The sequence below is a fragment of the Opisthocomus hoazin genome, chromosome W (assembly GCF_030867145.1).
Source record: "Opisthocomus hoazin isolate bOpiHoa1 chromosome W, bOpiHoa1.hap1, whole genome shotgun sequence".
Lineage (NCBI taxonomy): Eukaryota > Metazoa > Chordata > Aves > Opisthocomiformes > Opisthocomidae > Opisthocomus > Opisthocomus hoazin.
Window position 1 is genome coordinate 39416759 of NC_134453.1, and position 144179 is coordinate 39560937.

Here is a 144179-nt window from a genome sequence, read left to right on the forward strand (position 1 = left end):
TACTGTTCCCTTTGTTTGCTGTTCTGTTAAATTGCCCTTATCCCGGCCCACCAGTTTTTGCCTTTTTCTTTCCATTCTTCTCCCCACCCCAGTATGGGGAGGGGCGGCAGAGCGGCCACGTGGCCCTTTTGTTGTCAGCCACAGCCAAATTATAACACATTGTTATCCCACATCAGAGTATCTCATGTCCTCGTGGTAAATGGAGAAGAGATCAAGTAACAGTGGACACTGGTGCCTACCACAAGGAATCAACAGAAACCAACAAAAGCAGAGCATGGCAGCAACGTATACACCATAGCCACCTTGTATAGGAAGAGAGGCTGTGGCAATTCAGCTAGAGCAGATTTTGAGCCATGGTCTATTTGTGGTACTGTTATTCTGTTCTTAAGTCACCACTACGTCCATCTGTTAGCATGAATGATGTACCTAATATAATATTTTTAATCTAAATTTCAGTTAAAAAGTCAGCATTTTTAATCACAGTTCTCTTCCCTGTGGTGTCTTCTGTGTGTGTGCGCTTGCTTTCCCAACTTAGTGCTTACAACTAGCCCGTGCAAATCAGGGGAATTATCTCGCCACAACAATACTTAAATTGTACAATAATTTTAATCATAAAACATGACTGTATCATGCTGCACAACTGTGCTTATCATTTCCAAGAAAGTTCAAAAACTGTTTAGTCTGCTGCCACTGTCATCCTAGATCTGTAAATTACAAAGAAACAGATCAAGTTGATGAAGAATTTCACTACTAAATCATGCATGCATGCGCAGGTGTACTGGTTTTGGACCTGGTGAAGGGTCTAGAGAACAAGTCTTAGGAGGAGAGGCTGAGGGAACTGGCATTGTTTAGTCCAGAGAGGAGGAAGCTGAGGTGGGACCTTAATGCTCACTACAACTACCTCAAAGGAGGTTGTAGTGAGACAGGTGTTGGTCTCTTCTCCCAGGTAACTAGAGATAGGACGAGAGGCAATGGCCTCAAGTTGCATCAGGGGAGGTTTAGATTAGATATCAGGAAAAATTTCTTTACTGAAAGAGTGTTCAGGCATTGGAATAGGCTGCCCGGGGAAGTGGTGGAGTCCCCATCCCTGGAGGTGTTTAAAAAACATGTAGATGTGGCACTTAAGGACATGGTTTAGCAGGCATGGTGGTGTTAGGTTGACAGTTGGACTTGATGATCTTGAAGGTCTTTTCCAACCTATGATTCTATAATTCTACAAAAAAAGAACCAATTCTTTTAGTGAATCTTCCTTACAGCTAAGTTCTTCTAAGTAACTGTATTTTTCTGAAGTTGGCTGCATATTTTACAGACACTGTCCGCTCCAAAGCTGATAACACCTAATGTTTATAGTTTTACTGAGCTAATGGTAGGAATGGAAGGCAGAAAAGGCCCATGCTTATAATTATTTCTATAGCAGCCAAGGTCACTGATAGACCTCTTAGGTCCCGCAAGTGAGGAGTCACAAAGGGTCGCACTTGCAGGGAGGGGCGGACAGAACAGGTGACCCAATACTGACCAACGAGGTATTCCATGCCATGCACGTCGTACTCAGTTTAAAGCTGGGGGATCACAAGGGTCTTGCTCTCTTTGTCCATGGCCAGCTTCTGAAGAGGACCCTGCTCCTTGTCCTGCCTGCGATCTTGATCCAGATTCCGATCCGTGCATTCCTGAGTCCAGTTCCCATCTACTGCAGAGGCCAGTCCGGGACTTCCTGGTGCCTGCCTGGCAGCCCCCGGCAGGATGCCAGCCCGCGAAGCACCCAAATCCAGGAAACTCAGTATTGGTTTTGTATATTTTGCCTTATTTCTCTTATTCTTAGTATTATCAGTATTATTAGTAAAGCTGTTTTAATATCCAATTTGTAAATCTCTCCCTTTTCCTCCTTTCCCTGGTGGGGATGGCGGGGGTGGGGTTAATAGAGAGCATCTGCCACTCAGTTTATTGCCACCCTGCTCTAAATGGTGGCAGCAGGTGCCTTCAAAAACTCACATCTGCTATCTCCCAAAATAATCCTGACTGTACCTCAGAGCACTGTTCTCTGTATTATGTATTTGCAAATGTAACTACGTCACAATGGTCTAGATGAATTCATTTTGCCCTTTAAAGAAAACCTGGTAATAAATTCAGTAACAGAGAGCAGGTGTTATAGTTGAAAAAAAATAAAAATCAACAGACACCGATAGTGAAATTAGGAAAATAAACAGTACCAAAGCAATGCTTTTTCCAGCAACTTCATTTTACTTTCAATAATGTTTTAGGATTCATTTAATACCTGTAGAATTTAATTCAGTAGTGACAGAACATGTTTAGATTTTAACCCTCTTAAGTTTACAGCACAATAAAGTGGGCTGCAAGTATTTAAGAATTTTCATCATAACAGTAGACTAATTATTGTTACCCTAATGTATTATTTTGGTAGTAGACGTTTTGCTTCCCCATTTCAGCAGAATTACAGCATTCATACACAGAATTATAAAAACTTTTACATAGATCAGCTGCCCTGCATGTTATCCTGACCTTTAAAAGAAAAATCCCTATATTGTTCAAAACTATACAGAGCAAACATCCAGGAAAAAAGTATCTTTATTCGATGACACTGTGTTAATACAATAAATATACAAAACTTCTGAACTACTCAGACATGCAACAGAGGGACAGAAGAAGTGCATTTGTAGAGAACCATGACATTCACCAGGATGACAGAGCACTGTTAGTAATTTACAAAATATACAAACATCCCCCAGATAAATAAAACCAACTCCTAAATTACAGATCAATAACTACAGACATTCCAGTGTTTAAAATTCATACTTTGTACTCAGTTTGCCACAATGCTACAAAATGACAACTTAAATGGGTGCCTCTAATTAAATAAGAGACTAGTTTTAGTTAGGTACAAAGTATTTTAACAAATATCAGCCTTCTGTTGTCAAAGCTAAACTCTAAATTCTCCCTCCCTTTTGGGCTGCAAAGTGTCAGAGATTTCTGGTTTAAACAATTCACGTGTAACTGAACCTTGAATTTCACTTAGGAGGTTTAAATCTATACATTCAACCCATGACATTACAAATCAATGATCCCTATACACAGAACATTAAATATGTTGTCTCAAAGAGCAGTTAACCATTTGGGAAAAAAAAATCTACCTGCCAAATTCAGGTTTTATTCCTAACGTTTTTTCCATAATATATTCTGGTAATGTATGTTATTATGCAATCTTAAAACTTAAATTAAATTGTAAGGATGAAGTCCCCTAGAATTTATATCCAAGAGATATCCAAGAGAATTGCTTAAATTCAGATTTAAAAGTAATCCATAGTAGAGTTCCTAGATACAACCCTCAAGTTATATTACAAAGATTATGAAAAGAACAATCTTGATATATAGCTGCTAGAAGTGTGATGCCTGATCTCAACAGAAAATTGTGGCTTTTGTCTGGAAAGCTTTTAATAACATTCCACATAAATTTAAGTTCAATGCTAGCATGTCCACTAGTATAGAATTTTAGAGCCCCCTATTACACAGAATATTTAAATTACTTTGAACTTCATGATGCAGAGAATATTTAGAAGCAAGTATATTCATTAATATGAACTTCAGCATAGGTGAAACTACTACATTTATCCAAATTCAAGTTGGATTTAAAGAAATTGGTAAAAGAAAGGAGACTAATAGGGACTTCATGCTAACAGTACAATACTGATCCAGGGATTAAGCTAAGGGCTTTATATTTTGTAATGCTCTTATGTTATTATGAATACACTGTAGTAAAAAAGAATTAATCTATGAAAGTCTGTCCTCATTCAGAACATAGAGGGGCCTCAGAATTTTATGCTCAGTCTTACTAAAGGTAATTCACCTGAAGAGCTGAATTCATTTCAGCTATAGTGTGTACTTATACAGGTTGTGGGATGTGGTCCTGTCCTGTTTTAATTTTCTAAAATAGAGTTTATAAAAAAATGCCCAAGTATTGTGCATAAGACTCATGAGGCAATCCAAGAATATCAAACAGCCTTCAAAGGAGAGAAACATCCCTTTATAGCAAGACCTGATTAAATTCTAGAATATTTTGATGGTATGTACCATTATGGATTGTTCAGTTCCACAGCACCGATTTAACCTCTTAGGCCTCTAGTTCAATGAGTTAAAATTTAACTTTGTGAAAGATGAAGATTTCTCACTTTTCCAACTCAAAATAGTTTAAAAGCTTTTTTCCCAGCTTAAATCAAATCACAGAGTTGGCTGACTCACGTTAAAATGAAATCATGTATCTGTTAAATGCCATTGCTTAAAAAGATTGATTTTAGGCAATATTCCTGGTAGAAAATTAAATACTGTATATTTAGATTTTTGGACAACCAGTAAACAGAGTGACTGACAAGGCTAGAGATTTAATACCCAAACACAATAAAAACACCACTGCATGTAAGAGGGAAGGGGGGCATGAAACTAGTGTTCTAAAGGTCAATATTTGTTTTTTTTCCAGCAAAATGATTACCCCAAGACACGAATACTGAAATTAAAAATAGCAAATATATAATCATTTAGCTCTGTGATTTAAACCATCAGTTAACTTCCTTAAACTGTACACTGCATTACACATTCTATTACAGAGAATGTTTTCTGCACCATAGTAATTTCTCACAGGTAGAGAATACTCCATGAAAATAGATACAAACACTATAATTATAAAGTGGTGCAGGTAAATTCTGGACCAAAACACTATTTAAACAAGATCAGATAACTCAACAGTATTCATGCAAACTTACAGGTTTATATCAAAAGACTTATCCTAAAAAAACCCCAAGAAAAGAATTTATAATATCTATACTACTTGTATTTTTCCTCCAGCAGCTGCTGAAATTGCAAAAGCAGTAGCCAAACCTAGCTTTCTACATCTCTCAGTCTACCCCACTTCTTACAGCAGAAATAGGGAAAACAGTTCTTACAAATAAAAAAATGGATCCAAAGTACTTTCCTGAAGTTTAAAAAAAATACCAGAGTGAACCAGTAAAAAAATCTCCAAATTCTTAATATATTTATTTGATCATTATATACCACAATTCATTATCAGGCCAATTGTTGAAATTATTTATCCTCTATAAAATATGGAAGACTTTATATTCTGGAATGCAACATTTTAAAGAAGGGCAGAGAATGGTTATCTTTTTAAAATAAATGAATTTATAATAAAATAAAACAAACATTTCCCATTTTACCTGTGCACAGCTGCAGAAGAGACAAACATGCTGTGTGTATTTTGATCTATGTTTTTAGGGAATATAATAATTGACTGGAAAATAAAGTACAATCGAAGAGAACCATCATGACTTTTTATATTTCTCTACATTCGGTTACCCTTGAACACATTCTGAGCTGCACTGGTAGCTGCTGTTGATGTGGCGTTGGCTGCAGCAGTTTGTACAGTTTTGTTGGACATCACTCCCGTTGCAAACTCCTGCTGCGCTTTCTCAAAACTAGCACCAGTTGTGCGGTAGAGACCATGCACCTAGGGAGGTGGAAAAACAGTGAAAAAAGTGTGCCAAGCCTTTCATTTCTTGGTAGAGTAATAGCAAAGTCTCAAACACAAAGCAGAGCTGTGTGGTGGAGAAATCTGGTTAGCTCATATGTTTGGGAGGATCTGGAAATGAGCAAACAGACTTTTTTTTTCACAAATTCTACAACTTTTGATTGCCCTGCTGTGCATGCACAGTTTGACTGTAGGGATACCTGTAACTTTTTGCAAGTTCAGAGGGGTCTTCACTAAAATGTGTGTGTTATCTACTGTCTGAAATAACATATTTAAATACACAAACAGGCTACATCCTTAGCATAACACAGGATCCATAGCCTGCAAAAACATCTTCTGTCTCAATTTGTTTACAACTTGGCATACTCATTAAAAGATTTCATAAGTGTGCATGTTAAAAGAAACAGCAAGAAACAAAACCAAAAAAGTATTTTTGAATCTGTTGTGTCAATAACATTCTGGTCAACTTTATTTCTACATCAATTCTTTAGAAACATCTTAACTTCTCTGATTGACATGGTTACAAGAACCTATTAGGCTAAGCTATGACTGAACGTTAAAAAGTATAAAATATCCCAGTAATCCAGATAAATATCCGCTAAACTAGTGTGATGACCAATTGCTCTGCATAATAAGCAAAGATATTAAACAATATGGCTTATAATCTCTAGTACAACAAAAAACCAAATCCTAAGTAACTTCCAAGTACCCAAGTACTAAATTTAAAATGCTATTTCTGATTAATTGATTTCAGTCAAGTCACAATAAAGCTGTCAAATAATATTACAAAGACATTTTCATTCAAGTGTAGCAGGAAAGTTAATGTTGTAACTTTTTTCTTTGTTATAAATGTTACTATTTCTCATCCATAAAGATACACCAGGTCATATCTGAGTATGTATCTTTTTTGAAAAGAATCCAGATGCATGTGGTAGAAAGAGTGGAAAAAAATGCTCACCATACATTTTTCTTGCTTGTTTCTTTCTCCTGTACCTGAGTATTTATGCAGAAAATAAATAAAGAGAAGGGACATTTCCAGGCTATGCTTAAAATTTCTAGCTTACTGTAAATAGGTCAGAAGAGTTTGGGTATGTGAAAACCTTTAAGCATAACTGTAACTGAGGTTGAATTATTAGAATTGCCAGCACATCATCTGCAGAATTCTCGGTTACATTTAATCAAAACAACATAAAAAACTTGCTAGCACATTAGTATCTAAACTTAGGCCTTCTGGATGGAAATTCACAAAAAAGAACCAAGGGAGAAAAGCATTTTTGAGCTTTTATGCTACTCAATCATTAATTAATAGCAAAATGTTAAAATAATATAATCAAAGAAATAAGAATCCTTTTCTGAGGTGCCAACCATCTCCCTCTTCTATTGATTTTAATGGGAATGATTTTGATAAGAGTTGAAACTTAGCAATTATTTGAATCATGCTTCACTGAGCCTGATGAATCACCACAGATTTGAAAATTGCAACCTGCCATCTACAGGTCCTACCTTAGTGTCCAGTGCATTCACCTACCCTTTCATTGTGGGCTTACCTCCCAACTTCTCTTATTCAAAGCTATCCTTCCCCATTTTAGCTTGCAGAAATAAGTGCACTGTAAAAACAGCATTTCATAACTCCATGACAGTATAAGCAAAAAAGTACTATAGAAGCACAGTTGTTCAAAGGTAAGGCACACCCCCAAGAACATAATTTAATCCCCATTACTTTGTGAGAGAGCACCTCTCAAGCAGGAAAGAAAAATCCAGATCAAACATAGGAAACAGAAGAGGGGAATAATAAGTAACTTACCTTTTTAAACATAACTAATGAAATAACAGCAGATGCTGTGAAAAGTGCAGCTATGATTATCATCATAATGCCAACAGGGATACTCTTATTAAGACCAGTAAGAGATGAAATCCACCCACTGAAGGAAAAAGAAAAGACAAACTTTACTAGCACAGCACATGAACTATTCAACCACAGGTATCCACATCAAGGAAAACTTTATAATCTCCTGGTTCTCATAAACTGAATATTTTTGAAGAAAAAGCAATGGAAATTATACATGAGCATATTTCTGTTCTATAATAAGCTTTTACAGCTTAGTTGCCATTTTCCCAATGCATGCAGTGAAACTATAAGGAAAAATTTAGCAAAGATAATTATCCTTAAGAAGAGTTGTGAAGAAATTGAGAGACATTAGAGAGTTGTTCATCAACTTTTTGGGTTTTTCTGGTCATACTGTCATTTCAGAATAGTTTAAGACTACATGACTTCATGGAAGAGAAAATGTCCCTAAAAAGATAGCTTCTAACTTCTTCAAAAATAAAACAAAAACATGCCACACACACAGAGCTTCTATGAGAGAAAACTCATTTAGTTGTATTCACACAGTGATGCTTTCTCAATTGGGGTTAATATATATATTTTAAGTAGATAGTGTCAGATTAATTAAAAGATTAATATATCAGTATCTACTTCAAATATTTCCCCATTCTTCAAAATTGAAACACCAACATAAAAGTATAATATCAAACTTGAAGACACAAAAAGCAGGTTGCCTTAAGTAAAATAAAACATTAAGAAGGAAAAGATTCTTCCACCGAAAAGAGAACAAATTTCTGTAAACCAAAACAACCTTAAAACTTTCCTCTACTTGTTTCAAATTGCTTTGATATCCCCTATGTCCAACTGGACTCTACCACAGAACCCCAAACTCAAAACTGTAATTAACATCTTCTGATGATATGGCTACTTTTCATATCCCTTCCCCAAGTATCCTTAAAAGCACACTCCGCATACTTGGAGAGTTGGCCCTCTAAAATTACTGGTTTTACCTTGTTCATATCAATCAAGGTATTTATGAAAAAGCAAAATATTGGATTTGAGAGCAAAAATAGTAAACCAGGATTTTTCCTCACATTCCAGTTCTAAAGCAATGATGTTTTGTCTGTCTTAGGTACATTTGGAGATTATCAGAAAACCACTGATACACAGAAATGTCATTACCCAAGTACATTATTGCCATTCATATCTCTCCACGCTGTCAGCTGGCTACTACAACCATGTTTTTTGTTAATTTAAGTTTGTTGGGTTTTTTTTCCAAGAGTGACTGATTCCCAATAGCTTTTCCTTTTAAAATCTAAATATTAGACCTTGAAGCTTCAAATAAAACCTATATGTACATAAAAGCTTCAAGTAAAAGCTTATATACTTAGAAGCATCAAAATGAAAAATCAACTATTACAGAATAAGGCGCTGACTCAGACAAATGAGTTTTTCAAATATCAAAGATATACCACTCTGTTCACCCAAATACAATGTTGACTCATTCTTTAAATTTTAGCCATAAATTTCATTAGTAAGTATATTAATACAACTAGAAATAACTAATGATACAAAATAATATTCAAACAGTATATTATTACAGCCTAAATTATTCTCATTTTCTCTAAGTTTTGCTTATTTCTTTATCCTAAATATAGAGCAAATAACATCTCCACACACCACTAAAATAGGGGAGGCAACATATAAAAGAGTAGTTGAAAGTGGCTTACACTGAAAGATAAAATTTTGACCAGACTAATAACAGAAGTACCTCACACTCTTGGGATATGTTTCACACACTTTTCCTAGTTAAGACTACTCAAAAAATGCTTTTTTGAGTGCTAAATGTAACAATTCCAGTGAACACAAGATTTATTTTTTTAAAAAAACACACAGACTGTATTGCAGTTGCTATATCAAATATAAGTGTTCGTCTTACAGATGGTACAATGCTACAGAAAACAGAATACTCACCAGTTTCCCCATCTTTGAAATCCTGCAGCTTGAAGTACATGTACAGCAAACTGACAGATATATACAAAGAAGAACACAAAGAACCTGAATGAACTGTCACTCCTGAAAGAGGGGGGGGGGGGAACAATTAAAGCAGCCAGGAAATTTATGACTTCTTACAAATACTGTAGTACCAATCTAAATTTTTTCCTGCATTAACTAGAGGAAAAGTGCTTTGATTTATTGATGGTGACTTGAAATACCAGTAATTCTGTGGTTTTATAGAGAGTTTATTTACAAGAGCTGCTGCTGCTTCTTTAATATAGTATTTTTTCCACTTGCACCTCTAACAGAGGTGAGAATAGCATCAAGTTACTATTCCTTAGTGTTCTGTTCAGCACACAACAGGGCTTCTTAGACTAAACACACAACTTTTGCTACAATGCATGAAGAACAGAAGTCTGCTCCACCTTCAGACTGAAGTTCACAGCACTGGCAGGATGGGAAGAAAATATGTTACTTGTAAGAGGAAATAAAAGCTATTATGGAATTTCTGAAACATAATGCAGATCAGAATACTGAAGCGGGTGTAACGTAATCCATGTCACAAACATAAGTTAGACTAGTAAATGAAAAATACTCTTCTCATTTTTTAGCCTTAACAATGTAAAAATTTAGTGTACGAGCAAATGTAACTATATGGTTCCTCAAAGACGTGTGGGTACAGCAATATCTCCTTGATTAGCAAAAAGAAACATCTCATTTAGTCTAAAGGTTATGCTCAACTGCAATTTATGGCTATCAATCTTTCTCTGCAAAAATTACTGCATTTAAACTGAGAACCTCCTGATTCATTTAAATGTAAAAAATAATTCCCAAGAAATACTGTAAGTACAGGAATTCAGAATCTCTACACGCTGATTTTCACAAAAAAAAGTTCAATTTTACATGCAAATCAACCATTCTGTTTTTAAAGACTAAGGTACCATACCTCAAGCTTGTGAAGTCTGCAAAACCCAGATTGCTAACTGCTAGGAAAAATACTGGAGTTTGATTACTATATACCTGGTCTACTAATTCTTAAGAATCTCTACTTCAATTACAGACACTGCAGGTCACTTAACAACATAAGATTTTTAAAGTGTAGTTTTACGAAGTTCATTCAGGAAGCCAAAAAATGAAGACACCCTTAACAAATAACCTGCTTGTGAAGGGATAGAGATTTAATGAGAATTTTCCTTAAAATTGTTATCAGCCCAATACAAAGTTAAATATTTCCTAGAAATATTATGTCAATGGTAGAAGATATAAATAAACCAGAATAGAATATTTTCAGTTGGAAGGGACCTACAATGATCATCTAGTCCAACTGCTTGACCAATTCAGGGCTGACCAAAAGTTAAAGTATGTTATTAAGGGCATTAGCCAAATGCCTCTTAAACACTGACAGGCTTGGGGCATCAACCACCTCTCTAGGAAGCCTATTCCAGTGTTTGACCACCCTCTCGGTAAAGAAATGCTTCCTAGTGTCAACTCTGAACCTCCCTTGATGCAGCTTTGAACCATTCCCACGCATCCTGTCACCCAGGAGAAGAGATCAGCACCTCCCTCTCCGCTTCCCCTCCTCAGGAAGCTGGAAAGAGCAATGAGTTCACCCCTCAGCCTCCTTTTCTGCAAACAAGACAAACCCAGAGTCCTTAGCTGCTCCTCACAGGACTTGCTTTCCAGCCCTTTCACCAGCTTTGTTGCCCTCCTCTGAACACATTCAAGGACCTTCACATCCTTCTTAAATTGTGGGGCCCAGAACTGTGCACAGTACTCAAGGTGAGGCCGCACCAGTGCTAAATACAGTGGGATAATCACCTCTCTTGACCGGCTGGTTATACTGTGTTTGATGCACCTCAGGACACAGTTTGCCTTTTCGGCTGCTGGGGCACACTGATGACTCATATTGAGCCTGCTGACAACCAGCACCCCCAGATCCCTTTCTGCATGGCTGCTCTCCAGCCACTCCTCTCCCAATTTATACTTGTGCCCGGCATTACTCTATTCCAGGTGCAGGATCCAGCATTTGGACTTGTTAAATTTCATGCCATTGACGATTGCCCAATGTTCCAATCTATCTAGATTCCTCTGCAAGGCCTCTTGTCCCTTAAGAGTGTCAACAGCACCTCGCAGCTTGGTATCATAAGCAAACTTGCTAATGGCGCGTTCAACTCCCACATCCAGATAAATATATTGAACAGAACTGGCCCTAGAACTGAGCCATGAGGAATACCGTGCTGGTGAACGGTTGCCAGCCAGATGTTGTCCCATTCACTACAACCCTTTGAGCTCTGCCCTTCAGCCAGTTCTTCACCCAGCACACTGTGAACCTGCTCATCTCACAGTTGGACAACTTGTCCAAAGGATGCTGTGAGGGACGGTATCAAAAGCCTTACTAAAATCCAGAAAAACTACATCCACAGCCTTCCCTTCATCCACTAGGTGGGCGACCTTATCATAGAAGGACATCAAATTAGTTAAACAGGACTTTCCCTTTGTGAATCCATGTTGACTGTGCCTGATGATTGCATTGTTCTTTAAATGCCTTTCAATAGCACCCAGTATGATCTTCTCCATAATTTTTCCAGGAACTGAGGTTAGACTAACAGGTCTGTAGTTCCCTGGGTCTTTCCTCACATCCTTCTTGTAAATTGGAATAACATTGGCTAGCTTCAGTCAGCAGGGACATCCCCAGACTCCCAAGACCTTTGGTAGATGATCAAAAGGGGTCCTGCTGTAACATGCGCTAGCTCCTTCAGTGCTCTGGGATGACTCCTATCAGGCCCTGTGGACTTGTGATCATTCAGCTGATACAGCTGGTCCTTTACAGTTTCAGTGTCCACAAATGGCAAGTCACTGTTCCTGCAGTTATGGTCCTCCGACTCAGAGGACCAGGCAGCCCAAGGTCTATCAGTATTATTAAAGACCGAGACAAAAAAAAAGCATTGAATGCCTCTGCTTTTTCTTCATCCCTATTAGTCAGTTGACCATCTTCAAGAAGTATCAGTCCAATATTTTCTTTAGACCTCCTTTTGCTACTAATGTACTTAAAACAAGCCCTTCTTGTTGTCTGACACAACACCGTCCAGTTTCAACTCTAGTTCAGCTTTGGCCTTTCATGTCTTCTCCCTGCATATGTGAACCACGGCTCTCTAATCTTCCTGCAAAGACTGACCTTGCTTCCAGAGATCGTACAATTTCTTTTTCCTCTTGAGCTCCCCAAGGAGTTCCCTGTTCAGCCAAGCTGGTCTTCTGCCCCGCTAGCTTGACTTTTGACACAGTGGAATTGCCTGCTCCTGCACTTTTGAAAGGTGGTTCTTAAAAACTGACTAGGACTCATAGTCTCCTAAGCCCTCAAAAGCAGATTCCCAGCCTACTCTGCTAAGTAGCTCCCTGAATAGCTTAAAGTTTGCTCTCCTGAAGTCCAGGGTAGCAACTCTGCTGACCTTTTTTCTCATTACAAAGAAAATTTTAAACTCAACCATTTTATGATCACTGCAGCCAAGGCAGCCACCTACCATCACATCTCCCACGAGTCCTCCTAAATTCACAAATAGTAAGTCTAGGAGGGCATCTTTCCCAGTTGGCTCCCTGAGTACTTGTAACAAGAAGTTATCTTCCAGAAACTTCAGGAATTTCCCAGGCTTGCTTGTCACAGCAGTATGGTATTCCCACTTGATGTCTGGGAAGTTGAAATCTCCCATATGGACAAGGGCTACTGATCCAGAAATTTCACCTAATTGCCTACAGAATAACTCATCAGTGCTATCATCCTGGCTGGGCAAATGGTAGTAGATCCCTACAACAACATCCCCTTTTTTTTCCATCCCTCTAAATCCTTACCCAGAGGCTCTCAACTAAATCATCGCTAACTGTAAGGGCTGTACAATCAAACCTTTCCCTTACACACAGTGCAACTCCTCCACCTTGCCTGCCCTGCTTTTCCCTCCTGAACAGCCTGTAGCCCTCCACCCCAGCACTCCAGTCATGGGAGTCATTCTGACAAGTCTTGCTAATACCAACGACATCATAGCTCTGGGAAATGACCAACGCTTCCAGTTAGTCTTGTTTGTTTCTCATACTGCATGTGTTGGTGCACAAGCATTTCAGATGTGCTCCTGAACCTTCTGTGCTTCCAGGAGCAAATATTTTCTAAATATTTTAAAGGATATTCTATGATATTCCTAACTGTTGTCATCGACATTTCGGATACAGAAACTGAATTAATGGCAAACGTTCTACTTGTTTCTAATGAAATCATAGTAAAGGATTATCATAATGTTAAACAAGCAAATTCTGGAATGTTAACGCATTTCAACAAGTGTAGTATTTTTTTAAAATATCTTAAGTCAAGCTGAAGTTCTTACCTGAAAGCTCGATAAAGTGGTCTGTACCAGCAGACAAAAGAACAAGGGGTAAAAAGCAAGAACCAGAGGATACTCAATCCAAAATCAACCCCTCGCGTAGCATCAATGTAAAACCAGGCCAAACATCCAAAGATATTAAGAAACAGTGTCACTGTATGGACTGTAGAAGAAAAAGCAAAAAAGTCTTAACTAAATTATGTTCCTATATTAAATTATTACAACCGCTAAATTAATACACAAACTGTGCATTTTTAAACAAAACATAAGTATGTTGACAATAAATCAGTATCTTATCTCAGCATTAAGCTGATTTTTATAGTTTTCTAATGTTCAGGTTAAAGCCAGTATTCACAAGTGAAAGTACTGAACAAGAAAATTCAAGTAGTATCACATGTATAGTGAAGAAAAAAAAAATCCACATAAAAATAAAATATTTTCAAACCTAAAATGATGAAAAAAAGAGGTTTCTACAGATGCAATAATTTATACTTCTACAGTAATTACTGCATGCAGATATTCGCCTTTTTCTTAACACACTGGTTATTTACTTTCTCTTACAATCAGGCAAGTAAATCAGTGCAGGACTGTCAGCCTTAATATTACAATACAAAACTACTGGATCTTTTTTTTAGAGAAAAGCTTATAAATTACATAAAATACATCATAAACTTAGCACTATACACATTCTAATTTGGAAGGAAAATTTTCAAAAACCTTTTAATGAAAAGCTCTTTGTCTTACATGTAATAAAGCAAAAAAAACACTTAGTAAAAATGTTTCTCAGTAAAACAAGATATGCAAGAAGCTGTTCTAGATCCTTTAATACATACAGCACATTTAAGTATTTCTTATAACATTGGTCTTAAACATCTGCCTTTTTGGTGCTCAGTTCTTAGCTCAATACTGACATTTTCTCATTGGCACACCTTCTTACAGGTTAACTACTGAATTTCTACTAAAGAAAATGCATTGGCATTACAACTTCACAGTTTATTTAAAATATATTTAGTTCTTGGAACAGAAAAAGATACAACAGTAGCATGAAACATTACATCTACTACTTTAATGCTATCTGGCACAGAAGTTAGTTCTGACAGACTTAAAAAATGAAGATGAATTTCTGATCAGCAATAACCAGTGATTCAGGAATGAATTTGCTATCTCGGAGCACAGTTTCTATCCTTGTGGACCAGGATAGAGTATTTAAAACTGAGAGTGCATGAGCAGCTCCTTACAGCAGTAATTCAACCAGATCAGCTTACTCAGAGCCCCATCCAACCTGGCCTTAAATGTTTCCAGGGATGGGGCATCTACCACCTCTCTGGAAAACTTGTTCCAGTGTTTTACCACCCTCATTGTAAAAAACTTCTTCCTCATATCCAGTCTAAATCTACCTTCTCTCAGTTAAAAACCGTTACCCCTTATCCTGTCGCAACAAGCCCTGCTAAAAAGTTTGTCCCCATCTTTCTTATAAGCCCCCTTTCAGTGTTGAAAGGCTGCAATAAGGTCTCCCCGCAGCCTTCTCTTCTCCAGGCTGAACAAGCCCATCTCTCTCAGCCTGTCCTCATAGGAGAGGTGCTCCATCCCTCGGATCACTTTTTTCGCCCTCCTCTGGACCTGTTCCAAAAGGTCCATGCCCTCCTTGTGCTGGGGGCTCCAGAGCTGGACGCAGCACTCCAGGTGGGGTCTCACCAGAATGGAGCAGAGTGGCAGAATCACCTCCCTTGACCTGCTGGCCATGCTTCTCTTGATGCAGCCCAGGAAACAGTTTGCCTTCCGGGCTGCAAGGACACACATTCCTTGCTCATGTCAAGCTTTTCATCCACCAGTACCCCCAGGTCCTTCTCCTCAGGGCTGCTCTCCATCCCAAGGACTTGCCCTTGGTGAAGCCATGCTGGCTGTCTCCAATCACCTCCCTGTCCTCCATGTGCCTTAGCAGAGCTTCTAGGAGGATCTGCTCCATGATCTTCCCAGGCACAGAGGTGAGGCTGACAGGCCGGTAGTTCCCAGGGTCCTCCTTCCTGACCTTTTTAAAAATGGACACAATGTTTCCCTTCTTCCAGTCGCCAGGGACTTCGCCTGACTGCCATGACTTTTCAAATATGGAGAGTGGCTTGGCAACTACATCAGCCCTCAGGACTCTGGGATGCATCTTGTCAGGTCCCATAGACTTATGTATGTTCAGGTTCCTCAGGTGGTCACAAACCTGGTCTTCTCTTACAGTGGGAGGGACTTTGCTCCCCCAGTCCCTGCCTTGAGGTCCATCCACTTGAGAGGTGTGGGAAGAGAGATCACCAGTGAAGACTGAGGCAAAAATTTATTGAGTAGCTCAGCCTTCTCCTCGTCTGTTGTTACCAGTTTACCAGTCTTGTTCATTGGGGGGGATGGGTGGGTGGGTAGGTGTACGCTTTCTTTGACCTTCCTTTTCTGGCTGACATCCCTACAGAAGCCCTTCTTGTTATTCTTTGCATCCCTTGCCAAGAGCAGCTCCAGTTGTACCTTGGCCTTCCTGACCCCATCCCTACACAACCGGGCAGCGTCCCTATACTCTTCCCAGGATACCTGTCCCTGCTTCCACTGCCTGTGCAGTTCCCTCTTGCCCTTTAGTTTGACCAGCATGTCTTGACTCAGCCATGCTGGTCTCTTCCCTTCCTTGCCTGATGTCTTACACCTGGGGACCGAGAGCTCCTGCGCTCTATGGAAAGCATCCTTAAAGATCTGCTGGCTCTGTTCTGCCCCCCTGTCCCTTAGGGCGGTTTCCCAGGGGGTCCTACTGACTGACTCCTTGAAGAGCTCGAAGTTGGCTTTCCTAAAATTTAGGGTCCTGACTTTACTCTTTGTCTGACCCATGCCCCTCAGAACTGCTAACTCCACCAGTGCATGATCACTGCAGCCCAGGCTGCCTCCAGTCTTGACATCACCGATGAGCTCACTTGCATTGGTGACCATCAGGTCCAGTATTGCCTCCCCTTGGGTAGGGCTATCTGTTACCTGGCTTAAGAAGTTATCCTCGATGCACTCCAGGAGGCTCCTGGATTGCCTACAGCTCGCCATGCTACTTTTCCAGCAGATGTTGGGGTGGTTGAAGTCCCTCAGCAGGATGAGACACTGCGAGCATGATGCCTCCTGGAGCTGGAGGAAGAAGGCTTCATCAGTAGGCTCCCCTTGATTGGGCAGCTTGTAGTAGACACCAACCACAAGGTTCCCTTTCTTACCTCGGTCTCCGATTCTTACCCATAAGCTTTCGACCTGCTCATGGCTATTCTTCAGACAGCTCTTCACAATCTATACATTTCTTGATGTAGAGGGCAATGCCTCCACCCCTCCTTCCTCACCTATCTCTTCTGAACAACTTGTAGCCATCAATAGCCGCACTTCAGTCATGGGATTTATCCCACCAAGTTTCAGTAATGGCAAGTAGGTCATAGCTTTCTAGCAGCACCCTGGCTTCCAAGTCTTCCTGTTTGTTGCCCATGCTGCGTGCATTGGTGTAGAGGCACTTCATCTGGGCTGTTGGCCACATCACCTTCTTAGAGGAACACCCCTTAATTCCTTTGAGGTACTTCACTGGTGTTTCCCTCTTGGCTCCTGTTACCTCAGGAGCCCCTGGCTCATCTCCATGAGACTTCAAGTGTGCTACAGTGTACACATCAAGTCTCAGAACAACAGGCTGTGGGCACTCACTAGCACCCCGTCCCTCAAACCTTGGCGTGTTGTCCCATGGATTGTCATGGGCAAGCCTGATATTGTCCCCCTCCCCCTTCAAGTGTAGTTTAAAGCTCTGTCAACGAGCCCCTCTAGTTTGTGAGCAAAGACCCTCTTCCCCCTTTGAGAAAGGTTAATCCAATCTGATGCCAGCAAGCCTAGTGCTGAGTAGGCCATCCCATTATCGAAAAACCCAAAATTGTGGCAGTGACACCAGCCATGGAGCCATGTATTAATAGACTGGGCCCGTCTGTTTCTTCCAATGTCGCTGCCTGCAACTGGAAGGAGAGAGGAAAAACTAACCTGTGCTCTAGATTCCCTTACCAACTGCCCCAAGGCCCTGAAGTCTCTTTTGATCGCCCTTGGACTACATGTTGCTGCTTCTTCACCATCCACATGGAAGAGCAGTAATGGGTAATAGTCTGAGGACTGTACCAGGCTAGGAAGTTTTCTGGTAATGTCCTTAACCCAGGCCCCAGGGAGGCAGATGCCCTGGCTGACGTGCCACACTCTGCTTGCCCGCTCTGGTCTAAGAAAGCCTTCTCCTAGTTTATGCCAGAATAAGAGTGAACAATGGGAAATTATATTAGCTTAATAAATATTCAGACTCAAAATCATTTGTACAGGTGAACCTTATTTAGACATACATTCCCTGTCTTAGTTAATTATACTTTATCATCCATTAATATTTGAAAATTAATTGTAGATAAAGACCACAAGTTGCACTGATGCTATTTGGCATCTACATTATTGAGATGATTATTTTGCAGTCCCATTTGGGATTGTATGAAAATAGATTTTTGTAATAAGTTTCATTTCAGTAATATTTTATTGATGGTATTCTCGGGAAACCGAAGTGGTCACTAGGATATATGACAAAAGAATGTACTTCTTCCCAGGAACCAGCTGCACTGTCACTCTGTAATGGAGTGCCTCAAGGGGAATGGGATACCTGCAAAATGGAGGGCTTTGAAGCCACAAGGCAACTGGCAAGTGAGGACAAAGCTGGTGAAGTTTGATCGCACACAGCCTTGGTGCACATCAGAGTGGTTTCAAACGTAGTTTTGGCTTTTGTTCCTTGTCTGTTCTGCTCTTTGTGGGGAGGGTGAGACATCTGCAAACACACTTTACAAATGACAGAAATACTTTCCATAGGAAAAAAATATATTCTAAAACAGGCTTAGATCAGGACAGAACACGAGCACATACTACCAAAATGTGAAAGTGTTTTTTTTTCCTTCTACACAGTACATTAGAACTTTGGCTAAAATATTGGACACAGTCCACACTGTCCAATTCTCGATGCTACACACTAAAAATCCCATAATAATATGGAGTAGACCAAGTGGTGAATCTGTAAGAGAGCAACAGAAGAACCAGATGTATAGAAAACATGACCTATAAAGAAAGGCTAAGAGAACTATGCTAATTTAGCCAAAAGAAGATGACTAATGGGGATAAATGTATTCTCCATAACAAGAATGGACAGAACAGGGAAGATCAATCACAGAAAGGGAGAACTAAATTATATACTTGAAAACACCTTCTAAGGATAAAGACAGCAATGCACTAGAACAGGCTTGGTGAGAGTTTATGAAGTGTCCATCCTCAGAGGCTCTGTGCAACAGTCAAAACAAACATCAACACACGTTGTTATATGTACTATTGTTTGTATCCTCAGACCGAAGGAAGGATGGATGAGATAAAACTCTCCTAAATGGAAAAAAATACCATGAAAGTTGGCACTTCAAGGGTATATTTCCATCAGAACCTATAGTTTAAGTCAGTCATTTGTCTTTGAAAAACCTTTAAAAGTCTTGTTCATAGAAAAAGGAAACATTCACAACCTATATAAAGTAACAAATCCAAATGCTACAAAATATTTATATGAGATTAAACAGCTCTTCAGCCTGCAACTTCAAATAAGAAATATTCCTTGAAAATCACTACTGCTCATTTTACACATGCTATCAGCCTGTGGGGACAGTAGCTGGAAACACAGGCTTTTGAGCCAACAAATATTTGGTGTCAGATAACAGCCAAGAGACATGGGACATTTCACTAGTAACAGCATACAAAGATCTAAAAAGTAGTGCCCGCTGCTACAGAGCCAGGAAAACTGCCATTCTATCTGCAAGCCAGTAGAACAGCAATGGTTGCAAAAACAAGACAGTATAAAAAAGCTCCACTGCCAGTTGACAGAAGCCATTGCTAATTGATTGCTGTAGTTTACAAAAACATAGGAGCAGTCAGTCAGTCAGAAAAAAAAAAAGCTCTCCGGGGGGGGGAAATCTGTGTGCAGAGAAAAACCACATCAAGGAATCTGAAAACTCTGGACTTCAGATATGAATAGAGAAAAGATGGATGAATTCGCAGAATAGGGATACAAGCAGAGATAAAGAGCATATAGATCTGAAGCAGGTAAAAAAGTTTCCTCAGATACATAAAGACTATGAATAAAGATATAAAAATTGCTACCAACCAAAGCAACACCCAGAAAAACAAAATAGAAAGGTGTGTGCTTAGGGCTGCTAAAAAGGAAGAGGAAAACTAACCTACTTTACAAAGTGCTGAGCAGGCAGTACTAGATTTATACAAACGTGATTTTGTTCACAGACCCCCTAGGCCTTATAAGACCTAGGAAGTTCTGGAACAGGAAATAAAACATAGGGTAGAGCAGCAAGAAGAAGCAGGTTGGTTTGCTATGGTAATGAGTACCTCCACTGAGAAAGCAAAGCCACTCTAATCAAGTATGAGCCAAACCACATAGATAGGATGCTGGGAAAGAAGAGTCATGAGGATTGATTTAACAGCCAGACTTAAGGCATGAAATTCTATACTCAATCTTTTTCATTTTTTTCCTGAAAAAGATTTTGTCTTTCTTTTCCTTTATTACGCCCTTTTCCTTCCTTCCTGAGTAATCCCTAAGTCAGAGAGTACAAGAGCTAAAGAAGGAAAAGAGCCAGAGGACTCAAAATCTCAGTCTACCTAGAAGAAAATCTGTCATATTAGTATAAGAGCACAACTCGTACACTTTTTGAAATACTATAATGTTGCTGCTTTCTTTATTTAGTGCCATAAGAAGGAAAAAGAAAAACAGCATTAATATTAGTAACTATCCTAAAATTTTGGAGTACTTGACTGTAGTTTCATATAAAACTTAAATGTCTGTCAGATTTATGAGAGTGACTGGTCCCACCTTCTACAGTGGATTTAGTTGCTTATTTAAAGATTACTGACCCAACAATGAATACAGAAAGCTGTGGATTACGATGAAGTGGAATTCACTTGATTCAATGCTGACTGCTCATTTATGTTTTTCAATTACACGGTTCAATCACAGTAATAAGATTACCAAATTAACAGGTAAAATCATGCAAATTTGCTAACTAAAATCTGGATCCTTGAAAAAAATACAGAAGAGTTCTGAAATTCACATCCCCTTAGCATACTAAAAATATATTAATGGTATCAAAGGACCTAAATCTTTGGAATTTCCTCAGTCTCAGAGTATTTATTAGGCTCTCATCACACTGGACAAGGCAGAAGAAACAAATGTCGTGGCATTTGTACATTTGGTTCATCTAGCATTTCTCCAGTCAAAACGTTGCATCTGAATGAGGGCAAAATTAATCCCACAAAGACTGTGTAGAGCATTCTTGGTGTACAAAGGGTAGTTGTAACATGGACTGATTCTTCAGCTAATTTACTTTACTTTTTTAAATAGACTAAAATGATATTAAGTCTCCACTAAAGACTAAAACTGTTAAACTATATAAAACTATGCCTATTATAAAGCAAATAGATATTACGCTTCTTAAACTCACAAGTCTATTAACACTGATTGTGAATTATATTTCTTAATATATATGTTGATTTTAAACACAGTAAAATTATTTCTCAGGTAATGAATGATCAAAGCTCATTTCATAACAGGGATATTTAAAAGAGAAAACTGCAATATATTATAACCAAACTGCCTTAGGGTATTCCTCCCCCTTTTTTTCTACACAAGTTTCTATGAAATAATCTAACACTTTTAAAATTGAAGCTAACAAAAAGATTTCATTTCAACATTTGACTTGGGGGATTTAAAACAATTTCTCATTACAGATGTTGCAAAAGCCAAAGTAGCAGGTATGTATCATCAAGTTCGAATAGGCACGTTGTTTCTTCTTTTAAAAAAAACACTTACACATCCACAAATAGTACATAATCTTTACTGTCTTCTGGAATTCTACAGGAATGTCTACAGAAAAGTCCTGGTAGAAACATGGACCCACTGGAAAATTCTCAGGAAGAGGTGGCCAGTTATTTTTTCTACCTGCAAATCAGAAAAAAAAAAAAAAAAAGTGCTTTATAATTGTTGCAGTTTGGCCATGGCCAGAAACAAAGGGCCACGTGGTCGCTCGACCGCCCCTCCTCCTGCTGGGGTGGGGAGGAGAATGGAGAGAAAAAGGCAAAAAACTCGTGGCTCGGGATAAGGGCAGTTTAACAGAACAGCAAACAAAGGGAACAGTAACAACAAGGATACAGATAAGGAGAATATACAAAACAGCGAAATGCACAGAGCAACTCTCACCGCCCGGTGCCCTGCGCGCTCCCGAGCCGTGACTGCCTTCCCCCTGGCCAGCTCCCCCACCGGAACCCAGCATGACGGCACATGGTATTGAATACCCTGTTCTGTTTGGCCAGTCTGGGTCAGCCGCCTGGCTGTGTTCCCTCCTGGCTTCTGGTGAAAATTAACCCTGTCCTGGCCGAACCCAGGACAATAATACAGTTTTAATCTCTATATACTAGAAAGAGATATGCATTTGGACTTGTTCAAATTGTTTTGTGCACAAGTTTCACAAGCGTATGGATAACTTGGGCTACCAAAACCCAAGAGTTTTATTAGCAATGCTCACACAATACTGAAAATAAACCAGAAATAAAATACAATGAAGCGGAGAGAGATCAAGAAAAGTACAGTATTTTATCTATGTAAAAGACTAAGCAAGGATCTGACAGTTTCTGTAAAGTAATGAGAAAAGTGAATTCTTCACAAAACAATTTCTCAGAGTTCCTTGACTTTTAAATGCACACTTTCCTAAGTCCCACCATAGAATCACAGCATCACAGAATCGCTTGGGTTGGAAGGGACCTTAAAGATCATCAAGCCGAACCCCCCCCGCCATGGGCAGGGACACCTTCCAGTAGACCAGGTTGCTCAAAGCCCCATCCAACACTTCCAGGGAGGGGACATCTACAACCTCTCTGGGCTACATGTGCAAGTGCCTCACACCCTCATAGTGAAGAATTTCTTCCTTATATCTAATCTAAATCTACCCTCTTTTAGTTTAAACCCATTAGCCCTTATCCTGTCGCAACAAGCCCTGCTAAAAAGTTTGTCCCCATCTTACTTATAAGCCCCCTTTAAGTATTGAAAGGCTGCAATAAGGTCTCCCCGCAGCCTTCTCTTCTCCAGGCTGAACAGCCCCAACTCTCTCAGCCTGTCCTCATAGGAGAGGTGCTCCAGCTGTCTGATCATCTTTGTGGTCCTCCTCTGGACCCGCTCCAACAGATCCATGTCTATCCTGTGATGAGGGCTTCAGAGTTGGACGCAGGACTCCGGGTGGGGTCTCACCAGAGTGGAGTAGAGGGGCAGAATCACCTCCCTCGACCTGCTGGACATGCTTCTTTTGATGCAGCCCAGGATAGGGTTGGCCTTCTGAGCTGCGAGTGCACATTGGTGGCTCATGTCAAGCTTTTCATCCACCAGTACCCCCAAGTCCTTCTCGGCAGGGCTGCTCTCAATCCCTTCATCCCCCAGCCTGTATTTGTGCCTGGGATTGCCCTGACCCAGGTGCCAGACCTTACACTTGGCCTTGTTGAACTTCATGAGGTTCGCACAGGTCCACCTCTCAAGCCTGCCAAGGTCCCTCTGGATGGCATCCCTTCCTTCCAGAATGTCAACCACACCACACAGCTTGGTGTTGTCAGCAAACTTACTGAGGGTGCACTCAATCCCACTGTCCATGTCGCTGACAAAGATGTTAAACAGCACCGGTCCCAATACCAACCCCTGAGGAAAACCACTCATCACTGGTCTCCACTGGGACATCAAGCCGTTGAGCGCAACTCTTTGAGTGCAACCATCCAGCCAGTTCCTTATCCACTGAGTGGTCCATCTGTCAAATCCATGTCTCTCCAATTTAGAGACAAGGATGTTGTGTGGGACAGTGGCAAATGCTTTGCTCAAGTCCAGGTAGATGACATCAGTCGGTCTTCCCTTGTCCACCAACGCAGTAACCCCATCGTAGAAGGCCATGAAATTTGTCAGGCACAATTTGTCCTTAGTGAAGCCATGTTGGCTGTCACCAATCAGCTCCTTGTTATCCATGTGCCTTAGCATAGCTTCCAGGAGGATCTGCTCCATGATCTTGCCAGGCACAGAGGTGAGGCTGACTGGCCTGTAGTTCCCCGGGTCTTCCTTTTTCCCCTTTTTAAAAATGGGGGTGATGTTGCCCCTTTTCCGGTCACTGGGAACTTCACTGGACTACCACGACTTCTTAGATATGAAGGATAGTGGCTTAGCAATTTCATCCGCCAGTTCCCTCAGGACCCTCGGATGCACCTCATCAGGTCCCATGGACTTGAGCACCTTCAGGTTCCTTAGATGACCTCGAACCTGGTCTTCTCCTGCAGTGGGTGATTCTTCATTCTCCCAGTCCCTGCCTTTACCTTCTGTGACTTGGGCCGTGTGGCTGGAGCAATTGCCAAAGGAGTTCGAATGAGTGTGCAAAAGAAAAAAAAATCAGAAGGAAAAGAATACTGTTCTCCTCAGTCACGACATACAATTTCTGATTTGCAGCATCTTTTATGCACCCTCTTTAAAGCTTTAAGAGCTCTCTCTTCTTTATTCAGCCTTCCTAAAGAATCCTTTAGATTCTTCATGGACTCTTCAAGCACTCTGGTGTGAACAACTGCAACCTAATAACACAGTAAATACCCATTTTAAAAATATCCTGAAACATGCATGGCATATCAGAGTTATGTTCCCTATGATACAGATGAACAAAACTATCCCTGAAGCCTGGAAGAGACAAGTAATCAATCCAGACCACCAGTATAAGTTAGTGAAATTATATAAAGAGCAAGATATGGAGAAGAAAATGAAAAAAACAACAAAAAAAATCATTATCTGAGAGAAGAGGTACAGAGATTTAATAAAGAGATTGAAAAGAATAAATACTGAGAAAATAAATATGTTTAATGTAGGGACAATATCACCATGATTCGTTTCCTTAGAAGAAGAATAGCAAGTCCCCATTCCCAGATCCTAGCATATGACTGGCATAAAGTTCCCTGAGAATTTGAATTACTAAATAATTATGCAATCTGGAATTGTACTGATGTATACTCTAATTTCCACAGGAGCAAAAAAAACCAGCACATGTGGAAATACAACAGTCATAATTCTAGATACAAGTGAAAAGATCACAGAAAGTCAACTTTGCACGTGGTGTTTTGATTTTTTGTTTTGTTTTGGGTGTTTTTTTCTAACTGCAGTCTAAAGTTCTTCCTTTTGAAAAGGAATATTCCCATCTACTTCTAGGAAAGTATCTTCAGTTAAGAGGATGTAAATCTTCTCATTTGTGAAACTGCAATATGAAAACTGATGCTTTCACACAGCACACTTACAGTTTGTGGCAAAATGAGATATGGACCTTGACTATGGGTTCCAAAGTGTCATATGAAAAATAAATAAAATATTAATAATAGAATAAACCTTTCTGATATTTGCATAGAATATTGTGTCTGTAACACAGCAAAAGATAAGAAAATGTTTCAGAACAGGAAAGTTCTCCTACAGCTGTAAATGCTGACAGAAGAGTAATCAGAGATGTTACTTATGAAGTTACTTCTTGTCAAACTACTCCATTTCTATTCAACAGTATTACTTGTCTATTAACCTAGAATAAAAATAGCTGATAGCAGAGTAACATATAACATAGGCCACATTTAAAATTTTTGCTGTGAAAATTTGCACAGGCCAGGCCAGTTTTTATGCACTGTATGCATTGTCCCAAAGGAGATAAATTTTCTTTTTCTGAAGAGATTACAAAAAAACTCCTCTTTAATCTGTTACAGAATGTCACTGTAAAACTAAAACAGTTTCTAAGAAAAAGTGAAATTTCTGCAATTTAAAAAAGTATTTTTTTCATGCATACCTGCCTGCTGATTGAGACTCTGCATTTCCCTTTCTCTGCGATCTAGTTCAGCTGCTTTTCTTTCCAGTTCTTCTTGACGCTTTACCAGTTCTGCCTGGGTCAAGGCATGCTCCTGAACAAAACAAGCATCATTAGATATTGACAAAAAGAATACAAACACAAAATAAATATTCCAAGTCTATTTTCTATAACTAAACATCTCCAGTTATGGATGAAGACTGACCTAATATTACACGAATTCATGCAATAACTGATTACTTAAAGGCAGTATTAATTTTCATAAATTGTCAGGAAAGAAACGCTTATTTATAAAAGATACTATTCCAGAAGTGTATTTATCTGATTATAACTGAAAGGAACCTAGTGCCTGAAACAAACCTTTGCAATTTGTTTGTAAGCAGGTGTTTCTTCAGTTGGTTTCATTATTGCTGGCTGCATACTAGGTACATTAGGCATTTTCACATTTCCTGGAGGAGGCTAAGAAAACAAGAGACAATTATAGGGAAACAGTCTCCTATTCTAATAAACATCTAACACTGTAAGAACTAATACAGTCGTTTTAAAGGAAGTGTTACTGATAAACTGAAAATCTGATATGCTGCCTGCAATATTTATAACCTTTAGGAAAAAGAAGATAACTATATTCTGTGGTGCAGTGTTCTGCTTTTTTGTTTTTACACTGCACTACTTGCCATAAACACACATGGATCAGTAGAAAGTAAACAGAATATTATTTTTGCTCACACATGAATATGAATAAGGACAGTTATTAAGAGAATTGCAGGATTTAACAGTGATCTATTCATATTCTCAAACATGATGTCATTACTTAGTAATGTCTTCCAGAGTTTCTACTTAACAAAGGCTTATATCACCTGGTTAACTAGAGAAGCAATGTATCATATTAAACTTTCCAATTGAGGATCCACAATCTATTGCTTAACTATTCCACCAGTATGTACTGTGGTATCTAGTTTCAAGTACCACTAGCAATTTGGTCATATGGTCATTACCTATAAGAACACATTTTACAAGAAGCTTTTAATAGCTCATTTTTTTTCAATTTTGTGGTTTTGTTTTTGTTTCTTTTTTTGAAATCCTCTCCTGATTATTCCTGTTCGTCATCTCCTCTGACTTCCTCCCCATCTCTCTATCATACACAATGTGAACACAATGTTGCCTATTTGTTCACAGTGTTCAAAGTGTTAGAAGTACATTATTTTTGTCAAATGGAAGACAGGAGTTTTATGTTAATAATTGTCTTGAATTTAGGTGTATTTGCTGTGGGGTGAGTACACCTCTGCACCTTCTGCCTTGGATAAGGTATTAGTGCTGTCGGTTTAATCAGACTGTATTCCTTAACTAGCAAGGGAGGAGGACAGGGAAAGTTCCTGCTGGATACACTAGGAGAGCAAAACATTAAATGAATAATGAGAGGTAAACAAAGTGGAGAGACAGTGAAAAGAGCCTTTTAGGCTGTATTTTGGCTCACTGGAAGGATATAGGAGGACCACTAGGCAGGAGTGTGAACAAAAGGACCTTAATAAAGTATTGTAATCAGTGATGGCTTTGGTATAAATTAGATGATGAGGAAAATAACCCTCTAATGGAACCCTGAATTATAATACTTTGTTGCAATTGATGTTATTTTTGAGAAGAAAAAAGAAGTGGGATAAGGTTTCATATGCAGCCGGTAACTATTTCTCGGTGCTTAAAGTATAGAAGTTTGGTTAAGAGTTGGAGCTGTTGGTGTTAAAAGAATTTGTTTAAGTGCAAAGTTGGTTTGTCGTATGTTGATTAAGGGACAGAGAGGTGGACGTGGTAAATAATGGGGATTTCACAGAGCAGAGAGATACGGAAGAAAAGCCCTTTGGGCTGTATTTTGTATAAAATAAGAAAGAAGAACAAGGAAGTTGAAAGGATGTTGCTCAGCATGTATTATAGGGCAGAGATGTACTAAGTTGGATAAAATGAAGGATCCTGGAGGGATCATGTGTCTGACCTGCCAGAATATTATTCATTGGGCAGTCAGCAAGTGATGCAGAAACTAAGAGCAGCAGGAATTTGGAAAATTTACTAGACGAGGCGTGGAGAGTGTTTAGTAACAGGGAGGAGGAGGATCAAAAGAAAGATAAGCAGATGTTGTTAGCAGTGTTACAAGAAAGTAAAAGAAGCGGATGTTAGTAGCAGTGTTACAAAACAGTGAAAGATTCAGAAGTGAAGGACCTGAGAGGCCCTTGGAAAGAAACCAATGTGCGTGTTGTAGGCAGAGGGGACATTAAAAAAATGAGTGTCCAGAAAGGCAGAGAAGGAGGAAAAGAATACAGGCCCACGTCAAGGAGGATTGACGGGGACCTGGGGAATCTACCCTAGCGGATCCACTGGTTGTATTAAAGCTAGGGAAACGGCAACAGAGCATGGAATTTTTAGTTGATACTGGAGCAACACTGTCAGTTTTAAATTAGGCTTTGACACCTGTAGATGATGACTTTGTAATGGTAAGGGGAGCTCCTGGCCAAAGTGAAAAGGTGTACTTTCTAAAACCCCTTGAATTCAAATTAGGGAAACAATTGGGGGTACACAAATTTTTATATATGCCTAATTCCCCAAGGCCTCTATTAGGACAAGATTTATTGGAACAATTAAAGGCAAAAATAAGATTTGACAAAGGGAAAGTAGAATTCTGGGTGGGAAACGACCAGCTAATTAAAGTTTTGAGTTTGGCCCTCATAAATAACCCTGTTGGCTCAGGAGTACCTGAGGAAGTCCAGAACCAGGTATACCCGGGAGTATGGGCCACAGAGACATCAGGAAAAGCGAAAAATGCCTCTCCAATAATAGTCAAACTTAAGCAAGGAACATGGCCTGTAAGGATTAGACAATATCCTCTTAGAATGAAAGACAGAGAAGGAAATTGACCAGTGATCAACCGGTTCATCAAATATGGGTTATTAATAGAGTGTGAATCAGAATAGAACACTCCCATTTTACCTATTAAAAAGCCAAATGGTAGTTATCGAATAGTACAGGATCTCAGGGCTATCAATAGAATTGTTGAGGACCTGCATCCTGTTGTGGCAAACCCATACACATTATTAACTAAATTGATACCTGAATTGGCCTGGTTTACCGTCCTGGACTTGAAAGACACCTTCATTTCCCTCCCATTAAGTTTAGAAAGCCAGTTGTTGTTTGCATTTGAATGGGAAAACCCAGACTCCGGAAGGAAGACACAGCTGACACGGACTGTGTTACCCCAGGGGTTTAAAAATAGCCCCACTCTTTTTGGAAATTGCTTAGAACAATGGGAGCGACCCCATGGAGCAGGAACAATATTACAATATGTACATGATCTATTAATAGCCACTGAAATGAAAGAACTTTGTATAATATGGACAATCAGTCTGCTAAATTTCCTTGGACTTAATGGCTATCGAGTTTCTCCACAGAAAGCCTAAATAGCTCGACAGCAAGTAACCTACCTCGAGTATGAGATAGCTGCGGGCCAATGAGCACTGGGGACAACAAGGAAGGAGGCCATCTGTCAGACCCCTCGACCACAGACACCTAAAGAGCTCTGCACATTCCTGAGAATGACAGGATGGTGTCGCCTATGGATATATAATTATGGACTCTTGGTAAAACCGCTCTATGAACTATTAAAATCTGATAAAAAACTCCTCATCTGGAATGAGGAAGCAAAAAGAGCATTCCAACAGCTAAAGAAAAAGCTGATGGACGCCCCTGCTTTGGGATTACCAGACACTATTAAGCCCTTCTGGCTGTTCTCTCATGAAAAGCAGGGAATAGCCCTAGGAATCCTAACCCAAAATCTGGGACCATATCGGAGGGCGGTGGCATACTTCTCTAAACAACTTGATGAAGTAAGCAAGGGTTGGCCTAGCTGCCTGAGGGCAGTAGCAGCAGTAGTGCTGAACATTCAAGAAGCATGTAAATTTACACTAGGCCAAAAGATTACAGTACTGGTATCTCATACTGTATCAGCAGTATTAGAGGTGAAGGGAGGACACTGGCTCTCACCACAAAATTTTCTTAAATGGCAAGCTATCCTGGTAGAGCAGGATGATGTGGAAATAGCAGTTACTAACATTGTCAATCCAGCATCTTTCCTCAGCAGGACCACAGGGGAACCAGTATCGCATGACTGCTTGGAAACGATTGAAGCAGTCTATTCCAGCCAACCCGACCTAAAAGAGGAGCTACTGGAGGACGCTGAAGATTGCTGGTACACTGACAGAAGCAGCTTCGTTTGACAAGGAGTCCGCAAGACAGGATACACGGTAACCACGACAGATCAGATCTCTTTTAGATTCTCCACTAGAACCGAAATGGGAAGGACCGTTCCAAGTGCTGCTGACATCCCACACAGCAGTCAAGATTAAGGAGCAGACATCCTGGATCCATCACACAAGAGTGAAGAAAGCTCCTCAGCAGCAATGGAAAATAACGTCCACTGGACCCCTGAAACTCCGCATCCAAAGACGCTAACATGGACTAACCAAGCTAGGCTAAGAACCTTTGCAATAATGTGGGTGGTAACTGTGCTGAAACCCATGAGAGTTGATACCTGGGAATGGCCTTGGTCAAAAGCCTATTTTTGATATACAGGAATTATGGGAAAAGACTTAGCGGGAATGAATCTAGCAACTGTCATCATATATGACAACAGGGAATTGCAATTACATGAATCAAAATGGAACCATTCGGTGCATAGATGGAAGGTCGATAAAAGGAAAACAATCCACGTAGGTTGCAGAATCTTTAGTACTAGCAGTAGAAAAAATTTCCCTCCTTTAACCCAAGTTACTATGAGAAGATTTTCTGAACAAAGAACAGAACCTACAATAGGTGGGGAACATTGTGCATCTGATGTTTGTTGGTTCAATTTTACTATAATTCAGTCAGTATCTGTTGTCTGTTTAAAAAGCACTGGCAGAAGAGACAGAGCATTATCATTTAAATTTGGGTTGGACATATCACAGGAAAAGATTTCGACTATGGCTATACCTGTGCCCATCACGGTGTCAACTTCTCCTACACCCCAGAAAATGACAGCACCTTATGTATATGAAGTGAGCCCCTATATAGTTAAGCGTATGGGCAAATGGAAAATGATAGTTCATTAAAGAAAGTGGAGCTAATAATGATTCTCACATCTCAAAGGAAAAAAAGGGATACAACAGACTTTGTGGAAACGAGTTTAAAAATTTTGAACATAAATTCCGAGGTACTGGCGAATAAGTTGTCCACCATTACGCAAGATTTAAGTAGAATACAACACATGTCACAATTGTCACTCTTAGCCGTAGGTAATAATCAATATCTCATGTCAGACATACTACCCCAATGGGAAGGGCTAAACGAAAAACATAAGTTAAAACAGTGACAGTGTCAAATATTTTGCCAAAACCCTTAAGCAGGGTAACTTTATAGCAAAAGGATTTGCAAAAAAAGAAGGAAAAGGGGGGGACTTGATGTGGGAAACTGACAATTAGTTCGATTTTGCTATAGCTTTAGTTTAATTTCGTTATATAATTTTGCATCTATGTTAAGGTAAGAGTTAAACACTGTTAATTGATTTAGTTCTGCTCTTTGTAATCTTGCTAACAAGGACTGTTGTGGCTCAAATGTAGCTAACAAGGACTGCTTGCGAGACAAACAAAGAGAAACAAGGACTGATAACCAGAACTTTGTTGTCTGTAAGAAGCAACTCTCTAGCTGAAACTGGTTCTATGGTTTGGGACTCAGCCAACACAGACAACTCGGGAATTTTTGAGCCAAAGGTGAAAGCATACAGCGAGGAAGACTACGAGCCTTCATCCAGAAGACCCCCACAGACGACCACCAGACGACACTGCGCAAGTGCTAAGGGGGGGTGGAGTATGATAATGAATTCCTAGAAATAATTACAATAGTCCAGCCTACTTAGATAAGCTTTGTAATAAATAGGTGCATGCTTCGTGGCTTGGTGTGCAAGTTAGGAGGAGCGATCCCCATTGCACCCAGCACCGCAATAAACATACCTGCTTGATAACTCTCTGAGTTGTGAAGTTTGATTCCGCACATCAACCAATACCTATCAAACCAAGGAAATTACTACTACCTAGATTAAAGTTATCGACTGACCTGTTAAGGGAGAAGCCGCTGCCCGAGCATTCACACACCACTCAAGAAGTTACACACACACCATTCGAGACTTTAACTGCGAGGACTGGAATCCCTTCGCAGTAGGCGACTCCAGTGAGCCGACGGGTGCCGTTTTTCGACTCCACACACACACACTCACTCTAGGGCACTTCCTCATGCCTCAGGCTCAACCCTACGTTTCCAAAGCAGTCTCTGACACGACATACACAAAAAAAAAAAAAAAAAAAATCTGGGCTTGTTCAGCCTGAAGAAGAGAAGGCTGAGAGGGGACCTAATATATACTTACAAATATCTGAAGGGTGGGGGTCAGGAGGATGGGGCCAAGCTCTTTTCAGTAGTGCCCAGCGACAGGACAAGGGGCAATGGGCACAAATTGAAGCACAGGAAGTTCCGTCTGAACATGAGGAAGAATTTCTTCCCTCTGAGGGTGACGGAGCACTGGAACAGGCTGCCCAGGGAGGTTGTGGAGCCTCCTTCTCTGGAGATATTCAAGACCTGCCTGGACAAGGTCCTTTACAGCCTGCTGTAGGTGACCCTGCTTCGGCAGGAGGGTTGGACTAGATGACCCACAGAGGTCCCTTCCAACCCCTACCATTCTGTGATTCTGTGATTCTGTGATACACCAGATGAATTTATTGAATGGTACAGCGGTGTAAAATAGCTTGAGCTGGGTGCCTCCAGAGACGGACACCAAACAAAGAAATCCCTGGGCAATTATACCCTTGCAATCTAAGTTCCTGCCCCGCATGAGTTCTCCACATGGTCTCCAAGCAGCAGCTGATCCAATGGTGTTATTTGGGTCTTGGGTCTTTTGTCCCTCATTGGGCCCCTTCATTGTCTCTGGGCAAGTGTCCTGGGTTCAGCTGGGATAGGGTTAATTTTCACAAGAAGCTGGTTGGGCTGACCCAAACTAGTCAATCAAACAGGATATACTATACCATGTGATGTCATGCTCAGTATTTAAAGGGGGGGAGCTGGCTGAAGCATGGGGATTTGCTACTCAGGAGCAAGCTGAGTATTGGGTGGTGAGAACATTGCATGCTGTATATTCTTTTTATCAGAATTATTGTTATTTTCTTCTCCCTTTGTTGTTCTGTAAAACTGTTTTTATCCCAACCCACGAGTTTTGCCTTTTCCTCCTGATTCTCCTCCCCATTCTACAGGGGCAGGGGAGGAGTGAGACAGCAACCGCGTGGTTTGTTGCCAACTGGGGTTAAACCTGAACCCAGGACAGCAGGCTGAAAATTCTTCCCTTATCTTCAAAGAGGCCCTGCTGCTGTCAATGGATGACTTCCTTATCTTCTAGCTGCAACTGAGTCCTTGGGGCCCTCCTTCACTTAGCTTGGCAAGGGTTCAATGAAAGTTCACGGTATCCAGGTGGCAAATTAACAGTGAGGCCTAAAGCTTCAGTGCAGTTAGCCACTAATGCTAAGCAAGTTAGTTATACAAACATATATATATATATATATGAGAAGTATACCAGAACACAAAACGGAAACTCTTCTTAAGTTTTGACTAATTTTTTCTATAACAGAACTTTACCAAAACAGTCCAGTATAGCCCTACTATGATGTTATTTTATTCTTAAATATGCTTGGGAGAAAACTACAATTCACATCTTTCTTTGTGTAGAGCTTGAAACATGAAAAACTTCCCCGTTCTGTGATTTTTTAAGACAGAGAACCACTTGTTCCTAATAAGACTGAAATCAAGAAAAAAAATATGGTGAAAATCATGATGTTTTAAATACAAAAGCACTTTAAACCAAAGCAGGAATCAACTGAATACCACTAACTTGGCAAATTATGACTTGGCCCAGCTTATCTGTATCTTTTCCAACTGTGGTGGGTTGACTCTGACTGGACACCAGGTGCCCACCAAGCTGCTCTATCACTCCCCCTACTCAGCAGGAGAGGGGAGAGAAAAATATAACGAAAAGCTCATAGGTTGAGATAAGGACAGGGAAAGATCACTCGCCAATTCCTGTCACAGGCAAAACAGACTCAACTCAGGGAAATTAATTTATTGCCAATCAAATCAGAGTAGGATAATGAGAAAGTAAAAACTAAATCTTAAAACACCTTACCTCCACCCCTCCCTTCTTCCATGGCTCAACTTCACTCCTGATTTTCTCTACCACCTCTCCCCGAGTGGCGAAGGGGGACGGGGAACGGGGGTTACGGTCAGTCCATCACATGCTTTCTCTGCCACTCCTTCCTCCTCAGGGGGAGGACTCCTCACACTCTTCCCCTACTCCAGAGTGGGGTCCCTCTCACAGGAGACAGTCCTCCACAAACTTCTCCAATGTGAGTCCTTCACACAGGCTGCAGTTCACAAACTGCTCCAGCATGGGTCCTTTCCATGGGGTGCAGTCCTTCAGGAATAGACTGCTCCAGCGTGGGTGCCCCTGCAGGGTCACAAGTCCTGCCAGCAAACCTGCTTCAGCATGGGCTTCTCTCTCTTCATGGGTCCACATGTTCTGCCAGGAGCCTGCTACAGTGTAGGCTCTCCATGGTGTCATAGCCTCCTTTGAGCACATGCACCTGCTCTGGCTTGGGGTCCTCCACAGGCTGCAGGGTGGATATCTGCTCCACTGTTAACCTCCATGGGCTGCAGGGGTGTCGTGGTTTGGCCCCAGCTGGAAACAAAGGACCACACGGTCGCTCTATCGCCCCTCCCCCCACTGGGGTGGCAAGGAGAATCAGAAGAAAAAGGCAAAACTCATGGGTCAGGATAAGGGCAGTTTAACAGAACAGCAAATGAAGCAAACAGTAACAACAGTAATACTGATAAGAAGAACATAGAAAACAAATAACGGAATGCACAGATCAACTCTCTTTCACTGCAGGATGCGCAGCACGCTCCCCAGCTGTGATTAACTGCCCCCTCTCCAGCTCCCCCACTCAGAACCGAGCATGATGTCAAACAGTATCAAATACCCGGTTTTGTTCGGCCAGTTTGGGCCAGCCTGGCTGTGTCCCCTCCTGGCTTCCTGTGAAAATTAACCCTATACTGGCCCATAGAATTATTAGTAAAATTAAGGTTTATATGAAAAACGTAGCAGTGTTCACCCACTGAGGAAAAGCATGAAATCAGAAGGAGCTCTGAGGATGGGACACAGCTGCAGCAGGCATGCGAGGAATCCACTAACACAGCAACTCCCTGCAATGTACCACAGAGGATGGAACGGAGTGGAGACTCCGTGGCCCTGCTCCGTGATGACAAAGCGGGAAGAAATGGTTCTCTAGAACTGATAAGCAGCTCATCTGGCCCCCTGAGCCAACAGGTTTTCGAAACCTTGCCAAAGTGCTATCCTCTCGTGAACTTTGCTTGTTTTAATATCATTTTAATACCAAAACACACCTCCATCCCAAAGGCTATCTGCCTCCGAGGTGCGACCACCCCTCTTCGAGTCTGCGCTCTCGATTTTTTGTAAACTATACCTTTAAATGTGAAGTGAGAGAATTTTACACCAATCATGATAAAAGGTATGTATGACTACAAGTCACTCAAACTCCACCTTAAAGGCAGAAAGGATATAAAAATAACCAGGGAAATGGGGGATTTTCGGAGAAGAAGATAACACCGTAGGTTTTCGGAGGAGAAGAAGATAACACCGTGAGCAAGTCAAGGGAAACTCCACCTCAGACTGCCTCCGACAACCAGGATTGGCTGACGGGCTGAGCCTTGCTTCTCCCCTCCTTGGGACGCCTTGGGTGAGACTTAAACTAAGCGCTTTTCTCGGGAATAGTTACTCCCTAATGTTTATAGCCAGGCTGTATTATTTATAACCTTTTCACGCGTTTTATATTTGCACGTGCTTTCTTGCAGACAGTCACTATCACCGGCAATTCAATAAACCTATATACCTGTTGCACAAATAAAACTGCACTGTTTAAGTAGCCAGTTGTCACAGTTTCTCACTGAACGCGACCAAATGCGGCCGTGCCAGTTCATGAGCACAACTGGACTGAAGGTGCAGACTGCTATTAGTGTATCCAGAGTCGTGGTAGTTTAATATACATATTAAACACAACTGGACTGGTAGTGGCAAATTGGACATCACTCAGAATTTAAACCTAGCCGCACCTAGCCTCTCACTTTGGTGAAGAGCGTTAGAAAGCAAGGGGGTTTATTTTCTGCCAAATTAACGTGACATGGCCGAACCCAGGACTGCAGGGGGACAGTCTGCCTCACCATGGACTTCATCACGGGCTGCAGGGGAATCTGTACCCTGGTGCCTGGAGCACCTCCTCCCCCTCCTTCTTCACTGACCTTGGTGGCTGCAGAGTTGTTTCTCTCACATAGTCTCACTCCTCTCTCAGGCTGCTGTTCAGCAGCAGTTTTTCCCCCTTCTTAAATATCTTATCACAGAGGCCCTACCACTGTCGCTGATTGGCTTGGCCTTGGCCAGTGGTGGGTCCATCTTAGAGCCAGCTGGCATTGGCTCTGTCAGACATGGGGGAAGCATCTGGCAGCTTTGCACAGAAACCACCCCTGTAGCCCCCTCGCTACCAAAACCTTGCCCCGGAAACCCAATACACCAACCACCTTTTGAAATGCACAAATGCAATACACCGAGGAGAAAATATCATGTCTGGGTAAACTCCACCTCTGTGTGTAATACTGCAGCGTATCTCAGCAACATCAGCCAACTCCAGCATTTCAGAATTATCTTTCCACCTTATACATCAGCTCCTATCAGACAAGTCTCATTTCTCAGAATTACTCAATGATTTAAGCTTTTCCTCATAAGAAAGATTACTCAGTGTTCTAGGATGAAGACCGCTGAAGTTCGTTAAAGACTAGGTTAGTACTGCTGTTCTTTATGTCAGAGCATTCTGTGATAAGGATAAAGGTTTCTTGTACAATATCTCCTACAAAAACTAGACAACTATTGAGAGTCTTTGTCCTGGTTTTGGTTAAAATAGAACTGATTCTCTTTTAGTGTATCTTCCTTACAGCTAAATTCTTCTAAGTGACTGTATTTTTCTGAAGTTGGCTGCATATTTTACAGACACTGTCCGCTCCAAAGCTGATAACACCTAATGTTTATAGTTTTACTGAGCTAATGGTAGGAACAGAAGGCAGAAAAAGGCCCCTGTTTATAATTATTTCTGTAGCAGCCAAGGTCACTGATAGACCTCTTAGGTCCCGCAAGTGAGGAGTCGGAAATGGTCGCACTTGCAGGGAGGGGCAGACAGGACAGCTGACCCGATACTGGCCAACTAGGTATTCCATGCCATGCATGTCATACTCAGTTTAAAGCTGGGGGATCACAAGGGTCTCGCTCTCTTCATCCATGGCTGACTTCTGAGGAGGATCCTGCTCGTTGTTCTGCCTGCGATCCTGAGCCAGATTCCGATCCGTGCATTCCTGAGTCCAGTTCCCATCTACTGCGGAGTCCAGTCCGGGACTTCCTGGTGCCTGCCTGGCAGCTGCTGATGGAACACCAGCCCTCAAGCACACAAGTCTGGGAAACTCAGTATCAGGTTTGCATATTTTACATTATTTCTCTCATTATTAATATTATTAGTAAAGCTGGTTTTATATTCAATTTGTAAGTCTCTCTCCCTTTTCCTCCTTTTTCCCTTCCTCTGGTGGGAGGGTGGGGGTTAATAGAGAGCATCTGCCACTCAGCTTATTGCTGCCCTGCTCTAAATGGTGACACTCATACAGCTATATCAGTACAGTAACATGAAGGAGGTCACTCCATGTTGCGGCAGCATCAAGGACTCGACCAATATGATCCATAACAGTCAACTTTATTAGCAGAGAATCTAGATTATATAGACAGCACTCAATTGTGACTAGTCACTATACATAAACACTCAGTGCAACACTCAGCTATGATTGGTTACTATACATAAAAACATCTATCAATAAAACACCCCGGTTACATAATCAATACTCAAACTATGATTGGTCAGTATTCATAGAACGACTGTTTACCTGCAGCTGGCCTGAGAACGATTGTCTTTCCCACAGCCAGCCTGGGAAAGGTTTGTTTTCCCACAGCTGGCCTGGGAAAGGCCTGTTTTCCTGCAACCGGCCTGAGAAAGGTTTGCTTTCCCACAACCAGCCTGAGAAAAGCTTTGAGGCCTGTGCTGCTTGAAACCTGTGCTACTACAAACCGATTGAGTCCATATTCAGAGTGTCTGGGTTGCTCACAATATGTCCCTGTTTCTCCAGAAACCCTACAAATCGCCCTTTTTGTTTTTGAGCAACCCAGATACCGTTAAACGTCTTCTTAACCACCTTTATGGCACAACTTATCAAACATCCAAAAATGCATAGCACGATCAGAATCGTAACCAGCGTCGCTGTTCCCTGTTTGACCAAATCTGCCAACCACCCACGGATGCTCAGGTGACTGAGCCAGTGTGACAACCCCGACTCTACCGTAATAGCGTTCAGATTCTGTTGTAGCTTATGTAATTGCTTGTGGATTGATTTTGAGTGGTCCGACAGATTCATGCAACACATTCCATCTAAATCCTCACACCCATGACCATGTGCTAAAAGCAGAACATCGATTGCCGCTCTATTTTGTAATACTGCATGTCGAACACTATCCATATCTTGAGTTAACTCTGATATCATTTTTGACGTTGCATTTATTTCCTTAGCTACTAAACACGCTAATCTCCCTATATCTGTTAAAGCTTTTGAAGCAGCTCCCCAAGGTAACAACAGTGACAATGCCACTCTTCCTGCTCTGTCATAGAGTGATAATCTCCCATCACACTGTGGTGTCAATTGTCTAAGCGCTCGTTTTGCCCTTGTACGATTTTTCAGGATACTCATAGGTGGGGCAAACATAATTAATTTTCCAAAATAACACGGTCCTCCTATTGCTCGCTTTGGAATGCCTTGCCATGCTCTATCTCCGCAGATCAAAAAATACCCTGGGGGAATGGCTTTAGCTGAATTATTTACCCATACGCTTATCTTTGGATTCTTTATCCCTGTTCCTGCTGACCCATTGCAATAGTCATCCTTGTTTTTGTAATTGTAAGCTGGTTTCGGCTCATTTTTCTTACCTAATTGCACTTGTCGACTAGTGACATTGGTCCATCCTATCCAATCAAACCTACGATAATGGCTAGTTCCTGTAAAAGCACTTCCAGCAAAGTGGAAGCAAGATTCATTTCCAAACATGGATCCAAGGAGATCTATCTCCTGGGGATCCCATGGTAGGGAAACATTTAAGGCGTTAATCACAAGAGCGGCCGCATAGCCTCCGCAAGGCAGCTTTTGTTGCCGAGATCCGTGATATGTTTCTAGTCGAGAGCAGCTGGCATTCACCACTGTCTCCCGTAGAATGGTCTCATTTGAAACCCAACCCTTCCAATCGTTTGGGTCCCAATACGGCGTTCCAATTAAGCATGTTCTAAAAGGATCAGTTACCGATTGCATAGAAATACAAAATGATGTTTGATTGGTCTGATTCGCAAAGGTTAACCACATATTAGACCTAGGGTTAATCTTGTACATCGGCTCAATTTCGTGAGGCCTCGCTAACCCCAATAAGGCCCTTATCAGTCCTATTATCACTCTCGAGGCATCCTTCTGGAACTTCATCGCCTTCAGTGCTTTTCCTTCTCCCATTCTTCGGGTCGCACACACCACGATCTCAGAGCAGAAAGAATGATCCCTCTGCGCTGCTTACCTACAATTTGATTATTAAGAGTAAAATAACAGTGGTTATAAAGCTTAATTACCTTATAAAGCATAACAATAATAACCTTTGTTTCTTAACCTTTACTTAACACTACTAATTTTACAAATAGTCACTCGTGCCCCAGTACAAATCCTTGCGCTGAGGCTAAAAAACACTGCCTTGGGCGCCTAATAAGCACTGCAGGAATTGTTCTGTCCACTGGAAATGAGTGAACAGATCCACCTGCAACTGGCTCCGCGGGCACGACCAATGATTAGAACCATCTCCCTTTTACATGAGCTACAGAGCAGTTTACCCACGGCCGACATCTCACCCCACGTGTCGAGCTGTGCAACTGCTATCCTCGCCAGATAGCTCACACATACAGGGAATCCGGGTTTGCGAATCCCCAAATAACTACCACGAATCCCTCAGGTCCGCCTCCTCTACGAAGATAAAATTAAGACGGTTCAGTGGGTGAAGTGCAGTCAGCCATGGTTTCAGTTTGTTGGTCAGCTGCTCTTGCAGATTCGGCGCTGCTTCCTCCCAAGTCATTCAACCATGGCTTAACCCACCTTGCTGGCACCCATCGAGGTCCTGCTTCTGTCAAGACACAAACATAACCTCTGCCAGTCAATTTCACCTCTACTGGTCCCTTCCATTCTCTGGAAGTTAAGTCACGATACAGGACTTTGGCAGGCGTTGACTCCTGCACTCCTGCTTCTAAGGACAACTGATGTACCACCATAGGAGGAGACCCCCTATCTTCGGTGAGATGTAAGTAGTTCAGCACATACAGCGCTTTCGCAACATGCTCCGTCGGGCTCTCCAAAGTTTTCCCTTTTTGCTTATTCAAAAGCGATTTTAGGATTCTGTGAGCCCGCTCGACTATAGCTTGACCTGTGGACGAGTGCGGAATACCAGTAATATGGCGAACGCCCCACATCTGACAAAACTGCGCAAATGTTTTAGATGTATAAGCTGGTCCATTGTCTGTCTTTAACTCTTGTGGAATTCCCAACACAGAAATGGCAACATGCATACGTTTAATTGCATGTTTAGCAGTTTCCCCTGTCTGAACTGTTGCCCACATTGCGTGTGAAAAGGTGTCAATAGATACATGAACATATTTGAGTCGACCAAATTCAGGGACATGAGTAATGTCCATCTGCCATACTTGCAGTGCCTTCAAACCTCGTGGGTTGACACCCAATCCCAATCCAAAACCCACCTTCTGACAGGCTGGGCAGGACTGTACAATCCCCCTGGCGTCTCCCACCGAGATACTAAACTGTTTTGCAAGCATTTTTGCCGATTGATGGAAAAAATCGTGAGACAAACGGGCTTGCTCAAACAGGTTTACCGCTCCCAATTGCGCTACACTTACTAACCGGTCTGCGGCATTGCTGCCTATTGCCAAACCCTGATTAAATTGATGGCTGCGAATGTGGGTAATAAAACAAGGATGTTGCCGTTGGCCTAAAAGATGAGACAATTGTAATAACAAGACATACAGAGTATTGCTCTTGATCTGCCTCACCATGGCTCTTTCCAGGCGACCTGTGACACCTACAACATACAAAGAATCGGAGACAACATTAAGAGGTTCATCTTGCCAATGATGAAATGCCCATACTACTGCTTTTAATTCAAGGGTTTGTAGCGAATCACTCTCCTGACCCTGCAAAACATGATAGTACCACTGACCTGCCAAATTCCATGTGACCGCCCCCCTTTTTGATTTTCTTCCGGCATCTGTAAATACTGTTATGCCTTGCACTGGAGTCTCTGATTTATTAGGTTTTTCTTCAAATTCCTGCGCTTGAAGCAGAGGTAACCATTTTTCAGAGGGGTAATGATTAGAAATTTTTCCTAGGAAACCTGCAATCGCTATCTGTACTAGGTCGGTGGTGGTCACCAGCCATTGCCAATAACTTTGGACTATAAGCAAGTATATTACCGTTGGCTCGAGACCCGACAGATCAATGATTCTTTGTCGGCCTTTTATCACCAGGTTCGCCAACAATTCCACTCGAGTGCAGACCGTCGTTTTCGGGTTAAATGATGTAAATAACCACTCCAAGATTCGAACTCCCTGCTCTTCCTGTTGAACAATGAGGCCTAACGGGTATCTGCGGTGCAGTGATGAATTTATAATCATTAACTGCAAGGGACAGTCTAAAAGTCTCCTGGCGGCTATACCTTTTTGTATTTTCTGGACGATGTGCTGCAATGTTTCTTTCTGATTTTCTGTTAAATGCCTACGCCCCCCTGCTTGACATGATGTTCCCAATAATGGCATCAATGGTGCTAGGTCATCATTTGTGATTCCACAAACTGCTCTAACCCATTGAATGTCCCCTAAGAGTTTCTGCACATCTGTTAAGGTCTTTATTTCCGTGTTTAGCTCTACCTTCTGTGGCTGCACAGCCCCTCCTGTGATGATCCAGCCCAGATACAACCATGGCCCCTTCTTCTGAACCTTTTCGGACGCTATCTTCAACCCCCTGAGCTCAAGTTCCCGTTGGAGTTCCCATAATATGAGCTCTGACTCTATTTTCTCTCCTGCAATCAGTATGTCGTCCATGTAGTGATAAACTAATAGGTTCTTGTGTTTTGTTCTAAATGGCTGCAAGGCCCAAGCGACAAACATTTGGCACATGGTAGGTGAATTTTTCATGCCTTGTGGCAGGACCACCCAATGGTATCTTCTCGCTGGTCCCCCCTTATTTACCTCGGGTACGGTAAACGCAAATTTTTCAGCATCATCTGGATGCAAGGGTATGGTAAAAAAGAAATCTTTTAGATCGATAATTAGCATTTCCCAATTTTCCGGAATCATAATTGGAGATGGCAGCCCCGGTTGCAGGGCTCCCATGTCTTGCATTACCTCATCGACTGCTCGCAAATCTTGAAGCAGTCTCCATTTTCCTGATTTTTTCTGAATCGTAAAAATAGGAGTGTTCCATGGACTTGTGGATGGAACAATATGGCCTGCTTTCAGTTGTTGATCAATTAAGTCATTAGTAATCTGCAGCCTATCTTGCTTCAGCGGCCATTGGTCCACCCATACCGATGTTGTGGTGGTCCAGGTGAGCTTAATGGTTGGCTGCTGTGCAATGGCCGCTCCTAAAAATCCTGAGTGACAAGTTTTACTCCCATCTATGACAATACATCTCTCCCAAACAGGGCAATTGGTATGGCCATTACATAAGGTCGAGTGGTCACACTCTTACCATCCCTAAATCCAACCATCACGCGCGTTTTGCTAATAAGTGTTTGCTGAGATCCTTCTACTCCTACCACAGCTGTAGTAGCCGGGATAGTTGGCCACCTTCTAGGCCACAAACTCCTTGGCACAATGGTTACATCGGCTCCTGTGTCCACCAGCATTTTCAGCTGTATGGAATCTCCTATCGGATGGGATATACATACATACTCCTGTGGTTTCCCCTTCTCTATGTCCAAGGCTAACATCACTTCTGCCTCTCCAGTGGAACCAAAAGCTCCTGCACCTCTCACTCTTGTTTCTGCTCTCAGGACACTTGCTTTAAAAGGTATTAGTTGGGCAATTTTTGAACCTTTGGGAATACTGACTGGTGGGGTCAAAGTATAAACCATTATTTGTATGATTCCCTGATAATCCGCATCTATTAACCCTGGGACTACAAAAACACCTCGCCTAGACGTTGAAGATCGTCCTAAAATCAAAGCACTTAAACCTCGACCTAAAGGACCTTGTAAACTCGAGTCAACTGTTTTAACCTCCTGAGTAAGCAACGTGAACTCTACTGCTGTTGCCACATCCAACCCTGCGCTGCCGACTGTGGCGGCGGCGCAGCTGTCCAAGCACCCTGCACTTGTGTCGTCGCGTGAGGGCGCCTCGCGCTCACTAATCTGTTTCCCGGTTTCTTGCATTCGCTGGTATTGTGGTTGTCCCGCTTACAACTTGCGCACCACTTTCTTCCCTCTCGGCTATCCGAGCCCTTAACTTCACATTCACAGAACCACAGAATGGTAGGGGTTGGAAGGGACCTCTGTGGGTCATCTAGTCCAACCCTCCTGCCGAAGCAGGGTCACCTACAGCAGGCTGCACAGGACCTTGTCCAGGCGGGTCTTGAATATCTCCGGAGAAGGAGACTCCACAACCTCCCTGGGCAGCCTGTTCCAGTGCTCCGTCACCCTCAGAGGGAAGAAATTCTTCCTCATGTTCAGACGGAACTTCCTGTGCTTCAATTTGTGCCATTGCCCCTTGTCCTATCACTGGGCACCACTGAAAAGAGCTTGGCCCCATCCTCCTGACACCCACCCTTCAGATATTTATAAGCATTTATAAGGCCCCCTCTCAGCCTTCTCTTCTTAAGGCTGAACAAGCCCAGCTCCCTCAGCCTCTCCTCGTAGGAGAGATGTTCCAGTCCCCTCACTATTCTTGTAGCCCTCCGCTGGACTCTCTCCAGTAGCTGTTCATCTTTCTTGAACTGGGGAGCCCAGAAATGGACACAGTACTCCAGATGGGGCCTCACTAGGGCAGAGTAGAGGGGAAGGAGAACCTCCCTCGACCTGCTGGCCACACTCTTCTTGATGCACCCCAGGATCCCATTGGCCTTCTTGGCAGCCAGGGCACACTGCTGGCTCATGGTTAACCTGTCGTCTACTAGGACACCCAGGTCCCTCTCCGCAGAGCTGCTCTCCAGCAGGTCCGCCCCAAGCCTGGACTGGTGCATGGGGTTGTTCCTCCCCAGGTGCAGGACCCTGCATTTGCCTTTGTTGAACCTCATCAGATTCCTCTCTGCCCAACTTGCCAGCCTGTCCAGGTCACGCTGAATGGCAGCACAGCCTGCTGGTGTATCCACCACTCCTCCCAGTTTTGTGTCATCCGCAAACTTGCTGAGGGTACATTCTAGCTCTTCATCCAGGTCATTGATGAAGAAGTTGAACAAGACTGGGCCAAGTACTGACCCCTGGGGGACACCACTAGTTACAGGCCTCCAACTAGACTCAGCGCCGCTGACGACAACCCTCTGAGTTCTGCCATTCAGCCAGTTCTCAATCCACCTCACCAACCACTCATCCAGCCCATACTTCCTGAGCTTCCCTAGGAGGATGTTATGGGAGACTGTGTCGAAAGCCTTGCTGAAGTCGAGGTAGACAACATCTACGGCTCTCCCTTCGTCTACCCAGCCAGTCATGCCATCGTAGAAAGCTATCATATTGGTCAGGCATGATTTCCCCTTGGTGAATCCATGCTGACTACTCCTGATAACCTTCTTTTCCTCCGCTTGCTTAGAGGTGACGTCCAGAATGAACTGCTCCATCGCCTTTCCCGGGATGGAGGTGAGGCTGACCGGCCTGTAGTTCCCTGGGTTCTCCTTCTTGCCCTTTTTGAAGATTGGAGTGACATTGGCCTTTCTCCCTCCGACAGTGACCCCTTTTACCACACTTAAAACAACTCCAGTCCCATCCTTCCTTTTTCTGATTGGCAACCAAAGGTCGGACCGCCGCCCCAACTGCAGCTGCCATCACCGTAGCCTTTTCTTGTTCTAACATACGGTCAGCAGCTTCCAGTAGGGCCCCAGCGTTTGCCCCGCGAGGCAACAAACTAAGAGCTTTTTTTGTTTTATCATTGGCATTCTCAAAAGCTAGTAAGTCTAAAAACCTCGCTTTCGTGTCCTCAGTCATATCCAGATGTGCCGTAATAGCCCCGTGCAGACGATCGATGAACTTTGCAAACGACTCTCCAGGCGCTTGCTTCACCGTCGTGAATGCAGGCGATATTTTATCGTCATGCACTGCGGCCAATGCCTTGAATGCTAAATCCTGACTTAACTGCAAAACCTCCGCCGCAAACTGCGCTTGCCAGTCCACTCTTATAAAAGGACCTGTTCCCAACAACATTTGAGCCTGAATCCCGTACAGCGGGTCCCCCTGCTGTCTAGGTGTTGCAGCTGCTCTATCACAACCTTGTTGCCAGTGCTGGAAAAATTGCAATTGTTGGGACGGGGACAAGAGCATTTGCATTATCATACGAATATCATGCGACGTTAATAGCGTAGCAGAAAAAATATGTTGGAGACGTGACTGCGTGTATGGTGATTTTAACCCATACTGCGTGATTTCAACCCATACTGCATAACCGAATTCTTCACCTCTTTTAAAATTTTCCAATCTAATGCCTCCCAGGCATGCACACCCTGACCATCAATCAAAACCGGATAGGCCGCTGGCACCAAAACCCCATCTAGCAGCGCATCACGAAGTATCCCTCTCCACCGCACCCCCGACCCCCCCCCCGGTTTCCCCCCCCTTCTCCCACAGCACATCGCAAGGCAGGGCTAGAAGAGAAAACGGGTTAGGCGGGTTAGGGACTGGTGGCTCCGGCAACGAAAGGTCCGTAGCCTTTCTGGGAGACTGGTCCAGGTGCATTTGCAGTTTTTCTAGCTTAGATATTAGTTCGCTGAGTTGGTCCTCTCGGACCTCCCGGACGGCCTCTTTCTCGTCTGCGCAACGAGTCACTGGTGATCCGGCAGATGGCGGTGTAGGCGGAGGAAGTGAAGGATACAATCGCGGCACAGGATCCGGCGACGTGGGACGATCCGGAGAAGCGATGGCAGCATCCGGCTGGTCCGCCTCCGCGCAACCCTCTCCGCAGCGCGGTGACGGTGGCAGCGATTCTGGCGGTGGGGGTGGTAACTCCTGCGCCAGCGGGTCGCTCCGCGCGTGCTCCTTCTCCTAGACCCCAGGTTCCCCTGCCTCCATGGGCCACCGACTCTGACCCCCTCCTGCTTTCACAGGCAGCGCGAGGGTGCTGGGACCTGCAAACTGCAAACTAATCGCCGAGCAAGACCCTCCCTCAGGTGTTAACGCAGCGAAAGCAGAGGCAGCGGCTCCCCTCTCAGCTATCATATCTTTTAAAGTCTCATGTATTAGCCTCCACAACGTGGAGAATTTGCTCGCTTCCTTGGATTCCATACTAATTTCTTCCCACAGTTTCATTCCTATATCCGCCCATGTCTGAACTACAAAGGCAGCATTAACTGAGGGGATTAAGTCCTTTCTCCGTGCCCACAGCAACAGAGCCTTCAAGGTAGCCGAGTCATATTGTAACCCTCTCACAGAGAGGATGTGTTGGAGGAGCTTAACCACTGCTGACTCTTCCTTTGTCAGTGTGGACCCCATCTCCTCCCCGGCCACCTGCTTGATCAGGGCAGGATTTCCGGGATTTCTTTTCCCGACTTTGCGCTAGCGACTCCCGAGTGCCGGGGCAGCACTCACCTTCGGCCGGGTTCCGCTCCCTCAGGGTTCGGTCTTCCTGGAAAAATCACCCGTTGATGCTAATGCCGATCTGAGGGTCCCTGTTCGGGCGCCATTTGTTGCAGCAGGATCAAGGACTCGACAAATATGATCCATAACAGTCAACTTTATTAGCAGAGAATCTGGATTATACAGACAGCACTCAATTGTGATTAGTCACTATACATAAACACTCAGTGCAACACTCAGCTATGATTGGTTACTATACATAAAAACATCTATCAGCAAAACACCCCGGTTACATAATCAATACTCAAACTATGATTGGTCAGTATTCATAGAACGACTGTTTACCTGCAGTTGGCCTGAGAACGATTGTCTTTCCCACAGCCAGCCTGGGAAAGGTTTGTTTTCCCACAACCAGCCTGAGAAAAGCTTTGAGGCCTGTGCTGCTTGAAGTCTGTGCTACTACAAACCGATCGAATCCATATTCAGAGTGTCTGGGTTGCTCACAATATGTCCCTGTTTCTCCAGAAACCCTACAACTCCAGGCTTATTTCTTCAAGCACTGCAGTGCAAGGAAGCAGCTGCCCTGAATCTCATGTTGTCAGACCTGTGCACTGCAGTCCATTACTTAATGCAGGAATAACTCAGCAGTCAAGGCAACTTCCATGTCTGTTTGAAGGTTAAAGCCCTTGTATGTGTAGAGTTCTGCTAAAAATAAACAAACAAACCACACCAAATCAAACAAACAAAAACCCCAACCAACCAACAAACATTTATGATTAGTAGACTTCCCTGCCATCCCCTCCTACTTGCCCAATGAGGAACTTGTACTTTCTGGACGCTTAATTCCTTGAATCCTTTTAAGAGCTTTTTCTATAGTGAGTGTGACAGCCATCACTTTTTTGTCCCCTAGTATAAGGCCAGCTGACGTACCTTCTAGTTCATACTTCAGCAATTTTCCACCTTAGTTTTCTTAACACTCAGCTGAATGCTGCCTGTTTCCAGCAAGTTATTGCTTCTCTAAAGCCTATTCTATTAAGAATTCAAGTTTAAGAGACTTGCCTTGTAAAGAAACAATTAATTTATACACCGGAAGGCTGTGCTGCCATTCAGCGAGACCTGGACAGGATGGAGAGTTGGGCGCAGAGGAACCTGATGAAGTTCAACAAGGGCAAGTGCAGGTTCCTGCACCTGGGGAGGAACAACCCAACGCACCAGTACAGGCTAGGGGTGAACCTGCTGGGAAGCAGCTCTGCGGAGAGAGACCTGGGTGTCCTGGTAGATGACAGGTTAACCATGAGCCAGCAGTGTGCCCTGGCTGCCAAGGCCAATGGCATCCTGGGGTGCATTAGGAGGAGTGTGGTCAGCAGGTTGAGGGGAGGTTCTCCTTCCCCTCTACTCTGCCCTAGTGAGGCCCCATCTGGAGTACTGTGTCCAGTTCTGGGCTCCCCAGTTCAAGAAAGATGAGAAGCTACTGGAGAGAGTCCAGAGGAGGGCTACAAGGATGATGAGGGGACTGGAGCATCTCTCCAATGAGGAAAGGCTGAGGGAGCTGGGCTTGTTTAGTCTGGAGAAGGCTGAGAGAGGACCTTATAAATGCCTATAAATATCTCAAGGGTGGGTGTCAGGAGGATGGGGCCAGACTCTTTTCAGTGGTGCCCAGCGACAGGACAAGGGGCAATGGGCACAAACTGAGGCACAGGAAGTTCCGTCTGAACATGAGGAAGAACTTCTTCCCTCTGAGGGTGATGGAGCCATGGAACAGGTTGCCCAGAGAGGTTGTGGATTCTCCTTCTCTGGAGATAAATCAAGACCTGCCTGGACAAGGTCCTGTGCAACCTGCTCTAGGTGAACCTGCTTTGGCAGGGGGGTTGGACTAGATGATCCACAGAGGTCCCTTCCAACCCCTACCATTCTGTGATTCTGTAATTTGTCTTTTTCCTACATCATTATCTTCTATTAGTACTCTTACAACCTTAAAGATGGTGGAAGCTTCCTGCTTCCGGGAAAGAAAGTTTCTCAAGTTATTCTACAAGTTTTTCCTCAGAGCTTTGTGCTTGCTTTAGTTTTACACTTAGCTTGCCAGAGCTTAAGCTCTTAAGTTTTCTTTGAAAATAGTTTCCACTTTTCTAAAGGCTGTCTTACCCCAGTAACACACTTGACAGTGTTTAATTCAAAAGCAGCAAAAAGCCAGCACAGTTAGTCTATTATGGTACAACTAAAGTAGCTATTTTTGAGCTACAGTAGGTAAGTACACCATTAGTTTAAGTTATTGTGTGTTTAATATCACTTATGTGTTATTTAATATCACTTGCTGGAATGTAAGAAAAAGTAGAGGGAAGAGCTTGTAAGAGTCTCAGAGATAGTAAGGAAAGGATAAGAAAAATCATATGTGCCTCAACATCTGTTGTTAATTTTTTCTGGGTATCACTCCAGAATTTCTGCTAGGTTGATATATATAAAGAATGAAATCTTAGCTTCATAATGTGTGCAAAGAGGAATGAAGTGTCAGTGCTCAAATCTGCCTCTAATGGTGGAAGTTCAATATTGCTTTAATGTGCTTATTTTTCCAGGTTATTATTTAAAGATAATATTTTAATGCACAACAGGTGCAGGTATTATAAAGCATCTTCTAAGAAATTTTTTGTGATGAGGGCAGTGAAACACTGTAAAAGGTTGCCCAGAGAAGTTGTAGATGCCCCATCCCTGGAAACATTCAAGGCCAGGTTGGACGGGGCTCTGAGCAACCTGATCTAGTTGAAGATGTCCGTGCTCGTTGCAGGGAGGTTGGACTAGATGACCTCTAAAGGTGCCTTCCAACCCTAAGCATTCTATGATCAAGAAAGTAATGAAGAAAACACTGTAGTACGCAACCATTTGAAACACAGGTTGCACTAAGTCTTCCTACCAAACTGAAGTACTAATTTCTGTAACCCTAATTGCCGGGCCTCAGCATCCGTGAAAGGACGGGAGTGAGTCTCACACGCATTGCTAAGATACACAGTCGGAACACTTTATTCTCCCGCTTGTGCAGTTATATGCATTTACCATATCTGTACACACGATTACGCTTACATCGGATAGGCTACAGACATAAATCACACACTGTTCACACGCCCCACATTCCCTTATAATTGGTAACTATGCACTAACGCTAATAGCAACAGACTGTCTCCACGTCCTTGAACACATCTTATTTTGCTAACCCACACCATGTGCGCTATCAGAGCTTTCTCAATGGCTATTCTTAGCTGTCTTTTCCAGCAAGCCTGTTAAATCACACTGTTTTGCTTAAGCGGCCTAGTCGTGCTAATTCTCAAGCTACATCGACCCCAACACCTAATCAAAGTTGAGCAATGGTGAAGAAAAACCCCACAGCTGCTTAACATGAAACAAATAAAGTATCCAGCTGCCTTGGAAAATCATTACTTCCTCCCCAAAAAAGACATTGCAGTACAGTTTGGGGTTTTCCTAGAAGCAAGAAGTACCAAAGAGAAATCAAAGAAGGTACATCTTCAAGCTCTAGCATAGTACAGCAGATCTGGAGAACAGCATGGACTTAAAGAGAGTCCAGCTAAGACACAAGATTTATTATTACTGGACTGACATAGGCAGTAAGGAAAGGGTACAGGAAAAAAAAAGTTATTTGCAACAACATTTTGTCAGAAACCATTTCTTCATAACGCCACAAATAATTTGTTTTGTGCTATAAATATATTTCCCGGTATTCAGCAATTACTGGAAAAAAAACAGAAGTTCAATAAAAATGCATACAAGGCAAATAAACAAGAACCAGGGAGAACAGAGGTTATGCTAAGCCTTAATGCAAACAAGTTACTCAAAACAAATTTTGCTTCATACATGAAATTAAAACATACTCAATAAAAGTCAAAGATATAATCATTTATTGGTTAGTAGACAAACAGTAAGGCAGATGGTTCTTTGTAGAATTAAAAAGGTAATACAAAACAAAATTCCACAAGTTTATTTGCACAGTGTCTCACAATTTCCAAATATACAGTAAGCACAGGTTTGCTCTAATTGCCACCTCTAAAGTTAGTTCAATTAAGAATTAAGCTAACTTCATAAAAAAGCTCCAAAACAATTCCAATAAAAATAAAAATCCTTATTGGTATGTTAGCTAGCATACAGTAGGTTCTTTACAGTCTGAAATTGGGAAGTATTTGCAAGCTGTTGTATTGCAAAATAGTCTGAAATGGCATAAGTGCTGTTGTACAAGATGCAAGAAGTCTAAAACTGGAGGCATTTTTAAGCCATTCTGGAAAGCAATAGCTCAGATTTAGGTTTTAAATTGATGTCCCTTGCCAACCTTTTTAAGACAGAAAGAAATTGTATATATAGTAAGTGTAAATGTAAATCTTACTGAGGAAATACTATTACCAAGTGGTCAGATTAGAGCTAGTTATAGGAGCAATTGATTTGCTATTTAGAACCAAAAGCAAACATCTAATTTCTAAGGTCACCTCAAATCAGCACAAAAGATGCAAGTGGGAAAGAGACATTTGGTCAATAACTATCAAAATCCTGAAGCTGTCAAACGAGGTAACTGCAGGGACTAGTTTTGAGAAGTAATGGACATTTCATAAAGACACTGAGATCCATAACTTAAATAAGCAGAACAGGAATTCTCATCATTCCATATACTTTTGTGCGTCCCATTTTGATTTTTATTGACATAGGATTTCTAGGAATAAAAATCGTTGAGGCAGTTTGAAAGAAACCAGTGAATCTGGCATTTGCCAGGTAACTCCTTTAACCTTGAACATCTTATACAGTTCATATCAGAGCATACCAAAAACTACTGTGCATTCTTTTGTCTCAGAAGTAGATGGGTAGACATAGGCTTCTCAGGTGGCTTCAGGGCAGCAGAAGTCATGTCTCTTCCTTCCCCTCTCAAATTTAATGGTTCAATCCATCCTTCTGGAACCTAGAAGACTTGGCCCCACATCAGGCATAATGAAAATTTTAAAACAAGACTTGATCAGTGTTTCTTACCCAAGAAGAATGTCACAGTCACCCTGTAAGAATTCTTTCATTTCCTAATCTCATACTTACTGAAGCAAAGTCTTGCTTATCCACATATGAGGCTAATGCTGTAGAATAACACCCTAATTAATCCATAATTTACTATGTATAAGAAATGAAACGGATACATTTTAAGTTCCTCTGAACAGCATACACATGGGATCACTGGGAAAAGATGTTGCTGCTTTTATTACATAGCATGTTACTCGTTAGAACACAGCAAACTAATTAGATATTAGGGGAAAAAAATCGCTGCAAGAACTGCCAAACACTGGGACAGGTTGCCCAGTGAGGTCACAGGATCTCCATCCCTGGATATATTCAAAACTCACCAGGACAAGATGCTGAGCAATGTGACTTAGTGACCAACTTTGAATAGGGGGGATTGAAAAAGATGACCTCCAGAGGTCCCTTGCAACCTATGACTTGGGACTTATTTTGTCCTACCTGTCTGTCCATAGGGTGTTGGTTGCCTGTCCAAGTGCTATTGGTGGCTTAGGTGATGCCGTGAAAAGCCGGGGCTGAAGACTCAATAGTCAGAGGGCTATTAAGCAGGTATTCTTTATTGCGCCGCCGGGCACATGGGGGATCTCTCCTCCAAACGTGCGCGCCAAACCCCCTGTCATTTCAGGTTAAATACAATCACAGTATACATATTCATTATATTTCCGATAAATGCTTAGCATATTCATGACTTTTCCAAGAACTACTTAGCATATGTTAATATCTTTCATGCATGTCTGTTAGTGTCCTCGGGTGGTCTTTGGGGGTCTCAAGATGAAGGCTTATACTCCTCATCACAGTGTCCGCTGGTTGACCTTTGTTTCTGCGCAGACTCAGTTCTAAGATTACGTATACCGTGTCCTTCCAGGTTGTTTTGCTCCGGTCTTGTTGCCCTCTTGGTGCCTCTTTATCTCTGTAGCTTGGTACATCTGCCCTCCCAAGGTTGAGCTGTCTGGGGTAGAATTATTTAAAAGCCTCTCTATCTTAGAGCTTTCCTGCCTTCTCAAAACAGCAAGTCGAGTTTGTCTAAGTAGTGTTATTGAGGAGCCTCTTTATCTTAAAGCTTTCTTGTCTTCTCAGAACAGCAAGGATCCAGTTTAGTTTAATTACAATCACTCTGGTAAGTGGAAATTTTACATTTACAGGTATCATAGGGATTTGGGTATGGAAGAGAGATACCTGACTAACTGAATTGTAGCCTAGATAGGATTGACGAGACATTCACAGCAAGACAGATGGTTGGCAATTCTGCCTTTTTAAGGGTGTAACTCTAACACTAATTACTCAGACTTGTGAAGACTGCAATAACCTCCAGCTACCACTGAATAATATCATATCATGATATACCACCCACATTTGGCCAGGGGAACCAAGCTGACTGTTTTTAGAGAGACTTTACTTCACAGAACTATGGTCTTTGACCCTCACTGACAGATTATGATAATAATACCCTGAATACACTGAAAATCAATCAACCTCTCTATATAGCACCCATTTTTGTCCCTACCCCAAATAGTACTTCTGGGATAGATCTCTTTATTTCATCCCTTGCTGTCACAGCTGCACTAGGAGAAAAGGAAAATTAGTATGACCTCTCCTGAAGAGAAGAGGTTGGCTGGAGATACATGCTCAGAACTTCTCTCCTGAACAGATTTTCCCCATGTGGGTGAAGTGGTTTATTCACTGACAGTGAAGAGGGGAATACTTCCAAAAGAAGTCAGGTGTAGGTGATCAATCTGATTTCCTATAAGCACTTCACTGTCTGTGGATGCAAGACAGAAGGAGAGGAGCTGTCCAGGAATTTACTGAAAAAAAAAAAAATCCATTGAAATATGCCTCTTAAAACCACCAACAAAAAAACCCCACCTCTAGTAATGAATTTTTTTCAAAATTTTAATGTATCAGTTTGAAAGTGCATGATATATGTGTGGAGTCCTGGCTGGACGAGTGGGGACATAGCTTGGTGCGTTGAGCAACCCAGGTTCTGATCCGGAGGTGAGCCTTGGGAGCGGCGGACACGGAACCCTGCTGGGAAGGCAGAGCGACGAGCTCGGGACACTGGAGCAGGGGGAACGTCACCGTTTCCTGCCACACTGTCACTTCCTTCCTGCCACGCTGTTGTTTCCTGCCACAGCACTGTTTTCACTTCGAGATGCAGCTCTGCACCAATCACGAGTTGCAGTAGTTCTGCCTATATATGGATTGGGGGTCTGACTAATCAGATGCTGTAATAGTTTTGCTATATAAACCTTGTTTTTGCTGACTAAAAAAGGTGAACGATCATACTCATATTGGGGTGACATCGTTACAACGTTTCTGTAACCCACGCCAACATTTGGTAGCAGCGGATGGACTGTTCCCCCTGCAGGAGTCCCTAAGCCTGCGGTGAGCAGCTAGACGGGGGGCGTGGGAACAACGGCTGGGAGGGTCCTGCCTGTGCATACAGGCGCAGGGCAGGCACGGACGGCCGCCTCCCAGGGATTTTTGAGCCACACTGGGGCTGCCTGGCGCAGCTAAATTTTAACGTGGAGGCCGTGGTCGCAGGCATGGAGGTGGATGCTGCGGCAACGTTGCTCGTCGGTATTCTCTCTAAGAGAGGAATAGACGCAACGGCAAAGCAACTCATGAAGTTGATTAAACTGGGGCAATGATGGGGTCACTTTGCGGATACCCCGCTACTGTTTTCTGTCTCGGAATGGCAAGAGTTAGGAGAGATGATGTGGGAAAGGACGATAACCGGGGAGGTAAAGGAGGAAAAGGAGATAAAAGCCGTCCGCGAGCTCTGGCGAACAGTATTGCAGACCTTAAAAGCCATGAAAGCTGAATGAGAGGTGGCGTGTGCTGCAGCTCAGATGCTAGCTCCGGAGCCCGGGAAAGATCACGCGCCTAAGCCTGGGACATTAGCACGGGTTTTCGGGCTACCTGCCGTTAGAGGGATGACTGGGATCACCTGTAACACAATTGCCGAGATTCGGGCGAGTGTGGAGAGCGGTTCCGGTCTGGGTGCAGAGGGGGGTGGCCCACCGGAAGTTGCTGCTAGAGAGATCAACTCGAAATGCGAGCCGGACGCGGTAGTACGACCGCCCCCGGGGAGAGGGGAGGAGTCGGGCGCGGAAGTGCAACTGTCTTCCGGAAGAGGGGAGGAGCGGCTGCCTTCCGGAAGAGGGGAGGAGTGGCTAGTACCACCCCCAGAGGGGGAAGGAGATGGGGCACGGCTTACGACATCGGCCCCTCCTGGGGCACGGCCTGCAACATCGGCCCCTCCTCTCTAACCACCATTGCCACCTTCCAGCGAAGCGTCTCCACTCCCAACGCCCTCTGATGGCGGCCAGAACGAATTGCAAGGAAAAACAGCGTGTGATCTTTTGCTGTCAGTTTTGAGGAGTCTTCAAGACATGAGCTTGCAGTTCCAGCATATGTCAATCGTTACCAGCCCCCCCCACCGGGAAAATGAGGCTTCCTCTCCGAGATGTTCAGCTGGGCCTCCGGCACCGATCACACCTGTCCACTGGAGCGGTGTTATAAGAGATGCCATCCTAGATGGACAGTGGAATGTTGCCACATGTATGGGAGGTACACAAGCCTTAGCCTGTCCTGTGGTACAGGTTAATGGACAAAGCAAATGGGAACCACATGACTGGAAGATTTTGCAACAGGCCCGTAGCACCATAACGCAATATGGGGTGAAGTCTGAGGCCACTCGACAAATTGTTACCTGGATTTACTCTGCTGACCTGATGTGTCCTCATGACTGTCGAAGTTTAATGCGATTGTTACTCACCCCTACTCAGTTCTTGTTGTGGGGAGCAGCATGGGCACAACGGGCTATGGATGAGGCGATGCGACATCAGGACCAGCAAGATCCTTATCATGGAGTAACAGTGGACATACTTACCGGACAAGGAATTTATGCTAGCCTGGAACGGCAGTTGACCTTCCCCGCCCATGTGCTTCAATTGTAAGCATGTCTTGCTCTGGAAGCTTTCTTTGCACTGCCTGGTTCGTCCGCTCCACCTTTCGGAACTGTAGTGCAAGGAGCCACTGAAACTTCCAGCAACTTCATCGACCGGCTGTATGATGCGTTAATGAATCATCCAGATTTAAATGAGGAAAGCAAGCAGCAAATGTTTCGTGTGTTAGCCTTTGACAACGCCAATAAGACTACAAAACAGCTTCTGGCAGGTCTGCCGCGAGGGGCAGGAGTTGAAGACATGCTGTCCAGGGTCGAGAGGGCTGGAGCACAAAAGCAACAGGTGACGGTCGTTGCTGCCATGCAAGGCAGGGTCAGAGAAGTTGTCCAACCACTTGCAGCTGCAGTGCAACAAAACAGTCCTCTGCAGGTGCAATCCTCAGACCGTTGTATTTGCTATCGGTGTGGGGCAAAGGGGCACGTCAGACGTTGCTGCCGTAGCGCCGTCTGACGCTAAGATCCAACCACAAAAGGTGGAGTTAGCGACAAATTTGCGCACATTGACTGATGTACAGACTTTACTTGGGGATATCCAGTGGGTGTGCAACTGTGCTGGTATTTCCAATGCTGACATTGCACCATTGACATTACTACTACGTGGCTCGCATCCCAGCACAGCAGTCACCCTATCACAGATGCAGCAAGCAGCTTTGCAACACATCGTACAGAAGCTTCAAACAACCTGGACTGCTAGGCGATTGCTAACCCTACCTGTTTCCTTGCTTATTTGTAACCCTGCCGAGTCACCATATGCCCTTGTTTGTCAGTGGCAAAACAAGAAGGGGGAGACTCATTCCTGTACAGCATCGTTGAATAGTCCTGATTTTGCCACTGACAAGCCTATTAGGGGCGATGATCCATTTTACATACTAGAATGGGTGTTTTTAAGTGTGCAGCCAAAGACTAGTACACAGACACGATCAGAAGCTGTGGGAGAGCTAATCAGAAAAGGTAGGACGAGGATAGTGGAAATATCAGGGGAAGAGCCGCAGGACATCAGTATACCGGTCAAAGCAGCAGATTTGGAATGGTGGTTGAGGCATGCTCTACCCATACAGGAAGATCTGTTAGGCTATGGTGGGAGGATACATTCCCGACAGCCGAAAGGGAGATTGTGGCAGTTCTTGAAGCGTAATCTATGGCTTGAGAAGTCCAGAGTTCAGGAGAAGCCGCTGGTCGAAGGAATCACAGTGTATACAGATGCAGGCAGGAGGCTGCGTAAGGCAGTTTGTGTTTGGCAAGAAGGGGGCCAGTGGTGTCATCATATGATACAAGGACAGGATGGAGATTCGCTGCAAATTTTAGAGCTGACTGCCATAGTCTGGGCTTTAACTAATTGGTTAAATGAGCCTTTAAATGTTGTAACTGACTCCCTTTATGTAGCCGGGATAGTGCCTCGAATACCGGATGCCTTGCTTAGGGAGGCAGTCAATCCTAGATTAGGCAAGCTGTTTATCCAGTTGCGGACCGTACTGTCTCAACAGGCCGTACCTTGTTGTGTCATTCATGTGCGTAGCCACCAATGGGATCTGGGACTAGGGCATGGCAATCAGATTGCTGACAACTTAGTCAGTCCCGCATGCCCTATGCCTCCAGTAGACAAGTTTCAGCAGGCCAGACAGAGTCATGAGAATTTTCACCAAAATGCAAGAGGTCTGCGAAGGCAATTTGGACTGACAGAGAATGAGGCTCGTTATATCATACAGGCCTGTCCTAAGTGTGGAAACCAAGGACCAGGTATAGGCCAAGGGGTAAATCCAAAAGGGCTGCAGGCACTTGCGCTGTGGCAGATGGACGTCACGCACTTCTCCGAATTTGGGCGGCTGAAGTACGTGCATGTTACAATAGACACCTTTTCAAAAATGATATGGGCCTCTGCTTTACCTGGGGAGAAAGCGCAACATGTTTGTAAACATCTGCTTTCGTGTTTTGCAGTACTGGGGGTCCCTGAAGAAATTAAGACCAATAACGGACCTGCCTATGTCAGTCAAAAGCTGAGATCATTCTTGTTGACGTGGGGAATTAAGCACACCACGGGAATTGCGCATTCTCCGACAGGGCAAGGCCTCATAGAGCGCACTCATCGCGTGCTGAAAGACTACTTAGATAAACAGCGAGGAGTTGAAACAGAAGCGCAATCAAGGTTGCATCGAGTTCTTTTTACTTTAAACTATTTGTGCCTTATGGGTGATCAGGAGGCACCGCCTGTTGTGGTGCATCACCAGAACTTAAAATTCAATAGTGCAACGACTTTACCGCGGTTTAAAGTGATCTATAGAGACCCGACTACTGGAGAGTGGGCTGGACCCGTACCAGTGATATTTAACGGTCGAGGTTATATGTGTGTTTCCACAGATCGCGGTCCAGTCTGGGTGCCTAGCCGAGCCGTGAAGCCTGCTTTGAATCAGCAAGACAAGTTAGCCGAAGAGCAACAAGCAGACTCTCACGAGCAGAGCAATCAAGTAGAAATAACCTGAATAGAGGGAAGAGTATATGAGTGGTTACCAGGAGGTACTTGTCACCGATACCACCTGTGATGTTTTGTAAGATCTGTAAGCCTCGGGTTTTATGTCATTGTTACACTTGCTAACCATAGCGGCGGCGGCGAATACCGTTTGCGAAGCATCGGTGTGATCAGTGCCTTTAATAGGGCACAGCGTAGCTCGCGCTTTAATTGTTACAAAGCTCAAGACAGAAGGAAGCGATGCTTATCTCTGTAGCCGCTTGAAGTAAGTAAGGTTAGCAAACCAGAGAGCTAAAACCATATGGGTAAGTAGTTCTTTTAATATAGCCAAAGTAAGTTAGTGCCTGCTGTTTGGACCGTCCCCAAAGCGGAGGGGGAAAGACGAGAGTGCGATGCTTACATCAGTTTTGAAGGGAATGGCAGGAAAACGAGTGGTTACCCTGTTAGCCGCACTCTTTACATGTTGTCAGATTATAGTAGGCGAAGAAAACCTTTACCGCATTGAGCCCCGACAAAATCTATGGGTTACCTGGGCGAACAAAACGGGCCAATCAGCATTTTGTTTGTCTCTTGCTTCCGCAACAGAACCTTTTTGCACCTGTCTAATAGGAGTACCTAGTTACAATGTTACTCATTTTGCTAATTATAGTGCAGGCAGATGTACAAAGGAGATTCAAGTGAGTAATTGCAGTGCCAAACTCATACAAGGTCTGAATCGCACATTGCCCTGGGATCCTCAAGAGTTGAACTTGCTAGGGTCGATGAGGATTGGTAACACGACCAAAAACTGGACTCAAACTTGTTTTCTATTTGCAGGGCCTGCTATTGCTAGGCCTAACCATCGCCATTTCTTCAACCAGTCAGGGTGGGCCAGTGTCACTCCAATTGCTTCTTATTATGACTATCAGGGCCACTCTAGAGCTGTCACCTTCTGTGGCACCAATGATACGAACAAAAGAAGCCCCCAAAGTCTGGGTGCCTACAGGATGGAAGGTGATTCTCCCTTGTGGAATAATGCTACGCCTAAAGCCTTGCCTCCTGACGTGTTTTTAATCTGTGGCGACAGGGCATGGCAAGGAATCCCTCGTAATGTTTCTGGCGGCCCGTGTTACTTAGGTCAGCTGACATTGCTAGCTCCAGATCGACAGTGGTGGAAGAAGGTAACAACTCATCCCAAACAAGGTGTTACGGGTCTTCCTCCTGACTGCGATGATCGAATCACTCTCCCAAGTACCACCGAGCGAGTATTTCTGGCATTACTGGTGCCCGGTGCTGCCGCTGGCGCAGCGTTAAACCAGCTAGGGAAATTGACATGCTGGGCAGAGAAGCAAGCCAGTGTTACCACAAAAGTCTTGCAATCCCTGCTAGAAGATCAGAGTAGTCTATGACATGCGGTATTGCAAAATAGAGCCGCAATTGATTTTTTACTGCTGGCCCAGGGACATGGTTGTGAGGATTTCGAAGGCATGTGCTGTATGAACTTGTCCGATCATAGTAAGTCCATCCACAAGCAATTACAATGGCTCGAACAGCACGCCAATCAAATACAACAAAGCCAGGGATTTTTTGATGGATTTCTCACCTCGCTCTTTGGTAATCTGCCCGCTTGGTTTAACAGTTTAATTATAGAAATTTTGCGTATATGTATCGTGTTACTTGCTGTTGGAATTATAATATGTATTTGCTTTAGCTGTCTTAAAAAGGCTCTCTCCAACATGACGAAGCATGCCTGGCTTGCTCAAAAACAAGAAGGGGGAATTGTGGAGTCCTGGCTGGACGAGAGGGGACATAGCTTGGTGCGTTGAGCAACCCAGGTTCCGATCCGGAGGTGAGCCTTGGGAGCGGCGGACACGGAACCCTGCTGGGAAGGTAGAGCGACAAGCTCGGGACACTGGAGCAGGGGGAACGTCACCGTTTCCTGCCACACTGTCACTTCCTTCCTGCCACGCTGTTGTTTCCTGCCACAGCACTGTTTTCACATCGAGATGCAGCTCTGCACCAATCACGAGTTGCAGTAGCTTTGCCTATATATGGATTGGGGGTCTGACTAATCAGATGCTGTAATAGTTTTGCTATATAAACCTTGTTTTTGCTGACTAAAAAAGGTGAACGATCATACTCATATTGGGGTGACATCGTTACAACGTTTCCGTAACCCACGCCAACATATATGCACTATTGTGTCTATACATGTTATATACACACAGTGCTCAGAGTTCAACCTGGATTAGCAATACTTTTAGAAGCTGGAAGAGTTTAAAAGTCTTCTTTAACAGTAGTTTCATTAAATGATGAAGCAGAAATACTAATTGTCTAATCTCATATGTTCCTTGTCGTTTTCTGAAACATGAAAAAGGACACAAAGTCCTCTCTATGGTAACTGTTAGAGCTGGAGACAAAACCACTGAAGATGCAAGCAAAGATACTTAGTCTGACATTTGTACCATTCACTGAAAACTTTGGTTTAACAATCAAAAATAAGACAAGCTTTGAAATTTGATAAGAAGACAAAAAAGAAAGACTCCTGATTTCTCATGTTAGATATCAAGGTGGTGACACTTAAGACCTTAAGTCTCCTATGCCCATTCATTTTCCTCATTGTCTTACATGTTATTTTCCTACCAAATTTCCCACTGCAGATGTGTAGGATGTAAATTGACAGAGAAAAGTTGAATGCACTGAAATATAAAAAAAAAATAATTGGAAATATGGGGGGGGGTGTGGCTAAAATACAATTTACTATTTTTCTGTCCTATCCTGATAACCAAGAAAGAATTGATAGGCAGCATCTCCCTTGGCAAAGGGAGAACACAACTGAGCTAAGATAACCAATGTAAGTATTCAGAGTTTGAAGTCACTTTCTCATAGACAAAACATATCCCTGCCTGGATTTGCAATGGAGAAATATTTGTGCAGTCCAGAATGTTTTATTAACATTTATTAAAAACTACAATAACTACACAGTTACTTGTAGTGAAACACAAACATCATCTGAAGTCTTACAGGCCAGTGATTCTCAAACTGAAGAGCACAAATCTCCAGGACATATTTTGCTACCACTAGCATATATCCTTTATGCTCACTGGTTCTATTATGGTTTTCAAATGTTAGAAGTGGGATTACCTGCACAAAATTGTTCAAGATGGCTCAGCTTCCCAAGAAAGGCAGAACAAAAAACAGCAGCAAATCCAACTCCCTGGAAACTATCTGGATGCTTTTGCTCTGAGCAGCACACAAAATATAATTTCTATCCCTACCCTGATGGACATTGTAATCCTCCAAGTCTAATATTAACAGACCCTGCTTTCTACCTCTGTTCATCCCATCTTTAAAGGTATTCAATTTCACTTTATCTTCCCTTACTCCTGTTGCATGCATTTCTACACGCACAGTATGCCCTTCTCTTGCACACAAAGCTAGTAGGAAAAGAGGTGAGCACATGGAATTGTGAGCATATCCTCAGGTATCTAAGCACATTCCTGCAAATGCATATAATTATGGAATACTTCTTTATGTATTCAACATCCACAAGATACAGAAAGAGGAAGGGAAGTATAATCTAAAGGTTGATTATTACTGCACTTAAAGCTCAATATATACTTGACTGAAAAGAAAGCCTGAACAAGTTCATTTTTTTCCCTCTGCACATTCAACAGACAGTTTTTACAAATTTGGTAACATACCATTGATTATTAATTGAATCACAGTGCATGAACATAGCACATACTCAGTAGATCTGAATAACAACTCCAAGATTTCCCCCATCCTCCCAGTTTTTCTGTATGAGTGCTATCTGTAATGAGTAACTAGAAATTTTTATATATGCACAGTTGACTGTTAGAAGCCAGATAACCTTAGCCATATACTTCAGTTTTCCTTTTCCCACAGGAAAAGGATGTTAAAATAAGTAGATAAGTAATAAAAAAAGACAGTAGCTCTAGATTTTTTTTTAAGCAAGACCTGCTGTTTTTAAACAGACCTACCTGACATTTATAACTTATTGTCTCTACAAAGCAATTTTGAATCTCTTCAAGCTTCAGAAAAATAAAACAAATACAATTTGTGGTATTGTGACTTAGGAGACTTATTTAATATTGTTGCTAGTATTTTTTTTAAAAAAAGCTTCTTCCAGTCTAGCATTTTAACACTGTATGAACCTTACTGTTGCATTGCAAAAACTCAAATACCAACATTCCCTATCAGCACTACCACATTTGCCATAGGAAATATAAGCCTACATTTGAAAAATATAGTATTTGAATGTTTATAAATTATAGTGACAGACAGTAATCATCCATACATTTTGCAGATCTTGCACATGATCCTCACTATCAAAAGTAACCTCTGAGAAATGCTGTTCCAGGACAAGTTTACTACCTCATTCCTTGTATTTCCTCCCTAGGTAAAAATAAGCACAAGATAAATTAAAACTTTACAAATTAGAGGCAAAAACCAACTGTGTTTCTCAGACATAAATTATTCTTTTTAGTACAGCACAACTGTTCATAGCCTGTGGACTGTTACTTAAATGCAACGTTATTCTTATTCTGAACAGCACTTTCATAAGTGCAATGGAAATCAAAAGCAAGACACTGAGGAAGCGTGTCACATTCACACACTTCAAAGCAAGTAAAATTTAGAAAAGCATAAAGACAGACTACCAGAAGTCTTACTGAACAAAAGAAAAACTCAATTCTGTTTTGGTCCCCTTTCAGGGAGTCACCTTTACTTAAGGTGTCAAAGCTCACTTAAGTCAACCTACCCACTGAACAGTTGGAAGGGACTCATAAGGATCATCGAGTCCAACTCCCTGCTCCTCGCAGGACTACCTAAAACTTAACCATATGACTAAGAGTGTCATCCAGACATTCCTTGAACTCTTGACAGGCTTGGTGCTGTGACCACTTCCCTGGAGAGCCTGTTCCAGCAACTGACCACACTCTCAATGAAGAACCTTTTCCTAATGTCCAATCTGAACTTCCCCTGATGCAGCTTCATTCCATTTCCATGTGTCCTGTCGCTGGTCACCAGAGAGAGGAGATCAGCACCTCCCCCTCCACTGCCCCCCTTGAAGAAGTTGTAGACTGCAATGAGATCACCCCTCAGCCTTCTCTTCTCCAAGCTGAACAAGCCAAGTGACCTCAGCCGCTCCTCATAAGTCTTGCCCTTGAGACCTTTCATCATCTTGATCGCCCTCCTCTGTATGCACTCTAATAGTTTGATGTCCTTCTTATAGTGAGGCGCCCAAAACTGCACACAGTACTCAAGGTGGGGCTGCACCAGTGCAGTGTAGAGGGGACAATCACCTCCTTCAACCAGGTAGCTATGCTGTGCTTGATGCACCCCAGGACCTGGTTGGTCCTTTTGGCTGCCAGGGCACACTGTTGACTCATATTCAAGGTGCCATCAACCCAAACCCCCAGATTTCTTTCCATAGGGCAGCTCTCCAGCCTCTCATCCCCCAGTTTATATGTTTTACTGTAGAGGAACGGAACAAAAGCAGATTGTTGTAATAAACAGAAGAGAAAAATGCTGAAGTAAACAGGACTTGTGGATGTGCTGAAGGAGTTGAGTACATGATAAGGAGTTAAAAAACAGCGGTTGTGTACTGTCAGCCAGCGCATGGACAGCGCATGATCAGCAACCTTATTGGCTGACCTGGCATGTAATATGGCTACGGATTGGACAGAAGTAGAATAGAGAACCTCATGCAAATAGCTGCCTTATCGGGATAGAAAGTTCCCAGGAACTAACGTCTGGGTAAAGATGTATAAAGCACTGCTTGCAAAATAAACTTTGTCTCACTTGCACCACAAGCTGAGTCCGTGCCGTCATATGCCACATTTTACATCAGTCCCAAACTCTGAAAACAATACCCCACAAATCTTACCTAAAAATATTAACATCCTTATTAATAAATAAATGTGCTTACTGTTCTTGAATCAGAGAAAGGATTGTATTCATCTAGCCCTGGAGGAACATTTCTTGTCACTTGTGTAACAGAAGGATCCTAGAAGATAAAACAGTTCTGTAAATGTATGCATATGTATACAAGCAACAAGTCAACACATATCATTATATCATATAAAACTCTAAAAAAGTTTGCTTTTCACTAAAAAAGCCTGCAAATATCCACCTCTTTCTCTGTCCCCAAAATTATATCATTCCATCCTGAGTTTCTTAGATAACTAGATTAATACAGTCTAAAAGAAACTCCGTCTGTCATACATTTGATTTATAAGGGAAAAAAAAGCTCTCAGTAGAGAAGGGAAGAAAACCGTATCCTGCTATGTTGACCACTGGACTCCACAACTATACACCCAAAGAGCATGACAGAATAAAAGATTTTTCTGTAAATTCTTGGTTTTCCCTACCCAGAAGTACCTCCAACACCTTCAGGAACAGAAAAAGCATTCCAGAAAAATGAAGCCGAGGAAACAGTGTCCCATAATGCCAAAAGCACCTCTGGTTCAGCTTCTACCTGAACTGGTAAAATTAAGAAAAAGGTGCAATTTTTTCCAACAATGAACTCTATAGCAAAAAGACCACTTAAGGTTTAACTTGAGAAAGTAACTTCAGGAATGAAACATTTCTCTGTGCTAGAGACAGGCAGGCTTGATTCTGCAGAACAGCAGAAGTGCCCACTATCATATACCACACTAACTTAAAATGAAGAAAAATTGTACATATTTCATGTGATGCCTAGTTCCACTACGTTGTTTCTGTGGCTTAATTTAAGGTTTTTGCATCTTCAGAGCATAAGAATGGATGAAAGGAGGGTTTTCTTGAAAATTAAGAAATCCACTAATCTGATATGGTTAGCTACATTTATATTTACATAAATACAGAAAACAAGTGCACAATATTTCATATGTATATCAAACATACAAAATAGACATAAATATACTATTTACTTATTTAAAACTGTTATGTATATATACACATATTTTCTTAATTTCAACAGTCTAGTTCAACATCAGAAAACAAACTAGAGTTGATAAAGACTGGGACGAATATAAGTATTTACATTTATATACATTTACATTTATATTTCCTCTTAAAATCGCTAAATTTAAAACCTCAATATGAAATATTTGTGCAATTTAAAAAAAAAAAAAAGTGACAATCTACACTTAAATACAAAAACTATTAAGCTACTGAAAAATAAAATCTAGATTCTTAGAATCAACATTTATTACAGCATTATCTTAGTCTTGACAGCAGTAGCTTAATCTACAGGTGCAGGAATAATATTTTCTTAATGGCTGCAGTCAACTTGTTTATAGCTAGAGAAAAATATAGGGAAGAATGTCTATCAACTCTAAAATCCTGAAGGATACAGCAAATGAGAACAAGTGTTCTTTCATTAGCTATAGTCACAAATGTATTAAAATGAGGCAATTAAAACTTTGACTAGAGAAAAGTTTATGACAAGAAAAGCATTGCTTCAAAAATTCAAAAATTATATGATGCATAGTTTAATCAAATTCATGTGCATACACATATATAAAAACTACCCTTCTGTTTGCATAAAATGCTACCACTTTTGGCTAAAGCATACATTTATCTGCAAAGCAGTATTTTAATGGTGACTGAACAAGAAACAACTTTTCTCTAAATGGATATGTTACATGCAATTTAAAAATCAGCTTTCCTGCATTTGACTTATACCATAATTAATGATTTCAATAAAGGCATCCTGGTGACAGTGTTGCAGAATAAGTTTAATCAACTAACTTCTTTAAACATATTCTATTCTTTTAGCTGTATTTTTATGTTTGAATAACTGCTTAGCATGAATTAGCAGGGAAGTGTGAGCTCACTGGAATTCCAGGTCTCTTGTTGTAAGCTTATCCTGGCCTGGTTGCTTGGATACAGGAAGGCAGGCCCTGGCACCAGTGTGAACTGGGAGACAAGGAGGCTACCTACCACTGTCAGAGGAAGCTGTAACTCTTTCAGATAAGAACTTGATAACATAACAGCCTGTCTGGAGTCAGAGGAAGAATCCAATAAGGAACAAAAGGACCCCAGACCAAGAATTACCATTGGACCAAGAGGCGCGTGAACAGCGCAGGCATAGATTGTAAGGGTATAAATGCCCAGGGATTTCTTTGTTCTGGGTCCCTCACTTTAAGAGGCACCCAGTCCAGACCATTTCTTTACTGTACCTTTCAATTTATTTTTTTCAATTAAATTACTTTATAAGCACAGACGTCTGAGACTACGCTACAGGAAACCTAGGGTCAAGAATATTTCTTTAACAACAGTCTCCCCTAGACGTTTGCCATATTTTTAGTTATCATCCTAGACTTGAATGCACTGTTCCAAATAAAATCTAATCAGGTCTTGCATAAACTGATGGACGTAAATGACTGGGACAAAATATTGTGCAGATGAACAACAAAAATAAGGGAAAGTGTGTATGGGGAGAGAATATTTGTTGTAAAATTCAGCTACAAATCATTCGAAACACTGAATAAAAAGATCATAAAACTAAGGGAAGAATTAAATTTGATATCTGAATTAGGCATTATTTTACTAGACTTGTTAGTACAAGATCAAACAAAGATTAACTTCTTAAACATTAATACAAACAAAACAATTTCATAATTCACTATACAGGATGGTAGAAAATTGTATACAGCTGGAAACTTTTAACTTACTGTAGTGGGTCCACTCCAGCCAGCAGCTAAGCCCCCACCCATTTGCTCACTCACTCCCCTCCCCAGTGGGATGGGGGAGAGAATTGGAAGGGCAAAAGCAAGTAAAACTTGTGGGTGTTGAGAAAAAGACAATTGGGGAGCAGAAATAAAAGAAAAAAAAAAAACAACCCACACAAGTGATACAAAGGCAATCACTCACCACCTCCCACCAGCAGACAGATGCCCAGTCAGCCTCTGAGCAATGATTACTTTGGAACACCACCACCAATGTTATTGCCGAACATGACACTATATGGCATGGAATATCTCTTTGGTCAGTTGGGGTCAACTCTACTGGCTGTGTCCCTTCCCAACGTGTTGCCCACCCCCAGTCTACTCCTGAGGGGGAAGCAGAGTACAAAACAGAGAAGGCCTTGATGCTGTACAAGCACTGTTCGGTAACAGCTGAAACATTGGTGCCTTACCAGAACTGCTTTGGTCACAAATCTAAAACATAGCACCATAAGGGCTGCTATGAAAAAGATTTAATCCATCCTAATTAGACCCAGTACACTTATTCTAGCCTTTACACGTTAGTGTGAATTAGCAGAACATAAAATACTCTGTTCTTTGTTCATGCTTTCAGTATGGTACCCCTTCCACAAATGCTCTCATATCATTGCCTCTTCCACATATAAAAATGTTCAAGTGTAGACACATATCAAACTAGTGATAGCTAACCAGCAGCCATACAGTGAAACAGTATGCCTATATTATTAAAACTCAAATAGCACTTAGTACTTTAAGTTACTTAAAAAGCACATTTCAACACTAAAGTTCTATGTCTGAAGAGTTCACTACTAACCAAATAACTCAGCCCAACTGTGCCAGTGAAAGACAACAAATTCTAGTTATTCAAATAATTGCGTATCAGACTCATGAGGCAGCCACTGAACAGCAGCAGATTTCCAAAAAGCAGGAAAGAGTGGTCAAATTCAATAGATCATTCTATATTTAGAAATAAGATATGCAAACAATGATAAATATCTAATGAAAGACAGCCTTTTTTCTGAGTGTTTTAGAGAAGACCAGGAAAAAAAAAAAACGTTTCTTGGCTCTCTTCAGAAAGCTATTGTGACATTAACACTGACTAATAAGAATGACAGGAAACATGCTGAGCCAAACAAGCTTACTACATCAAAAGTCTTACTTTTAGAAATAAGTTGTATGCTTAAATATACACAGTGAGTACAGCAAGAAGCCCTCCATCAGAAGTCTATTCTCCTTTTGAATTAACAATTGCTATACTGCCAAATATTGTCATTGTTTGCAAAAGTAGCAGCAGTTCTGAAAAAAAAAAACCCCACAAACCAAAACCAAACAAAAAAAAAATCACAAAAACAAACTGAATGACTTGGAGGACATTCAACATCAGCTCTATATAAGAAAAGTTTCATTACCTAGTAAAAAAATATTATAGTTGTATTGAAATACACAAATTGAACCCCACCATGCCAAGTACCATTCAAATTCTGGTCTCAGGAAACCTCAATTATACAGTCTGGACTTCAGTAGAAGTTCATGGCCTGATCTCTTCCATGAGCTGGAAGACTCAAGGAGAAGTAAACCAGAGATCATAGGAAAAGAAGAGTAACTTCATAGTTGAAGATGGCAAATACTAGCCTGGATATCTGCATCTCTCCTATACTTATTCACTGAGATCTTCTGCAATGCTAGAACTAGCCTCAGCATGGAAAGAAACAAGATCTTCATAGTCTGGATGTCCAGGTGTAGGCTGCTGGACTTTGAATTGTTCTGAACACATACAGTGCAGTGAACAACTGATGCCAACAGGAGCTGCACTTCATTTTTAAAAATGGTACTTACAATATTTCTGAAAAGATTAGACGTGACATCCCAAGGAACACACAGAATTACTGTGAATCGTTTACCTTACACTCATTGCATCTCACTTCAAAAATGGAGAAAGCATCAACTCATCTAGATGCAGTGAGAATAACCACAAAGCACTCGTACTTATTGCTGAAGAATAATAAAACATTGAACTCAGAAGTTAATCAGGGTGTAATGAAAATGAACAACAAATGTTGTGCAGGACCACATACTCAAAGAAAAAGTGACATTTAAATGAATGCTATCAAATATGTATGTTGCATGACGTGTGTATCCTAGTGGTTAAAGTGAAAACTATAATATTCTATAGGAAAAAGTAAATCTAGGCTGGCATAACTTATTTTTCCATATTGGATATTCCACCTAGATAATAAAGTTAAAATGCATTATTTTTTAGTTATTTTTGTTTGTTAATATCAAGAAACAGAAAAAATCCACAAAGACTATTTCCAATAGGTGATAATATACAGACACCACCACAAAGTAGCAGCATGGCTGGAACTACCAAATATCCAGAGACTTCAACCTGCTGCCCTTGCACTAACTCCTTGCCACAACCTGACTGTCTTCAGCCATCCTGCCAGTCCCAGTCCCTGCTCCTTAGAGAGCTGATCCCAGTAATTCTCATCTTGCTCGCTCAACTCCTTGTTCCCTTTTTCCAGTTTGCACTTCCTTCTCTAGCCTTATCTCACCCAAGCTCCTGCCAGTACAGCACCTTGAGTTTCTGGACTTTTTATTTAACTATTAGTCATACCAGTGAGGGAACAGAATTTAAGAATAGGTCATTTTTCATACCCAGATACTGTAGCTATTGGTGCATTGAAATCACACATAGTCATTTCGGATGACATTTTAAAGATCTGAATTAGTTCAGGAGACTGGAGTTTTAAGAAATTAGCACAACCTAATTAACTGTTTTCTATCTAATCTTTCATTTTATCTGCTTCTTGTAATCTCTCCCCCACAACACCAATCTCAAAAATAAAAATTAGAATCACACACTTTGAATCACTAGGACTCGGGTACAAGAAGCACCCCAGTATTTACATCAATAAAGGAAAAGTCAGTCAGAAAAAAAGCCAAAACAAACAAAACAAAAACCAGAAGAACACAACACATCTATATCTCACATTGGCAAGAGCACCTACAGAACTATTGAAAACATCTCCTGTGCTAGTGTACTGGGCTTGTGTGACATGGTTTTGGTAGCCAGGGGGGCTACAGCGGTGGCTTCTCTGATGCCAGAAGCTTCCCCCCTGTCTGACGGAGCCAGTGCCAGCTGGCTCTAAGACAGACCCACCACTGGCCAAGGCCAAGCCAATCAGCAACAGTGGTGACACCTCTGTGATAACATATTTAAGAAGGATGGGGGGGGAATATGCTGTGCAACAGTAAGAATATGTGAGAGAAACAACTCTGCAGACACCAAAGTCAGTGAAGGAGGAGGGGGAGGAGGTGCTCCAGGCATTGGAGCAGAGATTCCCCTGCAGCCCCTGGTGAAGACCATGGTGAAGCAGATTGTTCCCCTGCAGCCCATGGAGGTCCACGGTGGAGCAGATATTCACATACAGCCTGTGGAGGTACCCACACCAGAGCAGGTGGATGCACCTGAAGGAGGCTGTGATCCTGTGGAGAGAGAAGCCCACGTTGCAGCAGGTTTGCTGGCAGGACTTCTGACCCCGCAGGGGATCTACACTGAAGCGGTCCATTCCCAAAGGACTGCACCCCATGGAAAGGGCCCACGCTGGAGCAGTTCGTGAAGAACTGTAGCCTGTGGGAAGGACTCACATTGGAGAAGTTTGTGGAGAACTGTCTCCTGTGGAGGGACCCCACGCTGGAGCAGATGTTCACATCACTCATATATAAAATTAACTGAATACCCAGTTAACACAGACGGTGTACAAACTCAACTAATTACAAGTGAGAATGTTTAAAATGGAGCAGAATAATCCATTCTATGCAATTTTTACAGCTTTTAAAAAAATCAAGTTAAAGGGAAGAGAGACCTCTGTTGTCTAGGAGACCAAAATTAGTCATCAGCTACCAGGTTTAATTAATACAAAACAGACTAGCAAATTAAAGACTGAAGAATTAGATACATCTGTAATGATTCTATGTATTACTGTTCACCGGGAATGGGTCCAGCATTGTTCCACCATGCGTAAGATGCTTTGATAGCATACATAATCCAAAAATATGTATCTTCCCTCCAAACTGTCCTTCAGGTTGTTAAAAATTTTTCACTTTTGAGGTACACACATTCTTCTACCAAAAAGGCCAAAGCATACAAACACAAATAATTTAACATGAAAGAGAAAAAGAAGAGGCTAAAAATATAACAATGAAAACATGTGCTTGCCTTTTTTTTTCCTAAATGGAACTACATAAGTGACATCAGTGATGTTAAGAAACAGTGCTCTGCACAGAATGTTTCATTTAGTTTAGTATGGCTTACTTCCAAGGACTAGCAAGGAAGTAAAAGAAACATCTTATTGCAGAGGTCAAGAAACAGGGTTTATAAGCACTGATTTGGATAGGGATTATAATGGGTTTACAACACATCAGCAATTGAAAACAAGAATTTCAAATATAAATTGCATAACCTAAGTAGACCAAAAAAAATTCAGGAAGCAAGAACAGGGAAAAATGCATAAGATACTTTTATGAGGAAAAGAACGGGGGAACAAAGGTAACTAATAAGAAAATGGGATATAGTACATTTTAACACTGGATGGCAAGGGCAAGCACCAAGACAACTAAATATCCTCCAAGACTTGGAACATGTTACCAGGAGTATGTTGTACATCAAAAGAATATGGAATGCTGCATTTAGAAGTGACAGCATTATTTTTTCTATTTCTTTTGTAATTTACATGGGAATCATAGGACAGCACCAATTAAATATCCGAGTAAACTGACAGAAGTATACCTGGCTAGTCTTAGGAAAAAAAGACTAAGGAGAAACAACACACTATGAACAAAAAAAATGGATTTTAAAAGAAGAGGATTAATTATTTTGAGTGGATGAAGTCAGAAACAGAAAACATGGAAGACAACTTATCATTTATGTAGCTCCTTAAGTACAGCTGAAGAAAGAATAAGCTTCCGTAGGCGACTGTAGAAATTTTTGACCTTAGTTTAAGTTCAAGGGATAAGAATGATCTCTTAATGACTGGAGTAGTTTCAATCCAAGTTGATAAAACAGTTCTCATCACAAAAACTGTTAGAAGATGAAGTCCCTGTATAAAAAAATTATTACTAATAATTCATTACATCAGTCATCAGTCACTGACTACCCTTCAGCTCTGTCACCATACAGTTCTTGTCTTTTACCCCCACAAATGACTCTATCCTACCTAACTGCTTTATCAGTGGCTGATGCCAACCAGCCTTGACTCTGCCAGCTTCTTCGGCATTTACCATTCCATGACCAACTTTCACCTAGCTATGCATTTTCCCTGTTGCTTTTTGAGCTTAGAAGGAAGTTCCCAGAGAGCAAGAGAGGTACAGCTCCAATCTTATCCTCCAAACTACTCAACATGCTCAGCAAAGATACTATACCTTCAAAAAACCTGAATGTATACAGATTAGAAGCAGAAGCCAGAGGTCTACCAGGACTTAATCTAGACTGGTGAATCCACCCTGGGGAAATCATGAGATTAGATCCACAAATCTGGATCTGATGACGGTTCTTCATGCTTTATTTACATCATCCCAGGCCCAAGAAGGAGTAAAGTTTCAGAAACTTCACAATCAGCAACGTAATTGAAAATTCATGTTTCACTATCCTAATAGTACATTAGCAGTATAAACAGTTTACATTTAACAGTATAAAGGAAGCCTTAATGTCTTGCACCTACAATAGTATATTTTAACCTATGATTAAAACCCACTTACTACAGGAAAGAACTGTCCTCAAAGGTTACACGCGTAACAACCAGAGGAATTAATGACTTAAAGGCAAAATAAAGACTATTTCTGTACTTCTAATAAGATAATCTGAATAACCACTAGAACAGTTCTTTCACAATTTCAAGTTTAACATCTCATTCACAGATCAGCCATTTCCCACTCCCCTCGCAGAATGATATTCAAAATATATCCACCCTAGCACTGCCAGGACACAATTATTAAATAGGATAGAGCAGAAGTAGGTAACTGGGGTTTCTTATATTTGGCTTTCAAGCACTGTCCATTCTAGGCCACTTGATCTGACAGCTGCAGAGCTATAAAGGGTTCTGAGCTACTGAGGAAGAGTTGTGGGTTTGCACGGCAAGGTTTTGGTAGCTGGGGGGGGCTATTAGGGGTGGCTTCTGTGAGAAGCTGCTAGACGCTTCCCCCATGTCTGACAGAGCCAATGCCAGCTGGCTCTAAGATGGACCCACCACTGGCCAAGGCCAAGCCAATCAGCGACAGTGGTAGGGCCTCTGTGATAAGATATTTAAGAAGGGGGAAAAACTGCTGCTGAACAGCAGCCTGAGAGAGGAGTGAGACTATGTGAGAGAAACAACTCTGCAGCCACCAAGGTCAGTGAAGAAGGAGGGGGAGGAGGTGCTCCAGGCACCAGGGTACAGATTCCCCTGCAGCCCGTGATGAAGTCCATGGTGAGGCAGACTGTCCCCCTGCAGTCCATGGAGGTCCACAGTGGAGCAGATATCCACCTGCAGCCCATGGAAGACCCCACGCTGGAGCAGATGTATGCCTGAAGGAGGCTGTGACCCCGTGGGGAGCCCGTGCTGGAGCAGGCTCCTGCCAGGACCTGTGGACCCGTGGAGAGAGGAGCCCATGCTGGAGCAGGTTTGCTTGCAGGACTTGTGACCCCGTGGGGGACCCACACTGGAGCAGCCTGTTCCTGAAGGAGGGACCCACAGTGGGACGGACAGTATGTGAAGAACTGCAGCCCGTAGGAAGGACTCACATTGGAGGAGTTTGTGGAGAACTGTCTCCTGTGAGAGGGACCTCATGCTGGAGCAGGGGAAGAGTGTGAGGAGTCTTCCCCCTGAGGAGGAAGGAGCAGCAGAAACAACATGTGATGAACTGACCGCATCCCCCATTCCCCAGTCCCCCTGCGCCGCTCGGGGGGAGGAGGTAAAAAATTGGGAGTGAAGTTAAGCCTGGGAAGAAGAGAGGGGTGGGGGGAAGGTTTTTCAAGATTGGTGATAAATTAAACTTTTTTGTTTCTCTCCAAGTTCAATCTGTTTTGTCCATGGCGGTAATTGGTGAGTGATCTCTCCCTGCCCTTATCTCAACCCACAAGCCTTTCATCATATTTCCTCTCCCCTGTCCAGTTGAGGAGGAGGAGTGATAGAGCGGCTTTGGTGGGCACCTGGCATTTATCCAGGTTAAACCATAACAATTCCCCACCTCTGAAAATAAGAACTTCTTCATAAGCTCACAAGGCAAAATTTGTACTAAAGCCCACACCAGTCCCATCTTGCAATGGACCACAGGATGCCTAACAAAGCATCATCTCTCTCATTACTATTCACAAAACTCTCCCCTTCCTCAGCTTTGAAAGGTGTGTTATTTTCCTCTTTGTAATGTAAAAGTCTCAACACATACTGCAATATTAATGCAATACGTGCTAACACTTTATTGAAAATCGAGGGGGAGGGATGTAGCTATAACCAATAATGAATATGTATTAAAACCCTTCACAGTTTTAATAGAGTACAGTGCAATTACAGCACTGATGAAGCATTATCCTGGGTTCAGCTGAGATAGGTTAATTTTCACATGAAGCCACTAGGGGACACAGCCAGGACCGATAGGGTTAATTTTCACAAGAAGCCAGGAGAGGACACAGCTGGGCCAGCTGACCCAAACTGGCCAAACAAAATGGGGTATTCAATACCATGTGACATCATGTTTGGTTCTGAGTGGGGGAGCTGGCCAGGGGAAAGTTAATCTCAGCTTGGGAGCACGGAGGGCATAGGATGGTGAGAGTTGCTCTGTGCATTCTGCTGTTTGTTTTGTATATTCTTCTTATCAGTATTATTGTTGTTACTGTTCTCTTCCTTTGCTGTTCTGTTAAACTGCCCTTAACCTGACCCACAAGTTTTGCCTTATTCTTCCCATTCTCCTCCCCACCCCACCGGGGGGAGGGGCAATAGAGCGACCGCGTGGTCCTTTGTGATGTTTATCACCTCTGAGAAAAGGATCAGGATTACGATTTTGCTGTACTATGTAATATCGATTTATGATATGATAACATCACTGGACATGAGGTTAGGCTTATATTTGTATGCAGCATTTTGGTCATTTCCATACCTGGGACGCCATCTCTCAGAATTTATGAATAATTGAACCCACTCTATGGGGAAGACCAGAGGGGATACTTTCCCCCCCTCTTTTACCCCTCCTCTCTCCTTCAGGCTAGTCATAACAGCTTTTGAGAATTTTGAATATCCTTGGGATGTTCAAACCAGCATGCTCCTATTGGTATATCTCCTGAATGGGTTTCAGGTCTTGTTTAGGGTTAAACAACTAGTTAAAAACATCGCACAGAGATCTGCCCCAAGGCTGGATAGCTATGAGTGGTGGGGTGTGTGGGATAGCATGGACAAATGCACCCCTGGTGTTTTGGAACTTCACCCCTGAACAAGTGCGCAATCCTGACAAACTAGTAGAACAGTTGGAAGAAGTATGCTGCCACCCTGGGAATTGCTGAGACAAACAAATCACTGCAATGTGCTAGGGTCTGGCCCATGCCTACCGAGTCCTGTTCAACACTATTCAGTGCTCTCAAGGGGAAAGGGGGGAAAACAAAGCGACAGGCTCTGCAGCCACTCCGGTCACGGAGGCTGCACAATTTTCCCCAACAGGCACCATGGCTGCCGCTGCCCCAGTCACCCCGGTGGCGATTCAAACCCCAGCGACAGGCACTGTGGTTAAACCTCAAAACCAACTCATGCCTGTATCAGTTGCCCCTATACAGAAAAAGAAATACACAAACAAATCAGTTCAATCAGTAAAGGACGATGATGAACCAGGGCCATCATGAGAGCAGGAGGAGGAGGCAGAGCCAGAGACAGTCACCGGATCCCTATCCCTGAGTGAGCTGCGAGAGAAGTTGTTGAGGAAGACAGCAGTGGCAATGGTTAGTTCTGCGGCTAGGCGGTTAACTGAGGTGGACAATGGGGTTCCAGTGAGTGCCCTGACCCTTCTTCTCCTGGAGCAAAGTTAAGTCCCTGCATAAGATGTGCGCAGGTTGAGGATCTGATACGTCAGGTGGCTGAGTTGCAGGAAACAGTTAAAAGGCTATGCACTATTAGAGGAGCTGAGATGGAGATAAAGAAGTGGTTTCAGAACCATGCTCCTGTGGTGGGCACCACTGAGAATGAGGCACCTTGGACCCTGGTGACCCACAAAAGCAGGACTCTGCTCCAGCCTCCACCCTCCAGCATCACTGCCAAAACCAGATATGAAGCTTTAACAACTATAGACACCCACGAACAATGTCTACAAGAGAAAACTGTACCAGAAGCACATAGCAGATACCGTACAAAGAAATGACAAGTGCTTGTGGTGAGTGAGTCCCTGTTAAGGGGCACTGAGGCGTCTATCTGCCAAGCTGACAGGGAGTCACAAGAGGTATGCTGCCTTCTGGGAGCTAAGGTCCAAGATGTCGCCTAGAGGGTGCCACAACTTGTAGAGGACTGACTACTATCCACTGTTACTCTTTCACGTGGGCACAAATGACACCACAAGCGGGAACCTGGGCAGAATTAAGGAAGACTCAAAGCCCTGGGGGGACAAGCAAAAAGCATTGGTGCCCAAGTTATCTTTTCATCCATTTTACCAGTTGGAGGGAAGGAGGCACCCAGAAATAGACACATAATACATATCAACTCCTGGCTTCGTGGCTGGTGCCATCATGAGGGTTTTGGCTTTTATGACAACAGGACATTCTTCAATGATTATAGCCTGTTAGGGAGGGATGAGATCCACCTGTCTAGAAAAGGCAAGGCGACCTTTGACAGCAGGCAGGCCAACCTGCTGTGGAGGGCTTGAAAATGAAGGACTCCGGGGGCAGGGTGCAAAGTCACAACGCGCGAGTCCTCTCATCCGGCTGGGTAATAAGTGTGGCAAACCAGAGCAGTGACAAATGTTCCTTAGCTGCCTCCCAAATTGAGAACCAGAAGGCCAATCACCTTAAGGGTACATACGGCTACGGCAGATCCTCCTGCACCCCTCCAGGGAAACCTGCATGCTCGATTACCTCTCTGAAATGCCTCTACACCAGTGTACAAAGTATGGGGAATAAACAGGCAGAACTAGAGATCTGTGTGCGGTCACAGGGCCATGATCTCATTGCAATTTCAGAGACAGCCCTGCTGAGAGGGACTTGGGGGTACTGATAGACGAAAGGCTGGACATGAGCCGGCAATGTGCGCTGGCAGCCCAGAGCGCCAACCGTGTCCTGGGCTGCATCAAGAGAAGCATGACCAGCAGGTCGAGAGAGGTGATTCTGCCCCTCTACTCCGCTCTGGTGAGGCCTCACCTGGAGTAGTGCGTTCAGCTCTAGAGCCCTCAGCACAAGAAGGACCTGTTGGAGTGGGTCCAAAGGAGGGCTACAAAAATGGTCCGAGGGCTGGAGCACCTCTCCTATGAGGACAGGCTGAGAGAGTTGGGCTTGTTGAGCCTGGAGAAGAGAAGGCTGCGGGGAGACCTTATTGCAGCCTTTCAGTACTTAAAGGGAGCCTATAGGAAAGATGGGGACAATCTTTTTAGTAGAGACAACAGTGACAGGACGAGGGGTAATGGTTTTAAACTAAAACAGGGTAGATTTAGGCTAGATATAAGGAAGAAATTCTTTACAATGAGGGTGGTGAAACACTGGAACGGGTTGCCCAGAGAGGTAGTGGAGGCCCCATCCCTGGAAACATTCAAGACCAGGTTGGACAGGGCTCTGAGCAACCTCATCTAGTTAGTGGTGTCCCTGCTCGCTGCAGGGGAGGTGGACTAGATGACCTCTAGGGGTCCCTTCCGACCCAAAACTTTCTATGATTCTATGACATGGTGAGACAGCTCGCATGACTGGAATGCTGCCATAGATGGCTATGTACTTTTCAGGAAAGACAGGCCAGCAAGGCGAGGTGGTGAAGTTGCTCTGTATGTGAGGGAGCAACTGGAATGTATCGAGCTCTGCCTGAGGGCAGATGAAAAATGAGTCGAGAGCTTATGGGTAAGAATTAAGGGAGAGGCTCATATGGGTGACACTGTTGTGGGTGTTTACTACAGGCCACCTGACCAGGAAAAAGAAGCTGATGAGGCCTTCTACAGACAGCTGAAAGTAGCCTCATGATCACAGGCCCTGGTTCTCATGGGGGACTTCAACCACCCTGACATCTGCTGAGAAGATCTTATGGTTTGGCTGCGGCTGGCAATAAAAGTGCCATGCGGCCGCCCCTCCCCCCAACGGGGTGCAGAGGAGAATGGAAAGAAACAGGCAGAAACTGGTGGGTCGGGATAAGGGCAGTTTAACAGAACAGCAAACTAAGGGAACAATAACAACAAGGATACAGATAAGGAGAAAACACAACACAAACTGCACAACCCAGAGAGTCGCTCCCGCCGCTGTGCAATCCCGAGCCGTGAGTGAGTTCCCGCCGCCCCTCCACTCCCCCCCACCGGAATCCACCGTGAGAGGCACATGGTATGGAATACCCTGCTCTGTTTGGCCAGGTGGGGTCAGCCCGCCTGGCTGTGCCCCTTCCTGGAGTCCAGTGAAAATTAACCCTGTCCTGGCCGAACCCAGGACATTATCCACCCCTTATTCCATACCATCTACGTCATGCCCAGGTCCCCCATTGTCCAGTTGATCACCACCACTTCTCCTGTCTCCAGATATCATTCCCTCAGTCTATGGATCATCACTCTAAAGTGTCCGTTGAGTTCATTTAATCCATGACTTTGGGCTCCATCTGTCGTAATGGTCTTCTGTGGCAGGAGAGGTGATGTGTGGTGATGGGCGGTCACTTGCTGCATCTGCAGCTCACGGCTGATGTATCTGGTGCGGCCCGTGCCCACAGTCTGCAGGAGATGTTGATCTTGATGAAGTTGCTGGGTGCCAGTTGTTGAAAACCAGGTCCAGTTCCATCATCGCTGTGCTCTGCTAGGTTTTCATCAAAAAGTCCATCCTTCTTTAATCTGGACGATTCTTACCATAATATTACTGGTATAACATATAACAATTATAACAGTGATAACAGACAGTGACAGGGTTATTTAACAATTAACTTTATACAATTTATTTATGGACTATTCTCACCCAAAATCAAATCCCCATGAGGTACACATCGGACTTCCCCATCCTTCCGCATTACCCACCAGGTACACCCAGGTCCTTGAGCAAAAGCAATCCTGTGGACGGGTTTACATTTGCCCGAGGCAGGACTAACCCAAACCATCTTCCCTAACATGTTCCGCATGTGCACTACGGGGACTTTATCCCCTTCTACGGGGCACTGAGGTTTTGACTGGGCAGGACCAGCCTGGTTGGTGGACCCTCTGGTGTTAACCAACCAGGTGGCCTTTACTAAATGAGTATCCCAATTTTTACAAGTCCCACCCCCCATTGCTCTCAAAGTGGTTTTTAGCAGCCCATTGTACCACTCGATCTTTCCAGAGGCTGGTGCATGGTAGGGGATGTGATACACCCACTCAATACCATGTTCTTTGGCCCAGGTGTCTACGACGCTGTTGCGAAAGTGAGTCCCGTTGTCCGACTCAATTCTTTCGGGGGTGCCATGTCGCCACAGGACTTGTTTTTCAAGGCCCATGATGGTATTCTGGGCGGTGGCATGCAGCACAGGGTAGGTTTCCAGCCATCCGGTGGTGGCCTCCACCATTGTGAGCACATAGCGCTTGCCTTGGCGGGTTTGTGGCAGTGTGATGTAGTCAATCTGCCAAGCCTCCCCATATTTATATTTCAGCCATCGTCCTCCATACCACTGAGGCTTTACCCGCTTGGCTTGCTTGATTGCAGCGCATGCTTCACATTCATGGATAACCTGTGCGATGGTGTCCATGGTCAAGTCCACCCCTCGGTCATGAGCCCATCTGTATGTCGCATCTCTTCCTTGGTGGCCCGAGGTGTCATGGGCCCACCGAGCTATAAAGAGTTCACCCTCATGTTGCCAGTCCAGATCCACCTGAGCCACTTCAATCTTGGTAGCCTGATCCACCTGGTGGTTGTTTTGATGTTCCTCAGTGGCCCGACTCTTAGGGACGTGGACATCCACGTTATGCACTTTTACAACCAACTGCTCCAGCCGGGCAGCAATATCTTGCCACAATGGGGCAGCCCAGATAGGTTTGCCTCTGCGCTGCCAGTTGTTCTTCTTCCATTGCTGCAGCCACCCCCACAAGGCATTGGCCACCATCCAGGAGTCGGTGTCGAGATAGAGCACTGGCCACTTCTCTCGACTGGCAATGTCTAAAGCCAGCTGGATGGCTCTCACCTCTGCAAACTGGCTCGACTCACCTTCTCCCTCGGCAGTTTCCGCGACTTCTCATGTAGCGCTACATACAGCAGCCTTCCACCTCTGCTGCTTCCCCACAATGCGACAGGACCCATCCGTGAATAGGGCATACTGTTTCTTCTCTTCTGGCAGCTGGTTATACAGTGGGGCCTCTTCAGCACGTGTCACCTCCTCCTCTGGCGATACTCCAAAATCTTTGCCTTCTGGCCAGTCCATGATTACCTCCAAAATTCCTGGGCGACTGGGGTTTCCCATTCGGGCGCGCTGGGTGATCAGCGCGACCCACTTACTCCACGTAGCATCGGTGGCATGATGCGTAGAGGGGACCCTCTCTTTGAACATCCAGCCCAGGACCAGCAATCGTGGTGCTAGGAGGAGCTGTGCTTCAGTGCCGACCACTTCTGAAGCAGCTCGAACGCCTTCATATGATGCCAGAATCACTTTTTCAGTGGGAGTACAGCGGGCCTCAGATCCTTTGTATCCCCAGCTCCAAAACCCCAGGGGTCGACCTCGAGTCTCCCCTGGTGCTTTCTGCCAGAGACTCCAGGTTGGGCCATTCTCCCCAGCTGCGGTATAGAGCACGTTTTTAACATCTTGCCCTGACCGGACTGGCCCAAGGACTACTGCATGAGCTATCTCCCGTTTACTTTGTTCAAATGCCTGTTGTTGCTCAGGGCCCCATTCAAAATCATTCTTCTTCCGGGTCACGTGGTACAGAGGGCTTACAATCTGGCTGTAATTTGGGATGTGCATCCTCCAAAAACCCACAACACCTAAGAAGGCCTGTGCTTCCTTTTTGCTGGTTGGTGGAGACATAGCTGCTATTTTGTTGATGACATCCATTGGGATTTGACGGCGCCCATCCTGCCATTTTATTCCCAAAAACTGGATCTCTTGCGCAGGTCCCTTGACTTTACTTCGCTTAATGGCGAAACCAGCTTTCAGAAGGATCTGAACTATTTTCTCCCCTTTCTCAAAAACTTCCTCCGCTGTGTCACCCCATACAATGATGTCATCGATGTACTGCAGATGTTCTGGAGCTTCACCCTTTTCCAGTGCAGTCTGGATTAGTCCATGGCAAATGGTGGGACTGTGCTTCCACCCCTGGGGCAGTCGATTCCAGGTGTACTGGATGCCCCTCCAGGTGAAAGCAAACTGTGGCCTGCACTCTGCTGCCAAAGGGATGGAGAAGAATGCATTAGCAATGTCAATTGTAGCATACTACTTGGCTGCCTTTGACTCCAGCTGATATTGAAGTTCTAACATGTCCGGCACGGCAGCACTCAGCGGTGGTGTGACTTCATTCAGGCCACGGTAGTCTATTGTCAGTCTCCACTCTCCAGTAGATTTTCTCACTGGCCATATGGGACTATTAAAGGGTGAGTGAGTTTTGGTGATCACTCCTTGACTCTCCAGCTGGCGGATCAGCTGATGAATGGGAATAAGGGAGTCTTGGTTGGTACGATATTGTCGCCGGTGCACCGTTGTGGTTGCGATTTGCACCTGTTGTTCTTCAACCCTCAGCAACCCCACAACGGAAGGATCCTCTGAGAGACCAGGCAAAATGGACAGCTGTTTAATTTCTTCCGTCTCCACAGCAGCTATGCCAAAAGCCCACCGATACCCCTTTGGGTCCTTGAAATACCCTCTCCTAAGATAGTCTATACCAAGGATGCACGGAGCCTCGGGGCCAGTTACAATGGGGTGCTTCTGCCACTCCTGCCCAGTGAGGCTCACTTCAGCCTCCAATACACTCAGCTCTTGGGACCCCCCGGTCACTCCCAAAATGCAAATGGACTCTGACCCTTGGAAATCTGATGGCATTAAAGTACACTGTGCACCAGTGTCCACTAGAGCTTTATACTCTTGTGGATCTGACGTGCCAGGCCACCGAATGCACACCATCCAATAAACCCAACTGTCCCTTTCTTCCACCTGGCTGGAGGCAGGGCCCCTCTAATCCTGGTCAGAGAATTTGCTGCTCACCTGCTGTAAGAATGACTTGGAGGTCCCCTCCAGAGGATCGGAATCAAGATCAAACTGCCTACCTGGTCTGGAGAGCTGGCTGCTGGAAACTGGAGCGGCATTTCTCCTAGAAGAATCCCCTTTGGTGATTGTTTTACCTCACAACTCACGCACTCGTGCCTCTAGACTTGAGGTGGGTTTTCCATCCCACTTCCTCATGTACTCTCCGTAGTCACGCAGGTAAAACCACAGGGTGCCCCGTGGTGTGTAGCCTCTGTATCCTCTCTCCTGAGCAGAGGAACGCTTGCCCCTAATAGCTGAGATGCTGGCCCGTACAGGTGGGAAGTAGGACCTATTCTGTTCAAGTCACTGGACCTTCTGGGACAATTTCTCCACAGCTGAGACAAGGGAGGAAGAGAGACTTTCTTCATATGGCTGGAGTCTGACAGCCACCTCATCCACTGTTAGTGCCTCCTCACCTTTCCAGTCTACTGCTGCCAGTGAGTTGGCATATGAGGATGGTGCGCTCCATACAAACTTCCTCCACATGGATCGTGTGCACCGGACTTCATCTGGGTCTGTGGGTACCTGCTCATCGTCTGGGTCATAGTAAACCAGCTCCCGCACTGCTAATTCCCTTAAGTACTGAACACCCTTTTCCATATTGGTATCCTTCCGCTTTTCCCCACAGATTGGGTTCGATTATTAACAAATTATAAGACATAGGATCCGAGGAATGGAAATGACTGCAGTGCCGCATGCAAATACAAGCCTAATTTCATGCACAGTGATGTTATCATGTCATAAGTGGATATCATACAGTACAGAAAAATCGTCATCCTGATCCTTTTCCCCGAGGTAATGAACAGCACAGCAGTGAATACATACTGCAAGTAAGGATTCAAATACCAGAGCCATTTGATCAAAGTCAGAAACATTTTTACCGACGACTGTTTAACTAACACAGAAAAGACGTACAACAAAATTTAACAAAATCTAAGAAAGCTGTTTTAACACACACTGCTCAGCCCTGCCGTTATCCCCGCCCCACGCTTGGGCACCAAATTTAATGTTATGGTTTGGCTGCGGCTGGCAACAAAAGCGCCATGCAGCCGCCCCTCCCCCCGCCAGGGTTCGGAGGAGAATGGAAAGAAACAGGCAGAAACTGGTGGGTCGGGATAAGGGCAATTTAACAGAACAGCAAACAAAGGGAACAGGAAAAACAACAATACAGATAAGGAGAATACACAACACACACCGCACAACCCAGAGAGCCGGTCCCGCAGCTGTGTACTCCAGAGCTGCGAGTGAGTTCCCGCCCCTCCGCACCCCACCACAGGAACCCATCCTCCCACCCTTAATATACTTATAAGCATTTATAAGGTCCCCTCTCAGCCTTCTCTTCTTCAGGCTGAACAAGCCCAGCTCCCTCAGCCTCTCCTCATAGGAGAGATGCTCCAGCCCCCTCATCATCTTCATGGCCCTCCTCTGGACTCTCTCCAGTAGCTCCTCATCTTTCTTGAACTGGGGAGCCCAGAACTGGACACAGTACTCCAGGTGGGGCCTCACTAGGGCAGAGTAGAGGGGCAGGAGAACCTCCCTCGTCCTGCTGGCCACACTCCTAATGCACCCCAGGATCCCATTAGCTTTCTTGGCAGCCAGGGCACACTGCTGGCTCATGGTCAACTTGTCATCCACCAGCACTCCCAGGTCCCTCTCCGCAGAGCTGCACTCCAGCAGGTCCGCCCCAAGCCTGGACTGGTGCATGGGGTTGTTCCTCCCAAGGTGCAGGACCCTGCACTTGCCCTTGTTGAACCTCATCAGGTTCCTCTCTGCCCAACTTTCCAGCCTGTCCAGGTCACACTGAATGGCAGCACAGCCTTCTGGTGTATCTACCACTCCTCCCAGTTTGGTGTCATCAGCAGACGTGCTGAGGGTACATTCTAACTCTTTATCCAGATCACTGATGAAGAAGTTAAATAATAACAATTAATAATGGACTGGATAGGTGAAGAGGCCCCAACAGTGGATGAAGTGGCTGGATAACTCTGGCAATACAAAAAAATACTCTCTTCGTCCCTTGTATTGGCTATGGAGAAACTGTCCTGGGAGGCAGAGTAAATGAAAGAGAATATGTCCTACTCCCCACCTGTAGGGACCATTATCCCACCTATTAGGAGTAAGCATTCCTGTCCTGGGTTCGGACAGGATCGGGTTAATTTTCACAAGAAGCCAGGAGGGGACATAGCCATGCCGGCTGACCCAAACTGAAAATACTTTGGCTTTTATTAACAACGGGATGGCCTAAACAGCACCAGGATTGCTGGCATCAGACAGGATTCATCTTTCTCAACGGAAAAGAGGGTCTTTGCTCAAGAGCCTGTGGAGCTCATTGGCAGGGCTTTAAACGAGATGTGAATGGGGAGGGGAAATATATCAGACTTGCCTGTGACAAACTGTGGGGGGATACACAAGGGTTGGAGGGACGGGGTGCTAGTACGGGCCCTCAGCCAGTTGCCAGAAACGTACTGGGGACACTGCAGCACAGGAGCCTACTGACGAAGCCTTCTTCCTTCAGGTACAGGAGGGTTCGCACTCTCAGCGTCTCGTCCTATTGGGGGACTTCAACCACCCCGACATCTGCTGGAAAAGTAGCATTGCGAGCTGTAGGTGATCCAGGAGATTCCTACAATGCACTGAGGATAACTTTTTAAGCCAGGTAACAGACAGCCCTACCCAAGGGGATGCAATACTGGACCTGATGGTCACCAACGCAAGTGAATTCATTAGTGATGTCAAGACTGGAGACAGCCTGGGCTGCAGTGATCACACATTGGTTGAGTTCACAGTCTTGAGGGATATGGGAAAGGTGAGGAGTATAGTCAGGACCCTAAATTTTAGGAAAGCCAACTTCCAGCTCTTCAAGGAGTCAGTCAGTAGGACCCCCTGGGAAACGGTCCTCAGGGAAGGAACAAGGGAGCAGAACAGAGCTGGCAGATCTTTAAGGATGTTTTTCCATCCTTAAAGTGCAACAGCTCTCAGTCCCCAGGTGTAAGACATCAGGCAAGGAAGGGAAGAGACCAGCATGGCTGAGTCAAGACATACTGGTCAAACCAAAGACCAAGAGGGAACTGCACAGGCAGTGGAAGCAGGGACTGGCTTCCTGGGAAGAGTATAGGGATGCTGCCCAGTTGTGTAGGGATGAGGTCAGGAAGGCCAAGGCACAGCTGGAGCTGAACTTGGCAAGGGATGCAAAGAATAACAAGGGCTTCTACAGGTATGTCAGCCAGAAAAGGAAGGTCAAAGAGAGGGAACTCCCTCGATGAACAAGAATGGCGACCTAGTATCAACAGATGAGGAGAAGGCTGAGGTACTCCACAACTTTTTTGCCTCAGTCTTCACTGGCAACCTCTCTCCTCACCCCTCCCCAGTTGATGGACTGCAAGATGGGGACTAGGGGGGCAAAGCCCCTCCCACTGTAAGGGAAGACCAAGTTCGGGACCACCTGAGGAACCTGAACATACATAAGTCTATGGGACCTGATGAGATGCATCCCAGAGTCCTGAGGGAACTGGCTGATGTCATTGCCAAGCCACTCTCCATGATATTTGAAAAGTCATGGCAGTCAGGGGAAGTCCCTGGCGACTGGAAGGGAAACATTGTGCCCATTTTTAAAGAGGGTAGAAAGGAGGACCCTGGGAACTACTGACCTGTCAGCCTCACCTCTGTGCCTGGGAAGATCATGGAACAGATCCTCCAAGAAGCTATGCTAAGGCTCATGAAGGGCAGGGAGGTGATTTGAGCCAGCCGGCAAGTCCTGCCTGACCAATCTAGTGGCTTTCTATGATGGTGTGACTGCATCAGTGGACAAGGGAAGAGCTATGGACGTGATCTATCTGGACTTCTGTAAAGCCTTCAACACAGTCCCCCACAACATCCTTCTCTCTAAATATGGGAGATATGGATTTGATGGGTGGACTGTTTGGTGGATGAGAAATTGGTAGGATGGTCACATTTAGAGGGTATTGGTCAATGGCTCGATGTCCAAACGGATGCCAGGGACGAGTGGTGTCCCTCAGGGGTCCCTACTGGGACCGGTGCTATTTAACATTTTCATCAATGATTTAGCGAGATCGAGTGCACCCTCAGCAAGTTTGCAGATGACACCAAGCTGAGTGGTGCAGCTGACATGCATTAGGTATGGGATGCCATCCAGAGGGACCTGGACAAGCTGGAGAAGTGGGCCTGTGTGAACCTCATGAGGTTCAACAAGGCCAATTGCAAGGTCTTGCATCTGGGTTGGGGCAACCCCCACTATCAATACAGGCTGGGGGATGAAGGCATTGAGAGCACCCCTGCCGAGAAGGACTTGGGGGTTCTAGTGGATGAAAAGCTAGACATGAGTCAACAATGTGCGCTCGCAGCCCAGAAGGCCAACCGTATCCTCGGCTGCATCAAGAGAAGCATGACCAGCAGGTCGGGGCAGGTGATTCTGCCCCTCTACTCTGCTCTGGTGAGACCCCACCTGGAGTACTGCGTCCAGCTCTGGAGCTCTTTTCACAAGAAACACATGGAGCTGTTGGAGCAAGTCCAGAGGAGGGCCACAAAGATGATCCAACGGCTGGAGCACCTCTCCTGTGAGGAAAGGCTGAGGGAGTTGGGGCTGTTCAGCCTGGAGAAGAGAAGGCTCTAGGGAGAACTTATTGTGGCCTTTCAGTACATAAAGGGGGCCTATAGGAAAGATGGGGAAAATCTTTTTAGCATGACCTATTGTGATACGACAAGGAGTAATGACTTTAAACTAAGGGAGGGTAGATTTAGACTGGATATAAGGAAGAAATATTTACCATGAGGATGGTAAAACAATGGAACAGGTTACCCAGAGAGGTAGTGGAGGCTCCATCCCTGGAAACATTCAAGGCCAGGTTGGACAGTGCTCTGAGCAATCTGGTCTGTTTGAAGATGTCCCCACTCACTACAGAGGGGTAAGACTAGATGACCACTAAAGGTACCTTCCAACACAAAGCATTCTATGATTCTAAACTGGCCAAACAAAACAGGGTATTTGATACCACATTGCACCATGCTCGGTTCTGAGTGGGCGGAGATGGCCAGGAGGAAGTTATTCACGGTTCGGGAGCGCACTGGACATCATGCTGAGTTGATCTGTGCATTTCTGCCATTTCTTTTGTATATTCTTCTTATCAGTATTATTGTTACTGTTCTCTTCGCTTGCTGTTCTGTTAAACTGCCCTTATCCTGACCCACAAGTTTTGCGTATTTCTTTCCATTCTCCATTCGACCACGTGCTGCTTTATTGCTGGCCAGGGCCAAACTGCGACAGTTCCTCTGCTCAAGAGACAGGATATAGAGGATACACACCATGAGGCACCCTGTGGTTTTACCTGCGTAACCATGGAGAGGACATGAGGAAGTGGGATGGAAAAATCTACCTCAAGTCTAGAAGCACGAGTGCGTGAGCTGCAAGGTAAAACAATCACAAAAGGGGATCCTTCTAGGAAAAATGCCACTCAGAATCACAGAATGGCAGGGGTTGGAAGGGACCTCTGTGGGTCATCGAGTCCAACCCCCCTGCCAAAGCAGGGTCACCTACAGCAGGCTGCACAGGACCTTGTCCAGGCGGGTCTTGAATATCTCCAGAGAAGGAGACTCCACCACCTCCCTGGGCAGCCTGTTCCAGTGCTCCATCACCCTCAAAGGGAAGAAGTTCTTCCTCATGTTCAGACGGAACTTCCTGTGCCTCAGTTTGTGCCCATTGCCCCTTGTCCTGTCACTGGGCACCACTGAAAAGAGCTTGGCCCCATCCTCCTGACACCCACCCTTCAGATATTTGTAAGTATATATTAGGCCCCCTCGCAGCCTTCTCTTCTTCAGGCTGAACAAGCCCAGCTTTCCAGCGGGCAGTTCTCCAGACAAGGTAGTTAAAAATTGCTTGGGATCCTCCTGAAGTGACCTCTAAGTCATATTTATAGGAAGTGAGTAACAAATTCTCTGACCAGGATTAGAGGGGCCCTGCTTCCAGCCAGGTAGAGGAAAGGGACAACCGCATTTATTGGATGGTGTGGATTCGATGGCCTGGCACGTAAGACTCCCAGGAGTAGAAGGCTCTAGTGGACACTGCTGCACAGTGTATTCCAATGCCATCAAGCTATAAAGAGGCAGAACCCATCTGTATTTCTGGAGTGACTGGGGGATCCCAACAGCTAACTGCACTGGAGGCTGAAGTGAGCCTAACTAGGAAGGAGTGGCAAAAGCACTCCATTGTGACTGGCCCTGAGGCTCCTTGCATCCTTGGCATAGACTATCTCAGGAGAGGGTATTTTTAGGACCCAAAAGGGTACCGGTGAGCTTTTGGCATAGCTGCCTTGGAGACGGAAGAAATTAAACATCTGTCTACTTTTTCCTGGTCTCTCGGAGGATCCTTCTGTTGTGGGGTTGCTGAGGGCTGAAGAACAGGTGCCAATTACTACCACAGTTGTGCATCAGCAGCAATATCACACCAACCCAGACTTCCTGAAGCCCATCCATAAGTTGATTCATCCACAGGAGAGCCAAGACGACTGATCAGCAAGATTCACATATCCTTTAACAGTCCCATATGGCCACTGAGAAAGTCTAATGGAGAGTGGAGACTGACAATAGACTACCATTGCCTGAATGAAGTCATGCTGCCTCCGAGTGCTGCCATGCTGGACATACTAGAACTTCAATATCAACTGGAGTCAAAGGCAGCCAAGTGGTATTCAACAATTGATATCGCCAATGTGTTTTTCTCAGTTCCTTTGGCAGCAGAGTGCAGGCCACAGGTGGCTTTCACCTGGAGGTGTAATGAGTACATCTGAAATCAATTGCCCCAGGAGTGGAAACACAGTCCTACCATTTGCCATGGACTGATCCAGACTGCACTGGAAAAGGGTGAAGCTCGGGAACACCTGCAATACATTGATGACATCATCATATGGGGCAATACAGAAGAAGAGAAGTTTTAGAGAAAGAGAAGAAAACAGCAAATCCTTCTTAAAGATGATTTGACCATATGTCCTGGATTTGGTTAAAACAGAACCAATTTTCTTTCTCAGATGTCGTCTTCTTTACACAGGTACCTTAACCAACAAGCTCCGCTTCCTCTGGATTATCTGGTACACAGCTTTGAGTCCCGAGATCTGATCTACATCTGGACCTGGAAAGATGAACCACTAAAGGAAAGGTGGAAAGGACCACATCTAGTCCTGTTGACCACATATACTGGAGTAAAAGTGAAAGGAATCAACTCCTGGATCCATTATACTTGAGCAAAGGCCACTCCCAGTGAGGAATCTTGGAATTTGAGTGCGACAGGGCCACTGAAGCTAAGACTGGTTAAGAATTCTTAATGGTAGACTATAAGCACTGATGAATTGTATCTGGGATTCCGGACTCCCCTACACCAAAGTGTCCTCAAGGACTGTTATTGTTTTTCTGTGTGATATTTGCAATTTTACCAGCAATAATTTTTTTTTTTTTTGCATATAAAGAAATAGGTTTAGCAAGGAATAGTCAAAATGCAGAGGGAACTGGTGATATTGTTCTGTTTACCAGTGGCTAATGCTAATTTGATCTTACAACTTTTACAGCACTTGGGAAGAATTCACAATGTAACTCAAATGACTGCTTGTGTGCCTACTCCAAAGTCTACTGAGTCACCCGTGCCATGGGGAGTACTCACAGCTAACTTAACATCGATGGGAGAACATATGTGGAAAATTGTACCTAATAATATCATGCGATAAAGGAGGAAAATACACCCTCAAGTGAACACAGACAAAGGATACAATTGATAGTTACAGCATAACCAAACCCCAGGCCTCACGGACAACGGAAATTATATATAGGCCTTTAGGTGACCAATGTACTAATACCCCATGGGGTTGCTAAATCCCCACAGTCTGGGAAACCCCACAAACAGGAAATCGGGAATATGCTCAAACAGTCAAATGGTACATTATATGGAATGGAGAGGAAGGATATCCTATGGAATCCTTGAAAGTAAAATTGGCATACCCTAAAATCAATAACTACTGAATCATCTCAAAATTTCAAAAAGAGAATTGGTATTGCACCAAGGAGTACAATTATAGTAGTTCAGACCCAGAAGTACAAAGAATATCCTCAGTTGCCCAAGCTTTAAGGCTAAGATGTGTATGTCAAAACTATACTACTCCTTTGAATGACACCTGGTCTTATTTAACAAACAATAATACCAGGTCAGACGTAGATTGTACTCAAACAGGAATCCCAGCTTTAGGACATACCGTGTGGATTGGTAGTGGGGGTGAATGGACAACTCATCTCCCTATTGCAGGTCAGAACCAATACTGGACATTGGGATTACTGACCTTATGTCCCCTTTGGAGAAGTTCACCCTTGACATCCAATCTACGGGGGAGAACAAAACGGGAAACAAGCCCAGAATTATGGCTGGCTGCTGAGCTGGAGGCCCTGCAGCAGCAGCTGGAGGACGAGACACAGAAACAGGAGGACGCGGAGAAGAAGCTGGTGCTGTTCCGCAAGTATGTGGATGATGCCACGCTGTCCCGCCTGGTGCTGATAATGCCAAGGTCATGGGTTCGATCTCCGTACGGGCCACCACTAGTACCAAAACTGTTGTTACCTGGGTATTAGAATCAATCTTTACGCCCCAGATTGCAACCCTTGAGAACTGATTTGTGCTACATAATTTAACTTTACAAATGGAGTGTTAGCTAATTCCACTCGAATTGGGATGGAAGAGCTCAATTTAGAATTGCAAACCATATCAAAGATGGCACTGCAGAATCAATTGGCACTAGATTTGCTTCTGTTGCACGAACAGGAAGTATGTAGCTTCTTAGATCTTAAAACGACAGTTGTTGCATACGTATTCCTAACATTACAGAGAATCTAAACAAACAGCTAAATCGAATGAAACAAGCAGCCAAGGCAAGCTGTGATTTGAGAAATAGCATGGAAAGTGGTTGGCTAAATAGGATTCTTCACAGATTGGGATTTTCATTGATTGGGTGGTTACAGAGTCTATTACAAACTCAGATCATATTCATTCTATTGATTGTAATATTCTGTATGCTTCTTGGATGTGTAAAAACCTGATAATACACACGGTCTTTAACTCAACAGTCACAGCATATGATGATAGTAAGGAAAGAAAAAAAACCGATAAACTACAATGGATCAGTGATACTGAATTGTGAGGAAAGAATGAAGGAACTATATTATGAGAGATAAGTGAGACTTAAAGGATCTCAGGTGAAACTTTAAGTCTCAAAGTGAGGAACTGATGCCCGAGCAAGCAAACCTCAAAGGATCCCTGAAAGCCAGAAGTAAAGGATTTAACCCCAGGAGGGATGCTATACTGCCGCTTACCCCCCTCCCCCTTCCAGCTGCTGCAGCTGGGATAGGGCAAAAAAGTGCCAGTGATGTCAAACAACTAAGAGGAGGATAACAAAAGAACACAAGGAACTGATAAGGACTAGCATGGTAGCCTTGGAGAGCCACAGCTGTAATTAAAACAAGGTACTAAGATAAGTACAAAACGAAACAAAACTGCTGATGAAAAGAAGACTACTTGAACTATGAGAGAACTATCCTAATTAGCATGGTAACCCCCCCCCCCCCCTCGAGTAGTGAAAGCCCCCTACCAAGAAAATCCCTTTCTTCATGGAACATGTGCAGCAAAAAGGGAGGATACTGTGACTTTAAGTGAATACGAGACATGTAAGGACCAATGGGTGATTAAGCATAGCTGTAAAAGTACTGATAACTGTTGCTCAAAATGTATAAATGTTTACCGCATGTTAGCCAAGGTGTGCTAGCTTTGTGGAGTTACCACGTAGCACCATATCCACACAGACATGAAATAAATATCTTGACTCCATGTGTTGATCGGCTTTTTGCACACCGGGTAAAAGAACCCTGATCGTTGGGACAACACCACCTCTAGTGTTAAAAATTGATCCTAGGAATTGTTGATGGTTTTGCAATGAGGATATTGATGTTTTAAACTAAAGCAGTGTATTTGGGGATAATGGGGGAAGAAGGCCAGGCTCTACTTTTCAGCAGTAGGGTTCTGTTAAAGTTAAATGTTTTAGTTTAGAACCCAAATATGTGATGTGATGGGTTGACCTTGGCTAGATGCCAGGTGCCCACCAAGTAGTTCTATCACTCCCCCTCCTCAATTGGACATGGGAGAGAAAATATGATGAAAGGCTTGTAGGTTGAGATAAGGACAAGGAGAGATCACTCGCCAATTACAGTCATGGGCAAAACAGATTGGTAATAAATTAAATTAATTTCCCCAAGCCCAATCAAAATCAGAGTAGGGTAATGAGAAATAAGAACAAATCTTAAAAACACCTTCCCCCTATCCCTCCCTTCTTCCTGGGCTCAGCTTCACTCCCAATTTCTTCACCTCCTTCCCCCGAGTGGCACAGGGGGATGGGGAATGGGAGTCGCAGTCAGTTCATCACATGTTGTCACTGCTGCTCTTCCCCTGCTCCAGCATGGGGTCCCACCCACGGGAGATGATCCTTTAGGATCTTCTCCAGCATGGGCCCTTCCCACAAGATACAGTCCTTCAGGAACGACTGCTCCAGCGTGGGTCCCCCATGAGGCCACAGGTCCTGCCAGGAGCCTGCTCCAGCGCAGGCTCTCCATGGGGTCACAGCCTCCTTCGGGCACATACACCTGCTCCAGCATGGGGGTCTTCCACGGGCTACAGGTGGTTATCTGCTCCATTGTTAACCTCCATGGACTGCAGGGGGACAGCCTGCCTCACCATGGTCTTCATCAGGGGTTGCAGGGGAATCTCTGCTCCGGCAGCCGGAGCACCTCCTCCTCCTCCTCCTTCACTGACCTTGGTGTCTGCAGGGTTGTTTCTCTCACATATTCTCACTCCTCTCTTCCGGCTGTTGTTGCACAGCAGTTCCCCACCCCCACCCCCCCTTCTTAAATATGTTATCACAGAGGCGCCACCACCATTGCTGATTGGCTCAGCCTTGGCCCGTGTCAGGTCCGTCTTGGAGTCGGCTGGAGCTGGCTCTGTTGGATATAAGCTTCTGGCATCATCTCACAAAAGCCACTCCTGTAGCCCCCTCACTACTAAAACCTTGCCATGTAAACCCAATACATGTGGATAAGATAGTGTTTTTTTAACTTATTGGTTTGATGTTGGTAAAAGCTTCAGTTTTGTGGAAAAAAAACCACCTTAGTTTGTGCAGATGTTTTATTGTGATAGATCTATTATTCAGCTATTAGAAAATAAATGACTGATCTTTTCCAGTTTCCTTGCCTACGTAAAATTGAAATAAGAGGAGGAATATCATTTGGGCTGAATGATTAGGGCAGGTGGGGCAGCCATTACTCTAAGAGAGGGGAATCTTGGTAGCATAGGCCAACTTGCACTGCATTATGAATCAAACCTGGATGCGCTTCCTGTGATGACCCAGCACTCTCAGGTTTTTGCAGCGTTAATTAGAATTCATGACAAAATAGATGCAAGGAAACATTTTGTACCCTTCATAATTTTATAGAAAATTTATTCTTATTAGAGAAACCATTTGCTTAGTGTGGTTTTTTTTCGTTACCAGCTTGTCAGCTAGCATAGATAATCTGGATAAAATATGAACTCCATAGATTGGGTGTCACTTTTATTAATAGTCCACGTAGCTTACCTTGGAGCACAGGTAATGGCTGAAGTTCATAGCAACAGCACAGAAAAATGTGGCAGCCAGTAGAAGACAAATTAACCATGTCTACTGCTTTAATATAAAAAAAATACATAAATGGAAACAGCATTTGAATTTGATGAGCTCATTGATAGTTTTGTTGGAGTGGTTTAAATTTTCTCCTTATACAAAAAGCTACTATTGACACAGCGAGATGGAAATTAACTGATTGTTTTTTGGAAAACTATATCTTTTGGGTTTATATTCCGATTGGATCACTTTAATTATAAATATTTTTTTGGAATGTTGAGCATTTAATAAAAAAGATTATTAGCTGTTCCTCTGATGTTTATGTGTATAGTAGGATCATACTAAAGAGGGAACAGTGTCAACTAGAAAATAACCTCTTATTAAAAAGGCATTAGGAAATTTTCTCAGATAAATCCTCTTGTTACTAATGCATTTTAAATCTGGTTTACATTCTGACATTATTCCCCCCCCCCCCCAAATGAACAGCTTAATTTTGGAAAATGCAATAATGGGGAGAGGGGTGTTAGAGATTGATTATAAAGACTGATTATAGAATAGAATAAAATCATAGAACTAGAACGTAGATTCAGCTGTGTAAACACAGCTGTGTTAAGAAACCATACAATGTGTATGTGTGCAATTGGGATAGAAATCAATTGTATGGATTGTATCAAACAGAATTCACAAAAGCAGCCGAGACGACCCTGAAACCAAGAAAGGCCTGAAACCAGTGAGGGAGAATTCTACGAAGACAGAAGAATAGAAAGAACTTAATAAATGATGTACTTAAAGGAACGGAACGGTTGCTTAGAAACTTATGAAGATTCTAGACTTGATTTCATCGGTTTAATAAATGTATATAAACTGGTCTAGCGAGTTAAGCTTTGCCACTCACTGAGGTGATAGCCCAACTCTGAGTTGTGAATAAAGCAATACCTAGTGTAACCCACTCGTGTGAGGATAAAATCTTTAACAAGGGGCATGATCTTGAGTACTGTTGTGATGTATGGCAATTCCTGTATTAACTCCTAAATCCAGGGACTCAAAGGAATAAAATTCTTGTTCATCCAGTGCACCTCTTGCATGTCATAATGTATGTTCAAATTTTTATCAGTATATTTTAAGCATTCAAAAGTGACAGCATTCTCGGTGTAAACTTGAGTAACTGATGTGAATTGAAATAACTAATTATTTAGAACTCCTGTATTTCAGTATGACTATTTCTTTGTATCAAGTTGTTTTACTCACAGTAACTGAAGTTTTTTGATGAGACGTGCTCAGTTTTAAAAGATCTAAACTACTGTTATACATATTATTTTATGTCAACTTTCAAACTGTGTCATATCCAAATGAAAGAAAAATACAGCAAAATGTGCGTGCAGTACTAGCAGTAGTAAAAGGCAAGGGTATCCACTCCAGAACTACAGCTGGACACCAGCACCTCTATTGTCCTTCACCTATAAACCTAAATGGGCATTTTTAAATATTAGGCTGCAAGTATTCTTATAGTCATAAATCTCTCTCTCTCTCCTTCCCTCTCTCTCTCCCTACCCCCCCCCATTCCTTCCCTCCTTTTCTCCCCTTGTATGTCAAACCTGTCAAGAGACCCTGTACTGTCTTGTAGTGTGGAAGAGTAGGATAATAAATAGTCTATGGGACAGTGAGCAAAACAAAGTCTCTGTGGTCTAAAAGTGTCATCCCTTTCTTATAAAACTTCAGGTCTGTCACACTGTCCTCCGCAAGTTGGCCTTAACTGTAGTTCAGAGTTTTGCATCCTGATAAAATTGCTGCAAGTGAGTTCTAACGTATAACTCCTTGCCCTTTCTCTTCTCCCTCCCCAGCTTAGCTGGCCTAATTGAATACCTACTCAGGACTGATAGTGATTTGCCTGGACTTAACCACTGTGTATCAAAAGGACAGTCAGAGCCCTGATACCTGATGGAAAAAGTGACATGAAACCTCCTCGATATTCAGAGGAGGACAATCAGTTGACAGAAAAACTAAAATGCTCCAGGAAAATCAAACAGTACAACGGACTGCTAAAAACTACACTGAGAGCAATGGGGGGTGGGACCTTCAAACTTTGGGATACACATTTAGCAAAAGTCACCTGGCTAGTTAACACCAGGGGATCCACCAACCAGGCTGGCCCTGCCCAATCAAAACATCCATGCACTGTAGAAGGGGATAAAGTCCCCGTAGTACACATGAAGAATATGCTAGGGAAGAGTCTGGGTTAGTCCTGCCATAGGGAAAGGTAAGCCCATCTGTGGGATTGCTTTTGCTCAGGTGGTGGTGCAGAAGTCCTTCGATGTGTACCTCATAGGGATTTGATTTTGGGTGAGAATAGCCAATAACTTAAATTGTGTGATGTTAATTGCTAAATAACCCTGTTATCAGTACTATAGTTGCTATATGCCATATCAACGGTATTACAGTCAGAATCACCCGAACTAATGAAGGATGGATTTTGATGAAACCTAGCAGAGCACAGTGATGATGGGACTGGATCTGGCTTCAACAACTGGCACCCACACAGTTCCTTGAGATCGACCTCTTCAGCACGCACACCGTGGGCACAGGCTGCACCAGACACACCAGCCATGAGCTCCAGATGCAGGATGCGATTGCCCATCACCATACATCATCTCTCCTGCCCTGAAAGACTGTTACAAGAGATGAAACCCAAGCCATGGACTAAATGAACTCAATGGACATCCTTTGTTGCCAGCTGGGGCTAAATCACAAGAAGTGTATTCTTCAAAGCTAACTACCACATAGGACAGCTAGAAGACATTTCCAACATCATGATGTTCAGCATTAAATTACGCCAGATTTGGGGAATTTATAAATTTTGAAGTCATGAAGGGAAAAAACCATCAGAAAACTATTTCTATTTTATATCCTTTACTAATTTAAAGAAAGACAACTTTATTGGGTGCATTTTACAGTCATATAAAAGAATTAAAACTAAGTTATGCATACAGGCACAGAACAAAGCTTTTTAATTCTAAAGCACAAATACTGCAGAAACACTTCAAGTAATTAGGGTCCTGATCCTTCAAAAATAATTAAGACTTCTCTCCCTTGCTATAAGTTTCTATCGCTTTAGCTTCACTTTAACAATAGCAGTCAAGGTGTAAACTGCATAGATTCTGCTGCCACACAAGGTAGCAGAGTCACCAATGCACTATTAGCTTCAGCATCAGATCTCCAGCTTGTACTTCCTGCCAAATCAGATAAAAGATTCATTTGCGCTCATGCAAGTCAGATTAAGTGTAATATCCAAATTATAACTGAACTACCTTTGTAGTAAAGTTAAGCTCTAACATATACTTAGCTCTAGTGACTCGAGTAATCGTGTGACCTCAGTGAGAGCAATTCAGGTACCTAACAGCATTTTTAGATATCTTAGAGCATCTCAGACATCCACAAAAGAACGGCAGTCACAACAAAACTACAAAAGACCCATGTCTTTTTTTTTGAGCAACAACTCGAAGCTAACCACTGTTTGGATACCTAATACCACCCAAAAAAACTACTCATATAATTAATATTACATACATTTGAGGGTTTCCATGATAATGTCTTTCCACACTTTGAACAAAAGAGACATAGGGTATTCTGTTCAAATCTTCATCTATATCACGTAGTGGTTTGTTTTTTTTACCTGAAGGTCACCATTCACATTTAAATACAAATCTATTTTAGTTTTCAGTCCTACTATAATTTCTATAGTATGAAATACCTGCACTTGCTCAGAGCTCAAATCATATCATAGGAACCGTCCCAACAGAATTCATCACAGAACTCATTTTTTAAAGACCTGATTCCACAGTCACTCAGAAATAAGTTTCATATGTTTGGATGACTAACAACCAGCCCTTCAAAACTTTCACATATGCCAGTCAAGCCACAGAGGCCTGTGAAATTCATAAATCTACTTTAAAAAAAAAAAGAATAATTTCATCTCTTAGTAGTAGTATCATTCATTTATACAAGAAAAAAAAAAACAAACAATATTTTTTGAGTAGATGAATTGATGAATTGTTTCAGAGTAAGTGAAACTTACAAAGGTTCTGGAACTGCAGTCTCTTGAAATCCAATGTATCTGTATCATCTCCCAAGAGGGAAGAGTACAACTAAACTGTCCTATGACTTGGGGAAAGAAACAAAAACAAAACACCAAAAAAACCACACAAACCAAGAAATCCAAACACCACACACACCAAAGGAGACAGCTACATAGGAAAAGGTTTAAGCTGATTTTAGAAATTCACCTTTCTAAGTTTATTTCACACTGGTTTAGTCTATTCAAGAACAAACTGTCAGGGCCTTAAGGATGCTCAAACCCCTCCTAGGTGGTCAGACCTGCCTTATCACTAAGGACTTGCCTGGTCATTATGGGACTGTCGGCTGACCCTTGTTACTTTTGCTGGACCTGATCCTGACCCCAACTTGACTTTCTAACTTGGGCTTGGATCTGCCTCCTCGCTATGGACTTGTCTACTCCAGACTCTTGGCTGAATGCAGTTACCATCACTGGACCTGCTCTGCTAACCCTGCTTGGGTGCTGTGGAACGGCACGCTTTCATCATTAGCCTGCCTCCATCTATAATACTTGACATTACACCCAATGTGTATTTCTTCACAATGCTACTACATCAAATTACACCAGGATTATCATGTCCTCATTTGAATGGTACATGGATGTATGTTTTTCTGCACAACTTTAATGCTTTTTAACTTTATAATGTTACTTATCTGTTTATTTCATTACCTCTTGTCTTTCAAACCAAAACACATCTTGGTTCGGTTGGTACACCATCCAAAGGACAGCTATTTACAGTGGAATACTACGACTTCAAAAGCCTATCAGCCTTTGGGTTCAGTTCAGGGCTTCTGGGGTTTTTTGGGGGGTTTTGGTTTTGTTTGTTTGGTTTTTTTTTCAAAAAAAAAAAAAAAGAAAAAGAAAGAGCACCACATAAAAAAGCAGAGGTTAAACAGTCACTGTCTCAAAATAAGCAACATTTTATGATCAATCCAGGCAAGCAAATGCATGACACAAGAAATCCTATTTTAAAAACTAAATTCCTTTACTTCCACGAGATAGCAAGACAGAAACATAATTTAATTTTAGATACCCAAAAGAATTAGCTACCCAAAACACTGAGCAAACTAGATGCTTCTGCTTTACCTTTATCTTCCCAGAGAACATCTTTTTTTTTATTCAACATCAAGTAAGAATCTCTGCTGTAATGTTTTTATTAAAAGGCATGAGAACAGTCACGAGAAACCTCACAAGTACATCACATAAACAATGAGTAAAACCAAACTACTTAAGAAAAAGCAGGACCTCTCTTTAGACCTTGGCAGTAACTCTTCCACATGATGCCCCCCTCTCCTTTCTCTGCCACACCAGTCTGTGATTTTACACAAGCACAGGAAGTGGCTTCAAAGGTAAGGAAAATAATCATACATAAAATTATCAAGCACAAATAAAATAGGAATACATTGCAATAAGGTGTTCAGACAACATGAGTTAGATAGCCAGGGTCCATTGGGAAATACTGGTTCTATGTACAAAATATTTTAAAACACATAGTCAAACAAAACTGAAATGCAGACACGCATTGCTACCCACTAATTTCAAAGTTGTTAATGCCCCGATGGGATGCACACACAGGTGCTGAGGGAGCTGGCAGATGTCATTGCTGAGCCACTCTCCATCAACTTTGAAAGGTCCTGGAGGACAGGAGAGGTGCCGAAGGACTGGAGGAAAGCCAATATCACTCCAGTCTTCAAAAAGGGCAAGGAGGAGGACCCAGGGAACCACAGGCCGGTCAGCCTCACCTCCATCCCAGGAAAGGTGATGGAGCAGCTCATTCTGGAGGTCATCAACAAGCAAGTGGAAGAAAAGAAGGTTATCAGGAGTAGTCAGCACGGATTCACCAAGGGGAAAAACATGCTTGACCAATCTGATAGCCTTCTATGATGACATGACTGGCTGGGTAGATGAGGGGAGAGCAGTGGATGTTGTCTACCTCGACTTCAGCAAGGCTTTTGACACAGTCTCCCATAACATCCTCCTAGGGAAGCTCAGGAAGCGTGGGCTAGAGGAGTGGTCAGTGAGGTGGACTAAGAACTGGCTGAATGGCAGAACTCAGAGGGTTGTCATCAGCGGCACTGTCTGGTTGGAGGCCTGTAACTAGTGGTGTCCCCCAGGGGTCAGTACTGGGTCCAGTCTTGTTCAACTCAGCAAATCTGCAGATGACACCAAACTGGGAGGAGTGGTGGATACACCAGAAGGCTGTGCTGCCATTCATCAAGATCTGGACAGGCTGGAGGGTTGGGTGCAGGGGAACCTGATCAAGTTCAACAAGGGCAAGTGCAGGGTCCTGCACCTGGGGAGGAACAACCCCATGCATCAGTACAGGCTAGGGGTGGACCTGCTGGAGAGCAGCTCTGCAGAGAGGGACCTGGGCGTCCTGGTGGACGACAGGTTAACCATGAGCCAGCAGTGTGCCCTGGCTGCCAAGAAGGCCAATGGCATTCTGGGGTGCATTAGGAGAAGTGTGGCCAGTAGGTCGAGGGAGGTTCTCCTTCCCCCTCTACCCTGCCCTAGTGAGGCCCCACCTGGAGTACTGTGTCCAGTTCTGGGCTCCCCACTTCAAGAAAGAGGAGGAACTATTGGAGAGAGTCCAGAGGAGGGCTATGAAGATGATGAGGGGGCTGGAGCATCTCTCCTATGAGGAAAGGCTGAGGGAGCTGGGCTTGTTTAGCCTGAAGAAGAGAAGGCTGAGAGGGGACCTTATAAACGCTTATAAATATCTCAAGGGTGGGTGTCAAGAGGATGGGGCCAAACTCTTTTCAGTGGTGCCCAGCGACAGGACAAGGGGCAATGGGCACAAACTGAAGCATAGGAAGTTCCATCTGAACATGAGGAAGATGTTCCTTACTTTGAGGGTGATGGAGCACTGGAACAGGTTGCCCAGAGGGGTTATGGAGTCTTCTTCTCTGGAGACATTCAAAACCTGCCTGGACACGGTCCTGCGCAACCTACTCTAGGTGAACCTGCTTTGGCAGGGGGGTTGGACTAGATGATCTCCAGAGGTCCCTTCCAGCTTCTACCATTCTGTGATTCTTTTATGCCAATGGCATGACAGTCAAGGTTTGGCGTATACATAAGGCCTTCTGCCCCTTCAAATAAATGTGTGGGTAAGTAAAGGTATGCAAGATTACCTTTTGTTGGCAGTGGGACATGACAGAAGTCAGCAGAGATTGAAATAAGTAAAAAAAAAAAAGGCCTCCAAAAAAAGGAAAAGCATACAGCTTTCCTAAAACAACTTTTACAAGTAAAAGAAATCCATAATCACTTTTAACAGTGAGCTTCAAGTTACAGAGAAGTCATTATAAAGTCCTTTTATGATGATGCATTGCAGATGAGAAGTAGAGCATGGATTTTGCCTGACAGGTACATCAGAAACTTCCCCTGATGAGAAATGGGAATAAACTATTGCACTTCAAGCAATATCTTCAAACTGTAAGTACAGTAGAGGTAGGTCCCTAGCTTAGGTCACAGAAACACTACATAGGACAAGTTACCTGGGCTGACGAGCCATGCAGGGGCATCTACACTGCTTCCAATACCCCTAACCACCCTGGGTATCTATACATAATAAATTTTGCTAGATGCTATTTTCAGCACTGTTACAAAAAGCAAAGAACAACATCACATACTTTTGTTGCCTAAGACATATTCTAGAACAATGACACCTTTTCGGTACTTGGTGCCAAAAGGTGTCAAAGAACCGCGCTCACTGCCATTGGTGCCAGTCCAAACTATTGTTGGTGGCAACCTCAACACCAGGGGTGCTGTTCATCTAGAAGGTCATTGCACTGTGTAAAACATGAAGAAAAAAACCCACGGTGACTAGCCTAAAAAATACACTTCACTAAATTTTATGACTATAAAAACTAAACTAATGATTCAGACAGACTCCAATGAACAAATGTCAGTAATACCATCAGCTACATGCACAAAAGTATGCTTGAAGTATGACAGCTCAATTTTTAAAAGGCTTAGTTATTTCAACTGACATCCTAAACTCACTGCCATACAGTATGTGTGTGTTTTAAAGTGTCAGCATGAAATAAAAGTGAAGTACAAAAAAATTTGGTAAGATTATTGAAGCAGCTCAAGAAATTAGTTGAACTGGATTCAAATAGTAAAGAACGAACAGATAAGGAGGGGAAACATCCAAGGAGGTCAGCTCATCTGAAGCCAGAACAGTGGGTAAAGAAACAAGTCTCAGCTGTATGACAGGCAGGTAATACAAAAACTAAAAGCTTTAGAATACATTACAACACAGCATTTTGAGATGCAGGGTAGAACTTATGCCTAGCCATCAGTACCCTGTGTGCTTCAGAAATAACATAAAGAAGCAGGTAAGCTTGATGGGAGCTGGAAGGAGGCAAGAGGGGGAAAAAGGGAATAAATTCACTACACTTAACAATCTGGGTCAGTCAAATGGAAGAAAAAACGTTGTAGCATTAAGCACACATACACCAAGTTACCGCCAAAATCAAGCAACTTTTTTTTTCCCTTCAAAATAATGCACCTGAAACGCAATTTGTCTTATTTTAGCAACAGAAGGCAAGACAAAAACACAGAAACCTGAACTTGTGAAACGGCTGTGCCCATTTCTAGGGCTTCCAATAGCGCTGCTTATCCTACGAGCCCCCCAAAGCCGCCGTGCCCCAAGCACCGGGGAAGGCAGGCGCCTCCGGCGCTGCCGATCGGCGCCCGCCAGCCCCCCCGAGGCCAACGCTACCCCGCAGCGCTGGCCCTTCTCCACCTCCCGCGGCTGGGAGCGATCCCCCCGCACGCAGCAGGACCGATGCTCCTCTCTCCCTCCCCCATCGGAGCGTCCGCCGCTCCGCGCAGCTCGCTCTGCCTCCTCCGCAGCACCGAGGAAGGCTCACAGACCCCCGCTGACCGCCGCCCGCAGCCCCACCTTAAAGGGGTTGTTGAGGTCCGGATCGGCGAAGGGGTTGCTGTCGAAGTCCGACATGGCAAGGGCAGGCAGGCGCTACAATCACTGGGAGGCAGCTCTTCCACTGCACCAACCCCCACACTCGCCAGCTCGCGGGCTGCCCCCCGCCGCTATCACCAGTCACCACGGCCCAGACCCAAACACACCCCCAACCAGCTACAGAGCACCGACCTCCCAAAATGGCTGCTCCGGAAATGAGGTTGTGGGGGCGGAACGGCCCTAGAAAGAAAAGGGAACGCCCACTCCCAAAGCCAGCAGGAGGCAAGGAGGGAGCAGGGCTTGGAAGAGCGTATTCGCGAGCCGAGCCGAGCCGAGCCGAGCCGAGCCGAGCCGAGCCGAGCCGAGCCGAGCCGAGCCGAGCCGAGCCGAGCCGAGCCGAGCCGAGCCGAGCCGAGCCGAGCCGAGCCGAGCCGAGCGCTGGAAGAGCGAATTCCTGTGGGGGTGGACTGTAAGGGTTGGAGACCTGCTGTGGTGAGGGCTGTCTGAGCTGATGAGGGGCAATGGGGGGCTCTGTCCTGCCGCCCTCGCTTGTCAGCACTAGCCTGGAGCCGGGGTAGAAGGAGGCCTGGGGCTTCTCGCCTATGGTAGGCCCAGTGTGGCAGCTAGGGAAGTGCATGTGTATGTTGCCAATGGCCATGGCAGGAGTGGGGTGCCTCCCCTCAGAGTGGTGCCTGGCCGGGCAACTCCAAGCTGCTGGCTCGGCCAGGGTAGCCCCCGTTTGGTAACCCTCTTTTGGGGCTACTCAGTACCGTGCAGATGGTACACAAAGGGAGGAGATGCGTGTTCTCTCCTTTCCTCCATCCCTACCCCTCGGAATGGGTCAGGGTCTTGGCTGGAAAGTGAAATGCGCATGTGAAGGTAATGAGAAAGCCTTCATATTTGAGGCTTATTTGGTAAAACACAAATTTACTCCCTTATTCCCTTCTCCTGTTGCCATGATAAATAGCGTGCCAAGTGTATGGCTTCTCAGATGTCTTGTACAAAGGTTCAACGAGGGCTGTAGGTAGGATATGGCTTTGAACCATGGTCCCAAAATCCTGCTTAACTGGGTGGACACGTTGAAAGGGCTTCTTGGAAATGTTCAACCATTTTGAACTGTTCAAAAGACTTTTCAAATACTTCCTCAGAAATGCTGGCACTGCAGTTTGAAGAACCCGATCCAAATGATGCAAATAAATGGGAACAGCTGTTTGAAGCACTCTTTGGTTCAGAGCTATCATTGAAATCTGAAATCCTGTATACTTGATACCGAACAGTAACAGTCTACATTGATGCAACAGATTTAAAACCAGTGAATTCTGGATTTCTTTAAATGCTTTCTAAAGAAATTATTTAAAATTTAATTTAAATGCAAAAAGAGGTTTGAGACAGGTTAGCCTGTAGTCTACCTAAAAGAAATTGCTATGAGAGTAAAATTGGCCTTTTAACTTTTTGGTATGCAAATGTGATTTTTTTCCCATGTAATAATCATAGACTAACTTTGAGGCACACTGTCTAGGGTTTGTTGAAGGCTGACTCAGAATGTTAACACTTTTATGTATTTTAATGATCATTACTCTGATCCTGATACTGACAGTCATTGCGATGGTGATGTTCCATCAACAAGTCAGGAAAAATCCTACATATACAAGAGAATTGATTTTGCATGGATCAGTAAAGAAAGCAATAATTGCCTCAAGGCTTGCTCTAATTTATGCAGAAGTTTCTCAATTATTTGTGAAAGACTGTATGCGAATGGAACAAATCATAAAAGCATAGCTTCTAAAGAACAAAACACTTCCAACTTTTTTTGTTGCTATGATGTGTAAAATACTTCATACTTCAAAAAAACACAAAGAGCTGTTGTACGATCAGTACAGTTGTACGTTACAGTATTAGTCACAGTCACTCGTATAGCTCACTTACTGTAACAACAAATTAAATCATGCTGTTTTCCAATATTCGCCCATGGCTCAGTATATCGTAGCTCAATGATACTGTGTGCATTGGCAACTGTATATTTGCTCTTCTTTCAATTAAACATGAATAAATGAATGCATGCGTGAATTAATGAATATTTGGCTGAAAAGAATATCTTTTCCTGTGTGGCTGCTGGTGCTTCAAATCATGGCCATTGCAACATTTCTCTGATAATATTCTGTTTGTGCACAGTTAAAGGGCAATAATCTGTCATCTTATATGACTTTCAAGGCAATAATGAAACTACATTAGGACGTTTTTGGAAAGGATAATAAGTATTTTGCAATTAAATGATAAAACTTTGACAGTGCATCATTGCTTGCTACTAAAAATGTTAACTTTGGGAGATATGAACTGACTGCCAGCTAACAGAAAATGAGAATGAGTATATGCTTCCAGCTAACTGAGTAGTTTATACTATACATATACAGCATGGGCAATATGATGCTGAAGGTTGACATTGTCAATTATTTTCCTCGTCTTCCAAAGGAGTTTCAGAATTAGAAAAGATACATGATTAGCCAAGGCTGCCTTCCCTCAACAAGTCCTCTCTACACCTTGCTTTCCAAATAGCAGAATTTAATTTTTTGTGCTAGGTAAGAATTACCTACTTGCAATTAACTGTTTCTAATTCTGGTATAAGATATAGCTCATAAATACATCAATATGATTTTTAGTATGTTAATAAGTTCATTGAAAAATAAGTTCTAGTAGAGAATGCGTGACATTATTTAGATAAAAATATCTCTCAACTAAAAATTCCCCAGCCTCACAGAACTTGTTTCATTCAGTGGTTTTCCATAATTCTGAAATAGTTGCCTTCTTAGCAAACAAAATTATCTTCATCTGAATTTGCCATTTTCTCAGAAAGAAGAGTTTAAACTTCAACAAACAGTCGATTTGAACTGCTTGTGTGAGTACTATACTTGTATACTTGTGTTTAAGAAATCTTTTGTAAGGAATCTGACTTGATATTATTCCTTCAAGTCCTGGTTCTCTCATTTTTCTATCACTTGTGGAATTTACATTATTTATGCCAACCTCAGATGGTGACGAGGAGTGCTCAGATCAGATGAGAAGAAAATCCATCAGGATTTTCTCAATCCAAAATGCTTGAATGCTGATTAGGCAACCAAGTGATGTGTCTTGATCAGCTCTCTCTCCCAATAAAGTAGATCACAGTTTTACAGAGCATGGACCTTCAAAAAATAAAGCCAAGCTGTAACAAGTAAGCCCTAGTAACCCTTCTGAAGAAGTGTTTCCTTTCATAGAATGGAGAAGTCTATGCAGCATCAAATGCAAGCATAATTGTTAGAAAAAACAGGGATGAAGAATGTCAATGTGTTACGTGAGCACTTAGCTAAGGCTCTGCTATAGAAGTTAGGCAAAATGACTGGCATGGAAGATTGACCAATTGCCAGAGACTCATGTAGAAGCAAGGAAGAGAACTCTATGGGTATGTAAGTGCAAGGTACAGCTTCAAATTAGATCATATGCCGATACTAGTTTTAAAGTCTTGCTGACAGTTTAGGGAGAAGACACCTAGTCTGTTAGGTAAAACTTTACCTGAAGAGTTATTTGATAGCAGCTCTTGGAAGAATTTAAAATAGCAAGAACCTTTTTCTAGGTTTTACATCAGACAGATTTACTTAGAAAATGTTGGAAAGATTTTAACTTAGGAGAAAGAAAAGTGTGATAAGCTGGCATTTCAATATAGTACTTGAAGGTCATGAGCTGCAATATTCCCCAAAATCTTTTGCCTCGATTTAAAAGAAAAAAGTGGGGAGAAGAGAGTAGAAATGGCAGAAATAACAGCAGCATTCAGAATTCTCAAAATCTGCCACATGTGGACTCCCATTTAACCTCTCTTTCTCTTTCTTACAATCAATGAAGCCCTGGTTCCACAATATAATAAATCCAGTTTCAGTGTGCTGATTGCTGAATCAAAATCTCTGTATTTCCATCATGCAAAGTGTTGAGCCAATATAAACTTGTTTAAAATCATCTGAAGAAGTAGCTTTAGTTTTTTTCTGGGAGCGAGGTGGCTTTGCCAGTTCTGCTGTTGTGCACTTGCACCTTTTTCTGAGTAGAACCGGCTTAGCCAGCTCACAAGGGGTGGTGCATGACCAAGACTAACCACTGGGGTCACCTAACAAGTGCAACAGGGAATACTCACAGGCTGATGAGTGTCTTGCCTTTTTTATGCGAACCCTGACCACTTTCTGAAGCTGCACACTTAGATTTTCCCATTGTGTTCCAGAACTGTAGTGGGATATTTGGAATTCTTCTCTGTGGACAGTTCACCTTTTCAGAGGTAGGAGGATTCCCGGGGCAATAGCTGAATCGTAGCAGGGGACAGGTAACTGATTCATAGCCAGGTTGTGGTCATTTTGCCAAAGGTCAGTCTAGTACTGCCAGTGATCTCATGCCCTGCATCTCCACGCTCTGTCCCACTCTGTTGCTCTGACTGAACATGCCCTATATGCTATACCCCAGACCTGCACTGACAAGGAGATGTGCATCCACCCACTGTTCCTCACATAATGCCTCAGGGTCATCAGAACTGAACTTTAGTTCACAGCAGAGAACCAAAATCTCATACTTGTTACTTTGAGTAACTGATTTTGCTAATGTCCAGGTGGTCCAAGGGTATGCTGTGTAATAACAAAATTGAGTCATTCTTGACTTGAGCAAAAAATCATTTTTGCTGACCTAGAATGACGTTGCTCAATGTCAGGTCATTCAAAATGGAGGTTAGATATGAAAAGTAAAAGCTGGCCCCAGTGGAGTCATCAGTCTCTCCTGCTCTTCGTATTTCCTTTGGTCCTTTTCTACTCCATCTGTTCTGGGACTCTACAAAGAGTAGATCATCAACAAACAATCCTTCCCTCTTCTTCTTTTCCCTGTGGACCAGTTGCTGGTCCTCATCCAAGGAGCAGAGCCCTTATTTCTCCAATGGCAGGGGATGCCTGTATCTTAGGAATGTGCAGGCACAGCATAGCTGTCACCAGCACGCCATCTTCATTTTTCTCCCAGACTGAACTTGTTTGCCTGTTTCCCATCCCATAGGCTGCCTTAAAGAGGATGGCTAACCTACCGTGGGAGCAATGAATAGGAAGCTACAGTCATGAGGGAAGATACGGCAAAGTGAACACATGCTATTTCGGAGTGGGGAGAGCATTCCAGGGAGCTGTGGAGTGAAGCCAAACAGCACTAGCAGTCTGTGCTGCATGCATATATTCCTGTACAAAATCAAGAGTAGAAGGAACAGCAGAAGCTAAGGCAGGTGAAAAAGAGCTGGTGAACAGATCTCAGTCTCACCTGTCTCTTCCTCCTGTTGTATTACCTCTTGCTGTATTATACCACAGATACCTGGCTTCTGCAGCCCTTTTATTACACCTCCATAAGCTTTTCTCATATCCTGACCCCTCAAGAAGAGGTACACTGGTAAACTTCAGTGGACATTGTCTAGACAGTAGCAGGACTTGTGCTATGACCCATTCCAGCCAAATGATTATGGCTAGTAACTTTTCATTGTGTCTCCCATCCCTTCCAATTTAAAACATGGCTTCAATATGGGCAAATCATGCCTGACAAATTTGGTGTCCTTCTACGATGGGGTTACTGCATTGGTAGATAAGGGAAAAGCAACTTATGTCATCCACCTGGACTTGAGCAAAGCATTTGCCACTGTCCCACACAACATCCTTGTCTCTAAATTGGAGAGACATGGATTTGACAGATGGACCACTCAGTGGATAAGGAATTGGCTGGATGGTTGCACTCAAAGAGTTGCACTCAAAGGCTCGATGTCCCAGTGGAGACCAGTGATGAGTGGTGTTCCTCAGGGGTCAATATTGGGACCAGCGCTGTTTAACATCTTTGTTGGCAACATGGACAGTGGGATCAAATGCACCCTCAACAAGTTTGCTGACAACACCAAGCTGCGTGGGTGCAGTCGACATTCTGGAGGGAAGGGATGCCATCCAGAAGGACCTTATCAGGTTTGAAAGGTGGGCCTGGGCAAAACTCATGAAGTTCAACAAGGCCAAGTGTAAGGTCTGGCACCTGGGTCAGGGCAATCCCAAACATGGATACAGGCTGGGTGGAGAATGGATTGAGAGGAGCCCTAAGGAGAAGGACCTGGGGGTGCTGGTGGACAAGAAACACTGAATCATTAAGGTTGGAAAAGACCTCTAAGATCATCAAGTCCAACCGTCAACCCAACACCACCATGCCTGCTAAACCATGTCCTGAAGTGACATATCTACACATTCCTGAACACCTCCAGGGATGGGGACTCCACCACCTCCCTGGGCAGCCTGTTCCAATGCCTGACCAGTCTTTCAGTAAAGAAGTTTTTCCCAATATCCAGTCTAAACCTCCCCTGATGCAACTTGAGGCCATTGCCTCTCATCCTATTGCTAGTTACCTGGGAGAAGAGACCAACTCCTGCCTCACTACAACCTCCTTTCAGGCAGTTGTAGAGAGCATTAAGGTCCCCCCTCAGCCTCCTCTTCTCCAGGCTAAACAGCTCCAGTTCCCTCACCCGCTCCTCCTAAGACTTGTTCTCTAGACCTCTCACCAGCCTCATTGCCCTTGTCTGGACACGCTCCAGCAACTCAATGTCTGTCTTGTAGTGAGGGGCCCAAAACCAAACACAGTACTCCAGGTGCGGCCTCACCAGGGCCGAGTACAGGGGCACGATCACCTCCGTACTCCTGCTGGCCACACTATTCCTGACACAAGCCAGGATGCTGTTGGCCTTCTTGGCCACCTGGGCACACTGCTGGCTCATGTTCAGCCGGCTGTCAACAAACACCCCCAGGTCCTTTTCTGCCAGGCAGCTTTCCAGTCACTCTTCCCCAAGCCTGTAGTGTTGCATGGGGTTGTTGTGACCCAAGTGCAGGACTAGGCATTTGGCCTTGTTGAAACTCATACAGTTAGCCTCGGCCCATTGATCCAGCCTGTCCAGATCCCTCTGCAGAGCCTTCCTACCCTCCAGCAGATCAACACTCCTGCCCAACTTGGTGTCATCTGCATACTTACTGAGGGAGCACTCAATCCCCTCATCCAGATCATTGATAAAGATGTTAAACAGAACTGGCCCCAGAACTGAGCCCTGGGGAACATCACTTGTGACTGTCTGCCAGCTGGATTTAACTCCATTCAGCACCACTCTCTGGGCTCGGCCATCCAACCACTTATTTTTACCTAGCAAAGCATATGCCTGTCTAAGTCATGACCAACCAGTTTCTCCAGAAGAATGCTGTGGGAAACAGTGTCAAAGGCTTTACTAAAGTCCAGGTAGACAACATCCACAGCCTTTCCCTCATCCACTAGGTGGGTCACCTGGTCATAGAAGGAGATCAGGTTAGTCAAGCAAGACCTGCAAGAAGAGCCAGACCTTCCCTGACCTCACAACATTTCCCGAGCCTTAAGCCCCTGCCCCAAGATACGCAGAAATAAACATAGTTTGATGGAATTTTTCAAAGATATCTCTGCAGAGACTACAGTCCTGTAAGCCAGCATACTTCAGAGCCTGGAAATGCCTGTTTTGATATGTAATAAAAGAGAGGGAATAGCGGATCCAATAACACAAAAGAAATAGATGAATTTTATATTTAAAAAACGTGGAAGTAAATCAGGTAATTACATCTTTAGATACTGTCTTTTAGTGTAAGTAAATATATGCACTGTAGTCTTGAAATGCAATAAAGTGCTTATTAGGCTTCTTCCGTCAGACAATGTGTGAGTGATTTTAGATGATGGTCCATGTAGGGCCACTATGGAAAAGTACAAGCTAAATGCAGCTGGGTGTATGCGACCTTGAAGAAGGGAACTAGGAAGGTTGTTACTGAGTAACATGTTGTTGCACTCCGGAAACCGCTGTTAGCCAGCAGATCATATACTTGTCAGGCCTTGCTGCGTGCGCTGGCCATGCACGCAGCAACGTCTAGTTGATACTTTTCCATTAAATCTGCTGAGAGGATAAAAAGAGGCAGCTCAAAGCGGAGAGAGAGAGAGAGGACACAGACCACACCTTATGAATCGCAGGGGACTCCCTGAAAGTGCCGCGCCTAGCTCCCTTCACCGCGATGACCCCACTAATGATCACCCTCCTGCTCAAAGGTGTCTCGGACGTAATCGGGTTGGTAAGATAAAATATTTACATAACATACAGAATTCTACGATTACTAACAGACACCTACTTTAACTAAGAAGAAGGAAAAGTATTTCAAATTGCCAGGGTATCCTCTTTTATTCCTGCAGTGGGTTGACCTTGGCTGGCCAGGTGCCCATCAAGCCGCTCTATCACTCCCCTCCTCAGCAGGACGGTGGGGAGACAAAATAAGATGGAAAAAAAATTGTAGATAGAGATTGTCCTGGGTTCGGCCAGGACAGGGTTAATTTTCACTGGACTCCAGGAAGGGGCACAGCCGGTCAGGCTGACCCCACCTGGCCAAACAGAGCAGGGTATTCCATACCATGTGCTGTCATGCTGGGTTCTGGTGGGGGGGGAGCTGGGCGGCAGGAACTCTCTCGCGGCTTGGGAGCGCGCGGCGCCGGTCCGGTCTGGGAGAGCGGCTCCGTGGGTTGTGCGGTTTGTGTTGTGTTTTCTCCTCATCTGTATCCTTGTTGTTACTGTTCCCTTAGTTTGCTGTTCTGTTAAACTGCCCTTATCCCGACCCACCAGTTTCTGCCTGTTTCTTTCCATTCTCCTCCGCACCCTGGCGGGGGGAGGGGCGGCCGCGTGGTGCTTTTGTTGCTGGCCGCAGCCAAACCATAACATTAAATTTGGCGCCCAAGCGTGGGGCGGGGATAACGGCAGGGCTGAGCAGCGGGTGTTAAAACAGCTTTCAGATATAACAGATTTTGTTATAATTTGTTGTACGCATTTACTGTGTTAGTTAAACAGTCGCCGGTAAAAATGTTTCTGTCTTTGATCAAATGGCTGTGGTATTTGAATCCATACTTGCATTATGTGTTCATTGCCATGCTGTTCATCATCACTGGGAAAAGTATCAGGATTATGATTTTGCTGTACTGTATGATATCGACTTATGACATGATAACATCACTGTGCATGAAATTAGGCTTGTATTTGCATGGGGCACTGCAGTCATTTCCATACCTTGGATCCTATTTCTTAGAATTTGTTAATAATCAAACCCAATCTGTGGGGAAAAGCGGAGGGGATACCTCCCCCCACTCTTTCGCCCCCCCTCTCTCCTTCAGGCTGGTCCTAAGGGCTTTTGAGAATTTCGAGTACCCGTGGGATGCTCAGGCCAGCACTCTCCTTTTGTTCTGCCTCCTGAATGGGTTGCAAGTTTTGTTTAGGGTTAAACAAGTAGTTAAGAACATTGTGCAGAGACCTGCCCCGGGGCTGGATAGCTGTGAGTGGCTGGGTGTGTGGGACAGCATGGGCAGGTGTCTAAAGCAGTGGACACCCCCAATGTTTTTTAAACTCACCCCTGAGCAAGTGCAGAATCCCAACAAACTAGTAAAATATCTACAGAAATTGTGCTGCCACCCTGGGAACTCCAGAGAGACACAAATCACCACAATGTGCTGGGGTCTGGTCCACGCCTACCGAGCCCTGTTCAACCTGATTCAGTGCCCCAAAGGGGAAAGGGGGGGAAACGAAGCGGCAGGCACTGCGACTGACGCTTCCCCCCAAGCTGGCCCTGCAGCTCCTCCAGCCCAGCAGGCAGTCACAGCGCCACCGACCGGCACTACGGCTGTCACTGCCACGATCGCAGGGGTGGCCCCGGTTTCCCCAGCAGGCACAGCAGCTGCTCCAGCCCCAGTTCCAGCAGCAGGCATGGCGGCTGAGCCCAATGACCAACCTGTGCCGGTTGCAGTTGCCCCTGTAAAACTAAAGAAAGATGCAAAGAGAGCAGATCGCTCTGGGAAGGATAACAATAAGCCAGGCTCATCGCAGGAGACAGAGATCATCACCCGGTCCCTGTCCCTGAGTGAGCTGCGAGACATGCGGAAAGATTTCAGCTGCCACCCAGGTGAGCACATTGTCACCTGGCTGCTCCGATGCTGGGATAACGGGGTCAGCAGCTTGGAGTTAGAGGGCAAGGAAGCCAAGCAGCTGGGATCCCTGGCCAGGGAAGGGGGCATTGACAAGGCCATTGGGAAAAAGGAACAAGCCCTCAGCCTCTGGAGGAGACTTCTCTCAGGCATGAGGGAGAGGTACCCCTTCAGTGAGGATTTTGTATGATATCCTGGCAAGTGGACCAATATGGAAAGGGGTATTCAGTACTTGAGGGAATTAGCTGTGCGGGAGCTGGTTTACTATGAAGCAGACGATGAGCAGGTACCCACAGACCCAGATGAAGTCTGGTGCGCACGATCCATGTGGAGGAAGTTTCTATAGAGCGCACCATCCTCATATGCCAACTCACTGGCACTAGTAGACCGGAAAGATAAAGAGGCACCAACAGTGGATGAGGTGGCTGTCAGACTCCGGCAATATGAGGAAGGTCTCTCTTCCTCCCTCGTTTCAGCCATGGAGAAATTGTCCCAGAAGGTCCAGTGACTCGAACAGAATATGTCCTACTCCCCACCTGCAGGGGCCAGCATCTCAGCTATTAGAGGCAAGCATTCCTCTGCTCAAGAGAGAGGATACAGAGGCTACACACCACGGGGTACCCTGTGGTTTTACCTGCGTGACCACGGAGAGGACATGAGGAAGTGGGATAGAAAACCCACCTCAAGTCTAGAGGCACGAGTGCGTGAGTTGCGAGGTAAAACAATCACCAAAGGGGATTCTGTTAGGAAAAATGCCACTCCAGTTTCCAGCAGCCAGCCTCCAGACCAGGTAGGCAGTTTGATCTTCATTCCGATCCTCTGGGAGCGACCTCCAAGTCATTTTTACAGCAGGTGAGCAGCAAATTCTCTGACCAGGATTAGAGGGGCCCTGCCTCCAGAAGAGGAAAGGGACAACTGGGTTTATTGGACGGTGTGAATTCGGTGGCCAGGCATGTCAGATCCACAAGAGTATAAAGCTCTAGTGGACACTGGTGCACAGTGTACTTAAATGCCATCAGAGTTCAAAGGGTCAGAGTCCATTTGTAGTTGAGTGTACTGGAGGCTGAAGTGAGCCTCACTGGGCAGGAGTGGCAGAAGCACCCCATTGTAACAGGCCCCGAGGCTCCGTGCATCCTTGGGATAGACTATCTTAGGAGAGGGTATTTCAAGGACCCAAAGGGGTATCGGTGGGCTTTTGGCATAGCTGCTGTGGAGACGGAAGAAATTAAACAGCTGTCCATTTTGCCTGGTCTCTCGGAGGATCCTTCCGTTGTGGGGTTGCTGAGGGTTGAAGAACAACAGGAGCCAATCGGACCACAACGCTGCACCGGCAACAAAATCGTACCAACCAAGACTCCCTTATCCCCATTCACCAGCTGATCCGCCAGCTGGAGAGTCAAGGAGTGATCACCAAAACTCGCTCACCCTTTAATAGTCCCATATGGCCAGTGAGAAAATCTACTGGAGAGTGGAGACTGACAATAGACTACCGTGGCCTGAATGAAGTCACACCACCGCTGAGTGCTGCCGTGCCAGACATGCTAGAACTTCAATATCAGCTGGAGTCAAAGGCAGCCAAGTGGTATGCTACAATTGACATTGCTAATGCATTCTTCTCCATCCCTTTGGCAGCAGAGTGCAGGTCACAGTTTGCTTTCACCTGGAGGGGCATCCAGTACACCTGGAATCGACTGCCCCAGGGGTGGAAGCACAGTCCCACCATTTGCCATGGACTAATCCAGACTGCACTGGAAAAGGGTGAAGCTCCAGAACATCTGCAGTACATCGATGACATCATTGTATGGGGTGACACAGCAGAGGAAGTTTTTGAGAAAGGGGAGAAAATAGTTCAGATCCTTCTGAAAGCTGGTTTCGCCATTAAGCGAATTCAAGGGACCTGCGCAAGAGATCCAGTTTTTGGGAATAAAATGGGAGGAAGGGCACTGTCAAATCCCAATGGATGTCATCAACAAAACAGCAGCTATGTCTCCACCAACCAGCAAAAAGGAAGCACAGGCCTTCTTAGGTGTTGTGGGTTTTTGGAGGATGCACATCCCAAATTACAGCCAGATTGTAAGCCCTCTGTACCACGTGACCCGGAAGAAGAATGATATTGAATGGGGCCCTGAGCAACGACAGGCATTTGAACAAAGTAAACGGGAGATAGTTCATGCCGTAGCCCTTGGTCCAGTCCGGTCAGGGCAAGATGTTAAAAACGTGCTCTACACCACAGCCGGGGAGAATGGCCCAACCTGGAGTCTCTGGCAGAAAGCACCAGGGGAGACTCGAGGTCGACCCCTGGGGTTTTGGAGCCGGGGATACAAAGGATCTGAGGCCCGCTATACTCCCACTGAAAAGGAGATTCTGGCAGCATATGAAGGCGTTTGAGCTGCTTCAGAAGTGGTCGGCACTGAAGCACAGCTCCTCCTAGCACCACGATTGCCGGTCCTGGGCTGGATGTTCAAAGAGAGGGTCCCCTCTATGCATCATGCCACCGATGCTACGTGGAGTAAGTGGGTCGCGCTGATCACCCAGCGGGCCCGAATGGGAAACCCCAGTCGCCCAGGAATTCTGGAGGTAATCATGGACTGGCCAGAAGGCAAAGATTTTGGAGTGTCCCCAGAGGAGGAGGTGACACGTGCTGAAGAGGCCCCACTGTATAACAAGCTGCCAGAAGATAAGAAACAGTATGCCCTGTTCACGGATGGGTCCTGTCGCATTGTGGGGAAGCAGCGGAGGTGGAAGGCTGCTGTATGGATCCCTACACGAGAAGTCGCGGAAACTGCCGAGGGAGAAGGTGAGTCCAGCCAGTTTGCCAAGGTGAAAGCCATCCAGCTGGCTTTAGACATTGCCAGTCGAGAGAAGTGGCCAGTGCTCTATCTTGACACCGACTCCTGGATGGTGGCCAATGCCTTGTGGGGGTGGCTGCAGCAATGGAAGAAGAACAACTGGCAGCGCAGAGGCAAACCTATCTGGGCTGCCCCATTGTGGCAAGATATTGCTTCCCGGCTGGAGCAGTTGGCTGTAAAAGTGCGCCACGTGGACGCCCACGTCCCTAAGAGTCGGGCCACTGAGGAACATCAAAACAACCACCAGGTGGATCAGGCTGCCAAGACTGAAGCGGCTCAGGTGGATCTGGACTGGCAACATGAGGGTGAACTCTTTATAGCTCGGTGGGCCCATGACACCTCGGGCCACCAAGGAAGAGACGCAACATACAGATGGGCTCGTGACCGAGGGGTGGACTTGACCATGGACACCATCGCACAGGTTATCCATGAATGTGAAGCATGCGCTGCAATCAAGCAAGCCAAGCGGGTAAAGCCTCAGTGGTATGGAGGACGATGGCTAAAATATAAATACGGGGAAGCTTGACGGGTTGACTACATCACACTGCCACAAACCCGCCAAGGCAAGTGCTATGTGCTCACAATGGTGGAGAAAGAATTGAGTCGGACAACGGGACTCACTTTCTTAACAGCCTCATAGACACCTGGGCCAGAGAACACGGTATCGAGTGGGTGTATCACATCCCCTACCATGCACCAGCCTCTGGAAAGATCGAGCGGTACAATGGGCTGCTAAAAACCACCTTGAGAGCAAATGGGGCGTGGGACTTTCGAAAGTTGGGATACTCATTTAGCAAAGGCCACCTGGTTGGTTAACACCAGAGGATCCACCAACCGGGCTGGTCCTGCCCAGTCAAAACCTCAGCGCCCCATGGAAGGGGATAAAGTCCCCGTAGTGCACATGCGGAACATGTTAGGGAAGATGGTTTGGGTTAGTCCTGCCTCGGGCAAAGGCAAGCCCGTCCGCGGGATTGCTTTTCCTCAAGGACCTGGGTGTACCTGGTGGGTAATGCGGAAGGATGGGGAAGTCCGATGTGTACCTCATGGGGATTTGATTTTGGGCGAGAACAGTCAATAAATAAATTGTATAAAGTTAATTGTTAAATAACCCTGTCACTGTCTGTTACCACTGTTATAATTGTTATGTGTTGTACCAGTAGTAGCATAGTAAGAATCGTCCAGATTAAAGAAGGATGGACTTTTTGATGAAACCTGTCAGAGCACAGCGATGATGGAACTAGACCTGGTTTTCAACAAGTGACACCCAGCAACTTCATCAAGACCAACATCTCCTGCAGACTGTGGGCACGGGCCGCACCAGATACATCAGCCGTGAGCTCCAGATGCAGCAAGTGACCGCCCATCACCACACATCACCTCTCCTGCCACGGAAGACCATTACGACAGATGGAGCCCAAAGTCATGGATTAAATGAACTCAACGGACACTTTAGAGTGATGATCCATAGACTGAGGGAATGATACCTGGAGACAGGAGAAGTGGTGGTGATCAACTGGACAATGGGGGACCTGGGCATGACGTAGATGGTATGGAATAAGGGGTGGATAATGTCCTGGGTTCGGCCAGGACAGGGTTAATTTTCACTGGACTCCAGGAAGGGGCACAGCCGGGCGGGCTGACCCCACCTGGCCAAACAGAGCAGGGTATTCCATACCATGTGCATTCATGCTGGGTTCTGGGGGGGGGAGCTGGGCAGCGGGAACTCACTCGCGGCTCGGGAGCACGGGTGGCGGTCTGGTCCAGGAGATCGACTCCCTGGGTTGTGCAGCTTGTGTTGTAGTTTCTCCTTATCTGTATCGTTGTTGTTCCTGTTCCCTTAGTTTGCTGTTCTGTTAAACTGCCCTTATCCCGACCCACCAGTTTCTGCCTGTTTCTTTCCATTCTCCTCCACACCCCAGCGGGGGGGGGGGAGGGGCGGCCGCATGGCGCTTTTGTTGCCGGCCGCAGCCAAACCATAACAATAGCCAAAACCTGTCTGGTCGCGGTCCTGTCCCATGTGCTCTGGCTGACCCTGATTGAACAGGGGGTTGAATCTCAAGAGGTCCCTCTTAATCTAAACTGTTCTGTGATCTCTAGTCATCTGTTAAATGCTTTAAAATGTTTCCTGCTCTTGTAGTGTTCTCTTAGTATATTATAGGTATGAATTTTTAGTGTATTCCATAAAGGTCATGGTTGTATGTGATGAAATCCAGTATCTAACGGCTACTTAAGACTGCTCAGCAGTGTCTTGTTCTGCTCTAAATATTTATTTATTTTTCTCCGTGTTGGCTTGAACTGTAATTATAATTGATAAAGCTTCGAGCGCAGCATAAAGGGCATATTGTCTGTTCTTAACTTTTGTAGAACTTGTTAACTCTGTAAAAAGTATTCTGAATCAGTTCTGCTGGTTTATTGCAGGAGAGCATAATAAAACTTCTAAATTTATACTGAGAGGCTGAGAACAGAAGGAGGAAAAGGTGTCTTCAGACTGATGGCCTCCTGTTAACTAAGTTAATTACCTAGATAAAGTGATAAAAATGAAAAAAATGCTAGAATACTTTAAAAATATTCTGCATGTAAATCATTCATTATTAAATGAATGAACATGAGTAAGGAGCCATAGCTAATTGAACACATTTAAGAAATAGTGCTTAAGCAACCTGGATGCTCACAAATCCATGGGCCCCGATGGAATGCACCCACGAGTGCTGAGGGAGCTGGCAGATGTCATTGCTGAGCCACTCTCCATCATCTTTGAGAGGTCCTGGAGGACAGGAGAGGTGCCGAAGGACTGGAGAAAGGCCAATGTCACTCCAATCTTCAAAAAGGGCAAGAAGGAGGATCCAGGGAACTACAGGCCGGCCAGCCTCACCTCCATCCCGGGAAAGCTGATGGAACAGCTTATCCTGGAGGTCATCATCAAGCAAGTGGAGGAAAAGGAGGTTATCAGGAGTAGTCAGCATGGATTCACCAAGGGGAAATCATGCCTGATAAGATCAAAAGATTAATTTAGGAAATCTAGTGTACAGTGAAGTTATGTGTTATACTACTTATTTCTTCCATTCTTAGATATACCCGTCAGAATCGTCCATCTGAATTGGCAGATTCTGGATTCAGTTACTGTTTCCCTTTTTGTCAGAGTCTAGTACTGTCTGATCAGGTTCTCTTAGACATATACGAGGAGATAAAAATGTTTAATACCAAATTTACTTATTTGAAGATATTTGATAAAGCATTTGGGGCATAAAATGGATTTCCCTCTGTCTTCTCTCTCCCTTCCCTTGTGTTAGGTCTAGTGTTTCTAAGGCAATCTGGATAAGGGAATTGATCCAGCAGAACTGGATCCAGCTGAAGGGACAGGTAGGGTTACATTTCAGCCACATGAGTTTCCTGATTTCATGTGCTTTGTAGCTGCCAAGCACTTACTGCTGTCACAAGACAAGTACAGTCTGTAGATAAAAATGCTATTTATATTTGCAGCAAAGTGTATTGCTGGGGTTTCCTTTATTCCTGTGACAGACTTGCAGTGGAATAGCAGCAGTGGGTAGAATCTGTGTAGGCAAGTTCTCTAGGACATCTATATCAGCTCATACTAAGAAAGTGACCCCAGGCTTTTCCCATAAATTTGATCAGCAAAGTTTCTATGTAGTCCATCCAATGCTATAGTCTTATCTTCTTGACTCAGAATGAGGGTTTTTTTATTATTTATATATATGATAGGAGGCATTTATTCTAGCCGTATGTTGCAAATAAGTTGTTAAAATTGTGTTTATCTCTGTCTAGATCGTTAACTCACAGAGATCAAAAATTAATTGGAGGGAAACACTGAAACATTTTTATGGAAATCTAAATGTCTAACTGCTAATCACTTTTAATTTAAATATCAGATGTACGAGACCCTCATCAGCCCATGTCCTATTCCGGTTACCAAAGTTTCTAACTTAAATTTTGGGCATTTTAATGATATTTACTTATATAAAATTGTGTGAACAATAGGAAATCAATGCCTTCTAACAATACTTTGGAGCCTTCCTGGATGCTAAAATAGTCATAAATTATGTTCTGGGCATCTATCTGTGGGATATTCTCTGTCTAGTAACTTGTATGGCCTTTTCATTGTTATACCAGGATTTTCTCTGGATAATTAGAAAAGTTGCAAAATAAGCTTCCTTAGATCCTTCTTTGCAAAAGTAAACCGTTGTTTAATTTTTCCTGTTTGAGGAAGACCTATGTGAGGTCAGACCTCTGCTCTGAGGAAGCTTTAGTCTGCTGAGTCTGAGCCTGTACACTTCTACTGTTTGTAGAATATTTGTACTATTTGTACTATTTTTGGTATGAGAATTACACTGAAGTGAATCAACAGATATTTTAAGATGCTTTCAGCTCATTTGCCTACTTATGCATTAGGGTGAAGGAAAAAAAGCTTGTAATACAGGATTTAATGTCCATTGATGTTGTTTAGGCAAGTAGGGCAAACTTTCTGGTGAGCATAGCAGATTTTCATCTTTCAGGCTGCCAATCTAACAACAGGTATATTTGTACAATTAGCATTCTTCTAAGATTTCAGGTCATTTTATGTGTTGAAATTTTGAGGCTCCTAAATTTTGAGCTCCATCTAGAGCTAGGGCTTTAGTCCAAATACGGTTTAAATGTTGGATAAACATTTAAGTAACTGTAAACAATCCTAAAACTACTAGTAGGGATACACAAAAATGAAAAATAAAGATATGAGTGTGTTTGCATGTTGTGGGGAATGGGGAAGATCTATTTGTTCTCTTTGACTTCATATTTAAAATTGTGTACGTTTCTTCCAGAGAGAAAGGAGTTGAGTTGTTTTAAAGAGTAAGTGTACATGAAGTGTATGTGATGTTACTAGAGGGTATATTGGGAACACTAGAAAAGGAAGGGCACTGTGAACCATTATAGTTCTGTGCAGGCTGAAGATCCTTGAGAGATCCCTGTTCTTCCATACCTTGTTTGTAATTCATGACAGGTGGTGACGACTACTCCTAGAACATGTAGTACCCTTCTCTTGGTTGCATCCCCAAAGTAACTTACAATTACCTACCTTTTAACCTATTATATGCCGGTTTCAATGACAACCAAGCACTTTCTTTTTTTTTTTTCTGTTTACAGGTGTTTTCCAAACACTGGGAAACTACTCCTAAAATCATGGACTGTCATGTGTCAAAACAGACTGCCCTCAAGGACTGCTGATTTCTACTTCTAGTCCTAATCTGTGGAATCATCTGTAAAGCAAAGTTCCCAGAAACTCCAAACAATCTGACAAAAAGGATAATAGTGATTTAATTTAGATAGGAATACTGATTTCTAATTTTACTTGCAGATTGTGTGACTTGGGGTTTTTTTACCTTTTGCTTTATTGTTTATTTTACTGGTTTTTAATGCACAATAGTTTTCTTTGCTTGTGGTTTTGATAGTTATAATTTACTATAGAATTGTCAATATGAATCTTCTATCATGCATTGGCAGTGGTAGACAAATATGTGCAAGTTTAACATGTGTTTACATATTAGGTGTAATGACTGTGCATATGTTCCATAGAGATTATAATCAAAAAACAAAGAAATCTTCGAGTATGATAGAGGAAAACATAGCCTTTAAGTTGTTACAAGGATTTCTTAGAATGATGAATTTGACTCAGGGAAACGCTTGTCTTATGTTGCCAAAAACCCGTGCAGAGGGATTCCCTTTTATTGTATGATAAAAGTGGACCCCAAACAGGCTAACACATGGGCATATCATATAGTTTCTAACAACAATGCTGATCCACAGGCCAAAAGATGCCGAGTTCCTTTCCAACATTATCTAAATGGACATAATAGCCTCGATGAACTCGAAAATAGTACGTGTAGCACTTTAATGCTACCTGCACCACCTGAAACCGTATGGGTGTGTTCTAATGGACAAATATCAGACTACATTCAACCCTGTTGGGATGGATTAGAACGTACTCTAGGTATTCCAAGCTTGTGTCCTACTATAACTTATAATTTCATTCAATCCTTAACAAAATCACGAGGACATAAGGCTAAAAGACAGTCACAAATGTGGAACTCTATGCAAGAAAATGGTAATCTTTTTGCCTGGCCGAGCTATTATACACCAGCAATGAGAATAAACTTAGGAATGAAAGCTTTTTGGGGTTATTGGACAGTAACAACCAATAATCGATTATATATAGAAAATTTGACATGGCAAGTAGAATCCCTAGCAAATTGGACAAAAGCAGCAATTAATGCAGTTGACTTGCAGCTGCAAGCTACATCCAAAATGATCCTACAAAATAGGTTAGCCTTAGATATGATTTTGTTAAAAGAAAGTGGTGTTTGTGGATGGCTAAATGCCTCCTATCCTGATGAAACCTGTTGTGTTTCTGTCCCAAATGTATCCGTCACTTTACATCAAGCCATGGATGAAATGCGTCAGATTGCGGAACAGTCTCGAGAACTTCGTGAAAATATGAAACAGAAGCCCTGGGAATGGACGGGGTGGATCTCGAAAGTTTTTAATGGACTTGGACTAAGCATTAGTGGATGGATACAAAGTTTGATTCAATATGTACTGATGTTTATTGTACTCCTTATTGTTATTTGTGTGGGTTTATCATGTGTACAATCTTCACTAGTTAGAACTTTTAGTGTGCATATATAGAGTGCTTCAAGTTCATAAACTTGAATATGTTTCTTTATTTCCTTCTCCTTTTAGGGAGGAATATGAGCCCCTCAACCCGTCTGAACCTAAATTCATCTGATACTCCTTTTTGACGAGATGTGACTAAGGTCACAGGGTGGATAATGTAATCGACAGCCTTGCTGGACTTGTCAATGACAGACGAAAGACATGCTCGGACTTGTGTGTCAAGATCTGAAGAGTTAACAAAGGGAGCAGTTAAATTTTGCTTATCTTATCAGACAGAAGTAAGGGGGGATAGCCCATCACTGTAAACCAAGATATCTGTGGGGCGCTGAGGAGTCTGCCCAGCCAGAGATTGCTTCGGATAAAGAACAGATGGCCCCCCGGATGCGCATACCAAGATGCCCGCTCCATAGACGTGTCACACTGCTGAGTCCCGCTTCTGATGACACGACATTCCATGCCAAGAGCCAATCGATACACAATAATTGACTTAGAATCACAGAATCACAGAATCATAGAATCACAGAATGGTAGGGGTTGGAAGGGACCTCTGTGGGTCATCTAGTCCAACCCCCTGCCGAAGCAGGGTCACCTACAGCAGGCTGTAGGGGACCTTGTCCAGGCGGGTCTTGAATATCTCCGGAGAAGGAGATTCCACAACCTCCCTGGGCAGCCTGTTCCAGTGCTCCGTCACCCTCAGAGGGAAGAAATTCTTCCTCATGTTCAGACGGAACTTCCTGTGCCTCAGTTTGTGCCCATTGCCCCTTGTCCTGTCGCTGGGCACCACTGAAAAGAGTTTGGCCCCATCCTCCTGACACCCACCCTTCAGATATTTGTAGGCATTTATTAGGTCCCCTCGCAGCCTTCTCTTCTTCAGGCTGAACAAGCCCAGCTCCCTCAGCCTCTCCTCGTAGGAGAGATGCTCCAGTCCCCTCACCATCCTCGTAGCCCTCCGCTGGACTCTCTCCAGTAGCTCTTCATCTTTCTTGAACTGGGTCCACCTCGCCAAAAGATTTTCCAAACATATAAAAGTTGGCACTTGAAAACTCTCTTTGGGAGGATGAGCCAAGTGAGAACTTCACCTGACGGACGGGTTGACGAGCCTGAACCTCTCTTCCCCCCCCCCAAGAAGGGATGCCTTTATGGTAAAAGTCGTGCCTCTGACTTTGTCAGATGTATCCTCAGGAACACATTGTTAACTAAAGCGCTAAACCATTACCTTTGAGCTCAACTTTTGGAGACAGTGCATTTAGCAATGCCAATCCCGAATCTGTGATACCTGTCGCTTGAATAAATTACCTATTGTTTCAACTTTGCGAATCTGTTTCAGTGAAATCCTTGGAGGGGCTCTGACAGGCAAGTTGAATCTGAGAAGTGGCTACACACTTAACCCTTTAGACATAAACTGTTGACCAAGTCTGGGACTAGGAAAAGATCCAGCTGCACCTAGACTCTCCTCTGAGAGAGAGTTTAGAACACAATGGGATCTTTTCTGAACCTCGTGACTCGACGGGAGGGCTCTCCTTTTGCCACTTATCAGACTCTCTTACCCCTTTTAACGCAACACACAGGAACAGGATACATGTAGAATATCTTGTGGCATACTTCCTCCTTCACCTCCCCCCAAACCTTCCCAATTCCAATCTTCATCTAAAAAGGTGGGCTTCAGAAAAAGTATAATGAAAACATTTAAGGCATTAGAAAAAGCTCTCCTGTGATGAGACACCAAAAGGATAAGACTTTTCTTATAGGAAGGTGAAAAACAAGAGGGCAAATGGTAAACTAAATAAAATAATAAAACGATATCAAGGATACCATAAGCCTGTGCTATCTTAACACTAAACCACAAAAAAATCTGATAGAAGATGTGGTAACATTCAAAACTGATTTAAAAGAAACACCTTTTGTCTGAGTAAAAAATTTTAGAAGCATCCTAAGAGGGATTTAAAGAAATATTAAACTAGACACTTAAAACAGTGGTAGTTAACTAAATGTCTCCAAGAACATAAGGCAGAATAGCAAGAGTCTAGTTGAACCATCACACAGCAGTCTGCTGCTATCACAAGTGATTTCACTACATCTCTTTCATGACATTAACAAGATGTTTCTTCTGATACAGCCATTCCTGAGGTAAGAACTTAGACCAGAGCTTATAAGAATGATAAATATACCTAGCTATAGAATAATTAGTGCTAACAAAGCTTTGAATAAAATAAAACTCATGAAGTTGAGTGCATGCCAATAATTATTTGTAAGAACCACTATTCATTTCTCTACTGTAGGTTTTTGCAAATTCTTAAGCACTTCATGCTAACCTTTCCTGCAGGCTGCATACCAGGATAGAGCAAAGATATAGTACATTATTGCAATTCCTATGTTCTTCTAAGAAGATATCCTTTACAAAATAAAAGAATATACTTCAGAGTCAGTTTTAACATTTGCTGTAGTGGAATTAGAAACAGCCTGAATGTACAAAGTAACCTAAATGATTAGAAAGTTATCCCCTGTAAAGATTACCATCGAGAAATTAAAATACCTTTTAAGGTGTGTTCCTATTCTGAAAATATCTCTAGTTGAATACTGAAGGAATTCATGTTCACTGTTTTTCAAGGAATTCCGTAAGTGTGCTCAATTTGAAATTAAATGTATTTATCACCTGGTTTGACAGGTCTGCAGCACTATCTTGGCTATTGTCAAAAGCTGTTATTTCTGCGCTATGCATCACCACTCTAAAGAAGTTCTCAAAGTGGATCTTAGTCAAAATTTCTGTAGAAGACATGTAAACAAGATAATTAACTCCTTCCTTCCTAGTTTCTTTGGAACTCGGAGTAGTCGAAAACAATAAAAGCATATTATTGGTAATTACTACTATCAAGAGAATAGGTTGAATACACCAAAGACAAACTTAGGAAGTAAAGCAGCACCACTTCTATAGTAAAACCATAATTAAATATACATAATAATTTCTGACAGTACTAAATTATTGCATCAAATATATTTTTGTTAGGACCTCTTCATTACAATAAGAGCTTTCCCCTGTTTCGCTGTACGCTTTTATCATGAACTTGTTTTATCATTCACCCTTGATGTTTTCCCCAAATTATGCTCTATCTGGGGCAGGGGAAACTGTCGCGTTAATTTGGCAGAAAATAAACCCCCTTGCTTTCTAACTCTCTTCACCGGAGTGAGAGGCTAGGTGCGGCTAGGTTTAAATTCTGAGTGATGTCCAATTTGCCACTACAAGTCCAGTCACGTTTAATATGTATATTAAACTACCACGATCCTGGATACACTAATAGCAGTCTGCACCTTCAGTCCAGTCGTGCTCATGAACTGGCACGGCCGCATTCGGTCGCGTTCAGTGAGAAACTGTGACAACTGGCTACTTAAACAGTGCAGTTTTATTTGTGCAACAGGTATATAGGTTTATTGAATTGCCAGTGATAGTGACTGTCTGCAAGAAAGCACGTGCAAATATAAAACGCGTGAAAAGGTTATAAATAATACAGCCTGGCTATAAACATTAGGGAGTAACTATTCCCGAGAAAAGCGCTTAGTTTAAGTCTCACCCAAGGCGTCCCAAGGAGGGGAGAAGCAAGGCTCAGCCCGTCAGCCAATCCTGGTTGTCGGAGGCAGTCTGAGGTGGAGTTTCCCTTGACTTGCTCATGGGGTTATCTTCTTCTCCTCCGAAAATCTACGGTGTTATCTTCTTCTCCGAAAATCCCCCATTTCCCTGGCTATTTTATATCCTTTCTACCTTTAAGATGGAGTTTGAGTGACTGTAGTCATACATACCTTTTATCATGATTGGTGTAAAATTCTCTCGCTTCACATTTAAAGGTATAGTTTATGAAAAATCGAGAGCGCAGACTCGAAGAGGGGTGGTCGCACCTCGGAGGCGGATAGCCTTTGGGATGGAGGTGTGTTTTGGTATTAAAATGATATTAAAACGAGCAAAGTTCACGAGAGGATAGCACTTTGGCAAGGTTTCGAAAACCTGTTGGCTCATTATGGTTCCTTTTCCACATGCTATAGAAACGAGCATGGTTTTTATGTTAAGAGAAAGCTACTTTATGCCTCACTTCTATTTTGAGGAGAATGGAAATGTTTTGAACAAATGAAAGTGATCTAAAAATCGTAACTGATTGTTTTAATTCTAGCTGCATGTATTGTGAAACTTTGTTACAGCAATAATTGGGAATTTGGGGTTGCTGCAGAAAGATGTTAATTACTGCAGCATATTTAACTCAGCCCCTATTTTTAGACAGCAGTTCTAGCCTTAGGTGGTGCTTCTGGTAGAAATGAGAATGAGTTTTTGAACACTTCTTGACTTTTCACATTAGTTTGGTATGAAGTTACTTAGCACAAATGTTTATGTAATTGTGATATATTTGGAAAATTTTAATGTTCAGTGATCCTCAAACCCATACTTCCACCTGTGTGATTCTTTTGACTCTGAGCTGTAGTATAAAACTTTTATAAGTACAGGCTTTCTGAAGAACATTTTGTGATTTTTAGTTTTTCGCTAACACTTAATTCATTACATTTTTTTAGTTTGTATTCAAAACTATGTTATTGGTTAAGCAAGTTTTTAAAAGCCACTGTAAGGCTGGATTGAATAGTCTTTGAAGAGTCTTTCATGTGACATATGGGTTTATTTCATTCTTTAAAAAAACCTCCAAATTTCCCATATAGCTATGTATGTAAATGTACATCTGCAGTGGGATTATATAGGGTATTGTATAAATAAGAATATGTGGGAATATAGTCTTAGAATATGTATATGAGAATAAAAGATGTAGTAAACTACAAATGAAGCTTGATTTACTTATCGTTTATTATGTAACATTTATATATGCCAGAAGTTAAGCTAAGAACAATGTGACAGAAAATACCTTAATGTTAAATTTCACTTGCCACAGTCTGAATCTCAAGTCTAAGTAGGTGTCTTAGTACCTTTGTGTGGCTTAGGTATCAAGCTCACTATATTTGCAAATTGGAAGCTTTTTGTATAGAAAGCTTTTTTGAAATCTTCCCTAACCAGTAGAACTGTATTGTGGGTTCCTTTGCCACATTAAAATTCAGCTTTCTAAAGAGATGTGAAAATGTTTTGGTGAGTATGAAATATGCAACTCCAGAGGCTATTGCTGCTACAAGGTAAGATGACTCACAAGACAAATCCTGTTACAGAGTAATGTCTCAAAATTGCCCTAGAATAGGGATGTTGCAAGCATCATAGTCAGTAAACTGCTATTAAATCCAGAATACCAAGAGATACCGGAGGATTTTGTGCAAAGACTTTCTTGTTTGTTGGAACTGAACTGAGAATAAAGCTAGTATTTTAAAGCCAAAGAATATATACTACCGATAATCTCACCTAATATGAATCTTATTTCTTGCAGCATTGAACTGTTGTCACATGCTGATGCAATCCTCTCTTACTGGTAGTACTTGGTTTGGATGATACTAAAATGCATATTATTTAAATCTTGAAACTGTGCATCTGATGTTTAAACCATGAGACCATTGCCACAACCTTGAGCCCTTATAAAATATAACTCTGGAAATTGTACTCCTTCCTTCCCTCAGCTATTGAACCTCTTTGAAATGACCTGGCAATAAAATAAAATTTAAAGCCTTTTTAGCAAAGGGATTAATTGAGCTCAAAAACACCGCAGAATTCATGTGGGCTGCAATCAAGCAAGCCAAGCGGGTAAAGCCTCAGTGGTATGGAGGACGATGGCTAAAATATAAATATGGGGAGGCTTGGCAGATTGACTGCATCACACTGCCACAAACCTGCCAAGGCAAGCGCTATGTGCTCACAATGGTGGAGGCCACCACCAGATGGCTGGAAACCTACCCTGTGCCCCATGCCACCACCCGGAATACCATCCTAGGCCTTGAAAAACAAGTCCATTGGCGACATGGCATCCCCGAAAGAATTGAGTCGGACAACGGGACTCACTTTCTTAACAGCCTCATAGACACCTGGGCCAAAGAACACGGTACTGAGTGGGTATATCACATCCCCTACCACGCACCAGCCTCCGGGAGTATCAAATGATACAATGGGCTGCTAAAAACCACCTTGAGAGCAAATGGGGCGTGGGACTTTCGAAAGTTGGGATACTCATTTAGCAAAGGCCACCTGGTTGGTTAACACCAGAGGATCCACCAACCGGGCTGGCCCTGCCCAAGCAAAACTTCCACACTCTGTAGAAGGGGATAAAGTCCCTGTAGTGCACATGCAGAACATCTTAGGGAAGACAGTCTGGGTTAGTCCTGCCTCGGGCAAAGGCAAACCCGTCCGCGGGATTTCTTTTGCTCAAGGACCTGGGTGTACCTGGTGGGTAATGCGGAAGGATGGGGAAGTCCGATGTGTACCTCATGGGGATTTGATTTTGGGTGAGAAGAGCCAATAAATAAATTGTATGAAGTTAATTGTTAAATAACCCTGTCACTGTCTGTCATTAGTACTATAGTTGTTATATCAATAGTATTACAGTCAGAATCACCCAAACTAATGAAGGATGGACTTTCATGAAACCAAAGTGCAGCGATGATGGGACTGGACCTGGCTTCAGCAACTGGCGCCCAGCCACTTCCTCAAGACTGACATCTTCAACCTGCAGACCGTGGGCATGGGCAATGCCAGATACACTGGCTGAAAGCTCCAGATGCAGCGTGTGACCATCCAACACCACACTCCATCTCTCCTGCCCTGAAGGACTGTTATGACAGATGGAGCCCAAAGTCATGAATTAAATGAACTCAGCAGACATTTTAGAGGGATAACCCGTAGACTAAGGGAATGATATCTGCATTTGTGTATATATATATATATATATCTCAAAGACAGGAAAAGTGATGGTGATTAATTGGGAAGTGCAAAATCTGGGCCTGACATAGATGGTATAGAATAAGGGGTGCGTAATGTCCTGGTTTCATCTGGGAGAGAGTTAATTTTCACAGGAATCTGGAAGGGGATACAGTCGGAACAGGTGACCAAAATGAGCCAAATGTGATATTTGATACCATATGACATTATGCTCACTATACAGTTGGGGAGCTGGCTGGGGAGGGGAATCGCTGCTCAGGAGCGGGCTGGGCATTGAGCGGTGAGCAAAATTGTGCTGTGTATCCCTTGCTTTGTATATTTTTTTATTAGTGTTTTTGTTATTTTTCTTTTCCTTTGCTGTTCTGTTAAACTGTCTTTATCCCAGCCCATGAGGTTTGCCTTTTTCTTCTGATTTTCCTCCCTATCCCACTGGTGGGGAGGAGGGAGCAAGCAGCTGCATGGTTCTTTGTTGCCAGCTGGGGCTAAACCATGACACATCTAAAACCCTTATGAGAAAAAAACAGGTGGTTTAGCTTTTTTCCCCTCGTTCAGCTGTGTGATGGGTTGGAACAGATGAACGCTCCCCTCTTCTGCTTCTCTCTGATACCATAGCTCTTCTCTTCCCGCTCTGTCCATTCCTGCTCACAATATTATTTCCTGCAGTAGGTTTTAACCCTCCCTGTCCTTATGTCATTAATAAGTTTTGCTTTAAATTCCTGCTTCTCTCACTTTAGAGGACAACACTCATTTCCAGTGTTTTCAGATAACCACTTTACGCTGACTGCTTACAGCTTTCTCTTGCCTTATCTTTTTCATTGGCACCGCATCTTCAATTATCTTTCAAGCCTTCAAATCTATCTAAAACTGTCCCATCCCACTCTGTGTGTAGGGGGAGGTGAGCTTTTTCAGTTCTCTGCGTGGTACCCAGGAGTCACAACAATGACCCAAGAGGCTTGACTAAAAACAAAGCTTTACTTGGAATTCGGTGAGATTACAAAGGATAGTAACTTTGCGACTTTATAACGACATTACTTTTAATGCAGTGGGGTTAGAATGGATATTGATTTGGCAAAACTTACAACAAACTACAAAATATAGCAGATATTGACAAACTTCCAACAACATTACCCTCATGTGCCTAGAAAGTCATAGATGGAGAAAAAGAGGAAAACAAAAGGAAAAAATAAGAGAACAGATATAATCACCCTTGGATCCAGCAATGACTTCTGCTGGCAGTCAGGGTCCTCCAGTGGTGGGTGCGCACACCCGCCTACAATCACATCGCATATTTATACAGTTAAAAAATGTTAGTACCACCTAGTAGCCATACCCTTCTAACTAGGATTGGTTAGTTCCCTTCTCGCTTCAGTTTAAAGATACAGTGCTCCTAAAATTCACTAGGCATGCTCAGTGAGGAAGGCTCTTTGCTTGGGCCGGGGTCTCCAGCTCAGGGGGTGTGATTTTTGGTGTTATGATGAGGGTAGTTCAGCTAAGGATACATGAATTCTCAGTTCTCCTGCCAAGTTTGCAATATACATAAAACATCCTAATTAACTGTTCTTCTCAAGGTCCAGTTGTCCTTGGTTAAAGATACCAAGTGTTTGTTCTTCTGACAGGGAGTGATTCAGTGTCCTCGGTTGAGCAGGTCTGTAATAATGATATGTTCCTTATCTGGAACACTGGCTGCTATTCAACAACAATCTTCAACACTTCGGATACCTGTTTTCCCTCCTCGGGGTAGGGGTACTGTTGTGTGGAAGTCCTCGAAATGAGTCGGTGGGCGTGAGGGGGGGCTTGGTAGTGAGTCCTGATGAGTGGCAGCTCTGACTCAGCATGGGCGGGGACAAGAGTGGTGGCAGCAGTTTAAAACTCAGTGTGCCTGCCTTTTCAGCGAAGCCACTGAGGCAAAGCACTCCGGAGCGGAGGATTGCGCTGGGGACCCTTCCTGAAGTGGCAAAACTGTGATGGCAAAAGCGCAGGGAAAGAGAGGGTACCCCAGCCCACCCCCCCCCCATCCCCGAGTTGGAAAGAGTGATCTCCTGACTAGCAGCAGCTCTGACTCAGCGTGGGCAGGGACAAGAGTGATGGTGGCCAATTCTTCCCTCACATACAAGAGCAGCCCCCAGGGAGTGTGAGCAACTAGGAGTGCGGCACATCAGCCAGGGTGTGGCACGGCAGTTTGCACAGGCAGGGGTGAAGTCTCTCTCCCAGCTCAAGAGGTAAGTTCAATAAGTTCGGTTGGTGAGAGGGAGCCTAGACGTGGTATCCACCCAGCGGAAGGCTATATCCTCTGCACTTGCCAGAAAGGAGGTATCAACCCAGACTGAGCTCCCAGGAAAAGACACAGCAGTCCAGGTCTCCAGCTGCAGGGAGTGCCACCAGATTGCACTGGAAACAGATGACAGTAGAGGGAACAGCTGTGTAAGGTGTGATCAGGTGGGCTATCCACTCGGCCTGGTGGCAGAGCTAAGAAAGGAAGTAGATAGGCTAAGGAGCATCAGGGAGTCTGAGCAAGAGACAGACGGGTGGAACCATGCTCTGACCTCCCTGAAACCTGAACAGGGACAGCCACCAGAATAAGCCTGCAATCAAAGGGATCCGGTATCCTCCCCCCACCAGGATGTAGGCAGGGTCTTAAAGGGAAGCGGCGAGTGGAAACAACTCTGCAATTGGGGCAGCAAGCGAACCCTCTCTTTGCCCACCATGCCTCCCCAGATGCCTCTGCACAATAGGTAATGAGGCTCTAGCTGTGGAGGACCAGTCAGTGGACGATGTGGGTGTCAATCCATCTACACCAGAGGAGTTGCCAAGACCAGAAAGACCCACCCCCCAATATTGCTACCACCTCCACAAGGAAGAAAAGATGAGTCACAGTTGTAGGAGACTCTCTTCTGAGGGGAACAGAGGGTCCAATATGCCAGGCAGACCCTCCTCATAGGAAAGTCTGCTGCCTCCCAGGAGCCCAGGTTAGAGATATCACGAGGAAACTTCCTAGTCTGGTATGGCCCTCGGACTGCTACCCATTACTGCTCTTCCGCATGGGTGGTGACAAAGTTGCAGTATGTAGTCCAAGGGTGATTAAAAGAGACTTCAGGGCCTTGGGACAGTTAGTGAAGGAATCTGGGGAACAGGTTATTTTTTCCTCCCTCTTTCCAGCTGTGGGCAGTGACACTGGGAGGAACAGGAAGATCAAATCTATTAATACATGGCTCCATGGCTGGTGTCACCAACAAAACTTTGGGTTTTTTGACAATGGGATGGCCTACACAGAACCAGGCTTGCTGGCATCAAATGGGATTCACCTTTCTCAAAGGGGAAAGAGGGTCTTTGCTCGGGAGCTTGTGGGGCTCATTGGCAGGGCTTTAAACTAGATGTGAAGGGGGAGGAGGAACATATTAGGCTTGCCAGTGACAACCTGCGGGATGATGCACAATGGTTAGAGAGACAGGCTGCTAGTATGGGCCCTCAACCTGTTGCCCAGAGGCATGCTGGGGAACACTGCAGCACAGTCAAAGTCATGTGGAGATGAGCTGGGAACTCCTGAGGCAGTAGGAGCCAACAAGGAAACTTCCGTGAAACACCCCAAGGGAAACAAGGAATATAAGAAGATGACACGGCCAACAGCCCAGATGAAATGTCTCTACATGAACGCACATAGCATGGGCAGAAAACAGGAAGAGCTGGAAGCTACCATGCTGCTAGAAAGCTATGACCTGACTGCCATTACTGAAACAGAGGCGTTGCCCTCTACATCAAGAAATCGATACAGTGTGAAGAGCTGTCCCTGAAGAAGAGCCATGAGCAGGTCGAAAGCTTATGGGTAAGAATCAGAGACAGAGGCTGTACAGCCCCAGGCTGGGGTGGGAAGTTGTCACAAACATCCCCAGGCCAGAGCAAGCAATTGTCTCAAACATCCATCTTGAGAGAAACTGATAAAGATGCTGGAATTAAGCAAACTCTGAAATCAGGCATTGTGCTTTGGGAACTTCCTCATCTTGATAAGGGAGTGTGGAAGTCCCAGCAAAACCCTGCGGAGGCAGGGTGTTGGCTTGTGAAACCCACCTATGTCAAATAGGCAAGGATGTTGAGCACTTGCCTTCGGGGGAGGAATGTGAGACCACCAAGACACTCCCCCGCCCATGCCCACTGACTCATTTTCGAGAACCTTCAGGAAGCTATGAGACAGGCACCCAAAGGGTATAAAAGGAGAGGGGGCCAGTCCCTTGCCGTGCATGCCCTCCACCCGAAGACCCAGACCATCAGGTGCACGCCCACCACTGGAGGACCCCAACCACCAGCTCAGAGACTGCCGCTGGATCCAAAGGTGGTGATACCTTTTCTCTTATTTCTTCTCTTGCTCTGCCTCTGGCTTTCTTGGCACATAAGGGTAATGTTGGTATAAGTTTGTCAACCTGCTATATTCTCTGGTTTTGAGAAATCGGGCATTGTGTTGTTGAAACATTTTGACCCACTGCGCTAATAGTAATGTTATGAAGTTCCAAAGTTACAATCTTTCGTAATTGCACTGCCATTCCAAGTAAAGCTTTGTTTTTAATCAAGCCTCTTGGTCATTGTTATGACTCTCAGTACCGTGCAGAGAATTAAAAAGATCACTTTCCCCTATTCCCACTGAGCAGGATGGGACAGAGGCAACAAAGGGAACCTTGTGGTTGGTGTCTACTACAGGCTGCCTGATCAAGGGGAGCCTTCGGACAAAGCCTTCTTCCTCCAGCTCCAGGAGGGTTTGCACTCTCAGCGTCTCGTCCTATTGGGGGACTTCAACCACCCCGACATCTGCTGGAAAAGTAGCATGGCAAGCTGTAGGCAATCCAGGAGATTCCTAGAATGCATTGAGGATAACATTTTAAGCCAGGTAACAGACAGCCCTACCCAAGGGGATGCAATACTGGACCTGATGGTCACCAACGCAAGTGAGCTCATCGGTGATGTCAAGACTGGAGACAGCCTGGGCTGCAGTGATCACACATTGGTTGAGTTCACAGTCTTGAGGGATATGGGAAAGGTGAGGAGTATAGTCAGGACCCTAAATTTTAGGAAAGCCAACTTCCAGCTCTTCAAGGAGTCAGTCAGTAGGACCCCCTGGGAAACGGTCCTCAGGGAAGGAACAAGGGAGCAGAACAGAGCTGGCAGATCTTTAAGGATGTTTTTCCATCCTTAAAGTGCAACAGCTCTCAGTCCCCAGGTGTAAGACATCAGGCAAGGAAGGGAAGAGACCAGCATGGCTGAGTCAAGACATACTGGTCAAACCAAAGACCAAGAGGGAACTGCACAGGCAGTGGAAGCAGGGACTGGCTTCCTGGGAAGAGTATAGGGATGCTGCCCAGTTGTGTAGGGATGAGGTCAGGAAGGCCAAGGCACAGCTGGAGCTGAACTTGGCAAGGGATGCAAAGAATAACAAGGGCTTCTACAGGTATGTCAGCCAGAAAAGGAAGGTCAAAGAGAGGGAACTCCCTCGATGAACAAGAATGGCGACCTAGTATCAACAGATGAGGAGAAGGCTGAGGTACTCCACAACTTTTTTGCCTCAGTCTTCACTGGCAACCTCTCTCCTCACCCCTCCCCAGTTGATGGACTGCAAGATGGGGACTAGGGGGGCAAAGCCCCTCCCACTGTAAGGGAAGACCAAGTTCGGGACCACCTGAGGAACCTGAACATACATAAGTCTATGGGACCTGATGAGATGCATCCCAGAGTCCTGAGGGAACTGGCTGATGTCATTGCCAAGCCACTCTCCATGATATTTGAAAAGTCATGGCAGTCAGGGGAAGTCCCTGGCGACTGGAAGGGAAACATTGTGCCCATTTTTAAAGAGGGTAGAAAGGAGGACCCTGGGAACTACTGACCTGTCAGCCTCACCTCTGTGCCTGGGAAGATCATGGAACAGATCCTCCAAGAAGCTATGCTAAGGCTCATGAAGGGCAGGGAGGTGATTTGAGCCAGCCGGCAAGTCCTGCCTGACCAATCTAGTGGCTTTCTATGATGGTGTGACTGCATCAGTGGACAAGGGAAGAGCTATGGACGTGATCTATCTGGACTTCTGTAAAGCCTTCAACACAGTCCCCCACAACATCCTTCTCTCTAAATATGGGAGATATGGATTTGATGGGTGGACTGTTTGGTGGATGAGAAATTGGTAGGATGGTCACATTTAGAGGGTATTGGTCAATGGCTCGATGTCCAAACGGATGCCAGGGACAAGTGGTGTCCCTCAGGGGTCCCTACTGGGACCGGTGCTATTTAACATTTTCATCAATGATTTAGCGAGATCGAGTGCACCCTCAGCAAGTTTGCAGATGACACCAAGCTGAGTGGTGCAGCTGACATGCATTAGGTATGGGATGCCATCCAGAGGGACCTGGACAAGCTGGAGAAGTGGGCCTGTGTGAACCTCATGAGGTTCAACAAGGCCAATTGCAAGGTCTTGCATCTGGGTTGGGGCAACCCCCACTATCAATACAGGCTGGGGGATGAAGGCATTGAGAGCACCCCTGCCGAGAAGGACTTGGGGGTTCTAGTGGATGAAAAGCTAGACATGAGTCAACAATGTGCGCTCGCAGCCCAGAAGGCCAACCGTATCCTCGGCTGCATCAAGAGAAGCATGACCAGCAGGTCGGGGCAGGTGATTCTGCCCCTCTACTCTGCTCTGGTGAGACCCCACCTGGAGTACTGCGTCCAGCTCTGGAGCTCTTTTCACAAGAAACACATGGAGCTGTTGGAGCAAGTCCAGAGGAGGGCCACAAAGATGATCTGAGGGCTGGAGCACCTCTCCTATGAGGACAGGCTGAGAGAGTTGGGGCTGTTCAGCCTGGAGAAGTGAAGGCTCCGGGGAGACCTTATAGCAGCCTTTCCATACCTGAAGGGGGCCTATAGGAAAGATGGGGAAAATCTTTTTAGCAAGGCCTAATGTGACAGGACAAGGAGTAATGACTTTAAACTAAGGGAGGGTAGATTTAGACTGGATATAAGGAAGAAATTTTTACAATAAGAGTGGTGTAACACTGGAACAGGTTACCCAGAGAGGTAGTAGAGGCCCCATCCCTAGAAATGTTCAAGATCATGTTGGATGGGGCTCTGAATAACCTAATGTAGCGGTAGATGTCCCTGCTTACTGCAGGGCGGTTTGGGCTAGATGACCTCTAAAGATTCATTCCAACCCAAAGCATTCTATGATTCTATGAATTTGGAGTTTTTAAAACGTTTTTTAAATCTGTATCCAACTACAGTGTTGAATGATTTTTATAAGACTTTCCGACATATTCCAAGATAAGTGGCTGCTACATTTTTTTGGTATTAGGGTCATATACTGTTCTTATCTATTTTTATACCATGCTCTCCATTGCCTAGTAATAAATTACTTTCTCAATGTTAGTTTGGCATGTGCCCTACAGAAAAATTCATTTTCTATCCCACTGAAGGAAGAAAAAGTTTTCTGAAGTATGAAAACTATTCTTATTTTGAGAACTAGTGGTCATAGGTTAAATTAAAAATACTGTTTTAAGAGGATCATTCCAACTTAAATCTTAAAAGCTTTTTGTCATTGTTTAACCCAGCAGCCAGCAACAGAGCACTAGACAGCTGCTTCCTCACCCCTCCCCTTACCCACATGCGGGATGGGGAGGAGAAATGGACAAAAGGGGAATAATTCACACTTATGGTGCCAGTCCAGATCCACCTGAGCCACTTCAGTCTTGGCAGCCTGATCCACCTGCTGGTTGTTTTGATGTTCCTCAGTGGCCCAACACTTAGGGACATGGGCATCCACATGACACACTTTTACAGCCAGATTCTCTAGCCGGACATCAATATCTTGCCACAATGGAGCAGCCCAGATGGGTTTGCCTCTGCGCTGCACTTGCTCTTTTTCCGCTGCTGTATCAACCCCCACAGGGTATTGGCCACCATCCAGGAGTCGGTGTAAAGGTAGAACATTGGCCACTGTTCTCAACTGGCAATGTCTAAAGCCAGCTGGATGGCTTTCACCTCTGCAAACTGGCCCGATTCACCTTCTCCTTCAGCAGTTTCTGTGACTTGTCATGTATGACTCCATACACCAGCCGTCCACCTCCAATTCTTTTCCACAACACAACAGGACCCATCCGTGAACAGGGCATACTGTTTCTCATTTTCTGGCAGCTTATTATACAGTGGGGCCTCTTCAGGAGTCACCTCCTCTGGCAATACTCCGAAGTCTTTGCCTTCTGGCCAGTCCATGATTACTTCCAGAATTCCTGGGCGACTGGGGTGTCCCATTCGGGCCCGCTGTGTGATCAGCGTGACCCACTTCACGTAGCATCAGTGGCATGACCGTCTCTTTGAACATCCAGCCCAGGACCAGCAATTGTGGTGCTAAGAGGAGCTGTGCTTCAGTGCCGACCACTTCTGAAGCAGCTCAAACTCCTTCATATGCTGCCAGAATCTCTTCTTCAGTGGGAGTATAGTGGGCCTCGGATCCTCTGTATCCCTGGCTCCAAAACCCCAGGGGTCGATCTCGAGTCTCCCCTGGTGCTTTCTGCCAGAGACTCTTGTTTAATTTTTTCAAAGGCTTGTCATTGCTCAGGGCCCTGTTTGAATCCGTTCTTCTTTTGGGTCACTTGTTAGAGAGGGCTTACAACTTGGAATATGAATCCTCCAGAAACCCACAGCGCCTAAGAAGGCTTGTGCTTCCTTTTTGCTAGTCAGTGGAGACATAGCTGCTATTTTGTTGATCACATCCATTTGGGTCTGAAAGTGCTCCTCCTGCCATTTTTTTCCTAAAATCTGGATCTCGTGTGCAGATCCCTTGACCTCACTTTGTTTTAAGGGAAAACTGGCTTTCAGAAGGGTTTGGATTATTTTGTCCCCTTTCTCAAAAACTTCCTCTGCTGTGTCACCCCATACAATGATATCATCAATGTATTGCAGGTGTTCCAGATCTTCCCCCTTTTCCAGTGCAGTCTGGAACAGTCCATGGCAAATGGTGGGGCTGTGTTTCTACCCCCGGGGCAATCGATTCCAGGTGTACTGGATGCCCTTCCACGCGAAAGCAAACTGGCCTGCACCCTGCTGCCAAAGGGATGGAGAAAAATGTTGCCTACCACTTGGCTGCCTCAGATTCCAATTGATATTGAAGTTCTACCACGTCCAGCATGTCAGCACTCAGCGGTGGCATGACTTCATTCAGGCCACAACAGTCTCCACTCCCCATTAGAATTTTGTACTGGCCAGATGGGGGTGTTAAAGGGTGAGCAAGTCCTATTGCTCACTCTCCTTGGCTCTCCATTTGACGAATCAGCTTATAGGTTTGGATCAGGGAGTCTCGGTTGGTGCGATGTTGTTGTCAGTGCACCGTTGTTGTAGTGATTGGCACCTGTTTTTCTTCGACCCCCAGCAAACCCACAACAGAAGGGTCCTCTGAGAGATGGAGCAAGACAGAAGGCTGTTTAATTTCCTCCATCTCCATGGCAGCTACGCCAAAAGCCCACCGATACCCTTTTGGGTCCTTGAAATACTCTCTCCTAAGGTAATCTGTGCTAAGGGTGCGTGGATCCTTGGGACCACTGATAGTGGGATGCTTTTGCCAGTCATTCTCAGTTAGGCTCACTTCAGCCTACAGTGCAGTGAGCTGTTGGGATCCCCCTGTCACTCCAGAAATACAGATGGGTTCTGCCTCTTTATAGCTTGATGGCATTAGAATACACTGTGCACCAGTGTCCACTAGAGCCTTATACTCTGGATCTGACATGCCAGGCCACCGACTCAGTCTGGTTGTCCCTTTCCTCCACCTGGCTGGAAGCAGGGCTCCTGCTGTAGTCCTGGTCATAGTATTCGTTATTCACTTCTTGTAAAAATGACTTAGAAGTCCCTTCAAGAGGATCAGAAGTAAGATCAACCCTCCTGCTCTCCATGGTGGTCCACTTGCCTGGATAACATACAACATCCTCACTGAAGGGATACATTTCCCTCATGACTGACAGAAGTTGCCTCCAGAGGCTGAGGGCTTGTGCCTTTTTTCCAATGGCCTTGTCAATGCCACCTTCCCTGACCAGGGATCCCAGCTGCTTGGCTTCCCTGCCCTCTAATTCCAAGCTACTGGCCCCATTATCCCAGCATTGGAGCAGCCAGGTGACAATGTGCTCACCTGGGTGGCAGGTGAAATCTTTCCACATATCTCACAGCTCACTCAGGGATAGGGATCAGGTGATTATCTCTGGTTCTGCCTCTTCTTCCTGTTCTTGTCATGGCCCTGGTTCATTGTCATTCCTTACTGGGTGAACTGATTTCTTTGTGTATTTTTTTTTCTGTGTAGTGGTGACTGATATCAATACAGGTTGGTTTTCTGTTTCAGCTGCAGTGCCTGTCACCAGGGCTTTAGTAGCTGCAGTGCCTGTCACTGGGGGTTGCAGAAGCTGCAGTGCTCATCGCCAGGGGTTTGGGGAGTCACAGTGCCTGTTGGCCTGTTTTCCCTCTTTTCCCTCTGAGGTTGCTGCATAATATCGAATAGTGTTTGGCAGATACTGGCCAGGGCCCAGCACAGCACAGTAAGCTGTGCCTCTTTGGAACAGCCACAGGATTTTCCTTTCAAATATTCTGTCACTTTATTAGGGTCTTGTACTTGTTCAGAAGTGAAGTCCCAAATATTCTATCACTCCATCAGGGTCCTGTAGTTTTTTGGGAGTGAAGTTTCAAATCATTGGAGGTGAGAAGATCTCTAGATACCTGCCCATATTCTCCCACATGCCATGCCACCCATGACTATCCAGCCTCATGGCAGATCTCTGGGTGGTATTCTTGAAACATTTTTTTGTAACTCTACAAGAGACCTGAAACACATTCAGGAGACATAGGAATAAGAGCATGCTGCCTTGAACATCCCAAGGATATTCAAAATTCTCAAAAGCTGTTGTATCTATGCTGAAGGAGAAGGGAGGGGTGAAAGAGTGGGGGAAAGTATCCTGCCCTGTCTTCCCCATAGATTGGGTGCAATTACTAATAAATTCTGAGAGGTGGTGTCCCAGGTATGGAAATGTGTGGCCAGTGGTATCATCATATCGTAAGTTGACATTACACAGTACAGCAAAATGATAATCCTGATCCTTTTCCCAGAGGTGATAAACAGCACCATAGGGAAAACATACAGCAAATAAGGATTTACATACCACAACCATGTGACCAAGCAAAACAACATTGTGACCAGCGACTATTTAGCTAATATAATAAGTGTGTATAGAAACTATAACAACTTTGTTTTCAGACATTCTGGTCAGATCTGTCATTTTCCCAACCCTTTGTGTCCCATGTTGGGCTCCAAAAAGGACTGTCGTGGTTTATCCCCAGCCAGAAACAAAGAACCACGTGGCCATGCTCTCGCCCCTCCCCCTCGGTGCAATGGGGAGGAGAATCAGAAGAAAAACGCAAAACTCATGGGTTGGGATAAAGACAGTTTAACAGAACAGCAAAGGAAGAGGAAAATAACAATAATACTGATAAAAAGAACATAAAAAGCTAGGAAAACACAGTGCAATTCTCCCAGTGCCCAGCTCTCTCCTGAGCAGCAATTACCTTCCCCCAGCTATATAGTGAGCATGATGTCACACAGTATCGAGTATCCCCTTTGGCTGATCTGGATCAACTGTCCTGGCTGTGTCCCCTCACAGCTTCCTCTGAGAATTAACTCCATTCTAGCCAAAACCAGGACAAGATGGCATAAATATACAAGCAACTGCTCTCCTAAACTTATAGATCCCCGAATATGCTGTATATGATAATTAACTGGTAAAAATCACACATACTTTAAAAAAAGAGTAATGACAAGGAAATACTGACTTGGTAACAAGAACTTTATTATGGTTCAGAACAGTATTAGTGCGAGGGAGAACTGACAGCTGAATATGAGCTCCGACAGTTGGATGGGGCAAAAAGGGAAGTAGTGTGTGGAAGTATGGGCTGAGTTGAGTAGGACTGGAGGGGAGATGATGTTTCCTGTGGAATTATTAGTAAAATTAAGGTTTTACATCTGAAAATTAAGGTTTATATGAAAAACGTAGCAGTGTTCACCCACTGAGGAAAAACATAAAATCAAAAGGAGCTCTGAGGATGGGACACAGCTGCAGCAGGCATGCGAGGAATCCACTAACACAGCAACTCCCTGCAATGTACCATAGAGGATGGAACGGAGTGGAGACTCCGTGGCCCTGCTCCGTGATGATAAAGCGGGAAGAAATGGTCCTCTAGAACTGATAAGCAGCTCATCTGGCCCCCTGAGCCAACAGGTTTTCGAAACCTTGCCAAAGTGCTATCCTCTCGTGAACTTTGCTCGTTTTAATATCATTTTAATACCAAAACACACCTCCATCCCAAAGGCTATCCGCCTCCGAGGTGCGACCACCCCTCTTCGAGTCTGCGCTCTCGATTTTTCATAAACTATACCTTTAAATGTGAAGCGAGAGAATTTTACACCAATCATGATAAAAGGTATGTATGACTACAGTCACTCAAACTCCATCTTAAAGGTAGAAAGGATATAAAATAGCCAGGGAAATGGGGGATTTTCGGAGAAGAAGATAACACCGTAGATTTTCGGAGGAGAAGAAGATAACCCCATGAGCAAGTCAAGGGAAACTCCACCTCAGACTGCCTCCGACAACCAGGATTGGCTGACGGGCTGAGCCTTGCTTCTCCCCTCCTTGGGACGCCTTGGGTGAGACTTAAACTAAGCGCTTTTCTCGGGAATAGTTACTCCCTAATGTTTATAGCCAGGCTGTATTATTTATAACCTTTTCACGCGTTTTATATTTGCACGTGCTTTCTTGCAGACAGTCACTATCACTGGCAATTCAATAAACCTATATACCTGTTGCACAAATAAAACTGCACTGTTTAAGTAGCCAGTTGTCACAGTTTCTCACTGAACGCGACCGAATGCGGCCGTGCCAGTTCATGAGCACGACTGGACTGAAGGTGCAGACTGCTATTAGTGTATCCAGGATCGTGGTAGTTTAATATACATATTAAACGTGACTGGACTTGTAGTGGCAAATTGGACATCACTCAGAATTTAAACCTAGCCGCACCTAGCCTCTCACTCCGGTGAAGAGAGTTAGAAAGCAAGGGGGTTTATTTTCTGCCAAATTAACGCGACAGTTTCCCCTGCCCCAGATAGAGCATAATTTGGGGAAAACATCAAGGGTGAATGATAAAACAAGTTCATGATAAAAGCGTACAGCGAAACAGGGGAAAGCTCTTATTGTAATGAAGAGGTCCTAACAAAAATATATTTGATGCAATAATTTAGTACTGTCAGAAATTATTATGTATATTTAATTATGGTTTTACTATAGAAGTGGTGCTGCTTTACTTCCTAAGTTTGTCTTTGGTGTATTCAACCTATTCTCTTGATAGTAGTAATTACCAATAATATGCTTTTATTGTTTTCGACTACTCCGAGTTCCAAAGAAACTAGGAAGGAAGGAGTTAATTATCTTGTTTACATGTCTTCTACAGAAATTTTGACTAAGATCCACTTTGAGAACTTCTTTAGAGTGGTGATGCATAGCGCAGAAATAACAGCTTTTGACAATAGCCAAGATAGTGCTGCAGACCTGTCAAACCAGGTGATAAATACATTTAATTTCAAATTGAGCACACTTACGGAATTCCTTGAAAAACAGTGAACATGAATTCCTTCAGTATTCAACTAGAGATATTTTCAGAATAGGAACACACCTTAAAAGGTATTTTAATTTCTCGATGGTAATCTTTACAGGGGATAACTTTCTAATCATTTAGGTTACTTTGTACATTCAGGCTGTTTCTAATTCCACTACAGCAAATGTTAAAACTGACTCTGAAGTATATTCTTTTATTTTGTAAAGGATATCTTCTTAGAAGAACATAGGAATTGCAATAATGTACTATATCTTTGCTCTATCCTGGTATGCAGCCTGCAGGAAAGGTTAGCATGAAGTGCTTAAGAATTTGCAAAAACCTACAGTAGAGAAATGAATAGTGGTTCTTACAAATAATTATTGGCATGCACTCAACTTCATGAGTTTTATTTTATTCAAAGCTTTGTTAGCACTAATTATTCTATAGCTAGGTATATTTATCATTCTTATAAGCTCTGGTCTAAGTTCTTACCTCAGGAATGGCTGTATCAGAAGAAACATCTTGTTAATGTCATGAAAGAGATGTAGTGAAATCACTTGTGATAGCAGCAGACTGCTGTGTGATGGTTCAACTAGACTCTTGCTATTCTGCCTTATGTTCTTGGAGACATTTAGTTAACTACCACTGTTTTAAGTGTCTAGTTTAATATTTCTTTAAATCCCTCTTAGGATGCTTCTAAAATTTTTTACTCAGACAAAAGGTGTTTCTTTTAAATCAGTTTTGAATGTTACCACATCTTCTATCAGATTTTTTTGTGGTTTAGTGTTAAGATAGCACAGGCTTATGGTATCCTTGATATCGTTTTATTATTTTATTTAGTTTACCATTTGCCCTCTTGTTTTTCACCTTCCTATAAGAAAAGTCTTATCCTTTTGGTGTCTCATCACAGGAGAGCTTTTTCTAATGCCTTAAATGTTTTCATTATACTTTTTCTGAAGCCCACCTTTTTAGATGAAGATTGGAATTGGGAAGGTTTGGGGGGAGGTGAAGGAGGAAGTATGCCACAAGATATTCTACATGTATCCTGTTCCTGTGTGTTGCGTTAAAAGGGGTAAGAGAGTCTGATAAGTGGCAAAAGGAGAGCCCTCCCGTCGAGTCACGAGGTTCAGAAAAGATCCCATTGTGTTCTAAACTCTCTCT

General features: G+C 43.9%; 1 protein-coding gene across 6 annotated transcripts; it reads right to left on the bottom strand.

The window, feature by feature from the left end:
• Positions 1-5161: 5161 nt before the first annotated feature.
• LOC142365547 (secretory carrier-associated membrane protein 1-like) lies at positions 5162-103200 on the bottom strand. 6 transcript variants are annotated; one of them, XM_075446398.1, is made up of 9 exons: positions 102984-103200; positions 64142-64219; positions 26017-26115; positions 25639-25750; positions 21621-21749; positions 13721-13880; positions 9330-9431; positions 7335-7452; positions 5162-5509 (listed from the first exon to the last, which is right to left on the bottom strand). In XM_075446398.1, the coding sequence occupies exons 1-9, from the start codon at positions 103038-103040 to the stop codon at positions 5345-5347; spliced, it is 1020 nt and encodes a 339-aa protein (XP_075302513.1). In that variant the 5' UTR covers positions 103041-103200; the 3' UTR covers positions 5162-5344. The 6 variants fall into 6 exon arrangements, with proteins under 6 accessions (XP_075302513.1, XP_075302514.1, XP_075302515.1 ...); XM_075446399.1 differs by lacking the exon at positions 26017-26115; XM_075446400.1 differs by lacking the exon at positions 21621-21749.
• Positions 103201-144179: the final 40979 nt, after the last annotated feature.

Bases quoted from the DNA above. Each gene is read 5' to 3' on its own strand.
- LOC142365547 (XM_075446397.1), bottom strand. From the start codon at position 39,417: ATGGGAGAAGGAAAAGCACTGAAGGCGATGAAGTTCCAGAAGGATGCC.